Source organism: Oratosquilla oratoria, chromosome 42 (assembly GCF_046742065.1).
Source record: "Oratosquilla oratoria isolate Oo_2021 chromosome 42, ASM4674206v1, whole genome shotgun sequence".
Taxonomy (NCBI): domain Eukaryota; kingdom Metazoa; phylum Arthropoda; class Malacostraca; order Stomatopoda; family Squillidae; genus Oratosquilla; species Oratosquilla oratoria.
In genome coordinates, this window is record NC_134818.1 from 10019370 (window position 1) to 10151869 (window position 132500).

At 40.1% G+C, this 132500-nt stretch overlaps 4 protein-coding genes across 25 annotated transcripts in view; 2 read left to right on the forward strand and 2 right to left on the reverse strand.

Annotated features, from left to right (window-relative positions):
* Reck (Reversion-inducing-cysteine-rich protein with kazal motifs) overlaps positions 1-6752 on the forward strand; it is a 147020-nt gene extending 140268 nt beyond the window's left edge. For all 3 annotated transcript variants that reach the window (XM_076179046.1, XM_076179045.1, XM_076179047.1), the window contains exons 18-21: positions 3180-3328; positions 3788-3915; positions 4779-4963; positions 5166-6752. In XM_076179046.1, the coding sequence (XP_076035161.1) occupies positions 3180-3328; positions 3788-3915; positions 4779-4963; positions 5166-5664 (961 nt within the window). In that variant the 3' untranslated portion in view covers positions 5665-6752. The remainder of the gene's footprint in view (positions 1-3179; positions 3329-3787; positions 3916-4778; positions 4964-5165) is intronic.
* Positions 6753-14820: 8068 nt separating this feature from the next.
* Positions 14821-34946, forward strand: LOC143021458 (uncharacterized). 7 transcript variants are annotated; one of them, XM_076178962.1, is made up of 8 exons: positions 14837-14941; positions 19647-19765; positions 22124-22320; positions 25723-25904; positions 27289-27481; positions 30577-31448; positions 33201-33384; positions 33590-34946. In XM_076178962.1, exons 3-8 carry the CDS (start codon positions 22287-22289, stop codon positions 33763-33765), a joined length of 1641 nt encoding a protein of 546 aa, XP_076035077.1. In that variant the 5' UTR covers positions 14837-14941; positions 19647-19765; positions 22124-22286; the 3' UTR covers positions 33766-34946. The 7 variants fall into 7 exon arrangements, with proteins under 7 accessions (XP_076035076.1, XP_076035078.1, XP_076035079.1 ...); XM_076178966.1 differs by lacking the exon at positions 25723-25904 and adding an exon at positions 21852-22031 and having other exon boundaries at positions 14839-14941; XM_076178961.1 differs by lacking the exon at positions 19647-19765 and having other exon boundaries at positions 14821-14941.
* An 11218-nt stretch (positions 34947-46164) lies between these two features.
* Positions 46165-102737, reverse strand: Tpst (tyrosylprotein sulfotransferase). 13 transcript variants are annotated; one of them, XM_076178972.1, is made up of 9 exons: positions 102405-102737; positions 89645-89733; positions 78095-78298; positions 59848-59982; positions 58451-58462; positions 53900-54142; positions 52527-52721; positions 47965-48218; positions 46165-47839 (listed from the first exon to the last, which is right to left on the reverse strand). In XM_076178972.1, the coding sequence occupies exons 3-9, from the start codon at positions 78245-78247 to the stop codon at positions 47554-47556; spliced, it is 1278 nt and encodes a 425-aa protein (XP_076035087.1). In that variant the 5' UTR covers positions 78248-78298; positions 89645-89733; positions 102405-102737; the 3' UTR covers positions 46165-47553. The 13 variants fall into 13 exon arrangements, with proteins under 13 accessions (XP_076035087.1, XP_076035088.1, XP_076035086.1 ...); XM_076178973.1 differs by lacking the exon at positions 102405-102737 and adding an exon at positions 93530-93671; XM_076178971.1 differs by lacking the exon at positions 89645-89733.
* A 10775-nt stretch (positions 102738-113512) lies between these two features.
* LOC143021443 (protein charybde-like) overlaps positions 113513-132500 on the reverse strand; it is a 29959-nt gene continuing 10971 nt past the window's right edge. For both annotated transcript variants that reach the window (XM_076178909.1, XM_076178910.1), the window contains 4 exons: positions 131310-131410; positions 124794-124909; positions 118708-118860; positions 113513-115515 (listed from right to left, as the gene is read on the reverse strand). In XM_076178909.1, the coding sequence (XP_076035024.1) occupies positions 115443-115515; positions 118708-118860; positions 124794-124909; positions 131310-131410 (443 nt within the window). In that variant the 3' untranslated portion in view covers positions 113513-115442. The remainder of the gene's footprint in view (positions 115516-118707; positions 118861-124793; positions 124910-131309; positions 131411-132500) is intronic.

Sequence of the window (132500 nt, forward strand, 5' to 3'; positions counted from 1 at the left end):
TAAATATTCCACTTTACTGTGCTTGCAGATAGTGTAGAACTAATTCACTCAATCGTTCCCTCGGTATTATCCTTTTTAATTGGAGATTTATTTTGCCTTTCTTAACGGATTAGGGGTGCAGTTTCACATTCTTAGTCATTGTTTTAGTATAGTGTAAAATGAAACAAACATATTAAAAGAAAATTAAGCACAAACTTGATAGAACAGTAAAGAAATACTTGCAACAGGCTTTTCCCCTCAGCTGAATTAAATAACCTGGAGGCAGACAAAAACAAAATAACGGATCGGCTTGATCGAACGGCATTTGCTTCTTCAATAGTTTGATGATGTTGACTGAATTTGAGTACAGCAATTTTTTAGAGTTTGCAACTCTTCATGAATTATGTTTACGGTCCGTATGTTAAAGTCCCACCTCTTGAGAATGGATACATTTTTTGTGGTGATGTGAAGAATGTTGGAATAGCCAAAATATTAGCGAAAAATATTCTTGCGTTCCGTATAATACTTGCTGCATTTCTCGTTATGAAATTAAATTGATGCGCATAACAGTGAATGAAATGTGCATTACTGTAAATTGATTTTATTTTTGCTTCAACTTAATTTTTGCCTTTCATGACACATCATCTAATGTCGTTTTTGTCCATTTCCTTGAATGGTTATGTTTATTTGTTCTACGTGCCTTTTGACTTGGCTACCTCCCGTGTAAGGGGGAAAAACCCCTTGGTATATAGATAGATAGTTTTAGAATACGTTTTGATATGCCATCTGCAGTTTGATTTTCTGGAATAAAAGAAATCACCCAAAATGTTAAAAAAAATCTCCATTCAACACGTACTGTAGAATAATTACCATTTGAGTGTGCTATCATGCCATCAGCGATGACAACTACGAAGGCATCTTCTCTAATTTTTTTCCTTATATCATCTTGGCATGTTTGCATGCAGTGCATTCTACCTATTGATTCATCTCACCACCCAATGTCAGCGAAATATTTCAAAAATATTTTTCTTGTCTGTTTTTTCCTTTTCGCCTTCATTGTGCGTGTGTGTGTGCGTGCGTGCGTGCAAGCGAACTTCGTTCCAGAAGATTATAATTTTGCAATTTTTAGAAACGATATTTAGATTAGATAAGGAAAGGAAAGGGAACGGGTTTTGTGTCAAGACGCTGATACAGAAAATGATAAAAAAAATTCAGATTGTGACGTGATTTTTTTTTTTTCCAAGGTACCAAACTTCCATTTATCCTTGAGTGCACGAATGAGGTGACTCAAAACCAGTCAAAACAACAAACAGTCGTCACCAGATAAGCTAATTCTGATAACTAATCGTCAAGGTGATAAGTAACTTTTTCTTTTGACTTAACGCCTTCCTCCTCGCCTTAATTCGACCAAGTTCTCTTTCCTCAGTTCTTTCTTCTCTTCCCCCCCCCTCTACCTTTCCCTTCCCCTCCTACCTCTTCCCCTCTCCTCCCTTTCCATCCCCTTCCACTTCCTCCCCTCCCCTCCCTTTCCATCCCTTCCCCTACCCTCAATTCCCTCTTCTCCCCCTCCCACCTCTTCCTCTCTACTCACCTTTCCCTCCTGTCCCACTTCCTCCCCTCCCCTCAATACCCTCTCCTCTCCCTCCTATTCCTTTCCCTCACACCTCCTCCCCTCCCCCCTTTCCATCCCTTCCCCTCTCCTCCCCTTCCTTTCTTCCCTTTCCTTTCTTCCCTTACTTTTCCCCCTCCCTCTCCTACACCTCCCTCTCCCCCTCCTCCTTTGCTCCTCCCCTCCCTTTCCCCCACCTTTGCTCCTCCCCTCCCTTTCCCCCACCTTTACTTCTCTCCTCCCTTCGTCTCCTCTTCTCTCCTCTCCTTTCCTCTCTTTTCCCCTCCTCTCAACTCCTCTCTATTCATCCTCTCCTCTCTACTCCCCTCCTCTCACCTCCTAACCTTCCCTTATCAGCCAAGGAGTCCTCCGACCAGGAATGGGAGTAGATTATCGGGGAATAGGTCACGCAAAGGCAAGGAATTGTTAGTTCGGATTAATGAGTATCTCCACGAATAGACAGTGAACCTACAAACAAATAAAAACAAATGAAGATAAATGAATGAATGAATGAATAAGATTAATTAAACAAATAGATAAATAAGATAAACATTAAAACAGGATTGAGGGTGAGAGGGGGATGTGCGAGAAAGTAAATGTACTAAATTCCTATGTTTCGGGTAAAAACACAATTACAGGAATCTAGTACACTAGCTACTAGTAACTAGTACATTCCCTTCCACCCTCATTCATGCGTTTGTCATGATTCTAACAAATAAAAAAGACAGTAAATATGAACCACATTCCCACGTCTACTACCTTTTTGTTTCATATATTAATTTCTCGGTGTCATTCCATCCGTCACTGAAACAGTAGCAACACAGATCAACACAAATGCAAAACAGTAGCAACACAAATGCAAAGCAGTAGTAACACAGATGCAAAACAAATGTAACACGTAGCAACACAGATGCAAGACAGATGTAAAACAATAGCAACACAGATGTAAAACAGTAGCAACACATGCAACACAGATGTAAAACAGTAGCAACACAGTAGCAACACGTGCAACACAGATGTAAAACAGTAGCAACACAGATGCAACACAGTAGCAACACAGATGCAACACAGTAGCAACACAGAACACAGTAGCAACACAGATGCAACACAGTAGCAACACAGATGCAACACAGTAGCAACACAGATGCAACACTGCCCCAGATGCAACCACCACACAGAAGACACAGAACTACAAATCCCTACTCTGGCTCTCCCCAGAAAACAATACAATATCTCTTCTGTAAATGACTTATGATCCCGCCCAGAAGTTGTCGGTTTCCTGGAGGCCGCGGGTCTTCTGTAAGAGAGACCTGCGGGTGATGGATGGACTGATTTCGTCTACTATAACCAGGGGTGCAGTGCCAATCTTGTCGTGTTCGTAGTGTTGGAGGGCATGACAAAAAGACAACGAAAAAGTAATATTGTAATATTATTACCTTGTTAGTAATGTAATACCAACATTTCCTTGCCGCCTACAAGCCGTAATGTCCACGTTCTCTCCCCCGTACCCCACGGACCACCACCGGACGATCCCTGTCAGCACTGCACCCCAGACTGTAGCCCTCATCTTGTGTCTCTCTTTCTCCCCTAGGTGTAGTGGGCTTGGGCCCCAGGACTGGGTCGCTGGTGAGTGCGGCGAGGACGACCATTGTGCCACAGGCCCTTGCCTCGAGACTGAAGGATGCGTGAATGAGCCCCGGACATGTCTCGCCTCGGCCCCGTGTCCACAGTACACATGCGGTACGTCAACGTGATATAATAATAATGATAATGATATAATAATGATAATAGTAATAATGATAATCTGTTTATTGAGTAGTAGTGATACACTGAAAATATACAGTTTGTGCTTATTTTAGGAATAGACTAATTCGAGTTAATAATAACATGCACTTGGTAATGGCGCTGTTCTTGTAGCGGTCAGTCCACAGCGTTCTGATATGATCCAGACTCGTATTGTACACGTATCGACTTTTCGCCGTGCGCCGTCCACGACACGACGTCGTGCTGTCAAATAACCATGGGTGTATATGGACGTTTTCACACGTGGTCGGTCGTTACGTGTGAAAGCGTCCATAGACACTCGTAGTTTTTAAGATCCCGACGTCGTGTCGTGGACGGTGCACGGCAAATAGTCGATACGTGTGCAACGAACCGAAGTATCAGTGTTCTAATGAAGATTATTTACTTGCATTTCAGTTCCCTTGACAGGAACCTGCCCCTTGGAGCTGTCCCGTCCCGCCTGTGACGTCACGGGGCGGGATCACGTGACCATGTGCGCGCTGGTACGGGCTGGAGCCCGGTTTGCCTACGCGGGGTATTGCGTGGTAAGCAGCATAACCGTGTTTAATCAGCATTTTCTCTTTATACATGTCTTCAAAACCCGCCAGCACCACCATCCCCCATCTTGGAGGTGCAGCCGTGATGGGCTAACACTTGGTCTTTTTTTTTTTTTATGGGAGGACCCGAGGACCGTTGCCGGTCACTGCGGGGTTTCCAGGCAGTGAATTTCGAGACAACATTTATTATTACGAGTATATATTCACAAGATTTACCGTGTCTGCGAATGTTGTTTTTGACGTATAAAAGCACGTTTAATTCCATCAATAAATTCGTCTGCATTTTTCGCAAATAGTGAGGTTTATATCAGTAAAGTCTTCTGTATATTTGTTTTCCAACAGAACCGTCAGTTTCCACCAGTAAAATAGTTTGCATTTTTCGCGAATACTTACTTTCCTTAGGAAACATCTTTCCACACAAATACTTATTATCCAGCTGACCTGTTAACTGCCATCAGTAAACCCGTCTGCACTTCCCATGAATACTTATTTTCCAACGGAAATGTAAACTTTCATTCCTAGTGTCTGCATTGCTCACAAATATTTATTTCCCTGCTGAGCAGACAGCTGTCATTAATAAAATCGTTTTTATTTCCCATTAACACTATTTCCCAGTGGGAATGTAAGTTACCATCCGCAAAGTCGTCAATATATATCGTGAATACTTATATTCCAACGAAACTGTCAGCTTCCATCCGTAAATTCGTCTGCATTTTTCTGGAATACTTGTTTTCCAGCTGAATTGTAAGCTGTAAGTACATTCGATTGTATTTCCCACTAAGATTACCAGCAGATATGTAAGTTTCCATCAGCAAAGTCATATACATTTTTCGTAAATACTTGTTTTCCAGCGAAACTGTAAGCGCCGCGGAAAGGTGTGCGGTCAGGACGGGAGGACGTGGGTTTCGGAATGCCAAGCGAAGGCTCAGCACGTGGCAGTCGACTACAGGGGACCTTGTCGAGCCGTGGGCGACATCGAGGCTATGCCCAAGCCTGCCTGCAAGCACGTACAGTGTGCCCCACTTGTTCTGGAAGGGTAAGTGAGGGACGCCACAAGATTTCGTTCTCATGGATCAGATGTGAATTATGTTCACTGACAAAATTAGTAATTTACGATAAACAACATGACTATGTGTGTGTGTGTGTCCATACATAGATATAGACGTTTATATTCATGCATATCAAATGAATACATTTGGATATAATGTTTAATGTGTTATTATGGTTTCATTCTCCAGATGCATTGGTTCGGTTCCTGCCGGTTCGTGCTGCCCCGTGTGTGGCGGCGCCCTTCGGCTGCTTTACAGCCAGGACTTGGTGGACCGCGCCCTCGTCACGCTGAAACACACGTCGCCCTTGACCGTCACCACCCTCGTCAAGGCCCTGAGACGCGAGGTTCGCGTAGCCGAGTGCGACTTGACCGGGCACATCACCGTGGAGGGCGATCTCTTCATTCTGGTCTTCCCCTTGACGGAAGAGCCCTCGAATGTGCAGCTGGAGGCTTGCATCAAAGAGGCCGAGAAGATAGAAACCCTTGTGCAGCAGCAGAACCCGCGTCTCATGTCGCAGCTGCCTCTGTCTGCCTTGACTCTGGCTATAGCTGCTCATACCAGCGGGCAGTCCCCTCGGCACGTCCCTTGGGCAACTCTCTTGCCTCTGTCGATGTTGCCCTTGTTATGGTCCCTCTGGTGGGTTAGTTACTGCCTCGTGGCTCCTCACCTCCGCTGGACGTGGTGAAGTGAGCCTAAGGGCAACGCTGTCTTCGGCTATGTTTAGCCCAGGGTTGAACACTGATCAGGGAGAAGAACAGTCAATATATTATCGTCCTTATGTCTTGACCATCCCAGACTTCTGCATCCTACTCCAAGGGTCATTGTCATCAAAAGTATTAAATATCCCCTCCAAGGAGGGTGGGTGAGGGTATTGTCATCCCCCAGTGTCAAGATATTTACTCGTATCAATCATGATCAATCATCCTCATTTTAATAGCTTCCATACATCATCATTAACTTTATACTTGTCATTTAATTTTATCCCTCTGGTCACAAGTGGATGTGGTCCCTCTAGGGAAAACTGTGATGCATTTAGATGAGACTGTCGTATCGATGGGCCCACGTCACCTGTTTCCATATAGAATCCTTTCACATAATCATTAGTCATTTCCACACACCAGTACTACACTCGTTTGCCATACCTTGTTTCCTAGTATCATGCCAAATATCATATTTATTGTTAATAGTTACGTCAAGAGTATATTGTTATTTTGTTCACAATCGTTTGTATGTTGTACACATGATTTGTGTTGTCCAAGTGCCATCATTTCATAATTTCTACGAAGTTAAATGAATCGCAGGTTATATGAGAAGATCGATTTTTCTTCTTGAAAATGCGTATACGCCAAGGAATTTAGGACGACTTGAATAATGAATGCCAACGCTAAACCATGTTTTTATGATGTGAAAGAAATATACAAATGAATACTCACTATCAACATTTTCTTGGTGCGCGAAAGATGTTTACATTTTTTCCAACCCAAATATGGCTGTCCGAAGATGACTACATTATTAAGATGCCAATGTTTTGGCTACTGTTGGTATTTCGGCTACATTCCTACCATTCTGCGATTCTATGCAAATTTCTACCTCAGAGGACATGAAGTAAAAACGTGAGATGTTTATACGTGTTGTAAGGGTGTATGATACGTTTTCATTTGTTGACACATTGTATCAAGTACACACCAGAAACTAAACAGTTTCGGATGAATCATCTTCTTTTACTTAAAAAATACTTCCTGTCTATATCATTTCTTATATATGAATACCTGAGTTGTTGTTTTATTTCCCTTGTTATTTTCTATTGTTTTAATTGTCTCCATGTATTTATCTCTTCTTGACGTTTTACACATTTGTCACTACTCGATTCGCCGATGTTTTTACATCGACCTACAGGTTTGTATCCTATATTCCTCTACACGTGACATTGTTTTCAAATGAATATAATAATTTGACGTCAACTAGAGCAGATTCTAAAAATGCGTCATCGTGATGAGTTTATAGTTATAAAGATACTAAATAAGCTAATCGTAGAAAGATGGGCAGATAACTTACGAGAGCAACACATCAACCCAACAAGGAAACTGAACTTGAACTTAAAAAAGCGTTTGACTAAGTATCACATAAGAAACTGGAGGCGAGGGCATTTGATGAAAATGTGTACTGTATATTCAGAGTACACGGATATGGCAAGTTGGGTGTTGCAAGTAGTTATACAATCTCCAGTCATGCTCTCAACTCCAGTAATCACTTTGAGGGCATGTAATGGGCGTGAATGAATTTAGACTGACAGCAGCCAGAATAAAGTAAATAGTGCCACTCATTACCAAAGGGGTTAGGGGAATGTTATGAATCCCGTATCGAGGTAACGCAACCTCACCACCTCGTCACCTACCTAAGAAGAGGGAGACAAAATAAAGTAGGGATTCGAGAAAAAACCCAAGAAAAACCAACGTGGAGTTGATGCCGGGAGTGAAATAGCGGCTGAGACTGACAAGACCCTGTCCAACCTCGCTCCCACCGACTAACAAAGACTTCCATTTTTCCAACAACCAAAAGTCCCTCGGCAATGGTGCGTGATGGTGGTAACTGGAAACCTCTGGAAGACCTTGGTCACGACCCACACAGGTCGACAGCGGCCTACGCGACTGAGCAGCCCTGTTTAGGATCCACTCTGGTCGTCCCACATAGGAATGGTGCCCTATACATAGCCTCCCTGAACGTCAGTACTAAATTCTATACCAGGGCTGCTGCATGTTCCTTAAAAGCAAGTGACGTCACCATTAGAGCAACCGACTTGTTTGTTAAAGATGGGTAAATTTACTAAAATCAATGTAGCTACACCAACTCTGTAGATTGCCTAGCAGATGTCGCTACTGTGGAAATATTCTAGGAATTTTATGTTCGCGTTACATTTGAAAAAAAAAACGGTGAATTCAGTGGGAAAAAATGATTCACTTGATTCCCAGAAATAGAACGTATTTCACAATTTCCTGATATAGGGTTATCAGATCATTTGTATCTAAGTTATACCTTTTTTCCAACAATATTAAAACTTTATCAGAGGTAAATTTGGTACATGAGCACAATACTAGAGGAAAGTTGTGGGTCAAATGCTTATATTTTGCTATTTTGTCGTAAATCTACCTTGGTCATCTTAGTCAAAAAATTAAATTAATGAAATTCAGAAACTGAAAGTATAGATGCACAGTCAAGTATTTCGTATAGTCTTAAATTTGAATGGTCAAGTCTTTTATTGTCCTTTTGAAAAGAAAAAGCCTCTAACTGTTCCAAGACTACACCGGTTAGTGCTATAAAGAAAACCAACGTGTTTGACACTGATGGGAGGAATTTGACATTGTACTTTGCAGAATGCCAAAAAAAAATATTAAACTTGTTGCTTTCTCTTACTACTCGGAAAAAAAATAAATTAGAGATGTTCCTTTGGAAGTCTTCATAGTTGAGGAGGAGTTGCCTCGGAAAACAACACTGGAACGAGTGGTAGAGCCTACTTGACACTTGCTTTTTCAGTCTGTTGCATAGACAGTTATTATTTTTTCATAACAGAACATTTGGAAAAACTGTTCAGTGATCCCAAGTCTCAAAGTAAGCTTGAAGATCAACAAAAGTAAGACCAAATGTTCAACTATAAAGGTTGTGGAAATATCACTTCCGACAAATTTCCCATCCCTTGAAATACGTAATGCTTTATATTTTCGTATAAATAAACAAAAATTGTGAGCAACTTTTGTTTTTGCTCACTTGGGATGTGGCTTTTTTCATCCCTGATCCATTGCAACGCTGCTTCTGAATCAGACCAGATTCACCTTTGATACGTTCTCGATATTCTGTTGGTTGTATAATTTATTATGCATGCTTTCATATACTAAGCATTCTAGAATATATATTTCATACATCTTCATAGGCTTAATAGCTATTTCAATCTTAATCCTAATTCTACATCTATCAAATCAATAATTTGACTGAGGTCGTAGCCACAAGTGCCTATATTAATTTGTAACAATAGCTTATTTACAAAAAAAAAAAAAATACTTGCCAGGGTTTATTCCCGGCAAAAGTAAAACTTTTATAGTCGTTACTGAGAATGATGAAATTAAAGAATAGGTATGGAAAATCACGAGTAATAAAGATAAGAATGAAATAAGAAACTTATCACAAGTGGTTGAGATAGGTTTCATAAGTGTAGGAATATTGTGCAAGACTGCCCGTCTGAAAGTTTAGTCAGTGTATTATCCCAGCCATGATCTACCCATGTGAAACATGGAATGACATGACAAAGACAATGGAGACAAAACAACAAAGGTACTGCAAAGAGCGATGGAGAGGTCAGTTATGGGAATATCACTGAGGAGCAGAAAACATTTAAAGAATGGGAATGACAGATAGGTAGTAATTGACTGGACGCTGCGAGATGGAAATCGCGAAAGAGGGAGACCAGACTGTAGAGGGGCAAGAGAGAGAGAAGTTTGCAGCAGAGACCTAGTGGAGGTTGGGACATTCGTCTGGGAAGAGGCCTTCGTTCAATAGTGGACTCTGATAACTGATTGAATGGTTGGATGGCGTGTGTCTGTTTCGTGTGTGATCGTTCTGCCGCTGCGGGGCCAAGTAGGAAGTTGCCGTCAAAATTAGCGGGAGTAGAGTGACCTCTTGCATATCAATCGCACGGCAAATCGCCTTTTTTACCAACTTATCCAGCCATAACAGCAGTAAATTTATTACAATTAAATTAAGATTCCCATGTTAGGAAGGAAGTTGTCACCAGGATAAGGCAGCCCAGTCTGATCGTATTTGTATGCGTTTCGGCAGATAAGTATTTGATTGACTAGCGACCGAGCCTTGCATGTGTCGACTCGCTTCACTTGCATATCAATGAGACACTTGGCACAACACCTCGACTCTATTTTATCAGCTTACCCAGCCTCAACTGTAGTCAACTTATCACAGCTTAATTAAATCTTCCATATTTGGGTAAGAGTTTTAGCTGGGCTGAGGTAGTCCTGTCCTGTGCGTTCCAGCACGATAAGGTTATCAAAATAAAGTTCGTGTCGCGAAGCTTAGGTTCGTCGGACGGGTATCACACCTGGGCAGTGGACAGTGCACAGGGAGAATGCATAAGTAAGGTCTTGTATACAAACAGTGAGTTAAATGGCGTTTGTTTGACTATTGGTTGAATTAGGGCTAACTTGTCTTACAATATTCGTCATTTTCGCTGCGCTGGGGAGACCTTCGGTTAATTAGAATCGCCGGTCGGTTCTATACCAGCATCACGCAAACACGTTTTTTTTTTCAAGTCAAAAACATATTTTGTCTGGAATGGTTACTTCAAGTTAAGGTAGGTTAAAAGCTATTGGAAAACGTAAGTTTTAATCCGTGTTTGCATGGTTCTGAAAGTTTACCAAATCTAGCGACAGACATTATAAAATATACAAAACAGCACTGAAAGAGTTAAATGTTATTTATCAAATAAAATCCACACATTAGGGAAGTTGAGTGATACCCCTATGGATCAGTCACGCAACATTCTTTTATGGTCAGAGAAACCGCAATTCAAAAGAAAAGAAAATACAAAAGGCTTATCACTACTAACTTCTATTATCTTTCTGCTGCTGTTGTTATCTTTTCTTCTATTTCTTTCTGATGCCCTCCATAAATCTCTACCACAAGAATGTCACCATCTTTTCAGATATTGTCTCCAATAATAGAAGCGCTGGTATCATGATGAAATAAAAGTACAATTACTAGTAATTTATCTTATAGTCTCGAAGAGAATAAATTTTCAGGAAAATAGAACAACATATTGGTATAAAAAATCCAATCACAATCAACCAATATAGTTATTTAGTCCTCGCTACATTTAGAATAATCTCAGAACGCCATAAAAAATATATACTGGGAAAGGGCATTTTGATGATCAGGAAAATTTATATAAAAAAAAAAATTGTAATCAAGACAGACTGCAAGAGATAGACGTCACAAAGGACATCTCACAGCACATTACTCTGCCAGACGAGGATGTTCGATTCAGCACCATGCACGCGAACGCGCTCACACATTTTAGTAGTGTGGTACTGTGTCACCAACAAGACCTGACCTTTTCCACGATAATGAGGGAGAGAGACCTCACAACCAGGCAAACACCTAACAGTCAGCTCCGCAGGTCAACTTCCACAAGGGCGACCGTTAAATACTACCATACGAACGACATTTCTTTTGTATATATTTTTTCCTTCTTGTTCCATTTCATTTATGTTGTTTCCTATTGTCCTAAGTTAGGTGTATATATATATATATATATATATATATATATATATATATATATATATATATATATATATATATATATATATATATAGCAAAATATTGAGGGTATCACTCAATTAGTTTCACGCCAGACTTAGCCTCTTGTGTATAAATGCTATCTGTAAATTGATGTATTATCAACCGACACCAAACCCTTCTTCGTCATGATTCAATGTTCGGTGGACAGATTCATCATTGGACTTGAGCGGGCAACACTGTCTCCTCTCTGCTTCCACGCAGAATAAAGTCCTAAAACTCATGGCTATTCACATTCGAAAATCTGCTACTCGTTGGTCGCCTGATCACACTACTCTCTACCTCTAGCCCCCGAGAATTTATCAATAGTGTTGATAGGAACACAAATCCTGCCACAAAAAATAATACACAAATCATACGATATCAGCCATTACCCCCTTTTCCGTCGCCTCTTCAAGATGAAGAGTGAAACTTGCCAATCAACTCCTCTATATCTGTCAGGGGGTGCAGCCCTGAGGGGCGGTCATTCGGTCAACGGACAAAGCCCAATATCTCTCCCTGTCAACTTCAAATGTAATTGTTACACGTTTTCACACATGGAAAACTGACCCCCAGCAATTGCATCCCTCCTATTACTACCTTTTATTAGTGACGGCCGCTCTGGGGCTGGAGTTTCCAGTCGGTACTCTAAGCAAGAATTATTATATCCAAGTAGACAGAAAGTAAAGGTTCATATCTGTAATAATAAAGATAATTTTTCTGTACCTTATTGAGGAGTATTTTGTAATATTAAGAATGAGTGGCTCTTTGCAAAAGGCAGGGATAGTAGATGAGAGATGGGTCAAAGTAGCGTTGAAACACTTGATATATGATGATCACAGCTGCACGAGAAAACCCGTTTTATATTATCTTAATTACTACACTCTACATATAACCAAGGGATTTTTCCCCTTACTAGGGAGGTTGCCAAGTCAAAAGTCATTTACCCACTCCCACCCATTTCATTCTCACACATTCCACTCCCATCCACCACCTTTCCCCCACCCTCATCTTAGCTCCTCATGGATGACGGGTCATCCCTGTATCCCGCCCATTGCCCTGGATCAGAAGCAATGCAGCAGGACACAGCACATCCATAGCAAGGCCATTTCACTTAATCGGCAACCCCCCCCCCTCCTCTCCGTTCCCACATGCATAAAACGAAGTCGGAGAAATCCCTTTGGGCTGCGTCAAAATGTCATTCTTAACCACTTCCTAACCCCAATCCCCCGCCCCTCTCTCCCTTGCATCACAGTATCATCTACACACAGCCATTCTCCACGCACACATATCTCCTGCTTACTCTCTTCCATGCTCACCAGATATCCCCCTCTTGCTCAACTCCCTTTTCACTCCATCCATCCATCTCATCCTTGGTTGTCGGTTGTCCCCCTCAATTTCACTACCTCTACCTTTGCCTTCCACACCTCTTTTACTAATATTTCTTCATTTATTCTTTCCGTGTGTCCAAACCATCCCAGTACTTTTCCAAGGCCTTTTCTGCCATCTCCTTTTCCACCCCAGCTCTCCTCCTCACCTCGTTTCTCACTCTATCCATCCTTGTAACTCCTACCACACTTGTCAGACATTTCATCTCAAACACATTCAAACTTTTTCCTCTCTGCCTCTCCCAATTTCTAAATATCTACCCCATACAGTGCCGTCGACACAATCATCCCTTCATATAATCTCCTTTTTGCATCCATTCATAAATGCCTATTTCTCATTATACTTTTTAGTCCCCAAGGACTTAATTACAATTTAATCTTATTCTACTTATGTACATATACGAGGGTAGTTCCAAAAGTAATGCTTCCTAATTTTTTTACACGTAACTCAAAAAGTTGAAGATCTACGAAGACGAGAGTGACACCATTAAAACGAGCGAACATTTTTGCTCTAGACTGTATTTCTTCATGTTATCACCGGCCTTCTCAATGCATTTTCTTCAGCGATGAACAAGGACTTGTGCATGGCCGTTTGGAGCGCAGTTTGTCGCTCACATCTCTGGTGCCACTCCGAAATCGACACCAATTGCCTCGGCTTTGTAAGCGTTCACCATCCGGTGAATGTCGATTGGTTCCACAGCCATGGCACGAGTTACTTTATTAGAGTATCACACCGTCAATATCTGCACTAGAGAGATGAAAATTTCAGGTTATAAGCGCAAACGTTTAGTCATCATGCAGAATAAAAAAAAAGGTAGAATAATATATATATATATGTTACTTCTCTTTAATAAGAAGGGCCTCGAGGCCTGCAAATTCTCGAGGCCCTTCTTATTAAAGAGAAGTCTCCAAAATTAAATCTACAATCAAGAGACCTTGCCCTAATTCCGTCCATGAAGTCCACCACTGTACGGAATCCCACCTCCCCACGGAGTTCCACCATCCCACGGAGTTCCACCATCCCACGTACTTCCACCACCATTCCTCCCCATTGATAATTTTTACGTGACGTCACCCCGCACCATGAAACCTATATTTTTCCAATATATAAACATGTCTTATTATTGTAATCAATATCACTTGAAAATGTACAAATTGTACGTAACGTCGTCAATATATCAAGAACACTCTGTGCTCAACTCTACGTATAAATCTGCAGTTCGCAAAGTAGAGAGTATCAACAAGATCATAAATACAGAAGTCGCTGTATTTTTTAACCAAATATGCTTACAGGAGAACCTGCTGCCTAAATATTCAAATATACATACATATATATATATATATATATATATATATATATATATATATATATATATATATATATATATATATATAAATATTCACATAGAGTTGATGAAATAATTTTCTGTTAAGCTGAAATATAAAACTCATGATATTTTTAATTCACTATCTTCTTGGGAACCTGAGTTTCGCGTGCCGGAAAAAAGTACGCGTGCCACCACATTTGGCACTCATGCCAATGGTTGCCCACCCCAGAGTATTGTTTAATTCTTCTCTTTTTTCTTCCTTTTACAACTGGATATACAGAAATGTGATCCAGTGATCATATTTGAAAGCTCCCATTACTATGCATAGAGTGCCGAAACAAGATAAATGAAAAATTACCTCATAGTGGAAATACTTGTCGCGCTATTATCAACATCCTATGAAACTAGTCTGATTATATTATCATTATGAATACGTTGTGATTTAGAAGGTCACTATATTCATGTCCCATTAAACCTGAGTTATAACATATCAGATCAGCAAAATTAAATTAACACGAGTAGGTGTGGTTACCTTGAGTCTTTGATAAACTAGAAAAATAAAATATAGTTAGTTTGCATTTAAGTGTTCGTGACATGTAAACCTCTTCTAGTCATCAGAATTTTGTTAGAGTTAGCGAAAGTCTTTAGGCATGCACTATTATTCACACAGTTTGAATATATCATCACCAAATATGTGCACGTAAAAGTAATAATAAAAATGAAAGCTATCAGCTTAGTCCATATAGTAGCTTTTTTGAGTTAAAACGTACAATATATCGGGTTGGGTGTGTTTGCGCTAAGTTGTAGAAAAGGCAACACTGGAACATTGAAGATGGTCTCATTTTCGTCAGTTATCAAAATACTGGCAAGGAGCGAGTAACGGAATTTGTGTAAAGACAAACAATTCAAGGTACAGAGGTGAATTGTACAGTTTTGTAAATATTCATATTGTGCTTGATATGAGAAAAATACGTAGGAATAAGAGAAATAAGTAATATTATCATAAATGTATGGAAGACGTAATTGAGATGAGGATTGATATGCCATGTCCTCTTGAAAACTTGACTGTACGTCTTAATAAGGTCTTAAAATAGTTTTGTAGGACCACCCATGGCTGTTACCATTTGTCGTCGTGTCATATGTACAACCAAGGACCCGTGGAATGCGTTATAGCGATGGGAGAAATATAAATAGGATTGTGGTTGGACGTATTTCATGACTTGTAACTTCACATAGTGACAGTCATAGTGATAGTCATAGAATTTATGCAACATACACGAAAATGTAGAGTAGTGCATGGAAGTTAAGATTGTGCTGTTCATCTGAAATATTTGGGCTTGTTTTCTGACCAAGACAGGCTTTTGTGTATCGTTGTGATCATATATTGAATGCTTCATTATAAGTTTGATTAATCTATCATCTATCTCTTAGACTTAGTCCTTGGCCTTGCAGACAGGCACACAGTCATTCATAGTATTACCAAATACACCTCTTTTAAAGTGCAGGACGCACTTCTTTAGTATCAGGAGTATGATCTTGTGGAAATCTCTCCTTTAATGCTTTCAAGGCAGCTTTGTGGAATGCTATCAGAGCCATAAGCATGTTATTATTTGATTATTTTGCCCACCATTGTATACCATATATTAGCTATCAGTTCATAAGTTCTTGAGATAAGTAGTGTCTTCAGTCTCTTTGTGTTTATTTTCTGCCTAGATAAAGAGAGCTGGGCGCATTCCTCAGTGCATTGCACTGAAGTTTGGCCGTGGTTAGTGCTCCCAAACAATTAAAGCTTAAGAGATGGGTTCATGCTGAAATAAAAGTCCGGTAGGCCTCATACTATACCAAAAAAAATTTTTGTAGACCATATACAAAATGTGGGCCACATATACTGGAACCTATATTGCTCTAATAGTTTGGGAGCGCTAACTGTGGCCAAACTAAAGCGGAATACACTGAGGAACACGCCCAGCTCTGCAGATAAATAACTATTTGATACTTAGAGCTTCACCACAACAAGGAGTGGTGGTTGCTCAGGCCCTTCCACACATCTCTCTGGGAAGAAACTCTGGATTGACATCTGTGCTGTAGTAGTGTGGGAATGGTTTTCTTTCACTGCCAAAAAAGGGCGTAGCCAAGTGTTAGCCCCTTGGGCTGTACTTCCTGATAGCTTGTCGAATGTCGGCCAGCTCGGCCCATTGCCAACTCAACCCATCAGCTGGTTCAGACACCATCTTTGTTTTGATAGATGTGGAGGTTGAAGAAATTAGGTATAATGAATTCATCTACTCTAACTTAACCAAACTCAAACTACCTAATCTAAACTAACCTACCGTACCTAAACTAACCATAGTGGGCCAACTTGGCTGAGTAGATGGGCCAAGTTAGCATTGGGCTGAGTTGACCCTACACCTAATAGAGGTGAAGGAATTTATGCGTTTTGAAAATGGGCAGATCTCCCAATCTTGCAGGACCTTCCTCTCTTTGTTAATGTATTTTTAATCAAATTATACTAGTTAATGTACTGTTGGAAATTAATAACTGCAGCGTTATTGATGCCATGGGTGACATGTTTGTTGTTATTGATGCCATGGGTGACATGTTTGTTGTGGTTGTTTATTTTTTACCAGTACCTTCGTTTTTGTTTGATTTTCATTATGATTTTATCATTTCAGTGTGAAAGCTCTGTTGAACACTATTTCCTTCCAGATTAGAATACTTTTTCCATTCATAGAAACAATTTACCTGCAACCAAGTTTTGGTATTTGACTGCAATTTTTGTCTTCACAAATGTCAACAACTTGTTTCTTTGTGTTGACATGTTATTTTGAAAATAGTTTCCATCTGCAGTGGCTGTACTCCTGTATTTTAAGAAACCACTGAATGTTGTGAGAAAACTAAACTATGTCTTGCTGCATTACTTCTGACCCAAGGCAGTGGGGGGAATGCAGGGATGATCTGTCATCCATGAGGAGCTAAGATGAGAGGGAGGAAAGGGTGGTGGTTGGGAGTAGAATTGATGGGAGTGGGTACATTTTTTTGACTTGGCAACCTTCCTTGTAAGGGGGAAAAAGTCTGTGGTATATAGATAGAAACATTTTACCCACAACCAAGTTTTGTGTTGGACTGCTATTTTTGTCCTCTTTACAAATGTCAATAACTTGTTTCTTAATGTTGATGTGGTATTTTCCAATATAATGATATGGCAAAACTGGTTAAAAAGAATACGTGCACAGTGAAACATAACTATGAAATTAATATTACCAGACAAGTGAGATCAAACCCAAAGGGGTTTTTTCATTTCTACAGAACAAAAAATAAGGAAAGCATAGCCCCAATTAAAAACGACGAAATTGTCATGATAGGATTAGAGGAAAAAATCAGTGAAGTGTCTGCGATCCAATTTTCAGTGGGGATGAAGAAAGTAGACTATCTAATATCGGCATTAGTAAGGTAGAAGTTGTCAAGCAGAATGGAAGACTTAGTTACAAAATCACTGAGTCCAGATGAAATATTGCCAAGAGTGCTTAAGGAGTGTAAATTTGAAATCTGCGAACAGTTAACAGAAATATTTAACAAGTCGGAAGACACTGGTTTTGTGCCTATTGCTTAGGGGCAGGGAAACATTGTTCCAGTTTTCAAAAAGGGAGATAAATTGTGTTTATGCAAGTGCAACTACATGCCAATCAGTTTGACATCAGTTTTAGGTAAAATGCTTGAATCAGTAATAGTGACTCTGGGATCACATTGAGAGACATAATTTGATTTGTGACTCACAGCATGGTTTCTCCAAGGGTAAATCATGTGACTAATCTTCCATCTTTTTACACTAAAGAATATAAGGCATCGGATAACAATAATAGTTGTTATTTACCTTGATTTTAACAAAGCATTTGACAAGGTGCCCTGCCAGAGACTACTAAATAAAATCAAAGCCCATGGCATAGGAGGAATAGGGTTAGAATGGATTAGAGCTTGGATCAGTGACAGAAAACAGCTGGTCACCATAAATGGTGTAAAATCTAAATGGAGGAGTGTTTCTAGTAGAGTTCCCCAGGGCTCGGTTTTGGGTCTCTTATTGTTCATTATGTACATAAACATTTTGGACAATTGATTAATAGTGATGTTAATAAGGTTGCGGGCAACACTAAAATAGGACACCTAATTGAGTCAGGAGATGATGCCGAGATTCTGCAGGATGATCTGAACAAATTGTTCACATGGTTTGTGAAATGGCAAATGAACTTTAATATCTCAAAGTGCTGCATGTTAAACATGGGGCTACACAACCTTGAAAACAGATATAGCTTAAATAACACATTTTTAGAGAACTGAGTGTGAGAGATACTTGGGAGCTCTAGTGAGTCCTGAACTTAATTCAGGAAATGGTGTATTAGCGCCAGGAATAAAGCTAACAGAGCATTAGGTTTCTTTGCTAGGATGGTTATGAATAGAAGTGCAAAGATAATTATCAAACTTATCTAGTGTTAGACCTATCCTTGACTATGCAGTACAGTTTTGGTCTGTCTTATAGAATGGACAACAATTCACTAGAATTAGTACAGAGGAGAATAACCAAAATGATATATGGGCTCAGATATTTACCTTATGAAGAGAGGCTTAGGCACCTTTACTTACACACTGGAAAGATGCAGTGTGGGGTGATCTTATAGAGGTGTTCAAGTGGATCAAAGGTTTTTACAAGGTGACACAAACAAGGTCATCATATTAAGACAACAGGGCAGGACTCGCAGTAATGGATTTGAATTGGACAAATATAGATTTAAGAAGGAAATAGGCAAGAATTGGTTTACTAATAGGGTGGTCAACAAATGGAAAAGACATGGTAACCATGTAGTGAGTGCTGAAACTATCGGTTGTTTTAAGAAATGGTTAGACAACTTTATGGATGGGGATGACAGGTGGTAATGGACATGGAACTGCCTAGTGTAGGCCTTTTGCAATCTCTATCACTCTTATGTTCATCTGTTGTGGCTGTGCTCCTGTATCTTAAGAAACCACAGAATGTTGTTTGAAAAATAAATACAACCCTGAATTTTTTCTCAAACATGAAGATAGGAAATTTAAATTTCTTGGAGCAAGCTACATGTAAAGGGAGAACAGCAAACTCCCTGCTAATATTTTGTGTGAGTTGTACCTACAAAGGTGAAAGCGATGAAGGAAACTCTGACATTTCTTTAATATAAGGTATTTCTTAGGTTAGGTTATTACTGGTCAAAGTAACATTAGTTTGTTCTCCACAGTCATAGCAAATTTATTATTCTCAAAATTTAGTATTGGTATTATTGTTAATTTCTGATGATTTGTTGAAAATATTTCCCCAGAAAAACAAACCTAATTTGAGCAATGTATAGGATTGGTGAGTGTAATTACTATCTGAAACCCTGTTTTCTAGACCACCACAAGCAGACACTCGTTGATTCCTTTATCCTCTTGAAGAATGGAGGTATTCTTTTTTTGTTTACATTAAGAGTAGTGGTCCTAATTTTCTGGGGCCATACAGTACCCCAGTGGATACTATGTTGAACTCGTAAGCAGGTGGTTGTGAGTTTGACTCCCGGGAACTGATGCATGCTTCTTGTGTTGGTTCCTGACAGCCCTGGCCAGGCGGAGAGGTGATCCAGATATCGGCCTAAAAAATCCCAGTCACTTGCTGCAACTGACAGGGCTTGCCCTACCAAGAGTTTGTCACTTACCAATTTATGGGAGTGGGATGGTGAGTTTGAGTTTAGTAGGTCCTTATTCGGTCCTCCAAACCCTCCCATACTAAACATAACAAAATCAATTACCAACAATTCCATGTTTAATGCTGCTAAAGTATTTCAGGTGGCCTTGTTCAGAGGCCCCCATCCCTCCTGGTGCTAAACATGGCAAAATAAAATAACACCAATCAAATTTATCACTGGATGTTCAGATTATCTTAGTTTGAATAGATTATTGGTGATTTATTTTACCAAGTTCTGCCCATTACTGTTTTTAAGTTTAGCACTTTTCTGGTAGTAAATATTGTAAAGTGAAATACTAACAACCCCTTGTATATTTAAACCAAGGTAATATGAACTTTTGGTGATGGTGTAGATTATAAATTATTTTTTGTGTTGCATGTCTCTTTATCTCTTGCTGGCTGTATCTGTACCCTTGAAATTCAGATATCTCAAAGCAGTTAATTGATAGGATGAAAGATTATATTGAGCAAACACAATGATGTAGCAAAACAAGAAATCAAGAAAACCAATGTGGATGTCAGCTGTGTAAGGTCACTTGCAGCACTTGTAATGCTTCCACTGATGGAGTGCCCTTGGAAGTCTAACCATTCTTGCTCGTCTCTTTTCTGATAACTGATGTATCTACTTGTTTATGATTTTCAGGTATTGTGTATTTCTTTGGATTGTTCAATCTGTACTTTAGGAACATTGTGTTACTTGTAGTTATTAGCTGTTCATTTTTTAGTTACTTCATATAAAAATCTTGGATCCTAGTTTTATTAGATTTTCTTGTATCATGCAAAATATCAAGTCTTGATGTGTAAATTCCTTATTCTCCATTTCCTCATCATTCTCTTTGTTCCATTTTCCTCTTGCTCCCCCAACCTCTTCACAGTATCTTGTACTCTATCTTCTATTTTCGTCTTCCCACCTGGTACCTGATACCAGTATGTGATTGTCGTATGAGATGGACATTATAAAAAATCCTCTCCCTGAGAGCCACCTTCAACTGTTTATCTTCCATCTTTCCATAGCAACTACGGACTGAATCTTTCATTCTCTTATTTGATGTAGAAACAGTCTCACACTAGTAAAAGACCTCAATAGTCCAATATTTCTTCCCAAAGATCTTTGGGGCTGCTGGCCTCCAGTCTGAAATTTGAGGTAATAATTATTGAACCTACCAGACTCGTACAGTAAACCCTCGATATAATGGATCTCAATATACCTAATATCGGATATAACAGACAAAAAATCTGACCGGACAACCCCTTGCTATAATGGATTTTCATCCATTATAGTGAGGGATCCTCAGTTATAACAGGTCTTTGGATATAACGACAGACCCGTCCCCATATCATCTGTTATATCGAGGGTTTATTGTAATTTCTAATACTGGACAAACTTCGGGATATAACTGATCTGTCTGGTATTTCCATCTGATATAATGACAGACCCGTCCCCATGTCATCCTTTATATCGAGGGTTTACTTTATATAAAGTAAAGCTTATTTAGGGATGGCAAACTGGCTCCTCTGCCTCGCCCACAGCTTAAACCCTAATGAAAAGCATGTATGGAGAAAGGGGGGAACTCTCCCTATAGATTTCAATCTGGAGTCAGATTGTAATTGACCAGAGTCAGCAGAGTTCCACTTGAAAAAAAGAATGCTGGTCACTTTTAACTTCTGTCCCTCTATTCTTCTACACTTATCTTTATGAACTCTTCAGTGGGGGTACTGTCTCCATAGATAGAAGTACTGGCTATTTCCTCTTCTCTTCCCATTTGTTTATCTTCCCCCTCCCTCTCTCTCTCTCCCACTTTCTGCTTTTGCATACTCACTCTACCCTCCCTTCATGCCCCCTCTCCTTTTTGAAGATGGGAGAAGGGAGATGCCTCTTTCAAATACCCATCTTGTAGAATCACCACCTGTAGGTAGCTTTTATTGGTCCCCAATATATAAATATGTATATTTTGCCATGTATACATATTGCATATATGTACATGCTTGTGTGCATACTTGAATAATGTACAAATACAAATACCTTAATTCACTTTTTAAGGGAGTGACTGAGTCAAAACTTACTTTTTTTGCTTAGTTTCAATAGGAGAAATGTACAAGATGGGAGGCAGTAATTCCAACAATCTACTCCATCTAAATCTCCTTTTATGACATTCATGGGTACACATTGGTGGTGTTCTTTTCCCCTTCCCTATGAAGCTAAGGAAAAATAGTTGTACGGGTGGTAGAAGAGAGATTTAAGGAAAGTGACAGGAAGGTGAGTGAAGATTTAAAAGTCCAATCATATAAGAATGCTCTGTGTCTGGTTCATAGTGGGTGTCACTTATTTACTTGTTTTTTAATTTTCAGATTTCTTGTCTGATTGGCATGGTTGTAGACTTTAATGCTAAGTGATGGTGGGTGGCAGCTTGAATGTGCCGTGTGGCTGGTGTAGCGACGCTTTGCGCTGGACAGCATCAGTAGCTCCACAAGCTCAACAGTGGCTGAACCAAGAAATGTCAGCGTGTGACAAATGTGCTGTGAAGTTTACCTTCTTGAAAAGAAAAGTAAATATAATTCCTATTTGAAAGTACCTTGAGAAATATTGTTTGCATTTCCACACTTATTCCAGTAGATTGATGTATTACTATAAAAATTTGTGTATAACCCAAAAATATAGGTACACATGGAAAACTTGCAGAAAAAGTTGGTTGATATGAGGGACCATTGATACCATGATTATTAGGATGTAGACCAATCTGTTGTAGAAATAAATGTTAGTTGCTCCCTCATTTGCAGAAGTGGTTTTCATGACTTCTTGATAAATCAATAAATAGAATAACATGTAAGTTTTCAGATGGTGTGTCGTTAACAAAGGTTCCCTGTACCTGTTCAGTTGACACACTAAATCATTGTACTGGGATCTTCCCATGGCCTTTGGGTGGATCCATGACCAAATTGGTTCCCAATCGATCTGTAGCTCTGGGACTGTTACAGAAGACCTGCACCTCCCAGGCCATTCAGGGAAGAGAGATTGTATTTTCTAGGGATTGTTAGTGTGAGGTTGTTTCCAGCCTTGAAGATGAAACAGACAGAAATTAAAAGCATTGAATCTGGCATCATTGAAATAAAAAAGAGAGAGGCAACTTGATAGAAGTGGCCAGGTCATAGGAAATATCCCAGAACAACCAATTATCAGAGACCAAAAGATATGGGGAGTCCCCCAAGGTCTTTGAATTTTTGTTCCTCACTTGTCTCTACCTCATCCATGTACACATTGAACAGCCATGTTGATATGACACATCCCTAGCAAAGTCCCACCTTTATTTCAAACCACTAGCTCTATTTCTTATTCTAACACATGCTCTACTACTCTTGTAAAAACTCGACTCCTCTTAACCACTTCAGTACGACGACACCTACGTAGGTGTCAGGAGGCGTGAGTGGGTATACAAGGATGCTGGCATCGGTGTCTTGATTATATATATATTTTTGTAGTTTTACATCAGTTACCCCCGGATTATGTGAACTGGTTTGATCATATTTTCTGTTTATTATTATTCAGAGTAAAAGAGAACGAGTAATACAGCAGTGACTTTATATTCTATAATGCCAGTAGTGTGATGTAAATTACATATGGCAGCTGATTCTGCACACTAGAATTTGAGTCATACTGAAGTGGTTAACAGCTTTCCTCCTATCCCATATATCTGCAAAACCTCCCACAGTGCCCTCCTATCTACCTTTTCATAAGTCTTTTCAGGAGGTAAATGCAAGGTATTAACCTTGTATTTACTTCCAGGGGATTAGAGATGGTTGAAGAAAATTGAGAAAAATGGGAGGTAAGCCATTTGTTGTTTGCTGACAACACAGTGCTTGTAGCATGATCAGAGGAGGTATTAAGGAAGTTAGTGATGGAGGTTGGGAAAGTGTGCAAAAGGAGGAAGTTGGGGGTAAATGTGGGTAAAAGTAAGGTGATAAGATGTACAAAAGGAAAGTATGACAGCAAATTGGAAGTGAGTGTTAAGGGAGAGAGACTGGAGGAAGTGGATAGCTCTAGATAATGGGCATATGTGGTGGGAAAGGGAGGAGTGGAGGTAGAATGTAGATTGAGAGAAACAAGATGCCTTGGGGGTTTAAAATGTGTAATGAGAAATAGACATTTGGGAATGGATGATTGTATGAAGGAGTGATTATACCAACAGCACTGCTGGGGGCAGAAACATGGAACATAGGAAGAGTTTTAAAGTGGTTGGGATGAAATATCTGAGAACTCTGCTATGGGTTATTAGGCTGGATAGAGTGAGAAATGAGGAGTGGGGAGTGGAAAAAAAAATGAAGATTAGTAAAAGAAGTGTGGAAGGTAGAGGTGGATGGAGTGACCAGGAGGGGGTGACTAATGATGACATGGATGGATAGGGTAAAAGGGGCATTGAGAAAGGGGGATGTCTGTTGAAGAAGAAGAAAGGGAGAAGACAGAATATAGGGTTGAGTGGGAATGGTTGTGTATGGCACGTGATACTGTGATGCATGGAATTGTGTGTGAATGATAATTTGATGCAGCCTAAAGGGATTTCTCCCTGTCTTTTTCTGCATGGGGAGACAGAGAGTGAGGGTTGCCAGTTAAGTGAAATAGCCTTGCTGTGTCTTGCTGCATTACTTATGACCCAAGGTAATGGGCGAGATGCAAGGATGACCCATCATCCAGGAGGAGCCAAGACAATAGGAAGGGAGGGAGGGGTAGGAGTATGTGGGGATGAAATGGGTAGGAGTGAATTTATGCCATTTGACTTTGGCTACCTCACTTGTAAAGGTGATAAAGCACTTGGTATATGTATGTATGTATTTGTCTCCATCCCATTAGTGGATATGGTGATAGCATTTTGAAAGCCCATATATTGTAGTTGTAATGATAGAATAGTAATTGCCTTATTTCTTGGACTTCAAACTCACAGCCCAATTCATCAATAGTCTTTGTGCCCTCCCATAGATCTGCTTGGGAAGAAATGTTGGACTCAAATTTTTTATGTATAAGTGTAGTTCTATTTTCATGTTATTGGCTAATAGGAAGGGGAGACCTGTCACCAGTAGTGGGCTGTCCTTGTGGAAAATAATGGAGGAAGAGTAATTGAAGTTGAGACCTAGTGCTATTCCCTCTGGATAGAGGTGAGGGTGATGGGTTTTGAAGGCAAGTAGTGGGAGGAGGATTCTTTTAGACCTGTCTTGTAGGACAATCATGAACATTGGTACATCAAACAGTAGAAGTATGAAAGTTTAAGAGGTTGCAGGATTTTATTTCCTGGGCAGTTGGGTAAAGCTTAAGGTATTTTGAATTATATAGCTTTTGTGATGTTGCCTTTGACCCAGGGCAGTTGGCGGATGCAAGGATGACCCGTCATCCATGAAGAGCTGACTTGGGAGGGTGGAGGGGAGTGAAATTGGTAGAAATAGGTACATGCTTTAGACTTAACTACCTCCCATATAAGGAGGAAAAAAACTCTTGGTATGTAGATAGATGGTTTATGTGAATGGAGAATGGTTGTAAATGGATGGGGGGAAATGACAGCTGAAAGAGAAATTTATTCTTGCCAGCTCTAAAAAAAGTTTTAGTGGAAGATGGTGGGATGGGTTGTCACCATATGATGAAACAGTGGAAGCACACCAGGGGCCGTATACACAAAACTTGTTTGTTAGCCTTAACAATCTCTGCTAGCTAACAGAAAACCACTATAAGTTATACACCAATGCTTAACTAACAAATGTTAGCTAGTAAACAGTTGTTTGTCAAGTCCCGCTAAACATTGCTGAAGTTAGCAGCTTATGAACATGTAAATGGACGTATTATTAAAAATTGCACACATAAAACAGTGTTATTAATGCAGTTGTTCAGAATTTATTAATAGAGTATCATGATAGCACATAGATATCGTATGTATGTTTTTTTATGAGTACTTATTAACCAACGACAGATATTTTTGGACGAAGGCGCATTGTACAGGCGGCCGCGCCACATTCAAATCTTCCGACAGAAGACTCAACAATTATTTTAGAGGATATAGACATGGCAGAAGAATCACAGAAAAAGAAAAGGAAGCCAAACTGGTCACAAGAAGAAACACTCCTCTTGGTCAACGTGATAATGGAAAAAAAAGTAATTATAAATGGGGGGTTCAAGCCAAGTTTAAACCACAAGGACAAGAGGGAGGCATGACAAAGCACGTTGATGCTGTGGTATCGTTTTCTGTTTACATATAAATGTTCATCGACACTTGGAGCCACAATTCTAATGTTTGTGCCATCTATGGTACCCACAACACCGGGAAACCTACAGTCTTCCATTAACTCTGCTTGTTTTACTTGCACTTCTTGATCTTGGCGAGTCAATGGGAATTTTACAAATTGATTTACAATATCTGGTTCTGATAGTGCATCAATTGTTTGAGTAATGACACGGCTGATTGTTGCTTGCGAGGTCCCAAAGTCGTCACTGCTGCATTTTACCTGTGGCTAAATATCATAGGGTAATTGCCACCTTCGTCTCAGGACTCAGTGGTCGATTCCGTTCTGTTCGGGATTGAAGTTTGTCCCTCACTAAATCAGCCATTGTTATTATACCAGCACGGTTCATTCTGAAGCGTTTGATGAGTTCGTCGTCATTGTACTCGTTAAATATGTCCCGTCACTGTCGATAAAGTCGCTGTCGTCTTTGTAGTTGTTGTTGCTCCGCCATCTTCTCTACTAACAGGAATTTGTTAAGAGCTTAATAGTCCTCCACAGCACTTTTACCTTAATAGTACTTTTAAGGCCCTAACAAGTTTTCTGTATCCACTGTTAGTGCTTAACAGCCAAATGTTAGCCTTAACAGGAATTTGTTACCCTTAACAACTATTTGTTAGTGCTAGCAAGTTTTGTGTATACGGCCCCAGGTCTTGCTGTCGACCTGTTGTGGAGAGGGAGGTAGCCTACTTAGCAAGGGTGATGAATGTGTTTTGAATGGGTGTGAATTGGGTGTATACTTTGACTTAGCAAAGAAAAAAAAAAAAAAATCCAGTAAGGGAGAGAAGGTCTTTTTGTGTGTATTTATACTTGCATAGCCTCTGTAGAAGAGTGGGTAGCATTTGGAGATTTTATGTTTTGGTCAATTGTATGATGCATATACCAGGTGCTTTTACCCCCTACAAGGGAAGTAGCCAAAGTCAAAGGCATGAATCCACTCCCATCCATTCTCCCACCCACTCCCTTCCATGCATCACAGCATCATCTATACGCAACCATTCTCCACCCCCTGTCTTCTGTCTTCTCCTTTCCTTCCACAACAGACATACCACCCCACTTTCCCAATGCCCTTTTACCCCATCCATCCATCTCATCCTTGGTTGCCCCCTCATGTTCACTCCTTCCACCTCTGCCTGCCACAACTCTTTTACTAATCTTCACGCATTCTTTCCATGATAGTTTGAATTGTTAATTTATTTTCTTAATGTTTAGGCAATGGGAAGTATCAGACATCTTATGTTTTCACTTTTCCCAAACAGCATCCTTGCTCTTCATGTGGGCTTCACTACTGCAGTGGTTGCCTGAAAAGAAACCAAAATGGCACAAGGCAGTGCCAGAAGTGTGTAATATTGGCCCAGTGGCCTTTAGATATCAGTAGGATAACGAGCCTAAGAGTGAAAGATTTACGACACTTTTTACACACTAAACGTGTAAATACACAGACATGTACAGGTACCATATTTTTATTTTATATTTGTATTATTGTGAATACAGTATTTTAGGCTATAATGAATTCTGAATTATATGATTTTTTGTGGCTACTTAATATGTTCAAATTTCTGTATGTAATACATGTATATATTTATAGATGTATCTTTGTACATATTTGGAAAATATAATTTGCCAATGTGTAATTATCTAATCGTATTATATAGGAAAAGAGCTGCACCTTTATGATACTGCCTCAGTCTCCATTTGTCATACCTAGTTTTAAATTCATTTATGGTTTTAGCTAGGGGTATATTATCTTGGCTCTTCTGGGAGTTGTTGTTGTTGTTGTCGTCGTTCCCTAGACTGTCTGTCCGAGCAGTCCCGTCTCCCCAAGGAATGCCATAGCCGAAACTGGGTTTTCCCACAAATCCTTTATAGAGCGTATGTTGTGTTGTTTGCGTGCATGATTGTGTATAATGCAGTCTTCCATAATGTGTTGTATGGTATGGGGTGAAGTGTTACATCCTGGGCAGCTGTTCACAACGCGGTCATCCAGCCTCTTCTGGTAGCTTAGAAGTGCTGGGTGGTGACCGCACCGCAGTCTGGCCAAGTGGACTCTGTCCTTTCGTGGGAGAGAGGATTCAGAAGGGTGGATATCAGGGGGTCTGGCATGCAGCAGTGAGTTGTCTTTCAGTGTGTTAATGGAGCGGTGAGTGATATGATTATGAATATGTTTCCGGAGGCTGGTATTTGGTGGTTGTGGAGGAAGAGAAGAGAGTATCTGTGCGTGATAAAGGTCTTTGGGTGTTGTTTTAATGTTTCTTGGTGTGTGTGGGTGTTCTGCTATGTAGTGTAGCGGGTGTAATGTGTTTTTGGTGGCTGCGGCAAGTGTTTGTGTGCCTCTCATGTCGAGGTGGTCCTTGACTTTGAGGACTTTTGTTTCATGGTGTAAATGGTCTGTAGGTGTTGTATTTGTGCAGCCTGCAATTGTTTTTAGGGCTTTGTTTTGTATGATTTGAAGGGTGTTGTGGTGTGTCTCACTGAGATTAGGAGCCCATGCAGGACTCGCATAATTCAACACTGAGCGTATGCATTGTTTGTATATTGTTATATTAGTTTCTTTGTTTTGTCCAAATGTTGTTCCAGTGATTGACTTAAGTGCGTTAAGTCTGGGTGTGCATTTGTTTTTTATGTTTGTGATGTGTTGTTTGAAAGACATGGATGTATCGTATGTTACACCAAGAATTTTCGGTGTGTTTGTGTGTGGTATTAGAGTGTTGTTGATGTAGAGATGAGGTATGTATTTGTGTTCTTTTGTCCAGTTGGTGAGAAGTGTTGCTGTAGATTTGGTTGGAGCTATTTTGAGTCTGTTTGTGATGAACCATGTGTTGAGTGTGTCAAGGTGTGGCTGGATTATTTCTGCAGCTTTGTCTGTGTTACGATGTGTGCATGTGATTGTTATGTCGTCTGCGTAGGAAGAGATTTGTATTTCTGAGGTGTCTGGCGTGGGTAAGTCATGCATGTATAGATTAAATAGTGTGGGGGATAGAACCGAGCCCTGTGGTACTCCGTTCTTAATGTTTCTGATGTGCGATGATTGGCCATTATATGACACGTAAGCATTCCTACCTGCCAGATAATTGGCCAGCCATCTTTTGGTGTTATTGTGCATGTCTGTGTCATATATTTTATTTGTTAGGTTGTGGCGGGGGATAGCATCAAAAGCTTTACTAATGTCTAATGTTATAAGAAGTGTTCTTTGGTGGGGCCTATCTGAATTGATGCCATCTAAAATTCTTTGTGTGAGGTTTGTCAGAAGAGTGTTTGTGGAGTGTAGTGGCCTAAAACCGTGTTGTGAGTCAGCAAGGGGAATATGTGGTGTGACAAGTTTAAGTATTAGGCGTTCAATGACTTTAGAGGGGGTGCAGAGAAGTGTGATTGGACGGTGCGATGTTGGGATTGTTGGGTCTTTGTTCGGTTTTGGAATGGTGATTATTTTACCATGCTTCCAGATGTCGGGTATAGTGCTGTGTGAATAGCTGTAGTTTGCAATGTTTGTGAGTGCGTGTATACCTTGTGGTCCAATGTGTTTTAGGTGGATGTTGCTTATGTTATCAGGGCCACAGGCAGATGAGTGCTTGAGACTATGTATTATGAGTTTTGTCTGACTGTCTATGAAGGGTATATAGTCTGAGTCTGTGGGAAAGTCTTTCTTACGTCGAATGGTGCGTCGGTCGTCAGGGTGAGAAGTGAGATGGCTTGTCTGTGCAAAATGACGTACGAGTGCGTTTGCTTGTTGTCTGTTTGAGGGTAGATTATCTGTTGTTGTGATTATTGCTGCGTGAGAGCGTGTAGTGTTACTGTTGGATAGTGTAATGCTGTTGAGTGTTTTGTACAATTTGCTGGTGTTTGTTTTGTGATCAAGTGTATTGATAAAGTTTTGCCAATTTTGTGTTTTTTGTTCATGTATTTTATTGGCAATCACAGTGTTTAGTGTTTGTATTTGGTCTGCTATGTTTTGAGGGATAGGTGTGGGGGTACCGTGTTTAAGTGTGTCACGTTGTCTGATGAGGCTTTGGATTTCTGGTGTGAAGTTGGGGTTGTGTGATTTTCTGTTGCCTCTAGGGATGTATCTCTTGTCTGCATTTTGTATGATTGTATTAAAAGTGTGCACAGCATTGTTTATGTTTGTGATTGGTGTACTGTTAAGTGTTTCAAAATGTTGTTCTGTCTCTTCAGTAAAAGCTTCCCAGTTAGCTCTCTTGTAATTGGTGCAAGTGTGTCTGTGGCCGACTGGGGTGCATCTTGTTTTGGTGGTGATCTGGGAGTTGATTCATCATGTCAGAAAACTTTCTTGGCATCCCTTAGAGACTGTTAATTTGTTCCCATGCCCTTGTACTTATCTAATTGTAATATGAAGAGGAAAAGTAAAAAAAAAAAAAAATTATGCCCGACATAAAGAAATGGGTGGAAAAGTGTAAAGGAATAATTTTTTTTTTTTTTTTTTTTTTCGCCATGGAGACAGAAAAATGGTGAATGATAAAATAAGTATATATATAATTTAGGTACATGGTGTAGTTTTTGTCTTATTTCTTTTATTTTTTCCCCTTTTGCAGAGAAAAAAGATTTAATTGATCTAGTTGTAAATTATATTACTAGTCAGCATAAAGCAGACGGCAGTAGGAGAGGTGCCAATACATCTCATTCAAGTCCTCATGCTCAGCCATCACGCTTTCAGTCAGATGTATCACGTCAAGATGACATCAGAATTCGGTCATACTCTGCATCTGCTGCCAGTAATTCTAATTCGTGTAACAGTGGCAGTAGTATACGGGTGAGGCCAGGCCCTTTAGACAGTATACGTGTAAGACCCGCCGCTCCTGTATTTGAAGGTAGAGTTGAACAGAATGATTTGGGCATTCGTGTATTTGGTTCTAATAGAACAGAAGAGGATGGCATTAGAGTCAGGGCTGGCAGTACATCTCCACTTAGTGAAGAAGCCACTGGCTTGGCGAACAAAGATTTATACTCGCAGTGTCAGAGTGAAGATTGTACAAGTTCAAGTTGTAGTTTAGAATATTGTAATGTTCAAGCAGATGCAAGTATATCAAAAGAGAATAGCAATTTGGAGGAGGAGGAGGAAGACCCTACTCTGTTTTTCAGAACAGATACGCCTGATCAATCTATAGGTAGAGATTCTGCAGATAATCTGTCCTCACCAAACCAAGAAGATGGTAGTGTCGACACACAAGAGGACAAAATTGAAAGGGATTCATCACAGGTGGTACAGGGTGAAGATACCTCTCTTGAACAAGAAAGTAGTAGTGCACAGTCTGATGTAATGGGAAATGAGGTGGCTGGAGCTGTTGTGGATGATGTGCAGAATGAACAATCTAGTAGTCATGTGGCAGATGAAGGTATCACAAGAGAGGATGAGGAGGATAGTTCTGAATCCAGTTCAGCTTCAGCAGCTGAAGCGAAGCAAATGGTATGTATTTTATTTCATTATGTATTTTACCTGTTTGATAAGGTCTTTGTGGATGAAATAGCATGTGTTGATGCAAAGTTTGTAGCAATTTCTATGAATGAAGAGTGGGAACATGCCTTGGCTGACTATGACCCTTATAAGGGGTTAAAAGACGTTTGTGAATAGTAAAATGAGAAGAAATCCTTCAATTGGGAGTAAGTACTTTGGGGGCATGTTGCTTCACATACATGTTGTTACCAATCCCTGTTGTTTATTTGAGTAAGCTAGCTACTCTACCCATTCCAAATGGTTCTTGGCAGGCTTGGTCATCACTTGCCCAGGCCATTGGCTCCGTGGGCATCCCCTTCATCTCTTGCAGAGATAACCCTGTAAGTGGGATCATCAGAAGGGAAATGTACTACATATCCATATAGCTTGAGTTGCCACTTACAAATTATACTGGTAACAGACTGAAACTGAATTTCACAGAACGATCTGGTTTTATACATCATTCTGGCAATAGCCATTGATTTTCTGAAGACACTGGTGCCAAAGATAGTGAGATGCCTCTTGAAGTCAGCATTTACTGTACATTTCTCACAGCAATACAAAAAGACAGAGTATGCATGCAACTTGAAAATTCATATCTTAATCCTCCTGCATGAATATTGATAATGCCATATACTTTGGTTGAGTGAGTACATAACACCATGGACAATGCCAGTCCTTCAGAGGACTTCCATAAATATGACCCACCATCATGATGCTTACAGCCAAGGTACGTGAAGCTTTGCATGATGTCAATGTCTTCACCATATGCATGGACAGAGTGAACTGTTATCTAGTAAGCTTCTAAGCCTGGACCAAATTGGTCTTGGCCCAGGAGACCTCAAGTGTAACTGGTATCGCCTCCATGTGCAGTGACTTGAGGGCTACAACCAAGACATTCAGTGACTGCAAGAAGTGCAGCATTATTGGGAGAGAAGGTCAGCAACCTTAGTGATGTCAGTGGATGCAGCCGTTGAAAAGTGTTGGGGCAAGGAGACAAGTTTGACTTTCTCAACACTGTACCAAAGTAGAGTATAAACTAGACATCAAGTCCACAATCTTCACAGGATTCTCATGGATCTGTGGAAGATGTCAGAGCTACCCATGACGTCTTGAAACAAAACCCTTCTTGCTGTCAACATAGGCTGCAAGTAGCCTCTATTGAAAGTCGCATTGGCACTCCACAAGAACACTAAGTGCTAAGATCCAATCATTTGTTGACTTACCAAGCATGAACTCAGGTTGCTCAGGCCTTTGAAACTTAAGCAGATGTGAATGAACCAGTACCAGGAACAGATGGATGAGCTTTGCCCAGCACACCAAGTAGTGTAATATCACAGTAGTTGTAATCTTGTCTGTCCTCTTTCACTTTTCAAATAGGGATGACCAGACTTCTCTTTTTCTTGTTCCCTTTTTATTTCCCACCTCTTTTTCCCTGCTTCTTTTGTACCGCCTTCTCCTCTCTCTCTTTTTTTCCCCCCTTTTTTTCTTTCTTTCTCTCCCCATCACTTTTCCCCATCATTTCTCCTTCACTTGCTTACCTCACATTTGGTTTCAATAATTTTTATTGTCTTGTACATTTTATCTCTTCATATGTCTTTTTAAGTTTTGATTCAAAGTAATGCAGGCTGTACTTGGTTAATGTGATACTAGTTTCATGTACAGAAAATATTGTAGTTTGAGTATTTTGAAGATTTTTTATTGAAACAAGTTTTTGTTCCTCAGGCCAGACCAGGTCACATTACATTAGGAGACATCAAAACTGAAGAAGATCTCCTGGGGCTTACAGTTAGACAGTGTAAAGAATTACTTGCACTGCATCGTGTCAATTACTCTGGAGTTCGAGAAAAGCAAGAACTTGTTGGCAGAGTACGGATGCTGTGGCAAGATGATCATAAAAGTAAGAAAGGTAGGTTACTTGCAAAGGTTCTAAGATTTCATGTCAATAGATCTCATGCAGTGTAATACAAATTAGTATATTTTTAGGTGTTGCTTTATCAAAATACTTATAAAGGACGAAATATTTAAGAATGAACCTATTTCCTATTAAAAACTAAAATCCATTTGTGATTTATTTTGTAGAAGGATATTAATCTTTCATAACTTCCATTCAGATGTTGAGACGTTACCAGAGGAGTTAGTATGCAAGATCTGTATGGACAGTGCCATAGATTGTGTTTTCCTGGAGTGTGGCCATATGGTTGCATGCACACCATGTGGCAAACAAATGGCAGAGTGTCCTGTATGTCGTCAGTATGTAGTACGTATAGTGCGCACATTCAGGGCTTGAAAGTGGACATGTCATGTGTTGTATTTCACAGTCTGGGTGTGTTTGAGAGTTGGGAAAAGTATAACTTGGCTGTGATTACAGAGGCTCTCCATAGCTGCCTAGGTGCACCTTCTCACCATTGCTTTTGAAATTTCCATCATAATTACTTTGCATTCATTATTAGGCAAAATATATTTTTGTAACTTGTACCAAGCAAGTCTTGAATTTGGATTTGCATAAAGTTTGATCATAGTTGCAGTGGTTTGTTGAAGGATGTGTATTTTAGCACATAGGTGCTTTCATTAAGGAAATCTCATTTTATTACAATGAAGTTGTGTTGACTGGTCTTCATTTTCATAAAGACATTGTTACTATTAAAGTCTTTCATTATATTATTTTTTCACATTTTATTTATTTCTTAGGATTAATATCACATTTCTTTTTCATGCTAATCATTAAAGCATTGATAATCATAAACAAAATTATGGAAAAACAAGTTATGTGATATTTTCCACAGTGCTGTTCTTTGGATCCTTTGTGATCAAGTTGTATAGATGGAGATACACTATGAAAGGAAAGATATTGCAACAAGGCTTGATTTAATAATACATTATTTCAATTCATGTCATATTCTTTATCAGTAGTTTATTTAGTCACAAACCATCGTTTTTCATGCCAGTTTCTTGTAGATTGAAAACTTGTAATTAATAATTGATGTCATGAAAATAGCAGTAATACTGCCTTTTGCCATTGTTTTCTTTATTCTTTAATGGACAGGCAATCAATCATCTATGTTAAGTATTTTATTCTATTCCAAAAAAGACATAAGCAAGGCATTGGATCAGTTACATTGAACTTTGCTATGCATATACAGTATCTCATGTTTGGCCTCAGAGTAACAGTTAATTGAGTATGTATTTGGACAAGGAGAGATTATTGGGGAAATATGACACTACTTGTATTCAAATTTATAAAAAAAAATTATCCTCATAGATTGAAGAAATGTAGGTATTGATGATAATGGTTAATGCTGGGAAAGAATCCAGAATGACATTGGATGTGTTCAGTTATATACTGAAGTACCTGGTATTTTGAGGTCTCAATTTCTATTTGCTGTTGATTTTGAAATTTGTAAGTGGATATGATGATGCCACTGTGCTTTGTAAATGTACTTAAAGCCCAAGAAATAAAGAATATTAATACTTTATAGTATCGTTGATGTTAGTCCTGGCTTTGATGTATGATAATTGTTTTGGTAATTTGATCATCTATGGTATTATGATAATTGTTTTAAGGGGTGGCTATATTAGTAAAGGGAAGGGGTGGCTATATTAGTAAGTGAAGAGATAGGTTAACGTGTAGTGGAGTGGAAGGAGGTTTCCTCAAGGATAATGTGGATGAAGGTGAAACTGGGAAAGGAGATGTGGGTTTTTGTAAGTGCATATGGGCCTTGCAGTGAGAAGAGTGTAGAAGAAAGGGAGGCTTTTTGGATAGATTTAAATGAGTGCATTGAGGATTTAGGAGAAATGTCAATGTAATAGTACTGGGAGACCTTAATGCTAGGATAGGAAATGATCCAATCGATGGAGTGGTTGGGAAATGTGTAGTTCCAGGAAAGAATTGTAGTGGAGAGTTGATGGTGGAAATGTCTAGAAAGAGTTGATGATAGCAAATCAGTGTCACAGAAGAAAGTCAAGCATAAGTACACATGGGAGAGGATGGTAGATAGAGCGTTAATGGATCTAGTGGTAAATAGGTTTATGATAGGAAGAGTTAAGGATGTACATGTGCTAAGGGGAGAGGGTGGGAGAATATCAGATCAATTTTTGGTGGAAGGTAAGTTGAGAGCGGAGGATAGATGGAGAAAGGGGAAAGGGACAAAAGGTAGGGAGGTGCTTAGAGTGAACTCTTTAAATGAGGAGGAGTACAAGAAGCTGCTGAGGGAGTGAAGGATAGAGTAGAGCTAGGTGTGGAGGAGGAATGGGGAGGGTTCAAGGAGGGAGTCACAAAGTGTGCAAAGATGGTGTGTGGAACAAGAAGGACAGGAGGAAATGGAAGGGTAGTGAATGGTGGGATGAGGAAACAAAGAAGGCTGTAGAAAAGAAGCGAGCTTTCTCAGATTGGTTACAAAATAGGACGAGGGAATCATGTGAGAGGTACAAAGAAAAGAAGTAAAGTAAAATATAAAGGAGGCAAAGATGAGAGCATATGTGAAATGGGGTAAGAGTATGACAGAAAATTTTGAAAGTAATGAAAAGATGTTTTGGAAAGAAATTAAGAGAGGAAGAGGAGACGAATCAAGTAGAGAAGAAAAGGTAAAAGGTGCAGATGGAGAGATGATAATGAAAGAGAAGGCAGTAAGGGGAAGATGGGCAGAATATTTTAGGGAGTTGCTAAATGTGAAGGAGGATAGGGAGGGAAAGATAGCTGCAGTGGGAAATGCTAAGAAAATGACTGTGATGAGTGAGGAAAATGGAGGAGAAATAAGGAAGGATGAAGTGAAGGCAGTTGTTAAGATGATGAAAGCAGGTAAGGCACCTGGTCTGGATGGATGCCATGCAGAATGTCTAAAAAATGGAGGTACAGTGATGGTGGACTGGCCGGTGAGGTTATTTAATGTTTGCTGGAGAGAGGGTAGAGTGCCAGAGGACTGGAGGAGTGCCTGTATAGCTCCTTTTTACAAGGGAAAAGGGGACAAGTGTGAATGTAGTAGTTTCAGAGGGATTAGCTTGTTAAGTGTAGTTGGGAAGGCTTATGGGAGGATCTTGATTGAGAGGAACAGAGGGAGTAATTGGTGAGGAACAGTGTGGATTTAGGACGGGTAGAGGTTGTGTAGATCAGATTTTTGTGGTAAGACAGATATGTGAGAAAGCTATAGAAAAAGGTAAGGATGTTTTTTGGGCTTTTATGGATCTGGAAAAGGCTTACGACAGGGTAGATAGGAAGGCACTGTGGGAGATTTTGCGGATATACAGGATAGGAGGAAAGCTTCTAGGAGCTGTCAAGAGTTTTTATGAGAGTAGTAGAGCTTGTGTCAGGATTAGAAATGGAGAGTGTGAGTGGTTCGAGGTAAAGGTGGGACTTCGTCAAGGATGCGTTATGTCACCCTGGCTGTTCAACTTATACATGGATGGGGTAGTGCGAGAGGTAAATGCAAGGGTAGTGGATCAGGGATTGGAGATGGTTAAAGAAAATGGAGAAAAATGGGAGGTGAGCCAGCTGTTGTTTGCGGACGACACTGCGCTTGTGGCAGGATTGGAGGAGGGATTGAGGAAGTTGGTGACAGAGTTTGGGAGAGTGTGTGATAGAAGAAAGCTGAAGATAAATGTGGGTAAAAGTAAGGTGATGAGATATACAAGGGGTGAAAGTGGCAGTAGACTGGAAGTGAGCATTAAGGGAGAGAGACTGGAGGAAGTGGATAGTTTTAGATACTTAGGTGCAAAGGTGGAGGTAGAATGTAGATTGAGAGAAGCGAGTAAATGCCTTGGTGGATTAAAAAGTGTAATGAGGAATAGACATTTGGGAATGGATGCTAAGAGGAGACTGTATGAAGGAGTGATTGTGCCAACAGCACTGTATGGGGCAGAAACATGGAACATAAGAGAGAAAGAGAGAAGGAGTTTGAATGTGTTTGAGATGAGGTGTCTGAGAAGCATGATGGGGGTTACTAGGCTAGATAGAGTGAGAAATGAGGAGAACGGGTGGAAAGGAAGTTGGGAGATAGGGTTGATGAAAGAGTATTAGGATGGTTTGGACACATGGAAAGAATGAGTGAAGAAAGACTAGTAAAAGAAGTATGGAAGGCAGATGTGGAGGGAGTGAACATGAAGGGACGTCCTAGGATGAGGTGAAGGGGGCTTTGGGGAAGAGGGGAATGTCTGTTGAGGAAGGACGGGAGAGGACAGAAGACAGAGGTGAATGGAGAATGGTTGTATATGGGTGATGTTGTGATGCATGAGGTGGAATGGGGGGTGAGGTAGTATGTGTGAGCAAAATTTGACGCAGCCCGAAGGGATTTCTCCCCGTCTTCTCCTTTTATGCATGGGGGGACGGAGAGGGCGGGGGGGGGTCGCCGATTTAATGAAGCGGCCTTGCTGTGGATGTGCTGTGTCTTGCAACACTGCTTCTGACCCAGGGCGGTGGACAAGATACAGGGATGACCCGTCATCCAGGAGGTGCTAAGATAAGAGGGAGGGTGGAGGGGTGTGGAGTGTATTCAGGGATGGAATGGGTGGGAATGATTTTATGCCTTTTCCTTTTTGGCTACCTCCCTTGTAAGGGGGAAAAAGCCTTGGTATATGATCAATTTATAAACTTAATTTATTTGATTTGTATTTATTTATTAATTTTCTTTAAGGAATGTTCCCTTTGGGGCTACAGAGAGTAGGATGCCTAGTCCTATCCCCGTCCAGTTTTTGTTGCCTTTTATAACTCGAGTGGGAACACTGGCTACCTCCCTTGTAATTCACTGGTGTCGGTGAATCTCCCTTAATTTATTTGTTAATAGTTAAATAGATGTTAGTTTTTGAGGATGCTTTGAACCTTCTGTTGAAGTGTCTGAATTGGTGGTGTAACAAAGTCACCCCTTATCAGGCAGTTAGTCCCCAGAGCTCAACTAGATAAGTTGACTGGTTATTTTTGAGACACCCCTGTAGCTATGCTTCAACACTTGTTCAAACAATGAATGCTTGACTTTCTATTTCCTTTTATCGAGAAACCTTGTGGAATCCTCCCAACTAACCTCTTAACAAGATTCTGAACCTGTTAGCACCTTACCAATACTCATGATTCCTCGCTTTTCTGTTTTACTTGGTTTTCTATTTTGGCATTTCTTATCCTCTTCCATATGATAATGCCTATGTATGTGTCATGTGGCACAAGTGGGTATATGAGGATTCTGGTGTTGCCATCATGATTATATTTATTTTGTAGTTGTAGCTGATTTACCCCCCAAATTCTGTGAACTGGCTTGATTGCATTTTCTGTTTTTATTATTACTCAGAGTGATGGAGAACAAGTAAATCAGCAGTGACTTTATATTCTATAATGCAAATGTTGTGATGTATTACTGAATTGTACATTAGGCATCCAATGCTGTGCGCAAAAATTTGACTCGCCCGGGTATTGAAAAGGTTAATGTGAAATTCCCATTAGGAACTTGTGAGTATCTTCGGTCAAGTTATAAATTTATCGTTCATTTGCCTTGAAATATTCAATTTGATTATTTAGATGATTTTATATCTGATAATACTATCTTCCAGAGTGATGAGGAAAATGGAGGAGAAATAAGAGAAGATGAGGTGGAAGTTGTTGTTAAAATAATGAGAGCAGGTAAGGAACCTGGATTACATGGGTGTCATGCAGAGTATCTAAAAAAGGGAGGTGCAGTGATGGTGGACTGGCAGGGGAGGTTGCTGGAGGAGTGCCTCTATAGTTCTGTTTTACAAGGGAAAGGGGGACAAATGTGAGTAGTAGTTTCAGAGGGATCAGTTTGAGTGTAGTTGGGAAGGCTTATGGGAGGGTTTTGATTGAGAGGATTAGGAGAGGAACAGAAGGAGTAATTGGTGAGGAACAGTGTGGGTTTAGGACAAGTAGGGTTTGGATGGATCAGGTTTTTGTGGTAAGAGATGTGTGAGAAAGCTTTAAGAACAGGTAAGGACTTTTTTTTTGGCCTTTGATTTGGAAAAGGCTTATGACAGGGTAGACAGGAAGGCACTGTGGGAATTATTGCAGATATATGGGATAGGAGGAACAGCTGTTAAGAGCAGTCAAGATTTTTTACAATAGTAGTAGAGCCTAAGTTAGAATCAGAAATGGAGAGTGAGTGGTTTGAGGTAAAGGTGGGACTTTGCCAGACATGTGTCATGTTGCCTTTGCTGTTCAATTTATACATGGATGGTGCGAGAGGTAAATGCAAGGGTAATGGGCTGGAAATTGGAAATGGTTAAATAAAATGGAGACAAATGGGAGATAAGCCAGTTATTTGCTGATAACATTGCACTTGTAGCAGGATCAGAGGAGGGATTAAGGAAGTTATTGATGGAGTTTGGGAAGGTATGCAAAAGAAGGAAGTTAAAGATAAATGTGGAAAAGAGTAAGGTGATCAGATGTATAAGGGGAGAGGATGACAGCAAATTGGAAGTGAGTATTAAGGGAGGCTGGAGGAAGTGGATAACTTTACATTCTTGGGTGTGAATGTGGCAGGAAAGGGAGGAGTGGGGTGGAGGTACAATGTAAATTGAGAGAACTGAGTAAATGCCTTGGGGGATAGTGTACTGAGAAATAGACATTTGGGAATGGATGCTAAGAAGAGATTGTATGAAAGAGTGATTGTGCTGATGGCAGTGTATGGGGCAGAAGCATGGAACATTGGAGACAGTTTAAATGTGTTTGAGATAAAATGTCTGAGAAGTATGATGGGGGTTACTAGGCTAGATAGTGAGAAATGAGGAAGTGAGGAGGAGAACAGGAGTGGAAAGGGAGTTGGGAGATAGGATTGATGAAAGAGTATTAGGATGGTTTGGACACATGGAAAGAATGAGTGAAGAAAGATTAGTAAAAGAGGTGTGGAAGGAGTGGATGTGAGGGGGCATCCTAGGATGAGATGGATGGATAGGGTAAAAGGGGCATTACAAAAGAGAGGAATGTCTGTTGTGGAAGGACAGGAGAGGACAGAAGATAGGGGTGAGGAGAATGGTTAGGTATGGATGATGCTGTGATGCATGGGAGTGGGTGGGGGATGGGGGGTGAGGGGAGTATGTGGGAATGATATTTTGATGCAGCCCAAAGGGATTTCACCCCATCTCTCTTTCTGCATGAGGGGATGGAGAGAGGGGGTCACTGATCAAATGAAGTGGCCTTGCTGTGGATGTGCTTTGTCTTGCTACATTACTTCTTACCCAGGGCAGTGGGTGAGATGCAGGAATGACCCATTATCTAGGAGGAACAAAGAAAAGAGGGAGGGGTGGTGAATGGGAGTGGAATATGTGTGGATGAAATGGGTGGGATTGGATTTATGCCTTAGACTTTGGCTACCTCCCTTGTACGGAGGAAAAAGCAGTTGGTATGTGTATTTACCACCCTGTCTGGATTATTGGCTGCATATTATTGTGCAATAGTATAGAGTTGATACTTTAGTGACAATATGGGGTGCCCCCATGGACCAGAGCCACACATCATTTTGTTTGTTAGAGGAAATCTCTGCTCATAGAGAAATGATACTACTTCATTGTACTGCAACTGTCTCTCCATTATGCTGTCCCCACCTCTTAATACTGTCCTGTACCACTTGAATATATGTGTTTTGTTTCTGTCTCTTGTAGTAAGGTGAAAAAAGAATACTGCCATGGAGTCTTCCCATTTGGGTCATAAAGGTGGCTAAAATGGGAGTGATGGGACTAGGCATTCTGCTCTCTGTAACCGTAATAGGTAGAATCCTACAAGAAATCAAGGCAAAAGAGGGTCTGGGAGGAATTTTCCAAACAGAATCCTAAGGTTTGGGTCTTTTACTGTGTGTGGGTGTGGTACAGATGAGAGTAAAAGGGAAGAGATAGTATGTTTGTGAGAAGTAAGATGGATGTGTTGGTATTAAATGAATTTAAGTTGAAAGGGAGGGGTGATTCTGAATTTGGGAATAGTGGGTAGGGTGTCGGGAGTGCAGAAAGGAGGGAGAGAAGGGGTGGCTTAACTAGTGAGGAGATTGGTAAGAGTGTTTTGGAGTGAAAGGTTTCAAAGTTATTGTGTATGAAGGTGAAACTGGTAAGGGAGATGTGGGTCTTAAGTGCATATGGGCCTAGTAGGGGAAAGAGTATAGAGTTTTGGGAAGAATGTCAGTGTAGTGGTTTTAGGAGATCTCAATGCTAAGGTAGATGATGAACCAATAGACGTAGTTGTTGGGAAGTTTGGAGTGCCAGGAAAAAATCAGTGGAGAATTAATGATGGAGATGTATTCATAGAGTTGATGATAGGTAATACAGTGTTTTGGAAAAAAAGACAATTATAAGTACACATGAGAGAGGGTGGTTGATGAGGCATTAATGGACAATGTAGTGGTATCCAGGAATAGAGTAGGAAGAGTTTTGGATGTTCTTTTTCCTAGAGGAGAGAATGGGGAAAATATTGGATCATTTTTTGTGGAAGGTAAGTAGAGTGGAGGATAGGTGGAGAGGAAAAGGGGTAGAAGGTAGAGAGGTGTAGAGTAAACTGTATGAGAAGGAAAAGGAACAGGAGTACAAGAAGTGTGGGAGGTGGTGAAGGATAGAGTAGAGGTAGGAGTGGAGGAAGAATGGGGGTGTTTCAAGGAGGGAGTGACAAAGTGTGCCAAGAGGGTATGTGGAACAAGGGGGATGGGAGGGAATAGAAGGAAGGGTAGTGAGTTGTCAGGTAACGAAGTGAAGAAGGTAGTAGAAGAGATGAAGTGAGCATCCAGAGACTGGTTGCAAAGTAGGATGAGGGACACATAGGTACAAAGAAAAGAGAAGCAAAGCAAATGATACAGGAGGCAAAAAGGAGAGTAGATGTAAAATGGGGGGGGAGTGGAGGAGTATGAGAGAAAATTTTAAAAATTATTAAAAGTTTTGGAAGGAAGTTAAGAAAGGGAGGCGAGTCAAGTAGAGAAGACAAGGTAAAATGTGCAAATGGACATATACAGAAGAGGAGGTGGTAAGATAGGCAGAGCATTTTAGAGTTATTGAATGTGGAGGAGGATAGGGAGTGATTGGTGGTAGCAGTGGGAGATGCTAAGAAAATGTCTGTGGTGGGAGAGGAAAATGGAGAAATAAAAGATGAGGTGCAAGTAGTTTTGAAAATGATGAGAGTACATAAAGCGCCTGGGTTAGATGGGTGTCATGCAAAGTGTCTGAAGAAGGGAGGTATAATAATAGTGGATTGGCTAGTGAGGTTGTTTAATGTGTCTCTAAGGGAAGGTAGAATACTGGAGAAGTACCTGTATAGTTCAGCTTTATAGAGGGAAAGGAGAAAAATAGGAGTACAGTAGTTTTAGAGGGATGTTTGTTGAGTGTAGTTGGGAAGGCATAGGGGAGGGTTTTAATTGAGAGGAATAGAGGGAATTGGTTAGGAACAGTGGATCTAGGAAAGGTAGGGGTTATGTGAATCATACTTGTGGTAAGGCAGATGTGTGAGAAAGCTTTTATGGATTTGGAAAAGGCTTTTGACAGGGTAGACAGAAAGGCAGTGGGAATGTTTGCAGATATAATGGGACTGGGGAAAGAGTGACCAATTGAGTTTTTATGAGAATAGTAGAGCCTGTAGGACTGGCACAAAGATATGTCATGTTGCCTTGGCTGTTTAATATGTACATGGATGGTGGTGTGGGAGGTAAAGGTGAGGATAATGGGCAGGGGACTGGAGATGGTTAAAGAAAATTGAGAAAAGTGGAAGGTGAGCCAATATTTGTTTGCTGATGACACTGAACTTATGGCAGGGTCAGAGGAATTAAGGGAGTTAGTGACAGAGTTTGGGAAGGTATGTGATGGAGGAAAGTTGAAAGTAAATGTGGGTAAAAGTTGATGAGATGTACAAGAGGAGAGGGTGGCAGCAAGTTGGAAGTCTTAAAGGAGACAGACTGGAGGAAGTGGATAGCTTTAGATACGTATTTGGGGTCGCATGTGGCAAGAAAGGGAGGAGTGGAGGTGAAAGTAAATTGTAGACTGAGAGAAGCAAGTAAATGCCTTGGGAGATTAAAAGTGTCATGAGAAATAGGCAATTGGGAATGGATGCAAAGGGTAGATTATATGAAGGGGTGATTGTGCCACTGGCATTGTATGGGGCAAAGAGAATGAGAGGAAAAGTTTAAACATGTTTTGAGATAAATTGTATGAGAAGTATGGTAGGGTTACAAGGTTGAACAGATTGAGAAATGAGGAGAGCTGGGGTGGAAAAAGATATGGCAATAGAACTGATAAAAGAGTATTGAGTTGGTTTGGACACATGGAGAGAATGAGTGAAGAAATATTAGTAAAAGAGTTGTGGAAAGCAGAGGTGAAGGGAGTGAACTTGAGGGGATGACCAAAGATGAGATGGATGGGGTGATGGGCATTGAGCAAGGGAGAATACAGGAAATAGGGGTGAGTGGAGAATGTGTATAGATGGTGTGAGTACAAGTATGGTAATGAGATGTGCAAGGAGAGAGGACAGTGAACTGGAAGCAAGTCTTAAAGGAGAGGCTGAAGGAAGTGGATAGTTTTAAGTACTTGGGGTATCATCTGGCAGGAAATGGAGGACTGGGGGTGGAGGTGAACTGTAGATTGAGTGAAGCAGATAAATGTCTTGGGGGATTGAAAAGAGTCATGAGAAATGGTCATTTGGGAGTGGATGCAAATAGAAAATTATATGAAGGAGTGATTGTGCCTATGACGCTGAATAGGGTAGTGATTTGGATTTTAAGAGACAGAAAGGAGAATTTTAAATGTGTTGTAGAAGTGTCTGGGAAGTATGGTAGGGGTACACTTGGATAATGAGAAATGAGGTTGGGTGGAGGGCAGGGTTTGGATAGGAAGCTGGCAAATAGGGCCAATGAAAGATTGTTGGGATTGTTTGTACACATGTAAAGAATGAATGAAGAAAGATTAGCAAAAATAGGTGTGGAAAAACAGAGTTGGCTGGAGCAAATGTGAGGGGACAGCTTTGAGCAAGAGGGAAGTGTCTGTTGAACAGGGGAAGGACAAGGTAGAGAATGGTTGTGTATGGATGATATTTTGAAGCAGCCTGAAGGGGTTTCTCCGTCTTCTCCATCTTCTACATGAGGGGACAAGGAGTGAGAATCACTCTGTAAGTGAAGTGGACCTGCTGTGGATGGTGTCTTGCTGCGTTTTCTTCTGACCTGGGCAGTGGGCAGGAGACAAGGATGACCCTTCATCCATGAGAAGCTAAGATGAGAGGGAAACAGTGGTGGTGGATAGGAGTGAAATGGGTGGGAATTGAGACATGTCTTTAGTCTCTTCTCTCCATCCCATTTGGTTTCCTTCCAAGACACACATGGGATCATAGTGGTAGCATTCTTTTCCCCCCCACCCACCAGTGGGGGATTCAGGAAAAGGTAGATTCTTTATGTGGTACAGGTCAGCTTCAAGGGGACAGCAGTAGTACAAAAATATAAAATCTTTCATACATGAATGATGTGTGGATGTCTTGGTTCACAATATCTTGAACCCAAATGAGAATGAAGGTAAAGTTGTCAGGTTTTAGTGGCATTCCTTGTGAGTGTTGCCATACTGATCCATCATATACAGGCTTGTACTCCATTCCAGAAAGAAATTACACTCGATTTCTGCTGTGCAAGTTGGCACAGTTGTTAGTCCTGCAGACTCCTACTACACATAGGCATGACTGACAGGTAAATTCCTCACTTCCTTCAGAAAATATTATATTTCTCCATTTTGTTCATAAGACAGGAAAATTTGGTTTCATTCTAAAATTATAACACAATTTTCAAAACTTGATAGGGTAAGAAATTAAGTAATTATGTGGAGTTATTTTTGTAATTTGTAAAGTCAAGGAAAAGAAATCAGTGTTTACAGTAATTATGACAAGTGTAGAATAAAACATGTGTTCTACATAAACAACTCCTGGATGTGATGCATTCAGATTTCACATAGAAAGCCATAAAAAATGAAGATGAAAGATTTTTATAAATTTTGTTTTATGATGCTCGTGGCATGAAGGAGGGATGGTAGTTGCTGACTCCTACCCTCTTCCTCCTTTCAACTTATCATTTAATTTATCATGAGAAAGTATTCATTTTCCATCCTTCTTACCCGAGACTATTTTTATGTAATATGAATTTATCAATAATCTGTGGAGATGGTAGGTAGATTATTTGGGTGTACTCAAAAAGGTCAGAAAAATAGATATACGTAAAAAAAATCTTTCTCATATTAATTAAGTTGGAAGGAGTCAGCAACTACCATCCCTCATGCCACAAATGTCATGACACAAAATATATATAAAAATAGTTTTTTATGGTTTTCTATGTGAAATCTGAATGTACCATTATGTTCAGTTGTTTACAGTATGTAGAACACATTTTATTCTACATGTTATAATTGCTGTAAACATCAATTATAATTTCTTTTCCTTGATTTCAACTTCACATAATTACTTATTTTTCAAAACTTGATAAGGTAAGAAACTTATAGTTTTAGAATGACTTCTCTAATGATTGAAACAAAATTTTACTATCTTTTGAACAAAGTGGAGAAATATATTTTCTGAAAGAGGTGAGGAATTTGCCTCACTTTGTGCAGTAGGGGTCTGTAGAGCTGGACAGCAGAAATCTATTAGAATAGACTGTCTAAAGTAAAATATTGTGCTCTTTTAGTCAGGAGGTCCAAATCCACTCCTGCCAACTCAGACTGCCTATAATGTGCATTACAATGAAACTGGAAGAAGGAAAAACATGAATACATCTGTATATATATTATATATATTCATATATATGTGTATTGCTGACACAAACACACACACATGTATGTTTGCACATGTATACATACATACAATAATGTACAAGCACACATACACAAGTACAAAAATGGTCTGACTTATACAAATGTTTCTATATCAATATTCTACTCCCTTTGTATTATCTGATGCATTTATGTTGTCATCCCTTGTAATAAAAATCAGTTGGGTGGTATGATAAATGTTGACAAATGAAACTTTCATCCCAATTATTCTTAGAAACGATATGACACAAACACTTAAGTACCACATTTGATTGCATATAAAACCCACAGACACTTAAAACAACCTTTCAGCAGGGGAAAATGAAGAAAAATATTGTATTTGTTATGACAATATGTGTTGTACCAAGATGTTCACATTGTGGAAAAATACCAATACATAAAAACGGCAACAGTTTGTGAGTATGACTAGGAGTTTTCTGTGTACAACGATAGATGATGATGCTCATTTAATGAGCCAAATTGTGATAATTGCTGTCAACATTAGTCATCATTACCACCCTAATTTCAAGCTTCTTTCAAAAGCAGTTTCACATAAAACTAATATGACAGATATGACAAATAGACAGTAACATGCATCCAGATTCAAACAATTACTGATGAACATTTCAAGAGTTGTGTGCAAAACAAAGATATGTATCTGAACATCGAGCTACATTTTTTGTGGCAATTCCTTTTCCAATAAAAGTACCACCAATAATTATAATAATAAATAATAATAATCCCTATCTATATACATACCAAAGGCTTCTTACCCCTCATAAGGGAGGTACCCAGCCAAGGCATGAACCCCCAGTCACACAAACACATCCATCTGCCACCCATTTCACTTTTGTTTTAGCTTCCTATGGTTGATAAATCTAATAATAACTATAATATTGGTAAGAATGACAATGTTTGAGCAGATACAATATTATGACATTAATCCCAGTCCAAGTACTGGTAGTCTACCATATCTTGGGAAAACCTACCATATACCTGAACTTCACGTACAAGCCTTTTTATATATATATATATTTATATATATATATAAGTGGGTCATATATGCCATCAAATAGAGTAATAAAAGTTCTTTCCATGCTCCTTTTTTTGTGCATACCTTAGTACCATAATCTGGAAGTGATGGCCATCTATGCTTAGCACCATTGCACACATTAAATTAATTCCACCACTGGTAACAGACAATTGTCAATGAAACAAAAACAAGAGCCCTTGGAACCTTTCATGCCAACACCATTAGTTTAGCTCAATGCACACTCACTTAATTCTAAATGCATACACTTTATCTTCTTAGTGGAAAATCTACTCTCAAACAAACATCGACAGCTCATCAGGTTCCCACGGGGTTTGAATCTTTCTTGGACTGTTTTAAAAGGTCATTGGCTTTACGCTGCCAGAGACCTGACTCCTTTTGTATCCGCTTAGTGTTGTTTGCCACAAGAGCATCTGCTTGTCCATAATTTGGCCGTTTTGCATAAGGATCATATCCAAGGACTGCCAGCATAGGAGCAATGTTAGCCATATCATCAATCACGTCTTGGGGAATACTACCTACCCACTTGGTCAATGCATCCAAATTCACTGGTTTTATGACTTGGTCAGATGATCGTTCAACTCTGCAAATAAATATACATTAATAATAAAATTAGAAAAAATTGTATAGGATGAAATAGAAATTCACAATATATGCAATAGATGTGCAAAGCTGTTATAAATGTTTATATGAATACTGAGGACTTACTTGGATAAAGATACTCCGCCTGGCTTATTAATGTGCTCTTCATGATGAAGGACAGAGTCATCCCACTGTATTTCCAAGAAGCTTAGAATCTTTTCCATCCACAATTTAGGATGCAATACTAGCTGTTCATAATATACTGGTAGACATTTCTCTGGACCTAACTCAGAGCACTGCACATTCATGGTTTGTACAGCTGTATTCCAGCGCTGAAGACACTGCTTGTAGGATGTCAGGTCAAAACCAGTAATTGTAACCTGAAAGTAGTCAATGTCATACTTAGTAATATTTGACGTACAAAACAGATCTCCTTACAAATACCATGACAACTCGGTATTCTCATTCCTCACTGCAGGTCCTAATAAACTTGCTATATTTTGAGACCAAACCCAAGATCTCTACCAATTTTGACTATACTCCATTTTCACGCATGAGAATTAATAACTGGCAACTGCTTCCCTCCACTTCCTCCTACTAGCCATCTTGTAACTTCTCTGTCATGCAAAAAAGATAGAGGTAATACAGTTGAAGTTCTCAAAAGTGTCAGCTCCTCAAAATTAAACCACCATGTAGAGGTGAGGCTGTTGACAGGTTTTAAAGATGGCTTATAAGAAATATAAGTGCTCGGGTGCATCTAATGACTATGAAAGTTATGTATCAATACAGAGAGATTTAAAAAAGACAATAAGAAAAAGAAAACGACAATACGAAATGAACATCGCTGATAAATCCAAAGAGAATCCCAAAGAATTCTATAGTTACATTAGAGATAAAAAGGTTGTTAGGAATCACATTGGTCCACTATTATCTGCTGACGGTCAACTTGAATATTCAAATGAAGGAATGTGTAATATCTTAAACAATTATTTTAGCTCGGTATTCGTAAACGAAACACCTCAAAGTGAATTCCAAACTGAAACCTGTGAAAAGTCTGGGGTAAACTTACTCACTATGGTAAATATAACAAAAGAAAAAATTAAAAGGTGTATAGACAAACTCAAAGTTAATAAAACACCAGGGCCTGACGGTTGGCATCCAAGAATCTTAAAGGAAATGAAAAATGAGATTGTTGTTCCATTAGAAATTATTTTCAAGAAATCCATCATATCCGGAGATGTCCCAAGAGAATGGAAGCTAGCTAACGTTACTCCCATATTCAAAAAAGGTGACAAAAAGAAACCAAATAACTATAGGCCTATAAGTTTGACTTCGATCGTAGGAAAAATAATGGAAACTATCATCAGAGATGATATCGAATATAATTTAGAAAGTAACTGTTTGATAAATGATAGCCAGCATGGATTTAGATGGAAACATTCTTGCGTGACTAACTTATTCGAATTCTACAACACAGTTATCTCGAATTATGACAAAAGAAACAATATAGATTTAGTATATCTAGACTTTGCAAAAGCTTTTGATACCGTCCCACACGAAAGACTACTTACTAAATTAGCTTTGCATGGAATAAGTGGTAGCCTATTAGGTTGGACTAGTAATTGGTTGAAAGGTCGAAAACAGAGAGTTGTTTTAAATGGAAAAACTTCTGGATGGAAAAATGTTGCAAGTGGAGTTCCTCAGGGTTCCGTTCTTGGGCCACTTCTATTCATAGTATATATAAATGATATAGACAATGGACTAAAATCTACTGTTTCCAAATTTGCTGATGATACAAAACTGTGCGGAGTGGCAAATGATCACTCAAACCAATTAGATATTCAAGAAGATTTAGATCAATTACAGCAATGGTCTGAAAAGTGGCTAATGAAATTTAACACAAGTAAATGCAAGGTAATGCACATAGGTAAAAATAACAGTAAGTACGATTACAAGTTATTTGGAAATTCGTTAACAAAAGTGGATAGTGAAAAAGATCTCGGCGTAATTATCAGTAACGACCTCAAATCATCCAAGCAGTGTATTTCAGCCTCTGAGAAAGCAAATAAGATTCTGGGATTGATTGTGCGATCTTTTGATTTCAAAAGTCCATCACTCATTAACAAGCTATATAAATCGTTAGTTCGTCCACAGACTGGAAAAAGTACAACGGCGAGCCACAAAACTGATTCCAAATATCAAAAATAAATCATACGAAAATCGACTTAAGCACATGAATCTGTTTTCCCTAAAAAAGCGTAGACTCAGAGGTGACTTGATACAGGTCTTTAAGATTTTAAAGGGAATTGACGACATCAAAAGTGACCAAATTTTCACATTGAATGAGAATCAGACAAGAAACAATGGTCTCAAACTGTCCGGAAATAGATTCAATTTGGAAGTAGGTAGAAACAACTTTGCCAACCGTGTAGTTAATGAATGGAATAAACTTCCTGCACAGGTAGTGCAATGTAGTTCAGTTCGAAGCTTTAAGACTCATTTAGATAAATACCTAAGTAAGATGCTGTAATGATTATAATTTATGTTATATTATTTGTTTTTGTTGTTATAATTTGTCTGTCTGATTTTCATTTATTATTAGTTATATGTCAATTTATAATCATTTACTATTTACCTGTTTGTTTGTTATTCAACTATACCTATGCATTTATTTATGTATTTTATTTGTTATTTTTACATTATTATATTTTAATTTATTATTATGATTTTTTTTTGCATCTGACCTAGATTTGGATCAAAAGGTCTCCTGTCGGCATGCTCCGCCTTTGTAATCCTTTGTAATCTTGCAGGACCACCACTTGCTGATATCTATCTTTGGTTCCTATACCAATACTGCGGCTTGAGGTTTTCTTATTCTAAAGTAACCATAAGAAATGGAGCTACAAGAAGAAGCTAAGAGAAGAGTGAAGGATAGAGTAGAACTACGAGTGGACGAGGAATGGGGATGTTTCAAGGTGTGCAAAGATGGTGTGGAACAAGGACAGGAGGAAATAGATGGAAGGGTAGTAAAGGGTGGGATGATGAAGCAAAAGTGGTTGTAGAAGAGAAGATAAATCATTTTAAGAAATGGTCAGACCTTATGGATGATGATAACAGATGGTAATATACATGGAACTGCCTCTCTTGCATTCTCCTTCATTCTTATGTAAAGCTCAAGAAAAAGGAGGCAAAAAGGAGAGCAGATATTTTGGAAGGAAATTAAGAGAGGAAGGGGAGGTTAATCAAGTAGAAAAGAAGAGGTAAAAGGTGTGGAGAGATGATAACTGAAGAGGAAAATGAGTAGAGTATTTTAGGGAGTTGCTAAATGTGAGGAGAACGGGGGTGGTAAGGGAGTTGGGAGATAGGGTGGATGAGTGTCAGGATGGTTTGGACACATGGAAAGAATGAGTGAAGAAAGGATGATGTGATGCATGAGGTGGAATGGGTGGGGGAGGTAGTATGTGTGAAAAAAAATTGACGAAGCCCAAAGGGATTTCTCCCCATCTTCTCCTTTTCTGCAATGGGGGAACAGAGAGGGGAGGTCACTGATTTAATGAAGCGGCCTTGCTGTGGATGTGCTGTCTTGCGACACTGCTTCTGACCCAGGGCAGTGGACAAGATAAGGAGGGTAGAGGGTGGAGGAGAGTGTTGTGTATTAGGGATGGAATGGGTGGGAATGGTTTTTATGCCTTTGTTTTTTGGCTACCTCCCTTGTAAGGGGAAAAAAGCCTTGGTATATGTAATGCTAAATGTGAAGGAGGATAGGGATAGATAGTTGCAGTAGGAAGTGCTAAGAAAATAATGGTGATGAATGATGAAAATAAAGGAGAAATAGGGTAAGACGAGGTGAAAGCAGTTATTAAAATGATGAAAGAAGGTAAGGCACCTGGGTTGGAGTTGTCTCTATGCCTTTGTCTTTTGGTTACCTCCCATGTAAGGGTGAAAAAAGCCTTTGGTATATGTATGTATAGGTAACAATATTTTCTTTAAGGTTTTATTCTTCTATACCTACCTTCCTTATAAAGGTATAAAGGAGCCAAGAAAAGAGGAAGGGGAGAGATGGGTGGGGATGAAATGAGTGGGAGTGAAATAATGCTTTTTGACTTTGGCTACCTCCCTTGTAAGAGGGAAAAAGGCCTTGGTCTATGTATATATTTTGAACAATCTCTTCTTACCTAAGGAACCAATGAGGTATTTCTGTATGTAGTGGTCCTGCAGGACACACAATGGAGAGAATCACCTCCATGCTATTCTCATTTCAAGACATGTTAACATTTTTGCTTCCATTTGGAGGCACAGCCTCATGGGGCTGATATTTGGTCTGTGGACCAGGCTTTCCCTCTACCAAAATCAACCATAATTCCTTCATCACCTTTTCACATATGAAGAGCTGACAACTGTTGACAGCTCACCTCTTCCTACTACTACAGTGAAAAACTGTCCCATACTACAATAGAGACCACAGTCCAAAATTACTTCCCAAAGAAATCCATGGGAAGGACCAACAACCAATGCCAGCTGCTGTGAGGATGCAGGTTTCCAATAAGTAAAATTTGAGACAACAATCATTATCTTGCCTTATTTGAAGCTGCAGGGGTGTTCCAACTAACACAACACTAGACTAAAGGTATAAGAACATCTTGAGAATCTCAGACTTTGAAACATAAAGGTAAAGTCAACCAACTAACCTTCCTTGAAATAATGGAGTGCACAGTAGCCCTGCCATCACGGATCATGAACAGGAACTTTGCATTGGGGAACAGTTTGGAAAGATACGAGGCTGATTTCAGTGTAAAGGGATCCTTGTTACACAAATGCGGTGCTGGTTGTCCATGTTTTAACACAATCTCAAGAATAAAGGCAGACACAGCTTCATCCAGTACCTGAAATATACGGATAATAAATATATACACAGAGCACTTCAAAAATCTGTATTACAGGAAGGTGGTGAGGTCATAACTAGTTTTAGTCAATGGTTGTCCATGTTATTCATTAAGATATCTATGTAGTTTTTGTGACTATTATACAATAAACAGGACTTTATTTGAATAAAACTGGAAAACCCAGACCTTGCAGTCATAAACTAAAGATACTATAAAAATGGTATGGAATATAATGAACCATGTCCTTGGTTAAATTCACCTGTGGCATGGTTTGAGCTGCCGTCACCTCAACCTCTGTCACAAGTAGTGTGTGTGCACATTTCTCACAATATGTACTTGACTAATTTAATTTGTCAAGCTTCTTTTACTAGACTAAGTTGTTTTTATACACACACACACACACAAAAAAAAGTAAAAAATACTTCACATTTGAAATCAGTACATTTAAAATAGTTAATACCAATGGTTGACTTCAACAAAAATTTTGTTGGGCTGTGTAATTATCCACCAAACATGTGAAAAATAACACAACTTCTGATTCTGTGATTATAACTGCTTTAGTAATTTCCTCTCTGACTCAGTTCGACCCTGTAATGTTTCCTTCTAATACAGTTGAAATCAGTGTTCTTATGTACCCAATTTGTGACATTGAGCTTGTGAGGGGAAGTTTCAGTACTGTGCATCTCCACCTATAACTTTAGTGTATCTTCATTCTCACAATACATACATGCCTTTCAGTGGAATTTCCCCTTCAAAATTTGGTTCCTATTGAGTTTGATAAAGAGGACAGGGCTGTCCAATACTACTTTACACTAGACACACCATTTCCATTGTTCAGAGAATCCAGCACTTTTATTTTCTGTTCTTTTGTAATAGACTGCCTGACTTCTGTTAGCAGTAGTACACACTGATGCAGAAGATGGCCTCTTTGACAGTGTGATGATGGATAGTTCTCATGAACTGAAGATATTTGCACAACTCACCAGACCCTCAATTCAGATGTCACAAGTACATAATGAAGAAAAACAATTAAGTGGGTAATGGATAGTATACATGCTTGTGTTTACGTTTAGCAGGAAGCTGTGTATTTGTAAGAGAAATGCATATCAAATTCAAAGTTTTTACTACTCATGGAACTTATAAATGGGTTTCCCTTCAACAGAGTACTAGAAGCTTACCTCATCTGTTATGCCAGCTTCAATTAACCTCATGGATTCCTTTGCTGATTTTTTCCATTGCTGCCTCATCTGCAAGATGCGAGGGACAACCCTCGACTCTTCACCACATCTGATTTCTGGATGAGCATCCAACATTGCACGAACTAATGTGGTTCCTGACCGTGGCATTCCACCGATAAAAATGATGGGCTCACTCCGGTCATACCCATTTTGATTCTTATTGTTTGTGCCAGGAGCAAAGTGCTGCAACATAAACAGTGAAATTTTAATATCAATATTCATACATAAGTGTGCATGTTTTATTTGTATACAAATACAAAACATACATTTCTTACAATATGTACTAATTTAATCTGTCAAGCTAAATCCCAAGCTTCTCTTATCCTATATTTTGGTCTCAGTTCATGAAATGTGAAAACCTGTCTATTAACTTAACATGGAAGTAAGGATACAGGAAGCCAGCAGCACAACCAGACATGATTACTACTATGTTACGTGTGTTGAGCCAAACATGTTGATGGTTCATCTTAAGCAAGAATTATTGTTTCTCTTACACTGGGACAGTTGGATAATGTTTTTAATTTTTGTTTATTATTATTATTATTATTATTATTATTCCCCCCCCAGTTTTAGAGCCCTTCTCCACTTGGAAGGGGTGGGGATGGGAGGGATAAGGAGTGGTTGTGTGTGAATATTTTGATGTAGCCCGGAGGGTTAAGCAGTCCCATCTCCTTGTGGAACACCATGGCTGGAATGGCGTTTTCCCCAAATCCTTTATATATTGTGTTGTTGGTGTGCATGATTGTGTACAATGCAGCCTTCCATAATGTGTTGTATAGTATGGGGTGAAGTGCATCTTGGGCAGTTATCTGCACTCATAAATAATTTTGCAAAGACATGCCATTTCACCCCTCACCCTGACAACTGATGCATCATTTGATGTAAGAAAGACATCTCCACAGACCCAGACTACACACCTCCCTCCATCCATAAGGACCTATGATGAGAGGGAGGAAAGGGTGGTGGATGGGAGTGGAACAGGTCAGAGTGAAATGGGTGGGAGTGTATACAAGCCTTTTGACATGGCTACCCCGCCCTCCCTATAAGGTGGAAAAACAAACTTGGTATATAGACAGCTTTGGAGCCACAGTGTAACACTTCTTAGAGGGTGGGACTATCAAAATAATGATATGGAACAGTCAGCACAACCAGACATACTTAATATTAGGTGTCATATGTTTGAATGGTACATAAAGGAATTGGTCAAATGCTGATAATTCATCTACAACAAGGATTATTCTACCCTGAAAATTGGACTGATTAGTGTTTCTACTTTTAGCTTATTTTTATTCAAATTTCTACTACTTTACTTACACTTTTTTAAGCTTACCTTTGGAGTTCCTGTGTCCTGCCTGTACCACTCTGCCATCAGGGAAATGATGGAGACCCAATGGAGAACCCAGTTTCCCAGTTTGACACCACCCCATTGCAAAAGGACAATGCTACCTCACGTCCACAGGGAGGTGCTACCCTGAGGGCACTACCTGGTTTCTGGATTGGGCCCAAAAACTTCATTATATTCTCTCTCTCACTTCCTACCAACCTATCTTCCCCTCTTCTAATTCTGCTTTTTCATAAAAGGTCAATAACCCAGCACCTGCCCTCCCATATCTCCTACTAGCTGAAGACATCCAAACAAACCTAGTCCCATACATATTGTATGCCCAGACTGTACAAAACCTATAAATTTCTCATACATATTCATAAAATGCAACATGCTATATATGGATCCACTTGAACACAAGCCAGCACAGTGCTGTCATTGTTGCTGTTCCCTAGGCTGTCTGGACAAGTAGTCCCAGCTCCTTGAGGAATGCCACAGCTGGAACATGGTCTTCCGTCTTCCCACAAATCCCTTATAGAGTGTATATTGTGTTGTTGGCATGCATGATTGTGTACAATGCAGTAATCCATAATGTGTTGTATAGTACAGGATGAAGTATATCATCCTGGACATATCTATGATGCTGTCATCCACCCTCATCTGGTAACTTAGAAAGGCTGGATGATGGCTGCATCGCAGTCTGGTCTGAATCACAAACACGGAACTGCTTCAACCCCTAAACACAACATGCACATAACACTTATACAAGAAACAAAACAAATTTACCTATATACCAAGGACTTTTTCACCCTTATAAGGGAGGTACTTAATTCAAGGCAAATACCCACTCACATCCATTTCACCCACACCCATTCTACTCCCATCAACCACCTTTTCCTCCCTGTCATCTTAGCTTATCATGGATGACCAGTCATCCCCACTGATCTCAAAGAAAGACTGGATTGAGCATCCTATGGTTGTTCATCCTAAAAAAGTGAATCCTATGTATTTTGATCGGCACCATATTACTGGGACTATTCACACATGTGATAGTACTGTAGGTTATGGCTAAGAACAGGATACAGTGTTGTGCATTTGGTTGCAATAAACATAAGAAATGCAAATTAGAGGAGATGAATCGAAATGATAGTGAAGGCAGCAAAAATGAAGAATCAATGTTAAAAAGAACACAAAAGTTGACTAAACAATGAAACCAAGTATAATTGTGTTGTGTATAATTGTATGTGGGATATGGGGGGGATGTTAGGGAATGGCTATGTGCAAATGATATTTTGATGCACTCCAAAGGGATTAATCCCCATCTTCTCTTTCTCTGCATGAGGGGACAGAGAAAGGGGTTGCCAATTAAATGAAGCGGCCTTGCTGTGGTTGTGTTGTGTCTTGCTGAATTGCTTCTGACCCAGGGCAATGGGCGACATGCAGAGATGACCCATCATCAGGAGGAGCCAAGAAAAGAGGGGGGGAGGGAGAAGTGGTGATTGGGAGTGGAGTGGGTAGGGATGAAATGGGCGGGGAGTGGAATTATGCCTTTTGACTTTGGCTACTTCCCTAATTCATATAGTCCATGTTTTGGACATTTCAGAGCACCTTTCATCATTCTGATAAAAGCAGGCAAAGATCTACATGATGGCACAAAAATAGACATTATTGAAAGCCTACTGACTTGACCTACTTCCTGTTTGCATGCTAGTAGTAGAATAATGTCAGAGACAGTTTCAGCTGGTGAGAGCAGAAATCTATCTGCCCCCTAGATTTTTTTTAACTCGCATTTTCTGGTAACTACCCCTCCCACAAACTACAGGTTCCTTCACTGGGTACTGCTAGATCAATGTATTTAGAGGAAAATAATGTACCTCAAGAGGGATTATAAATGTATGAGACATATTACAAAATAATGTATAATAGGAAAAATAGTGTTCTCATGTGAAAACCATAGCCCCTCTTTTTTTTAATGTTTCATAATTAAATCATGTTTTTCTGGACCTTAAACCCACTCCTGCCTCCTTCTGAAGGGCTGGAACACAGTCAGAATGCACATGAAACCACAATGCTAAATGCACATTCCAGTCTTTCTTTGATATTAGGTGTCATCCCTGTATTCTGACCATTGCCCTGGGTCAGAAGCAATGCAGCAAGACATGGCACACCCACATGAAGGCTGATTTACTTATTCAGCAACAATCCCTCATCCCCTCATGCAGAAAAAAAGATTGGGAGAAATTCCTTTGGATGGTGTCAAAATATACATACATAACCACTCCCTAATACACAACAACAAAGCAAAAGAAACTAAACACAAACACACACCACAACAGAAACAATCACAATAAAAACACTTATGAAGAAAACAAATATTCATATATCATCAACCACACAAAAACACATTTACAGTCAGATTATAAAGCAAGATCTTTAAGATCCACCAAATTTCCTACTGCACAACCCCCCACGACACACACCAAACATCAGTGTTACAGAAAAATTCCTCCCAAGAGCAGCAAAAAACACACTTAAATGTTTATGTTCAGTACTAGCACAGAATATACCTGGCTACAGAACCAAACTGCCCCAGACACAACCATTATTTTACATCATCCCACCCTAGCAATATGCAGACAACACAATATTTCTTCCTTGAGTGACTTATTGGCCAGTCCAATAGTTGTTGCTGGTTACCCAGGAGCTCTGGGTCTCAAATCCAGGTCTTTGAAATTTTAGTGTACTTCCTCTGTTCCCCTCCTAATCTTCTCAACAGACTGAGCCCTCTAAAACTACTTCATGACTTTTTAATTCAGTTTAACATCATCAACTCCCTAATGCATACAGGGCTAGGATGGTGTCTTCTTTTGGAGGACTTTTGTGGGGAATTCAATGTACTGGTATGCTCTATGAACTCACTGCCTGCCGTCTCAATTTCTGACCTTGTGGCCCACATAATGACGCTCGAAACTACCGGGCCAGTGTGCATCCCCCAACGCTATTACAAATACGTATATATTTAACTATCTTACTTTTGCCTTTACTAATCACTGCTAGAACTATATTTGGAATTGGTCAAATTTAACTTTCTCCCATATTGACTTTTCCTCTTCATAATGTGTACGGGTCACCAAACTTTCAGGAAACATCACGTGATCTCTACAAACCTGGACTACAATCTGTTGGAAAGAAAACATGCAAAGTGTCATTTTTCTACCCTAAATATGCACAAATAACTGACACCCCCACCATCATGCATAAAAAAGGGAAATATTAAAAGAAAAAAAAAATAACCACACCCTGAATCATAAAAGCAGAAGGGAATTATAAATACACAACTGTTAAAAAACAATGAGGGAAAAAAATATAAATAAATAATGTGGGGGGAATATCAAACCATATCCCTCTATATATAGAGGAGAAAGCCAAGGTAAATGAAAGCTAATGCAATCATGGAGAGTAAGGACAATGCAATGGATAGCAAAGAGCAAGAGATAGCAAAAGAGAATGCGAGTGTAGTGACCATTCACCAACAAAAGGTGGGTTTCAACACAATCAATCACCAAGAGTAGACATGCACAAATTGATAATCATTAATGTAAGCTATGGCCTTGATGATCATGTGTGTGAATGTATAACATATTAGTTAATCAAGATATTGCCCTAGGTCTCTTGCAGGAGACCCATTCTCCCAGGTAACCAGAACCAACTGCCAGATTGTCCCACAAAGCAATGAAGATATTGTGTTGTCTGGGCAAGGCTGAAGGAAAACAGTACAGGATATGTTCTGTCTTCTGTGTGTGACTACACCTACAGCAACTTGATTTTGTGTTGGTCCTGTCTTAAAGCTGGGTTGTGCCCTGAACACAATCTTGCTTGTGTTGTTTTCAATTGTTGTGAAAGAGGTATCTTAGTTGGAATGCTTGTTGTGGAAGAGGTATCTTAGTTGGAATGATGCCTGGAAGAGTTAGGTGGAGTACAGAGTTGGGGGGGGGGCAGTTTTAGAGTGCTTGTTTTGTGATCCAAGTGCATGTGTTTTTGTATTGCAAGGTATAGGTGATAAATTGTTGTAATGTCTGAATCGAATGTTGCTACCGAAATTTTATTTTTGTGTTCAATTGGAATTGACAGCTCTTACATAGATGTATGTTTATCATTTTCATGTGCAACTCTAGGGAGAGAATTTTGGTTCCTGAGTTTAGACGTTCTACTGGTGTGGTCTTAGTGCCACTGGTTTCATTTATCAGGCCCACCTGCAGAGGAACTGTCTTGCTGTACTTCTACCCAACCTCTTACTACTGGGGGATAAATCATTAATATCAAACTCATCAAGTTACAACAACTGTGCTCGTCTGAATACAATACAATGTTCATGCATCTGCAACCTACAAGTGACATTTTCCACCGTTCTTCTACGGATTTTATTTTTCTACAAGTCACTCTTTGTCTTTTAATGCTATCTGGTTTTTATAGCCCATATGACCAAGCCATGGGTTGTCTTTATTCAACATTCCAACATCTTAGATTATACTGGACAAATCATGAACCAACTGCAAAGACTTACCTGTCTTGATGTGACGGGTATGGCATCAGGGCTGGAGCATAGCAATTGAGACTTATACACCAAGAAGATGAGGGCAGCCCCAATAATAATGTGGGGCAGGTACCTGCGCACCATTCTTATCATCACATTACAGATCTGCAATATAAACGAATCTTTTGAAATACTTGTAAATATCATGACAATCATAAGGAGCCACAATATTTTAATCATTACAATATACAAAAGAAGATAATTCAGAAAGGGTTTAGCCCCTTCACTAACTCACATATGATGTTTACCAACAATTGGTATCATCCATACCTAAAATTGTAAATCTGGCGTCTTGAAATCCTAATCCTTATCATCATAACAACAACAATAATAACAATAATAACGAAAACAATAATGATGATGATACAGTTTCACTAAATGAAAACCTGCAGCTTCACATTGGCCAGAAATCGTCCCTGGTCCTCCCACAGACTTCTCTGTGAAAATGTTTAGATATGGCCTGGTCCAGAGATCAAGTGCCAGCCCTTTGGGGCTGCACATTCAAATAGAGGTAGGGTGTAAGTTATGAAAATGTGCTGCAGGGATTTGGTTCTCAATGTTGTTAATTTCAGAGGTATAAACAGGTACTGATGGTTTCAAGGAAAAAAAAATCTTACAATTACTAAGTCAAATACGGTACAATAACAGTCCTTTCATATTCAATAGCATGGACGTCAGAAATGAAGAAATAAATCGGACTAAATATTGTCGAAACCTGGGAGGAGGTAGAGGAAATTGGAGAACTAGAAGGATGCACCAGAAGAATGGTAATAAAAAAAATCAAATTATACGACGCATGGATAAGATGAAGTAATGTAGGCCAATGCATGAGTTAATGGTGTAGGAATGTACAAACACAAGTTTGTATGAAAGACAACAAGAGTGAGAAGAGTATACTGAGGAAACGCATATGCAATACCACTGATTAACCGAAAAAAGTGTCTTTTTACTTCTTGCGATGGGCTCATGATGATAATTAACCCAAGCTAAGCCAAACTAAGTTAATCTAATCGCGGAGGACGTTCGTCTTTTGTTATTCCCCACTTTCCCTAATTTCGTGAGGGATTGGTATCGACGACAAAACCGACGCGTTCGTTTCGAAATTATCTTTGTACTGTACACACTCATAAATATTGGTTAGAAATTTCGATACCAATATTCTATAAAAGCAAAACATATTAACACTATATTTGAAACTTACTAATTACCTTTGAAAACTGCAGAATATTTGACTAGCCGAGGGGAAATATCCTACCACGTTTTCAGTTTACACAACTTGTAGAGCTGTTCAACGACTGAGAAGCCAAGATCAAAGATGTTATTTCTGAGACCGTGTGAACGATAATTACATATATACATGAATAGGCATCGACAGTCGACCGAAACACACAGAGATCTCACTCATCCATTTAGTCCACAGGAGGTCGTGTATGATTGGTCAACACTGTATTGTATGCGTGTCTGTGGGCCAGAGTTGACAGTTAGTCAATTATCCATCTCAAAAAGTTTCGAAAGATAAATATGTCGAAAGAAGGTAATAGTTACATTACTAACGCATACAATAATTTGTTTCATAGCAAACGTTATTCATCAGTAGTAGACTCGAGAGTGGCTATTTGGTTGAAATGTTATTTAAAGATAATTTAAAATGAAACCCACAAAATTGCACAGAACACCTGACATCATGTTTGAGGGCAATTATGAGCATGATTACACGGGCTGATATGGGGCACCACTCGAAGAGCAAATGTATAGTTAACTAGCGTGACTAAACTAGATTTTTGTAGAAATTTTACATCAGCCTATGGCAAAAGAACGCATGGGGATTGAAAATACACTCACGGGCAATTTTTTCTGGTCCATGTTGAAGAAAATAGGAAACTGCCGTACAATTGTAAAATGCTTTGAGATCAAATATCCGAGTGTAGGCCAAAATTCCCCTAACCTACGAGTAACCTAATATGGGGGGGGGGGGGGGGTTCCTAGTGGGTTTAGTCTGGACATCGACACCACTTGTCCAGAGGCGCCTCGAGATAAAATAAATATATGCCACTTGTCAAGAGGCCATGTTGGAAACCAAATATCCAATTGCCAATTGTCTGGGGATCAAATATCTAGATACCACTTGTCCAGTGGCCAAACGCTGGTGACCAAATGTCCAGTTGCCACTTGGCCAGAGGCCAAATGCTAAAGACCAGATGTCCAATTGCCTGAGGCCCAAATATCTAGATACCATTTGCCCAGATGCCAAATGGTGGAGACTAAATGTCCACATAATCGTCTGGGTATTAAATATCTAAATATCGCTCGTCCAAAGGCCAAATGTCCATATTACTCATAAGTGGATTTACTGTGGTGTTACTCAAACTGGGTGTGACAGACAGCGTCAGGGGTGCCGAATTTTGTCTTGGTGAACGTACATTAGTAATAATTGCGTTTGCAGAAGTGCATAAAACTATCGCTATAAAGGCACTGCTATAGTAGGTTTCGTCAGTAGTTTTATGATGGGGGTAGAGGAGATACATGCTTCACTTTTTCCTCGTTAAAAAATACGATTCTCTGGTGCGGATGGTGAAAAATGAGGGGTGTGTGGGGCACATAAATATCACACACAAGTTCAGGGTACCATTTACACACCCACACCTACACGTGTGTGTGTGGGTCTAGTTCCGAAATTCCTATCCGCTTTAGCTTCGAGCTTCTTCAGAATCCAGTCAAGAATAAACTCGGAACTACACCCGTGTCTTCTTTTTCCAACTTCCTCAACTGGTCACAATGTCTCAACACACACACACACACAGACAAACGGGTCACCACGAGCATAGTTCCCCTCCAGTATAATACAACTAGGTAAAACTAGGTAAATATACACATTACCTGGTTGCTCTTCACCGGATCGACTTCCATCCTGAAGCACATCCAATCACGAACTCGTCCCCCGTCCCCACCATACACCAACGCACCTGGACCATTACGACTGATAATTTACAACATACCACCTGCACACGTGGAAAATGGTGTTTGCCTCCTAGCCTTAGTGACATCGTTGAGTCTCCACGCTCGATGAGCCCCTGTCTTGCCATACCGGATACAAAACACACACTAGCAGCCGCTATCACGTATAGGATGTAAAGCTAAACAATACCAGCATGAAAGGGTTGTGGGAGAGGGGGGGGGGGGGTCGCGGGTTATATACTAATGAGCCTACGCCAGGAGGCGCTGAGTAGTTATGGCAGAACCTTTGCGTTGTAGCGTGCTTTAAAGGTCAGAATGTAATACGATAATTTTTTCAAAACGCCAAGCAGAATAAATAAATATTCCCAAGAAATATTTGCTATTAAATTTGAATTTAGGCAACAAAAATGCTATTTTCAAGTCTGAATAAACTGACCACTTCGAAAACAGCGCCTTCACAACCTCGGCCATCTTCGGGAATCTTTGGAAGTATGACGTATTAGTAGCAAAACATCGCTACTCACACAGTGTTCGCCACTATTAAACATTGAATCTATTGAAAAACTGAGAAAAGTTAATAAATTATGGTCTATTGTGTAGCTCCCGAGTGTAAAAAAGGGCAAGGTAGCTGTCGGAGCTACTTTCAATTCCCCCGGTGATGTAGATCGACGGGCTAAATGGGTGCAGATGAATAGATCCGGAAGTAAGAGGGGATCGTTGTGGGTGTCCTGTGCACATTTTAAACTTTGCTTGGATCACTATGAGCTCGACTGTCTTGTGAAGGATCTGGCTCATCCTATTGGATATTCGGGGGTCGTACGGCCTCGTCTAAAGGCAGATGTGAACCCAACGATCATTGGATTCAAACCAGTCTTTGGGCTTTCAACAAATGCCGCGAGCTATAGCGTTTGGCACTAGGCCAACAATCCACGCCAACCTAGGTCTAGGTAGCCTAAGTAACGCACATTTTGTGAATCTGCACATATTATTCATAAAATGTGCAGCACCACCAATTCATAATTGGACACATAACGAATTCATTTGACATACACATATTATGAAGATTCGTAAAAAAGGTTAAGTTTGGTTCATAATATGTCTAATGAATTTATTATTTGTGCGCCCAATCATGAATTCATTATTGGAGATGCACGTTTTGACAAATATCCATATTCTGTGATTCACAAAATGTGCGTGACAGTCTACACAAATGACATGCCACATGCACATATAGGCCTAGGCCCTATGATAGACCATGAAGCTAAATATGATTGCCCCAACACTTCCATGTTATACTTGTGTTGTTGGCATATGCCTGTGTGACATGAGACAGAGGCTGTCATGGCTGACACTGGCTAGCCGGCCAGACACACATTCCTGTCCAGTTTGGTCAATATAAGTGTGAGAGTGAGAATGAGAACCTGTATACATGCCTCATTTTGCCATAATATTAATTGGCCTGTTTATTTTTCAGATTGTAGCGAAACTGGTCGAACAGTGTGACTAAGGGCATTAATTGATTAGGTTATCACTAAGAATAAGATGATCTAGTTTTGCCTAATGCCTACACATACCAGTCCGTATTTCCTATTCTTTCTGCCCTGTATCCCTGGTTTTCATGTGGTCACCAATGCGGATTACATGATGGTGACTTGACTCTTCTGGTGATGGTGCCAGATGTGATGCTCGGGGCACCTCGCCTCTCCACTCCCAGGCTACAAGTTATCAATCTCCACGGAGGTAACGAAAGCTTTGTCTCCCAACTAGTCTTTGACTCAATGATGAGAGAATCAACTCAGCGCTCCTAGAGGTCGGACGCCTCTCCACTCCAGCTCACTCACCAAGCGCCCAGCAATCTTCGCCGGCCGGAGGTGGCGAGGAGATATATCTCCTTTGCTGCTGTCGGTCTGGCACAGGCCGACCTCTTCGTTGACGTCGGCAGGCGGGTTTACACCAAGACAAATACACACATTTCCCAAGTCACGTAATTATCTGTTTTCAGAGTAGTGCTTGGAAGAAAAGAGGCACACGCACACTTGCTCGCTGGCTTAGCACAGGCCCAACCCAACTCTTAATCAGTTAATCGACAGAGAGGAATTGGGAAGCCTCTCTGTCCAACCGGCCCGCAACCTAACGCTGGCGAGCGGGTTTACTCTTCTGACATTTACACACAATTCCAAATCACGTAATTCTCTGCTTTCAGAGTTGTGATTGGAGGGAAAAAGATAATACAACACCCGCCCGCCTGCCCCCCTTCGCACCGCCACTGGATCAACTCTACAGACTCTCAAACCCAACCTGGGGAAAAGCAGGAACAGCTCAGGCCTTACCTGGGGCTAAACAGGAACGCGCTCTACACGCGGGAAGTGAACTCTACTCACTTCCCGTAAGATACACACACCTCTCACGAACATAGCCACGACCCACGCACAAACATATACATTTACTTTTTCTTTGACTAAAATTCGCTTCCTTTCTAACTTTCTCTTATACTACACCCCATTTCAGTTTACCTCCCACTAAAGATTTTTCCGTTTTTTCCACTTTTCTCTACTACTACGCCTCCTACTATTTTCTGAACTTTTGGCGATTGTAATCCCGGCGTCGGCGCCGCCGTCCGAGTTCCCAGTCCATTTTTCCTGAGCCACGACCACCAACAGCCCCTGATCGCTCGCTTAATCGCCCGGTGGCAATAACCCTCTTTTATACACTACTATCTTTTCATTTTCTTACATTCTTCCCCTCCCACAAAAACCGATCCCACGCAAGCGGGTGGTCTTACCTTGCAAGTCGCAAGTCGCTCAATGATGACAGCTGTATAAAAGGTGTCTGGACATAATCCCTCCTGGACACAATCCCCCCGGATAAAATCCCTCCTGGACAGAATCCCTCCTACAGTACATGTTTATGTATTTTAATATATTAATGTATTTATATATTAATGTATTTTGATATATTTTTTCATATAATATTTGACTGTATGCGAGTATATGTTTATTTTTTTTATTTTAATATATCGCTCATTCATTTCAACAATGACATAACTCAAAAATTGAAGATTCTGAGTTATTTATACCACTGAATTTGCCATTTTCTATATTTGTGGTAAGAACGCCATAACTCTAGTAGCAAAACTGGCCGTTAGATGTCGATCAAGGCAATAACGTCATAATTCCAAATTTATTTTTCAAATAGGCACAAAGCATGTTTATAATAAATGTATTTTTAATATGAAATGTCATTTACTACATTTAATCATGAAATAAAAATTCATTACTAAATGCCTCGTTTAAAAGTTCCATGGGAGACTGTATTACATAAATAAAAGTTTATTTTGCTTCTGAAAAGTAGCATTTTTTTAGTTATGTCATTGTTGAAATGAATGAGCGATATATAATATTTTCATATATGTTTGTAAGGTGTAGTAGTGAAGCAAAAAACTTTTTTCGTGATTTATTCAAACAAATATATAAATGTCTGTACTGTATTCATTAGCATCTCGGTAAGGTAAGGTAAGATGTTAATTGCTTTGTATGTGATGATGTATAATGGGAGAGCTGCTCATCTGAATAATGTGGGGGATTATGTCCAGCCCGCTCACTTTTGTGGAGGGATTCTGTCCGGGGGGGTTGTGTCCGGGAGGGATTATGTCCCGGATCCGTATAAAAACCTTCGTTATTGAAATGGTTCCGTGGCAAGGTGGGGGGGGGGTACCCCTACAGGCACACCTGTCATAATCACCATTTGTGATACATTAGGTACCGAAACAGCCATGTAAGGACCAACAGGTCTATTCATTGCTGTCCGTTTGCCCATGTAACTCCATGTAACCGGCATTAGGAACAGCGGGATAAACAAATTTAATTCTTTGCAGAATATAGTCATTGGTGTAAGGAAAGGAGCGCCATATAGCTCCAGGGAGACAATGTAATGCGTTGGGCGCGAATTCGTAGGATGGAGACGGATAGGTGGCTGGCTGGAAGCGTGTCGTGTGGGAAGAGGACAACACCCTGATCATTACATTGGTGCCAACGCGAGAGTTGAAGAAAGGAGGCAGAAATGCATTTAGATCGCTGCATCACTTACATCATTGACTGCACCAACCAACCCACCTCTACGAGACATCCATCGGACTGTAACTGTTACTTGAAGCAATTTGGCCTGCGCCCGCCCAGTGACAGACAGACGCTGACGAATAGGCTCCAGACTACACGAATTGCGGTTGCCTGCCTATAATGAATGCCAATGTATTTTATTAATTATTGACAGTTTTTTATGAATTCATCATTTTTTTTTGGCATCCGACCTAGATATGGACCAAAAGGTCTCCTGTCGGCATGCATGCTCTGCCTTTGTAATCTGCCTCTGCCTTACAATACAGAAATGGAGAAATTATCAAATGCAACTTGGATATTGCTCGACCGGAATTTCTTCTTGACGTCGGCTGGAATATTCGTCTTAATAATCATGCGTAATTAAAATATTTTCAGTTTTATCATGTCATTTATGGTACTTAAATAGTGATTGAGTTGAATATTTATTTACCTGACTTTCTTTTCTCGGCAAAAATGTTACTTTTCTGTGACTTTATTGCCGGCCACTATAAGCCAACGGTTAAATTTGTTCCTAGATAAGACTGCAAATTTACATACCTTGTGGTTGATTTTCACGTCCATTAGAAACGAGAGTTCAGTGTGTCTGCTGCCTACCATTATTTATTGATTACTGATTTATCCGTTTAACTTTTCAATTTAATCTCCTACAAGACACAAGATCCCACCCTTAATGGGAAAAATACAAAGACTCACAAATCAAGCTCACGGTCTTGTCTCAGATGGAGACTCCACTTTTTTCTGTGGTAACAGACGCTTCTCATCTGGACGTCATGTTATCAACATGGGTTTATTATCATCACTACTTTATATCTTTACTAGTATGAGATGAATGAATAAGACTTAAAATGTTTCGTTCTTATATTTATACACCATGAATAGATACTGGGGCGCCCGCAGAAATTCTTGTGTATGTGTGCGTAAGAGGGGTGCAAAATTGAAGATACTATACATAAGTGGTGTCATGAATTTGTAGCTGGGCATAGGTTCATGGATATAAAAAATGTGAGATTTTTATTCTTTATAAGGTGTGAGCTTGCCTTATGAGCTCCTGTCCGAGCACCGTGGAAAACACACCATGCACGTGGGAAAGAAAACGAAGAGCGAATTTCAGTTATTAAATATACTACTTGTGAACAAGCGTCGTTAATTGCTATTGTAAAGACATGTTCTCACTACTTTCTTTTATGTTGTATGCTGTGCCATAGGTGTAGCAATGGCTAGTAACAATTAGCTTTACTGTGATTGTCAAGAACAGTGGTGGTACCCTAACAAATAAGTGACAAATAAGATCAGATCACGATTACCAGGGAACTTAACGAATGGGTAGTATGCAACCTCGTAGACGGAAAACGCATTTAGTTTTGATTATTCTTTTTTCTGTAAAAGAATGCATAACTTCAAGTCGACATGGGAAGGTGCATGACATCAGCGGTGGTGTAAGGTTATTAAAGGAAGGGTTAGAATAAGTTATGGGAATATTACCGTGCTTGGACATTTTGACCCCATTCAACTTGTCACATTTTAGTTAGAACATCTCTACTCAATCAAATATGTACTATATTACAAATATATTTCTATTTCATTCATTTATTATAAGTTCATTTTAATTCATAGCCTTGTAGATTTTTTTTTTACTTTGCTTTACAAGGGAATTTCATAAGTATTTTACCTATATATTCTATCCTAAATGCATAACCCTTTTTGGGTGTCCGGACATAATCCCTCCTGGACACAATCCCCCCGGACAAAATCCCTCCTGAACAGAATCCCTCCTTGAGTATATGTTTATGTATTTCAATATATATATATATTTTCATATATGTTTGTAAGGTGTAGTAGAAGCAATAAACTGTTTTCATAAATCATTTATTCTAACAAGTATATAAATGTCTGTACTGCACGCATTAGCACCTCGGTAAAGTACGATGTTAATTACTTTGCATGTGATGGTATATAATGGGAGAGCTGCTAATCTGAATAATGTGGGGGAATTTTGTCCAGCCCGCTCACTTTTGTGGAGGGATTCTGTCGAGGAGGGATATTGTCCGGGGGGGATTATGTCCCGGATCCCCATTTTTGATATGAAGGTACATTTACATCTTCAAGGGACAAGTATACCAAAATTTCAATCTTAATCATTCATTATAATTATGGTAGTTTGTATTGATTTTTTTTTCGCAATGGAATTTCAGTCTATGTAATATGTTACGAAAAAGTACAACGGCGAGCCACAAAACTGATTCCAAATATAAAAAACAACGAAAATGGTCTAAAACATATAAACGTAGACTCAGAGGTGACTTCATACAGGTTTTTAAAATTCTAAAGGGAATTGACAACATCAAAAGTGACAAAATTTTCACACTGAATGAGAATCCGACAAGGAACAATGGTCTCAAACTGTCCGGAAAGATTCAATTTGGAAGTGGGTACAAACAACTTCGCCAACCGTGTAGTTAACGAATGGAATAAACTTCCTGCAGAGGCAGTGCAATGTAGTTCAGTTCGAAGCTTTAAGAATCATTTAGATAAACACCTAAGCAAGATGCTGTAATGAATATAATTTATTTTATATTATTTGTTTTTGTTTTGTTATCATTTGTCTGTTTCTCATTTATTATTAGTTATATGTCAATTTATTATTACCTGTTTATTTATTATTTAACTATACCTATGCATTTATTAATGTATTTTATTTATTTACATTATCATAGTTTTTACTTATTCATTTATTATTATTTTTTCGCATCCGACCTAGATATGGACCAAAAGGTCTCCTGTCGGCATGCTCTGCCCCAGGCGGGCTATTCTGGGGTGAGAATTCTTCAGGTGGGCTATCCTAAGATGACGATTCATAAATTAACCTAGCCTAACTTGACCTAACCTAAACGGGATGACGATTCTTCAGGTGTTTTCTGCCTGAGGTGACAATTCTTTACGTGGACGTTCTGGGGTGACAAGTCTTAAGGTGATCCGGAAACTGTTTCTACATTTGATTCACTGGTAAGGACTAATAAAAATATCTTACTCAATAGCATACGAAGTGATCGAACTAAGGTGTGAAATTAGAACATAATAATGAAGGAGTTTGCTAGAGACCATAAGGCTTGCACTAGGCAGTTCCATGTCCATTACCACCTATAATTAATTCCTCTTTCCTTCCCTTGCAAAAACTGCTTAATAGCTCATTAATATATGTACATGTGTTCATTACATATGCACATCTAATGAAGTACTCAAGAATAAAACTGAGTATACTTTGTTAATTTCGAACAAGTTTATGGTTTTTTTTTAGTTAATAACGAAAACAACACATTAAAATCTATTTGGTAATATGAAACAAAACAACTGATATAACGAGTGCATAAACAACGAGGCCGAAACGTCCGGGATCGACGAGTCATTGAGAACAAAAGAAACAAACAAGGAGATCCTACATTACATACGATACAATCATCTTTGCGTGGCGAAAATAGCGTATTGGTCTATAAAAATCACAATGCCTATCGGCTGAGAGTGGGTGGATTGTGAAAAAATCCATAATAAGTTTCTGTGCTGTACAACAAACCGTACTATATTAACAACAAACAAACAAATAAATAGATGAACTTTTTTCTCTCTATTCACACCCCACCCTGCACGGGTCAATCCGCGGGGCAGCCCGACCTCAGTCCCTCACTCCAAATGACGTCACTTGATCTGTACATGGCATCCCGCCGCGGTGTGCGGTTGACCGACTTTGGTGCTAATGGTGACGTGGAGGAGGGTTCCAGTGAAACTGACGTGATGATTTCGATTCCACGTCAAAAAGCTCATAACTTATTGTAATTCATTTATGGTAATAGTGCAAACTGTGGTGAAAGTAGCAGTGGGGGATGATGATACTGGAGGTCGCAGCAGTAAATGGTGAAATTACCGATGTGAGAATTGGTGCTAACAGTGCCACCGTGGGCGCACAGGATACGCGGTGCTAATACTCGCGTGGTGATAAGGACATCGAACAGTCGTGGTGTGGTGGGAAGTACGGCGCGAACACTAGCGGTGCAAACTGGTGATAATGTGTCACACGGGAACAGAACTGGTGTTCACGGGTGGTACGAAATGGTGCCCACTGCTTTGTATGGGATGGAGATAATGTGTGTGATGATGGTGATACTATGGGAAGAGTAATGCATGAGTGAGGTTGGTGGTAGCGGCAGCTGTGCTGTTGGTGGTAGTGGTGGTGTTGTTGACGCTACTAGAGCCTTGCACTTTAAGCGATGCAACAGATTCGAGCGAAGTAACAAACAACAGTTGTAAAGCTCGGCTGAGGCGGAGACAGGGAAATAAAATGTAGGAATAAAGAAATTATAAATAAAATGTGGCATATATAGAGTGAGAGAGAGAGAACACACACACACGGGTACAGCTGAGGAGAGGGAAGGGAGGGAATGCGGGAGTGAGTGAGAGTTGGGAAGAAAAGAGAGAGAGGAGGAGGCAGAAGAAGAATTGGGATCATAGAGCACTTTCCTTCCCGGTGTTGCCACGTACAGACAGAATATTCACCCCAAATTTGTTCAAATAACATTTCCTCGGACCGCACCGAGTGTGTGTGTGTGGGGGGGGGGGTGGATCTGCACGTGGTAAATATATTTCACGTTACGTGTAAAAATGTAAAAAAGAAATTTCTTCAGGCAGCTGTATACATAGTATCACGTACAGAATACCAACCCAAAATTCGTTCACATAAAGAATTATCCCCTCACCCTTCCCCGTTCTAGGGGGAAAAATTGTTCGAGACCAAGAGGGCGGGAGGGAAGAAGATGTGAAGGATAGGTGTGGAGGGGAAGGAGACAGAAAGAGTTCTCTGCTCACCTTCTTGCGGTTTACATAACACAGAAAGGCCACCTCGGTGTGCCCAGTCTTGTCTATTAGTGTCAAATGCTTTCCACTGGCCCTAGCAACCTTCGGTCTATTCTACTCCTCGATTTTCTTCCCATCTTTGCAGTCCCCCACCCTCCCTCTTTCTATCTCCTGATTCCTTAACCTTACGTGCACTCAACTTCTTTGATGCATTGCGATAGTTTCTTTTTCTCTTGCTTTCTCCAGTCGCCCAAGTCTGAACCTTAACAGGTTTTATTTTTTTTTTTCGTAAATGTTCATTGCTGCAGCAGCATACACAAGATTTAGCCTGTCAGCATATGCTTCTCTCAGCACTATTACTTCGCTACCGAGGTGGGGGTGGGGGGTATGCATACATCAGCCTCATGGCAGCCTGAGAAGAGAGAGAAGTATCGCCGCCCTATATAGGGATGGGTTCATGTGGTCCGTCAACCTTAACGTTCTAACGTTCCTTAACCTTAACGTTCCTCAACGTTCCTTAAACGTTTCCCTTCGTCTAGCCAAAACGTTTTGGCAACAGCCGGATCCACGCTGTTTCTTCTCAAAACGTTTTGGGTCTTTTGGTTCTATTTAGTTTCTCAATTCTCTTGTGATGTTTGGTTTGACGACGACAACATCACTACTTGATACTAGTTTTTATCATCGAGAAGAGCAACCATAACAAAATTTAAATTTGTGCTAAGGTAAGGCCTTTGGTAAAAGCCCGGCTGAAAAACATCATATGACACCAGTGACCCCTTACTGCAATATGATTGGTCAAATGTGTTTTAGAGTTTTGTACATAGCCAGTCATGTAAATCCTAAGATGGAAAGTACAGCCCTAGAGGGAGGAGGCTCACCCCTTCAGAGGTTTCGTCTTTGCTATCACACAGAGTCAAGTCAGTCAAAGTTTAAACTCTAGTATTGTATAGTCGTGTCGTGAGTCTTGAGGTACCCTCGCCAATTAGCAGTCTAAGTTGAAACTACGACCAGGATACCCATATAGAGGGTCTGTACCTAGTATCTAATCTAAGTCCAGCCTCCCACACCCGGTACACTCAATTACACTTGTTCGTTAATTGTAAATAATAAAACAACAAATAAAAGTCATAGATAGGGAAATTTAGTCTCATTCAACACCACCATTTTGAGAGATGATAATGCGAGATACTGAAAATATTCATACACTTGTTCGTACTTCCCCGATCCAACTATTTTGGCCACAACAACCAGTTAACTTTATATACGTAATCTGGGGGAGAACGACACTTTGGCAATGCCTTCGTTAGTATCGAATTCCATCCCCCCCCCCTTTGGCTTCACTTGTGAAAAAGAGACGAGTGTCGAGTTTTGACGGCAGTAAAAAAAAAAAAAAAAAAGTGTATTGGGTTTGTATGCACATTAAGAGAATACCAGCAGAAGGATAGAAGTAGTGGTCAACTACAGTCCATAACAAGAAGACTACCACACAAAGTAAAATACGCATCTACAATCAAAGGATGCAAACATAAAACACAAGCATCATTACGAACACAAGGCATATTTTCAAATAAAAAATAAAGACAAAAATGTTACAGTTAAAAAATGAGCAGGGTCACAATGGGATGCAGATAGAATTGGGGTCACTGGGGTGGAACTAATGGGGCAGAGACGAGGAGAGAGAGAAAGAGAAGTGGAATTGACGTGACTGTGGGACGAAAGTCTGGAGATTTGCGATATTCCACTGCACCTCACTCCATGCTTCTCTAACAAGCTAAACAATCCCACTTTACCTCTTGCAAGGTGTGTAAAAAAAAAAAGAAAAAAAAGGGGGGGGTGGAGGCGATAAGACACGATGTGTATGCATATGGGGAGCAATGGGTATCTGAGGGGTCTTGGGTTGTAGAATGGGGCACAGTAATTGGGTTATGAGAGGGAGATGAGGTTACAAGGGTGGGGAGGGGGTGAGTGGCTCCGTTGGGCAAGATTGTTTTGGTAGGGAGGGCCCAGGGTCGTATGTTGGGGGTTGAGTTGGACAGTAGAAGTCTAGTGAGAGGAAGAAGTTGGATGGAAGTGTGGTAGAATGATGTTCAGGGGGAAAAGATGGTAGAGGGAGCAATGGAGAAAAGAAGAGACAAAAGATCCTGTAATGCCTGCCATTTATTTTACATTATTTGTTTGTTATCATTTGTCCGTTTATTATTATTGCCTTGGATTTCATTTATTATTTATCTGTGAATTTATTATTATTGACTATTTTCCTGTTTGTTTATTATTTAACTATAGCTATGCATTTATTTTGTTTATTGTTATTTATGCTGTTATAATTGTTTATCATTATTATAATTTTTTTTGCATCCAACCTAGTTATGGACCAAAAGGTCTCCTGTCGGCATGCTTCTCCTTAGAAATCCTTTGTAATGCAGCGGACGCTAATAGTGGAGGAAAGTGTGTGAGGGTGTGGGGCAATATGGATTCAGGAAGGGGGTCCCTGGTGAGTTAAAAGTCGGGGGGGGGGCTGGTTAGACGTGGTGGAGGAAAATGTTGGCTGGTTGTGGCAAGAGTGGGTGGGGGGGGGGGTGGAGACAGAAAGAATGGGATTGGAGGTAAGGCGATGGGAAGTGGAACGGGTGTAGAAACCTGAGAAGGAGAGGCTTATGAGGAGGTATGGAGTTTGGTACCGGGCAGGGTTGTGGAAAGATGCAGGTGGTGCTATGGAGAGTGTGTGAAGGAAGAATGCAGGTGGGGTGAGAGGATCGTATGGTGGTGGGGAGGGGGGGGGGCGGCAGTGAAAGCAGGGTGACTGGTGGGTGGAGATAGCTTGGCGGATGAAGTAGGATGATGGCAGCAGGTCAGTGGGGGTGGGTGGGGTGGCGGGGGGAGGTTGGGCCGCACGAGAGGGAGGTGGTGGAGGATCAAGTGGGTAGGAGAGGGCGCACGAGTGGGAGAAGAAGCACAATGGGAGAGGGAGGTGGAGTATCAAGAGGGTAGGAGTGGGTGCTTGGGTGGGAGGAGTGGGGGGGTTGTGGGAGATGGAATGGGAGGCAGAGAGGTGGACCAGCGTGAGGGTAGGATAGGGCGATAGGAAAAGGGGTAGTATGTGTTGATGGCGGTGGAAGGAGCCAAGGAGGTATGGTGCTAAGAGACTTCACCCACGGTAGGACCAAGTCTCGAGGCCACCGAACAGATTGGTCGGATCCGACCAAATCTGTCTGGCGGCCTCAAGGCCAGATCGTACCGTGGATGGGGCGAGGGTCAAGGAAAAGGGGAAGTTGCTTGGTTACCCATGGGGTGTTTTCAAGTAGAGGGATAGTGGCTGGGAGGTGTGGGGGTGGTGGTGATGGAAAAGGGTTATGGAAGCAGGGCACGCCAGTTTTGTGGAAATGACTGAGATGATAGAATGACAACCCGTTGAAGGAACGGGAGTGAAGATGTTAGAGGGCAATGGGAGGGGTGGAATAGTGGGATCGAGTTGCTGAGGGAAGAGGTTGTATTGGTTTGAGGTGAGTGATGGGCGAAGGATAGTAGGGGTGACTGGAAGTGGAGTGGGGGTGTTTGGGTTGTGGGAAGACTTTGTAGTGGGTCGGGGGTGGAGGGTGGTAGTGACGGAGGAGGCTGAGAGTGGATGGAGCGGGCAAGATACAAGAATGGGCTAAGCCAGGGGTATCCATACCCCTTGTGGGTATGGGAACCAAACACTTATGGGTATAGGATTCGAACTATGGGTATTGGTATTTGTTTTATTTAATATCAATTTATACTTGGGTAGAATGTTAGATTATTAACTAGCACTGTCATTCCATATTTCAAAACCAAATTTAAGTACTACCCTAAACCTTCACAAACTTTATCACAAATTAGCACTTACCTGCGTTCGATATAATCAAGATTAAGAAAGCAATTAAATGTGATTGTAAAATACAGAGGATAAATTATATCAAACCACAAAATAAAAAAATCTGGCAACCCTACACGAACGTCAGTAACTGAACCCCGATTCTGTGCTTTGATTGCAAAAATAAATAAATAAATAAAAATAAATAAAATAAATCTCACTAGATTGGCAAGAGTCTGTGTTATGTAGTGTTGTACCTGTTAGCTGTCTGTATACATGTCATTTTTTGTAAATATGAGTTATCAACGCTTATGATCTTATTTCATGTTCTATTCCTAGCTATCCATATTCATAGTGCAGTCAATTCACGCTATATTTGGAAGTCATACTGGCAACTAATAGGAATAGTGACGATTATTTCGACAGTCAAGTGAAGGGGGGTATGGGACCAAACTGGGCCATTCACTGGGGGGTCTGGAGTCATCATAAGGTTAAGAGCTACTGGGCTAATGGATCTGGGGAGGTACCGTGGGATGGATGTAGGGCAGTGGGTGAGGGGAACGCAGACGGGGTAAAGTTGTGGAAGAGGGGTGTGGGTGGATGGAGGTACAGTAGTGGAACAGAGTCGGTTAGTGGAAGGGATGTCGTGGTTTACGAGAAGAGAACTGGTGGTACGGGTGGCGAGGGGCATAATATGCCAAGGAGCATGTAGGAACTGCATATGTGACACCTTTGCCCTAAGTGCTTTGGGGACAGATAGGAGTGGGCGAGGGGGGCGGACGGGGAGGGGGGTGGTCCAAAGGTAGCGGCTTTTAGAGATTTTGTTCTGACTTACGCCAGATAAACTTATTTGGTTTTGAGGTGGTCCCACTCTCTTCTACGAGCTCATGAAGACCAGCCCCCCTCCCCCCACCCCGCCAAGGCCTCCTTCCACTTAAAGATTTGGCTCTGATGTCAAATGACTTAAAGGTGCCTCCTTTGGCCCTGGAAGGCCAATTGGTGTAATTAAGTTAATTAATAGGAGGGAAGGAAAGAAGGAAGGAGGTAGGGAGAGAGAGAGAGAGAGAGAGAGAGAGAGAGAGAGAGAGAGAGAGAGAGAGAGTGAGTGTGTGTGTGTGTGTGAGAGAGAGAGAGAGAGGGGGGGGGAGAAGAGGGAGGGAGGGGACATGAGAGAAAAAGAAGAGAAGATGGAGAGAGAGAGAGAGATAATGGGAGGAGAAGAGGGAGGGAGGGGATATGAGGAAAGAAAAAGAGAAGAAGGAGAGAGGAAGACAAGACGAATAAGGAAGAGAGCGAACACGGGGAAGCAGTTGAGCGTGTGCCTGTGTGTATTATCTACTATGGACTTGGACCACATACTGGGCTCGTAATCGATTTTCATTATCCTCCAGGTTCACCGGCGCTTCTGTCCTCGTGGGCCATCTCGCACAGACACTCCTGGAGGTGAACCCTCGAGAACACGTCGATCGATCCAGTGACCCCCACCCACACACTTGCTTAAGGGGGACAGTAACAACTTCCCGTGCTTGTGAGTGACCATGACGTAAAGCACCATGTCATCAAACCATGTATGTGTGTGTGTGTGTGTGATTCACCATGTTCTTTAGATCACGTGTTGGACTCATGATTGACAGTTATTTCCTTCCCGGAAGAGAGCTCAAAGCTCATATATAACTGATCTATGGGTGATGCTGTGACCTTACACGCACACCCACCCACCCAACTCTCCGTCCACTAGAGTTGGAATAATGACTCGCAGCGCAGCGATACTGAAATTATTTCAACTCTGAGCGGGATTTGAGCCCCGGACCGCCGTAGTGGCGGCCGCAAATGCTGCCACGGCGCCATCGAATTGTGTGTGTGTGTGCGCGCGCGCGCTTAACTGTAACACGCAAGAGAGAGTACGCTTCTGGAGACCATCTCGTGACTATTTATATTTACATGCTCCAAAGTGAGGCAAAAAAAAAAAAAAAAAAAAAAAATCGAAGCAAAATTCTTGTGTATCTTGAATTTCCCTCTTTAAAAGCCACAATATATGGGCGGAAGGAACAGCATCAGGTGGAGAAGAGAATTCCAGAGCCTCCCAGTGAAGAGAAAGACTTTTTATACAAGGTTAATTGCACAGGAAAAGATACGTAAAAAAAAAACCAGTATTATGCGATATTCTGAAACGGGGAGGTACACAGCTAAATTTTGAAGAATAGTCATCAAGAAAACTGCCAGATCTTTAACTCTGTATGGGGGGGGGGATTTCCTAGAATGTCCCTCGGGTGATAATGGAATCGTCTGACATCATCAGATCGAAATGATAGAGAAGCCGAGTGTGTGCGTGCGTAGGCAATGTTCAGTGTTGGTGTCTGGCCGCTCGCTGTGTCTGCGGGGGAAGGGGTGGTGGTGGTGCTGACAACATATTGTACATTTTAACGAGCGTTCCCTCGCTCATCCACTCACCCACAGCGACTCCTGTACTTACTGGAGACATGAAACGTTGGTAGGATGCTGGCGTACAGTCTGACAGGGCTCGCCAGCGGCGCTGATACAGTTGGACGAAGCCAGTTGGGCCCAGAGAGAAGGGGTTGGCTGGGTGGTAATGGTCGAGACGATGGTGGACGCGGCTAGAAGTCATGCTATCATGCTTCTGAGGGCAGGGGTTGGGTGCCGGGGTGGGATTGAGTGCCTGCAACACAGTAGGCACCCGTCAAGCTGTGGCGGCGCACGTGCAAATACACACAGAAAGAGACAATGCCTGCTTGCCTGTCAATGTCATCTCGTGCACCTGTCAGTGGGTGCAGAAGCTGGCACGACTTCGCGCCACGACAAGCAAGCAGGCGTTCGCGCAGGCGAGCTCATGCAAATCATGCTACACACCGACAAATAATACAACAATATACTGACATCTACCATGCATGTCGTGCCGGTAAATAGGGGGAGGTAGGTTTTAAAATACGAGTGGAGGGAGGGGGGGCGTTTTGCAACTTCACTCATGCGTATTGCTTAACAATGTTGTGGTGCTGGGGATGTCTTGCCTTTGTTTTGAATATCGTGTTGTCACGTGGTTATCAGCGGAGCATGTCAGTGGGAAGAAGACGCGAATCATTGGCAGCGCCAGTACGTGGCCTGGATATTTTCTACCGAGACCACGAGTAGTGGCAGATTCGACCGAATCTAACCACTAGTCAGCCAGTTTCAATGGTGTACGTGTAAAAGCAAACTTTTCGCCACCAAATATGGCCCGTGGGAAGGGCGGCTATACGCTACCTGTGACAAAGATCCACTTTTTTCCCACTGACGCTCATGTGAAAACACGCTATTGAAAAAAAGGCATGATCGCCGCTGAATGGCAGCCTAAGAATACAAAATCTATCCACATTTACTGGAAATACGGTCAGGGTCAGCATGAAAGTACTGAGCCCCAAGATTGTGATTTTGTCTTAGGGCAGGGGAATGTGACCTACTCGTATCATACTCTAAAGTCCAAAATCCCTGTATGTAGACGAATTTTGTATATTGTCATAGTTACTACCACTCCGAAAATGGTGCGCAATCCGCATAATCTACACGTTCGTTCTTTCGTTGGTATACCAAAAACCAATGATACGGCAAGTCAGCATGCCCAGACAAGCATTTCTGTCCTGACACTACGTATGCAGCACTGTAGTTTCATATCTAGTTTATATGCAAGACCATTGGGCGATAACATGATTCACCGGAGGCCTTCGCTACGGTGGGATACCTTTTAGATTTAATTCTGGTTATCAAACTTTTTTTTTTTTTTAGCTGGGAGGGGGATTCGAGCCCCCCCCAAAAAAAATAATAATATTGAGTTCAAGTCCACATTTCAGTTGAATAAAATATCTGGTACTAGCAAGGCCAAACATCTAAAATGTACATCACTGCAATGAGGGGGTTAATTACGTCATTCGACCCTGACTACGTAGTTACCGCGCAGCATGCACAACTTCTAACATAAATCAAACTGACACTGAGTATTTCCAAGCAAGGCTGACTTCAAATTGCAGGATACACACCCATTGCAACACTACTCCACACTCTATAGCATGGTATCTTCAAATATTCAAAGCAGAAAGACATTCACTCTTGTTGTATAAAAGGACTGGACTACATATATGTAATGGTACATAAGCATATAATCTATCCAATTATTAGGATTATCTTCCATGTGTCTCGTATCATCATTTTCCAAGGTCGTGCCACTCTTCATAAGAAAATACACATGTTCCTACAAAATGCACTATGCGTTACAGACATACGAGTTCATCACACACACAAAGTACATCACAATAAGTCATTCTTATACAACTACCTATAGTCATGTCCCGTTGTTTAAGTTCGCTATACATAACTTTCAATGATCGGGCCTACAGCCTCGTTTACAAGGGGCAAGTTAAGTGTGCAAGTTGCTTGAACTGGAGAAGAAAGCGAACAAGTACATGTTCACACAGACCAAGTCAGAGACAAGTGGCCTGTGTAAACATGTTCTTGCTCGTTTTCCTTTCCAGTTCAAGTAACTTGCACACTTGACTTGCCTCTCAATTTGCCCCGTATAAATGAGGTTTTAGGCCTGACCATTGAAAGTTATGAATAGCGAACACAACGGCACAATGATCAGGCCTACAGCCTTGTTTACAAGGGGCAAGTTGAGAGGCAAGTTAAGTGTGCAAGTTGCTTGAACTGGAGAAGAAAGTGAGCAAATACATGTTCACACAGGCCACTTGTCTCTGACTTGCCCTGTGTGAACATGTTCTTGCTCGTTTTCCTCTCCATTTCAAGAAACTTGCACACTTGACTTGCCTCTCAACTTGCCCCGTGTAAATGAGGCTTTAGGCCTGACCATTGAAAGTTATGAAAAACTAACTTAACGGCACAATGATCAGGCCTACAGCCTTGTTTACACGGGGCAAGTTGAGACAAGTTAAGTGTGCAAGTTGCTTGAACTGGAGAAGAAAGTGAGCAAGTACATGTTCACACAGGCCACTTATCTCTAACTTGCCCTGTGTGAACACCTACTTTTTCACTTTCCTCTCCAGTTCAAGTAACTTGCACACTTGGCTTGCTTCTCAACTTGCCCCGTGTAAATGAGGCTTTAGGCTTGATCATTGAAAGTTATGAATAGCGAATTACAACGGCACAATGATCAGGCCTATAGCCTTGTTTACACGGGGCAAGTTGAGAGGCAAGTTAGGTGTGCAAGTTACTTGAACTGGAGAGGAAAGCGAGCAAGTACATGTTCACACAGGCCAAATCAGAGCCAAGTACATGTTCACACAGGCCAAATCAGAGCCAAGTGGCCTGTGTAAACATGTACTTGCTCGTTTTCCTCTCTAGTTCAAGTAACTTGCACACTTGACTTGCCTCTCAACTTCCCCCGTGTAAATGGGGCTTTAGGCCTGTTCATTGAAAGTTATGTATAGCGAACTTAAACAACGGCACAATGATCAGGCCTACAGCCTTGTTTACATGGGGCAAGTTAAGTGTGCAAGTTACTTGAACTGGAGAGGAAAACGAGCAAGTACATGTTCACACTGGCCAAATCAGAGACAAGTGGCCTGTGTAAACATGTACTTACTCGCTTTCCTCTCCAGTTCAAGTAACTTGCACACTTGACTTGCCTCTCAACTTGCCCCGTGCAAACAAGACTTAAAACGGTTACTCTGAATGAACAAACAAGTCATATCAAACATGAACATGGTATCATAAATATCAACATCTAAGAATATGTAGCCATATTTAACCCATATTTGCCCATGATTCACTTGAGAGACTTCTATATATTTGAGGCAAAAGCTCTGGATATGAATTAGATAATAAAAGAGAGACCTGGTCAAGTTGAAATGCATTCTCATGCTAAAACATAGCAGCAGTCTGTTCTTGAAATGGATTACAATGGTATGCATGCTTACAGGTGACTATGTAGTTCATGACAAGGTTAAATGCAGAAAAAAAATATAAAGAAATGTACAGATAATCAGGCAAGTACACAAATAAGCAACTGACAGATACTACGACATATTTACCTCAAAACTGTGAATGCTATTACGTTCAACCACCTCAGTGGAAAAGTGTATTCTATTCACTGACCATGCACTAGGGAATATTGTTAATACCTACTTCTAGATTATCCAATGTAGTGCATTGACTACACAAACTCTATGCGGCCAATACTTTAGAGCAGCATTGCCCAAACTTGGGGGGGGGGGGAGAGAGAGAGAGAGAGAGAGAGAGAGAGAGAGAGAGAGAGAGAGAGAGAGAGAGAGAGAGAGAGAGAGAGGAGAGAGAGAGAGAGAGAGAGAGAGAGAGAGGAGAGAGAGAGAGAGAGAGAGAGAGAGAGAATCGCAGATGGATTTTCTCATGCTTGAGACCGAGAGTATGCCAGTTGTAGATGGGCGGTGTAGTTTATAATGTAACTATATGTTTATCAGTATATTTGTAATTTTTTAAAATAAATTAGTAAATAGATACAGTGTGTGTTTTGCCATAAAGGGGAATATCTGGATGATTGAACTGATTGTAGTGGGGAGATTACAGAAAAAAACTGGGAACCACCCTATGGACTACAGGATTCTTTTATGACTATAAACTAACTTCCTCTTGAAAGAGAATGCTCACCACATTATCTTCCATTCCTTCCTGTTGCCTTCCTTAAATATTACTGACTCCCTTTACAGTTCCACCTCTTCAGTACAACAGTGTCTCCAAGGGCATGGGTGCCAATTATCTCCTACTACAATACATACAAGTCCCATATTCCTTACCAGAAATATATGAGATGGCCTGAGGACCACTGTCAGCAATCATCCGTGAAGCTCGAGGGAAACAACTGCGTTGTACTTTTGCCATGGCATAAAGAATGGACCTGCTGACCACTTGGTTCAATGTAACACCTGTGTATTAGTCACCAATACAGTATGGCGACTCCCAGCACGTCTTCCTACCTCAACTGATCTACTGAGGGGCCATCTCCAATAAATTTCCTTTACACACACACACACACACACATATATATATATATATATATTTATATATATATATATATATATATATATATATATATGACGCACAAGAAACCCACAGTCGGAGAAAATAAACTTCGAATAAAGAAGAATCCTATATTTTGTCTATCAACTGTAGCCCTCTTCAGGAAAGTACATAAGACAGAGGACATAGGGGACTTATAAGCTACAGAAAAGAGAAGGAATGCGAACAAATGAACTCACTCAGGCGCGGGGCAAACTGGGGTGGCGGAGGAGGGAGGGGGGGGTTGTAAGATCCGTACCAGCTTGCTGACAGCTGCGCGTGAGATGATTTCAGGAGTCCACTGTCCTTTAGAGATATTAATATTAGGGCATTCCTCAATTAATGCTGATTCGACTATTTTTCTCCTGAAACCGCAGTGGGACTTGAACACTAATCATTATTTTTGACATGAAGAAATACAGCCGAATTTTCTTGCCCATACCTAATTGACCTTTTATGTTCTGCCAATCTAGTGTTCAAGTCTCTCCCGGTTTGACCCAAGTAAACCAAATCACAATCTTGGCAGGGCAAACAATAAACACCAGGTGACTCAACTTCCTTCAGTTTTTGTTGAACGTTCACAATTTGCTTACGCACGGTGTTAGGATAGTGATAGGCAATAGTGAGACGCTCATGAGGAAACAACTTAGTAGAAGAACTGATGGTATTATTGAATGGAATTTTTAGAATGTCCTTAAAAGGAGCGGTGAAAACTTGAGGGGACGGAAGTTTTAATATGGTTGGCCCTAGCCTTACTGAGGGCTTGGCCAGAAACCAAGGTGGATAAGCCAACTTCTCAAGTTGACATTTGATCCCCTCGATCTCATGGTCCAGAAATTGAGGACTGCAAATCCTGAAAGCCCTCAAGAAAAGGCCAGAGGTAACACTTTTCTTTACATTGTCAGGGTGATTGCTAAAAAAGTGAAGGTAACTCCCTGAGTGGGTGGGCTTTCGGTACACTGTAAAGAATAAATTATCATCAATTCTTCTTATCAAAATGTCCAAGAAAGGGATTTGGAGTCCTTCTTCCCATTCAACTTTGAATTTAAGATTCGGGGTCAATTGGTTCAATTTATCATGGAACACTTCAAATGGGCCCCAACTGTCATCCCACGCCGAAAAGATATCGTCTACGTACCTGAGCCAAATAATTTCGGGCGGTTTGATGCTGGGCAAAAGGGTACACTCAAAATACTCCATGTATAAATTGGCCAAAACAGGAGACAAATTGGAACCCATACTGCAACCGAATTTTTGACGGAAGAATTGGCCTTGAAAGGAAAAGACATTTGAAGAAACACAAAGGCGAACTAAAGCAAGAATTTTGTTGACAAGGAGGGGGAAAATGTCTTGAGACTGTTGCAGTTTGGTTTCCAAAAAAGTAAGCACATCTTCGACATCAATGTTTGTAAATAACGAGGAGACATCAAGACTGAGGAACCTTAAACCCTGTACTTTCATATTTTTGATCTTTGAAATATAGGATTCTTCTTTATTCGAAGTTTATTTTCTCCGACTGTGGGTTTCTTGTGCGTCATTTACAAATGTGCTACTACATTTCTGTTTAGCACACACACACACACACACACATATATATATATATATATATATATATATACACACATATATATATATATACATACATACAACACACAATAATAATTACTTCCAGTGACTAGAAACGCGCAATCCTACAGTGGCTGGAAAGAAACATTGGACAATATTCTGTTGCATTACTACTGTATATACTGTATATATTACAACTCGCACGCCACTGTAAATCCCTAGTTTCTCAGAACAATCTCACGTGCAGCCACCCTTCCCATTCCAAACAACTCTGTAGACGACCCCTTGGCCTTATCCATCTTCGAAACTACAACAAATGCGGTCTTCACAGGCCACGCCCCAAGTGACGTGGACGTGACGTCACATGGAGCATGCGCGATCACCTCTGACCGCACTGTGGAGTTGGTCACCATGACCCAACTACCCATTTCACTAATTTTGTCATTTTAAAACTGTTACACATGGTGAGATCCCCACACAAGTGTATCATTACAAAACTTATTTTTCTTCTCCTTTGGAAATTGTCTTTAAATTCCATACGTTAATCCACAATCTACACATGGTCCACATTATACCTTGCTTCTACTGGTCATCCGTTTTTGTGGTATATGTAACGTAAATACGTACGCACATCATCATCTGTGTTGATTATCACCATTTTACAAAATTGCAAGATAGCATATGCAAAGTCTACATCGAAATGCTGCACTGTAGGTTACGTATTCCCAAATGACCTTAGAAAATAAAAACTTGGATGAAATAAAATTTCGGGAAAGGTTTCGCATGAAATTATCATTAGTTGTACTGTACTCGTAAATTTTGAATTAATTGTAACTATGCGGCTATATGGAAGTTAAAATTAATTGCAGTTGAGTGTGTTGACTGCGACTTTTAAATACAGTATGTGGCCGCACAAATACTGGTCGAAATCTAGCCACAAATTAAAATGCGATATGTTTATTGATTCGAGTGCATTAATAATAAAAAGTTTTAACGTCACACATTAGAGGTTCCCATGCCCTTCATCTATTGTTTACATGTGTTATTCCTTTCGTTGTACAGATTCACGTGTGAATATACATTACTGCAATATTTTGGCGTGTTTGGAAACTTAAAGACATTTGTTCTAACTGCAGCTACACGAACTTATTCAGGAGTGAAACTTTCTTAACTGTGTTTTAAGACAACCGTTATTTGTGAATTCAAACATGTAGAAAATCATACCGTAACGAAATTATTTAATTTCTGCATATTAATTTTTCCATTATATTGTACCTATGAGGAAAATTATGCGGCTTGGCGAGATAAAATTACTTGTGTAATGTATATTATAATATTTTCTTGCATAAATATTACTATTTATTGATTTTCCTGAATGCACCTGTTGAAGCTATTTTGCTCACGGATACAAAACTTTGCCTGATTTTTTCCTATTGTGTATTCCATTCATCTGTACCAATGTCAAATACAATATATAATAATTCATATTTCATAAATCAATGTGACGGGAAATAAGATTTGTCGTGGTCGTAAGCTGACGATTTTTTTCTCTACCAGGTTGCTTTAGTTATGAGGAAATAAACCAAAAACTACTTTACGGTAGTAAGACGTGTAAGTGAAATATTTCTGTATTGGAAATAGTCAACTCCCTTCAAAATAGAGAATTGCTCGCAAAAGGAAAACACGTGCCTGACAAATGTGACTTGTGAACAAGTGGTTGAAGAGGGCCAGGCGTGTTGTAATTTGTGATATGGGGCATCATATTAACTGTGAAAACGTGTGTAGTGATAGTTATAGGTTCCTGACTGGAAGAAAAGAACAAGCTTACATTGGTACTGCGATAAATGCGCAGTAGTTGCTAGCAAATTGTTTTCTACTGCAGGTTACTGGAAATTCGACGACCTACAAATACCTAAGACTCAACGCTTCAAGGTCTGTGACTGAGAGGAGTTTGTTCGATTAATCCTAATCTATACTATTTAATGACCTATATATTACTAGATATCATCAAAAATTAAAATATATAATGCACGGATTTAGACATATGAAATAAAAATTTCAGGTGGGTGTCAACATGATTGCATTTCGAATGGCAATGTACAAATGTACCACAGAAAACGACCGTTAGGAAGTGACGTCATATTATCCAACTCGAAGCAACTGCAGAGCACAACGTTGACCTATGTGATAGTGTGTAATAAAAATAGCACATGTATAGTTTAGCGTAGAAATTATACAAAATATACCATTTTGTGTCAGGTGAGGACAGCACAACTCATATATCACATGTAAAGTTTCCAAGTCACCTCATTTCCAGTACTTATATTGTACAACATTTCATGCTACTACAGTGTCATAATGTAGCGTTGATACAAGTTGCTATCTTAATCTCCTTAAGCTGACACACCGAAGCAAGTGTCCTCATCACATATGCAAACAGATGTGCATGGACCAAATTTACGTTAATAGGCATGATTCATCACGCATAAGTAGTAACATTTCACATCTGACAAATGCTGATCCATCAATTTCCTTTGATGAAGGTTATCTGTAAGTAGAACGAGTATGGCTTACTGTATACAAGAAAAATAAGTTATACTATATGGCTGAATATTGGAATCGAGGGAGATGTCAAAATGTAACGAATTGTTTAAAGAGGATGTTATGAAAAGATAACCAGACTTCGAATAAATATAAACCAGTCCTGGCAAATCTACCAATTAATCAGTGTCATTTTCTACTTGCCAATTTACCTCTCTCAACGGAATATAGCAGCGTTTTTAATTAAAACTAAACATGGGCGACTTGATAGACGCGCCAGCCGCCAAGTCATCTGCTGACCAAGGTCCTATATAGACCTTGCTGCTGACACTGGTAAATATGGCGTGAGTTGCTTACGAACTCCGAATGTATCAATCAATCCTTTACAAACGATCAAATATTCATGGCATGCGTGACGACGTGTGCCTACTGAAAGATAGGTGGAATGCATCAAGGAAGGAGAGAACGGAAAAAGAATGTGAGAAACAATAAAGACAGCGAGAAATTGATGGGGTAAGGTTTGGAAGGAGTGAGAGAAGGTAGAAAGGAATAACTAATAGGAAGGACCCAGATACGAGGGAAGCGTGACATGTATGGATAAAAGACAGAAAGAGAAAGGCAAATGGGAAGAACGCTGGAAAGAAGAAGCGGGAAGGGTGAACAGGAGGGAAGGAGTGAGAGAGTATGGGAGTCTGTTTTCCATTGATCACAACCACCACCACTGCCCTACCTACAGTCACTGCTTCCCTCGGCATCTTGACTTCGCTTTGATGCACACAACGTGTCCGTATATTGTTCTATTCCCATTTCCTTCATGAGGATTCTTGAAGACCCTATCTTTTTTTCCCTGTCCGAAATACTCTTAACATTGAGTTGCATCCGGTAAATAGATTTTGTATTATCATGCTTCGCCGAGTGTTCATGGATTTCAGTGTCGTAGACATTTGATTCTGCCTCGTCAGAGCGGGGAGTAGTCGCTTTGTTTACAATATTATATTTGTGTCTTCTGTAGGGTGGTATATTCGAAATCAAGACACGGTGGCGTCTGCCTTAGCGACGATAACATCTGCACCTCTTCTTTGAATCACGTCGGGAGCATTCATTTCCGAGCTGAATATCTACTCGCCTGCTCCCAGTCGATAACAACTCTTCCCGTTTTCAAACAAATGTTCCCATTCCTACAATACTCATCCCGTTTATAGTCATAGTTTACAATGGCACTTGGGAGTACATTTTTATGTTTGACAAAGTCCGATAATAATAAAAAAAATCCTTTGTTCTGGCAGTGTTAGATAATGAAGCGTAGGCATCTGCAACTGAACTGTATGTTCCATCAACTGGGGTTCAGAAGTGACCCTCCCCCCAACGTTCCCCGCGTGATATCACTGAAACCATCTATGCACTAGCCTTGCCAGGTGGCACGGTTGATTATATCGCCTCTGCCATCCGTGACTTAGCCTGCTGACGCAAAACGTTTACCCGGAGGTAGCTTGTATGACAATCAGGAATCTTCGAAACGGCAACGCCGGCTCCGATATTATTCCCATCAACTTCGACTGCCTTGCTGTGCATCTCGACATACGAAAATATTTTTGAGCGAATACGAGAACAAAATTTCTATCTTTTTTATTTAATTTCCTGTTTACGGATTGCGTTGTTTTATTACACAAAACTGCCCAGCTTTGTTACTTCTAATTTCAAGGTCATTATATGTGACATCTGATTCAAGGATTGACTTAGATACAAATGGGACTGGGAGAAAAGAGAAGAACAGACCAACTCATGTTGGTTTGATCATTTCATGAGAACGGATGAGAGGAAATATGCTCGACGGATGTACAAACCGACGATGCTACGAGTTAGAGCAAGGTAGGTGGACTGGAGAGAGAGAGAGAGAGAGAAAAAAAAAACGCCGGTAGAGAGTAAGGCGAAATGTTTCATAAGAGTCCACCGGTGGGAGGTGGAGTTTCCACGTGGTTTAAAGCAGAACGAAGGAAGCGACGTGTGTGACCGGGGGGGGGGGGGTCTCCCATGCCTCGCTGCAACATTCATTGGGGAACGGGTAAAATTTTAAACAAATTAACAAACAAAATAGATACATGAAAGTAATCGAAAACATCTATTATTTCAACATGAGACACAACAGTTCTTCACCTATTCTTCTGTTACTATTCACGGTACAAACCGATCCATACGCCTCAGTGCTCAGACATTCTGCTTCCATTCTCATTCTAACAAGTTATACTGTAGCACTATCCACTGTAAAAAAAAGTGAAATATAGCAACATACGACAAGACAGTCACTAGCACTTTCTTATTTCAAGCAGTTTGTATCTCTAGTAGTTTAGCATTTTCAATATACATAATTTATTTTCTGGGGGTTGGGAATATTTTAGCGCTTAAGAACTCAGCTTAATAAAATCGTCTGGTGACAGTCGGAATTCCATGATCTGAATAAAATCGCCTGACGGTAGCTAGAACGCGAGTCAACTATAGACGATGATATTAATAATAATAATAATAATAATAATAAATAATAAATAATAATAACTATGATAGCAATAATAATAATAAAATTTAATATTAATAATAAATATAATAGAAAAAATCTAAATCTTTCGGCGTGGCGACGTCTTGTGCATATTTTACGCCTCAAAACGACTACGTTACTGCGCCGCTGGATCGCTTCCGCACGAAAGAACTAACACCTTCAGTTACGTGTGTCCCTCCTCCTCATCTGGCTGCCGCCGCATGATTCTATTCACTTATAATAAACACATTTGACAAGAAAGGGAGCGTTGCCTGCTTTCTCCCACAGTACGGGGTAATAGCCTTATGTCGCCAAGCGATTTTATTCATGTTCGTGACTACCTTCCCATACCTACACACTCCTCCCGAAGACGATTGGCGCGATTTAAGACAGTGGCGCTTTTGTGAGGGTCCCCTTCAGACCTCCTACACCATATCGTGCTGAAAAGAACGATGCCTTGATTAGGGGTCTGGTCAAGGTAGGGCTACATACATTAGCTGAATCGGGTCGATTGATGTTTGTCACGATAAAATCTGGAACAGTATACAGCGTACTATAGTCGTCAAGATAAACACCCTGAGGCCATGATGGGTGGGCGGGGGCGGGGGGTCATCAACCGAATAAGATAGTCTGGCGTGAGTAATATGGAATTTACAAGAAGGCCTGAACAAACTGTGTGTTATGATTTGACAGACCAATGAATTCAAGGAGATTTGGCCCTTACTGCGATTATCTTTAATATTTTTTTTGTGCCGGTTAACTAACCAAACAACAGGGATGATCTTTAAACTTCACCACTCTCGTTAACTCTAGCATCTTCAACAGTTTTCTTCGACTGATTTAAATCAGTTTACAGAGAAACGTGACCCTTGCAGGGTTAAGACTAACTGCCAATTAGCAGTTAACGCTTCATCAGTATTTCTATCCCGCCCTGCGATCAAAGACAATAATGATACAAAAGGAAAAAGAAAGAAGAAAAATCTAATGTCTCTTCCAGTCTGCATGACGAGGTTAATTGACATTATTGTAACCCCCAACCCAACTCTAAAGGCCACCCGTCGACTGAATAAAACAGCCTACCCATACACAAATTTAAACTATATAACTCATGCCACATTATGTATTAAAAACGAGGATGTAACGTCAGCATATGGACACTTGTTGTTGTTGTTGAGCATTAACAATGGATGGACTTGTAGTGACGTCATCACAGTGGTCATTGTATTATGGAAACGCGCGCGCGCGCACACACACACACGCACGCACACACACACACAGACTGCTGGTGCTGTGGTTGGGTCCGAGGTCACGACCCGCTTACGGCATGAAAGTCTTCCACTAATACTAAAGGCCGTTACTGTCCCCCCTTGAGCAATATGGCGTGTGGTGTGTGTTTGGGTCATAAAATCATCTATTGATCGGGCAATATAAGTTTCGTGTTCACATCCTTGTGGATGATGACTCGAGTACACAAACATAAAAAGAAAATAAATAAATTAATAATAATGATAACAGGAGACGGAACCCAATGAGCGTTGCTCCTTTCCTGCACACTACAATTAGGTATACACACACGCATACACACACGCTCGCATAAGACGGGACCTCACGCGCATTCTTTTTCTGTATGTGGTAACTGGGTGAAATACATACATACTGGCACATAGAAAGACGGTCTCCAACAAGCGTAGTCATTTCCTGTGTTACAATTACATAAAATGCACAGACTCACAGGTGGAGACAGGGTCAGCACCTGTATATCTGAACTGTAAAATTTGGAAAACACGACTAAAAGTCTAAAGGGCAAGGAAAAAATATCTTTAATGCAGATGCATAATCTTAGGACAATAAATTAATTTAAACCTAAGTATGATAATTGTAGTATAAGGAAACATTGTCTATGTTGGAACCAGGTATGATAATTAATTATTGGATTTAAGAGACTGGACTTTATGAACATTGTTCCTTTTCTGTATACTACAATTAAGCAAACACACACATCTGCTGTCGAACTTGCACGCCCATATGGTCCAGTACCGGCAATCGTGGGAAAAGCCTGTTATTTCGGTTTTGTGCATTGCAGCCCCTTTACTCCTGTGGGCCCCATCACAGAAATGATCAGTTTGTCGGGACGCTATAAATTAGCTTATGCGGCACTGGTAATCCCCATCTCAAAAAAAAAAAAAAAAAAAAAATATATATATATATATATATATATATGTATATACACATAATGGGGAGAATTGGGGAGGGAATATCTCTCATGTTCCTTTTACATGGGGATATTGGGTGGGGGTTCATGTGACATCACAGGTGCGAGGTCGGCCATATTGGACGTGTAGCACGAGTTTATCAGAAAAATGGAGATGAGTTGTGTAGCTCTTGGTTGCAATGACATGGGGTTTCTACACCTCTCATTTTATCGTTTTCCTACTGAGACTAAGAGGAGATAGATTGCAGCTGTGAAGAGAGAAGGCTGGAAGCCAACTTACTCCAGATTTTGCAGTGCCCATTACATATCAGGTTGGTATTTTATTTCTAAGGTGACATGGTTTGTAAAAAAAATAAACATTATTTAACAGTTATTAAAAAAATTAATCCTACGCAAATGGACTTACAATGTAGGTTATATTTGAGGGAACTTGGTGTTCACATCCTATATTTTGCTGATAACTCGTAATGAAATATTAAAGTGGTATGAGTTTTTGTGTACTTTATTTATTATTGTGTTATGCTTAGCATGTGCCCAGATATGATTGGGTTGTACTAATACATGTATTTATAAAGCCTAAATAATCCAATTTCCCACTTAACACTCAATTCAATAGAAGTTTTTGGTTAGCTTACATTATGTTACATTTGGCCAAGTTGCATTAGATCAGGTTATATTACGGTATTCGAGTACATTAATCTCATTTGCTAATATTTCAAGTTTTTGTGCTGCATAAATTTTACTATTTTAACCAGAATATCCAATTGCTAATACACTGTAATGATTGATGTGTGTGTGTGGAAGGGGGAAGGGGGCTTAGTTCCCAGCTAAGATTCTTGGCGTCTGGCAAGTTTGTGCTGGTCCAGAAGGTATCAATCGTAGAATCCCCCCAACACGCATGCGCGCGCCCCAGGAGTAGCGATTGTACAATTGAGTGTTGCTGGGGGTGGACAGTCTACAGTTCATTATGGCTCGTGACACATATCCTACCATTCTACGGTTGATTGTGGTTCGTGATACACGGCAAACTGACCTAACTTATGTTAGTTAGGGTGGAGAGTTACAGTTGATCAGTGTGTGTGGGGGTTTCTACAACCCCCAAGTTCTTTGAGATAAATCGTGTTCAAGGCTGGGCAAGGCTACGATACATTATTTCCTGTAGCAAAATATCACGCTAGACTATCACTGTAACACCCCTTTACTAATGACAAGATTAATGAAAGCATGATATGGTAAAGTGCCCTACGTAATTTATTGGTGAGAGCATTCTTGACAGTCCTCCCATTTTTTTCTTTCAATAAATTGGTCACTATTTCCTTATGCGGTATCCATGTAGCTCTAAAATTACCCATGTGCCTCTCTCTCTTATTTTTTTCTTGAACTAAGCAAATATTTCAGCCGGGATGGCTTGTGTATAGAACAAAATACCTACTTGAATCACCCAGTGGATGCCTGGGTATGGTACTTTCTTTTAATACACCTAACAACCTGACTTTACCATTATCCTCTCACTAGTCTCAGTCGCGATGAAACACGTGGTATTGTTATAATTAAGCTATGGCCAATAAGTTAACCTAAACATAAACAATTAAAACACTAACGATGCAGGGAAAGCTACACGTCCAACATGTCGGACATGGATTTTCGGTGACGTCAGTACAAAACCTCAATACTAAATGGAAACTGATACATATTCCCCGCCTTCTCTAAACCTATTACGACATAAATGTATATTTTGAATCGCTTGTTGTTTATTTTTCTACTAGTTTTTATTTTAACTGCTGCTGGGCGATTTTGTTATGTAAAGGGGTATCCCAGGCCTAGTTTCGAAATTACAAACTGTCCAATGTATGCGTGACGTCATGTCGACTCGGCGGGCATTTTCGGTGAATGCCAACCATACTTGGACTCTGCAAAACCCCGCGCGTTGCCCATCGAAACCATGTGGGTTCCGTGCGGACACACTGACGTAAATTCCGGTTACGTCACCCGTCGACCCGGGAAATAAGCACACTTCGCCTCACCTTCATTTCAATGACGGTTCATCCGTCCTCTAAAGTTGTGGCACAACAATGTGGCTGCGACTGTCACCCCGGATCTTTTCAACAGGAAGTTAGATTAACCTACTGTCGACGCGTTGCTGACGGGCTCCGACTGCTGTGATCTGCTGTCCGTCCGTGACACGACACCTGTGTCGGACGCCAGCAGCAGCCGCAGCAGCAGCCGCAGCAGTAGCGACGGCAGCTGTGGCACGCAAGCACGAACAGTGTTATCATGGCTTCCATCATCACCAACAACACGCCAGTGACGACATAGGCACCACAGAAGGGGGGGAGGGGGTGCCATGAAGTCTGCGCGTTCAATTCTGCTTCCCAGATATTAATTTGATAATTACGATACGTACTTATATCCATGGGCCGGGAGATAGTTAAACTCGATAGGACAATGCTATGCTAACCAGGGTTTGTTTGTACTTATATATGCCAATAGAGGGAATCGAATGAACAAATAACTAAATCCAAGCAATTTTATGAAGTAATATTAGAACGGTTTGATTTAATAACATATATATATCAATATTGAGCAAATTTCATGGGAAATTGAACAAGTTTACTTCAAAACTTAGTAGCCCATTCCTGAAAGCCCAATAATAATAAAAAAAAATCACTATTGGATATCATAAAACCGATCATGGAAAAAAGAGAGGAATGAGGTACAAAAGAACAATGATTACTGGGAAGAGATGCAGAAACAACCAAGCAAGAAATACAAACAGCAATGGAAATCAGACAAGTAATTATGGTTAATGAAGATAAAGTAAAAGAAGTTCAAGAAGAATTTGAGTAAACATGTCCTAATTGGTCAATAAAAGTAAAGTTTAATCATAAATCTACAGAGAATGAAACTATCAACAGGACATGGAAACTGACAAAGTTTAACAATGTCTGTGTATGGAGTTAAGCAAGTAAAAAAAAAAAGGCAGACAAGAGAACTAATCAGTGAAGATGAAAAAAATCAAGAGGACAAAACAAAGACGACAGTTTCACTTAAGTGGTTGATCAATAATTCATATAGTGGTATTGAGGGAGAGGATGGGATAAGAAAAAAGTGGAATAAAGAATTTAAAATTAACAAACTAATGCAAATGGAATTATACAGTATTGTTCATGTGAATAATAAAAAATTAAAGAGAAAAGACACAGATATAAAGTATTTTGTTGTGACCAAGTTTAATAGAAATACTGATGCTCGAGTACATAAAGGAACTACAATTTGTGGTGAAGGATAGAGAAACTAGGAGGAATGGTGATTGTGGAAGAAAAACATCTGGGAACCTGTTATTTTATCAAATTTCTGAAATATCAGTCCTAGTGTGTCAGTGGTGTAATCACAAGCATACAGGTCTTGTATCCTCCTACTCATAAAATTGAGTCCCATATTCATCTCTGATTCCTAGCACTGACAGTGACTGACCTGTTCGAAGCAATTGGGACAAGGGTGATGACTTCGGATACAGCTATGCACTTTCTGGCATATTTTCTTCCCTTCCTTATAAATAAAAACAATTATGTATTCCCTGAATTCTACATGGCAGTTTAAAATACAGAATTAAGAGAGAAGTCGTATAGATAAGGTAAATGGAACTTCACCCAAGTTAAATATACAAGTAGGGTAGTGGTTCAGAGGGATAGTAGATCTATATAAACAAACAAATAAACAAACACTTCTTCAAGGGGAAATCGGCCTCCAGTTATAAAATAATGATGGGTAAATGGTTTGCAGGAGTGTTATTAGTCCTTAAAATACTGACTGTGAACAATTTAGACAGCAAATAACCCATTACAGTACAAATTGTTGCCTTGATTTTCAGTGCCTGGACACCCACAGCCCCCTGATGGTTGGCAATGACCCTTGGACCCTCTACTAGATCTCACTGGGACAAATACTGGACAGCTGTCTGTATTTGATAAATATGGGCCCGTTTCTTTATCAGTGACTTATAGCTGTATCAAAATAGTCTTTGGCTGTCAGTTCTCCTTGTGAAAAGGTTGAGGAAATAGAGTTAAAGATGATAATCTCTCTCTCACTCTCCCTCTTTCTTGGGCCTGATCTGGAGACTGAGTATCATCTTAAGGATGTACCTCGATGTTGATGAGGGTGTCGACAGGTTTTGAAGACAGGTGGCAAGACCACTAAATACTTGCTGGTACCCAAGTTATTCTTTCAATGCACTATACAGGGTGTAAATTGATAAAAAAAATTCTACTACCTCCATAAAGGAAAACAATGTAGTGAGCTGCCAAATGGTGTTTTAGAGCAAATGGGAGAAATATGTAGCATACTTAATTAAATAAAAAGGCTTTCTCATCATATGATGTACATGTTGCAGTTATTTGAGTAAGGATTTCTAGTACTTTTTCATTTATATAACTTACCCCCTTCCTTATCTTACAGAAGCCATTAAGATGAACAGGATGGCAGCCAGAATGAAATGGTCCAGCATATATATATATATATATGTAAAAATAATCATGAAGAACCCACAGTTGGAATAAAAGGAAACTTAGAAGAAAGTGTAACTTCTATATTTTGGATAATAGCTATAGCCCTCTTCAGGAAAGTACTTCATGATTATATAATAATAATAATTAATAAATAAAGGAAAGCTGCACAGCTGCCTAAAACTTATAAAGTCAAAACTTTATACAGTACTTTACTAGAGACCTATGGGATGGCAAGGTAGAGGTAAGTTCCACGATTGTGGCCCCTCTCAACTACAGACCTGCAGCAAGGCAGGAAGGTCCTTGCAGCCTCTGAATACATGTCACAGATTAGTAAGGTTATGTTTGATCAGCTAAGATTAGGATTAGGATATGGAGGTTTGGTTGGATTGGATACTAGTAAGAATTTATAATTTCGTGTTGAGAAGGAGGTTTTGCTTGGCAACAACAACCCAGATGGGTTTCTTTTGGTGCACAGCCAATTTCCCTCAACTGAATGAGAGTGCCTGCTGGCAACCTGAATTAAGTTGCATCTCCATTAGCAAAACTGGGTTCATAAGAGTGAGATTCAATCTTTTTGTGGGGCAGGGGGTTTCCCTCATCTGAATAAAATTATCTGGCAGTTGTTTATGTCATCATTAGTTGTGAAAGGGTTGTTGGGATGAACTACAGGTACATGCATGTAGTGGTCCTGCTTCCACTTTCAAGCTTGTCAGCACCCTCACCTTCATCTCTCCTTCCTTCCTTCTCCTTCTCTCAGTTTTGACTGTATTTCCTCCACAAGGGGAGCTGACAAATGATGAATGCTCTACCTCTACTACTATAACCCAGTGAAACAGAAACAACCCCACACTAATACAACACAACCAATAGTCTTTCTTTCCACTGAGACTTATAGGAGGGCTTGAAAAGTGTTGCCAGCAGCTGTGGGGTTGCATACTTTCAGTTTGTGAAATTCAAGGCAATAAAAGGTTGACCAACAAGGTTTTACGGTACCTCTTTTGTCATGCAGGGTGTTTCCCTAAGCTGCATAAAGTCATCTGGCAATGACCAAAATAAATTTTGGTCATAATATTGAAAAGGTTAAATATGAGTTTGATACATTTCCATACCATTTTCCTCCAGGTGAACAAAATTGCACACCTGGTGCTGCAGCATCATTAGCAGTGACCATTTCAACTAAACATGGGTTCAATCCTTTCACTATACAAGATGATTCCTCCTACATGAACTACAGTGGAGCTGCCTATTTTCAAAACCAATATGTGCAGCCCTGAGGGGCAAACATTCAGTATGTAGACTGGGCCTAAAATTTCTCTCTATAAAATTTACTACACAGTAATTTCTTATGCCTTTTCATATGCAGCGAGTTGACATGACAATTGGCAAATGCTCCCCTCCTCCAACCACTTTGGGGGGACATAGAAACAGTCCCACACTAATTCATCTATATACCAAGAGCTTTTCCCCCCTTATAAGGGAGGTAGCCAAGTCAAAGGCACATACTTATTCCCATCCTTTCCACTCCCATCCACCACCCTTTTGCCCTCTCATCTTAGCTCCTCATGGATAACAGGTTATCCCTGTATCCCATCCACTGCTTAGGGTCAGAAGCACTGTAGCAAGATTCAGTACATCCATAGCAATGCTGCTTCACTTAAATGGCAATCCTCCCTCTCCATACCCTCATGCAGAAAAAGAGAAGATTGGGAGAAATCCCTTCGGACTGTGTCAAAACATCATTCACACATAAGCACCCCCTAACCTCTATCCCCCACCCCTCCCTTCCTTGCATAAGTATCACCTCTACACAGTCACTCTCCACTCATCCCTATCTCCTGCCTTTTCCTTTCCTTGCTCAAAGCCCCCTTCACATCATCCATCCATCTCATCCTCAGTTGTCACCTCAAGTTCACTCCCTCCATCTCTGCCTTCCACACCTCATTTACTTATCTTTAATCACTCATTCTTTCCATGTGTCCAAACCATCCAATACTCATCAGCCCTATCTGCCATCTCTTTTTCCATTCCCACTCTCCTCCTCATTTCTCACTCTGTCCAACTTTGTAACCCCTACCATACTTCTCAAGCATTTCATCTCATACACATTTACAATTTCCTTCTCTGCCTCTTTTAAATTCGGATTTCTGCCCCATATAATGCCATGGGCAAAGTTACCCCTTCATACAATCTCCTCTTTGCATATATTCCCAGATACCCAGTTCTTATAATTTTTTTTTAATTCCATAAGTCATTTACTTGCTTTTCTCAATCTACAACTTATCTCCACCTGCACTCCTCCCTTTCCTGCCACATGTGACCCCAAATACCTAAAGCTGTCCACTTCCTCCAGCCTCTCTCCTTTTAGACTTACTTCCAACTCACTGCCATCCTCTACCCTTGTAAGTCTCATCACCTTACTATGGGTACATTCCTGTGAGAAACCCACACTAATACAACAGACAATTTTTTTTCCCCCTAGTGAAAAATGTGGGAGGGCCCAAGGTATACTGCCACTTGGTGTGGGGTTATGGGTTTCAAGTCAGATACAATCGACAAACAAAAGACAGTACACCTTCTATACTACCCCATACTAGCCATACTCAGACAACAAATATATTTTTTCCTTGAGTGATATATGGGACAATCTGATGGTTGTTGCTGAGTACCCAGAAGCTGTGGGTCTCCAGAAAAAGAGATCTGGAGCAATGGATTGATTGATCTCACAACCAGAATTATGTTACACTGTCATTAGCAGTAACAGGGTTAATAAAAATCCTTCACCACACAGATTATTGTCAACCAATCAAAAGCATCTGATAGTTACCAGAATATCCTTATTTATATAAATTCCCTATTTTTATCCCTAATCATAAAATTACTGCAATCTTGTTTGTACCCTGTGATTTGTTTTATTAACAGAAATATTTTATGTATCCTGACTATAATTAAAATGGAGTAACTGAAGAGGAGTATCACTGCTTCAGATTATGATATTACTGATCTTATGTAATCAATACAAGTACCACCAGTCGCTCTGTCTGTAAATCACAGATTAACCTAACTAGAAGCCTTAAATATAAATGAATGAATAATAATAATTTAAACAAAATATGATTAGATGAAAAAAAAAGTCATAGGTAATGTTGAATTAATCTACTGCAAATATTTGCAATAAAAAAGGGCGGGAAAAAGTCAACCATAAGTAAACTGAGATGAGATTATTCCAATCAATACAATACTAACACCACTGAATCTAAAGCCAAGTATGACAAATTGGAGTGTAGGAGACAATACCTCATGAGTATTGTTCCAGTGTTGCTCCTTTCCAGGGGTGCAGTGTTGCCAGATCTTGTCTGATCACTATTCTGGCAACTCATCAAGTAGCTCTTTTTTTGTTAATTGCTTGATAATTTTTTTTCATTTTATGATAATTACAGAGTGCAAACATGAAAAACATAATCACCATGTGATATACAATGGTCTATATACAAACATGATAGGGATAGCAGGCTTTTGTCAGGCCTTCCAGAGTTCTGGTACCTTTGAAACTGGCACTGCGCCCCCTGCTTGTTTCCTGTATGCTACAATTAATTAAATACAAATGGGAAAATACTATGCAATTTTCCAATGCCTTTGTCTAAGTTGGGTTAGGATTGACCATACATTGCTAAATACTAGTTGAAGTTTATGGAATATTGCCCCGCCAAAGCCAATATTAATCAAACACACTGCTTACATAATGATAGTATCAGTGGTGAAAATCTCATAATTTACCAAGCCACACACCTGGCAGTGCTGGCAATAGTATCTCAACTGTCAAGTTGTGCCCCAGCAAGTGCAGTTGCAACAGTCAAGCAATACACAGATTAAGGAAAGCCGAAATGGCTGTATGCCAATTAAATCATGTCTAACAGATTTATTGAAATTTCAGTAAATTTTTTAGAAGTGCACATCTATGCAATATAACAATAGAAAATTAAATATAAATTTTGTAAATTATTACATCAACATATGCTTTTCTTGGCAGAAATCAATAACAGAAAAAGGTGTTAAAAGTGATACTCGAATGTAGCTGCTGTGACTGCTTGATACCCCATATTTGTTTTGGCAGATGCAGAGGTCAAAGAAATTAAAGTATGATAAATTTGTCTATTCAAACCTAGCCTAACCTACATTTAGTAATGTGGTACCTGTAATTCTAGAGGTCATTGGGTCGTTGTCGTCTTTGACCTCCAAAGCTATCAAAACGAAGATGTCTCAGGGAGTCACTGCAACTCTGTTAGTGTTTCACTTTTAGCAACATTTTCTGTTATTGATTTCCACCAAGAAAAACGCATATTACGCTGCTGTATTATAATTTACAAAATTAATATTTAATTTTCTGCTGCTTTATTGCGTAGGTGTGCACTAAAAAAAAATCTAGACATGGTACCCAAATATACTAATGAGGGTAGCCCAACAGATATACCTAGATTTCTTGAAGGCATTTGACAAAGATCCACACCAATGTTTAGCCAGAAAGATAACTGCCTATGGAGTCTGGGAGGATGTCTCAGTGTCAATGAAAGTATGGGGGAAAAAAAAAACAAAAAAAAACACAGAGTGGTAGACAAGGGTAAAACATCAGAGATGGAAGATGTCAAGAGTGGTGTGCCACAAGGATCAGTCCTTGGACCTATACTCTTCACACTACTGCAACCTAGTGACTCATATACTAAATTTTGCTGATGACGCAAAAGTTTTTGGAGAAGCAGCTACTCCAATAAAGGCGCGGATAGTTTTCAAGATATGTCTTCTGACTTTTCGAGCCTTGAAATATGGAAAACCAGAATATCTAAGGAGTCTTCTCAACGATTTTCAAGTGGATACTACTATGGGGCTTCGGCATAGTGATGGACAATATTGGTTGAATGAGCCAAGAAGTAATTTGGTAATGGGTTTTCGAGCGTTTGAAAGATGTGCGCCAAGACTTTTTAATGAGCTACCACTGAATGTCAAATTGAGTAGAAACTGTGCCATTTTCAAGAAAAATTTGAAGACACATTTGTTCACCGAGTGTTATGACATGGATGATTTGTGTATTAGAAGTGACTATAGTGTTTGATAACATCAATGGAGGCCCTGCAAAGCACCGATGCTGGTGGAGCGGGGCCTAGAACTCCCAAATAACAGGTAACAAGTAAAGTAACAACAGGATCTGAACAAGCTATACAAGTGGTCATCAGACTGGTGCATGTTAAATAATGTCAAAAATGTAAATGCTACACACTTGACATGACAATGAACACCATACATATGAATTAGGTGGAGAATCAATTCTCAATATGGACAGGGAAAAAGACCTGAGCATAACAATTCATAAATCTCTATCTCCAAGTATCCACATTGCCAATACAGTCAAGAAGGCTAACTAGGCTGTCAGTAACATCAGAACATTCATTGATTACGGCAAGAAGAATATGACAAAACTGTACAAATCACTGGTGTGTCCACATTTAAAATACTGTGTACAAGCTTAGAGACCATACAATCAATGCAATAATGACTAATTAGATAGAGTCAAGATGAGAATGACAAAAATGACTGGGGGCTTATCTAATATGTCATACAGTAAGAGATTGTGAAGGACCAATCTTGCTACATTGGAAGTTATAAGACTAAAGGGTGACCTTATTGAGGTATATAAGATAATATCGGGTTCTGAAGGTCTCAACCCCTGAGGCTTCTTTGAGTTCAGACCTAGACCCACCAGAGGACATAACAAAATTTTCACACACCATCCCCATACTGACACGGAAATATTTCTTTGCACAAAGAGCAATCGAGGAGTTTCAATAAAAATCATAAACATGTTCAAGGCAAAACTGGAACCACTATTGAGCCAAAAAAGGCTTCCTGTCCCAGCAATCCTATATCAGCTGCTTCACTAACCAGTGAGGTGGCACCGGTAAGACTTAGTCCGGTAAGACTTAGTCAAAGACTAGTAGGGACAAGGTCACAATAATGGTGGGAAAAAAATTGTGAATTCTCCTAAAATAACTGATGGAAATGCCACTATAGAAAATCAATAATATATATAATACATTCTGGTAAATTAGAAAAGTATTTAGAGACCATAAGTTTTAACAATAATTATAATAATATTCAACCAATATTTTCTAGGGCTGTTACGTTTTTCATGCTAATATTATGATCACTTCATTATGTTGACTGAACAAGTTTAAGCCTTACCATACTGTACACCTGTACAAAAGGAAAATTGTCACTATGTAACCCAAAACAGCCAACATTGAAAAAGCGTAGTTTATCCCCAGCATGATAATTTTCGACGATGAACGTATTCCTAGTTACACCTTAATCACAATACTTACATAAAACCTTCGTTATCACTTACCGTTACAATGTAAAAGTCTCTCTTGCGTTATAATGAGTGCAGAATATTTGCACAAAGAATTTTCTTTTCGCCTCAATACAGATAGTGTGCAGCTCTGTTCCCTTCTGACACCGGACCTGTCACTTTTCAAGCCAAAGGATTCATGTCGATATCATTACCACTATAAAACGGGCAGAGCCACCGTGTTTCTAAACCACAGCTACATAACAAAACTCGTAATAAGAACCATTCCATAGAATGTTTCTAAGTCACAACAGTGTCAGTTTCAATGAAAACATATTTTTCACTCCAATTGATCTAGTGTCAAGTTCATCGTTCCAAATTGCAACTGCATGTAAGAGAAAACTTGCTTAATTAAAAGACATCTTCATAATTTTAATTATATGGTAGAATTATTTCATAAAATGAAATATAATCATTACATTAAACCAAATAAACAACATGAACATTAAAGGATATAGCTATTTTTTTATTCCATGTGGTTACAATTTAGCTAGTTTTCCATGAAGCGTGCTTACGCCATAACAAGTCAAGCAATCGCGGGGCAAAGCCCTTGAATGTTCCCAGAATAATTTACATTGTTGAATAAAAACAGTAATAGTTATTTAATTGTTACTAGACTAGTGTTTTAACGATTGCCAAACGTGATTTATTTGCACTGATATCTAACCAATAGATGATATTAGTATATATTACCGTTAGTATATCTCGATTAGACCATAGATGTCATTGTGTCTACTATTCTGGCTGCCACTTGGCAATTTTATTCATCTTAGGGAAGCCTCCTTAATTATAATATAAGCCAATACACGAGTTAGTGTTACATCGTAATGTATATCGCATTTTAACAGTAAATAACATGGCATTAAAAGACAAACAAAAAATACGTGGCAGTGTGCCTTACTAGCTAGGTCAACATGAAAATGGAATTCCTGATATTTGAGCTGAAGTAGTTCTCATGGGATGCAAAAAGTCGCTATGAGTACAATGCAATTTGAATTATCCATCTAGCTGTCCTAGTTCTCGAGATATTGTATTTTGAATGGAATTAAATCGGGCCTATTTTGTCCCAGGAAATCGGGCCGAAACGTGCGGTCCGACTAATCGCCGATCAAACGTAAACAATTACGGTTTTTACTGACAGGCACAATTTTATATAAAAAAATTTAGCTTATGGTTGCATTACTTGACCTATTTTCTTTAAGATGTGTGATTTCCATGTAATTTGATCAAAGAATTACGTTTTTATCCTCTGCAAAATTACCCACCACAGCTACGAATACCGTCAAATTACATGAAAATCACACATTTTAAAGGAAATAGTTTGAATAATTCAACTATATGCAATCTATTACACTAATAACTCAACAGTAACAAACTTAATAGTGTAGTTTGATCCATACCACCAGTGATCATAGATAGCGGGCAGGACGAATCGTAGCTGTGGTCCGTAATATTACGGAGGATAAAAACGTAACTTCTCTTTGATCAAATTACATGAAAATCACACATTTTAAAGAAAATAGTTCAAATAATTCAACTATAAGTCTATTACACTAATAACATAATAGTAAGAAACTTAATAGAGTGAAGTTTGATCCATACCACCAGGGATAGATAAGATGGCGGGATGGATGTTGATGTTGTTATCCGATAATCCGACCCGATAGAAAAAAACTAATTAGTACCACCGATTTCTCAGCTCTACCGTAACACACTGCCTTTATTTTGGTATTAGAATAATTCGCGAGACTAATAGTTTTCGTTTATTTTGGTCAGTTGCCAAAACACTGAATTTATTTAGCTCATTTTTTACGCTGAAACATAAACCAATTTTCGATTTACTGCTGAATGCAAGCCGCCATGTTTATCTTATGTTTTTATGTACCGACATGTAACTGATGATGTAATTGTTTGAAATCTATTACGATCGTAGTAAATACACTCGCATAACATTTGAATGAATGAAATTTCCCGCGGTATGTAAATTTGGCCGTTTGCATGGCGTGCGCATAAAATGACGCGCTATTGTGCTCGTCATCGACGGTGGCGCCTCTGGTGGTGTTTGACCTGCCTAGCCTTACCTATGATTTTTTAAAGTTGTAAGAAATAACGAGGATAACATCGAAGTCTTGAATTGCAATTTCAAGAATATCATAAGGGAAGCAGTGGCGACGGTAGAAAACATAAAACGATAAATAGAATAATGTACTCGTAAGAAGTAATTAGACAAAAACAAGAAATGCACATATCAAGATATAGAAATTTGAATTAGGCAAGATTATCATTACAGGCAGAGGTAGTGCTTTAAGAAAAATGTGACTCACACAAGGAAAGTACAGTATTCGGAAAAGTAAATGTATTAAACAGACCCAGCGTAGACTAGCCTTGAGGAGGCATCAGAATCAGAAACATATGTAATACAGAGAAATGTTGAAAAGAATAACATAATTCAACCAAAATATTTACTATTTAAATGTCATATGTCGATCAGTAAATTCATACGTAGATATTAGTATTGCAGTTACGATTGAAGAAGTAACATTCATCATCCAGTATACCCCGAGAGGCGCATCTATTTTTTTCTCACGCCGTCACCAAACCCACGATTTCTCCGAGCAAGTTCTCACGCAGCTACCCTTCTCGTACCAGGTTTAGGCCGGTTCGTCGACCTGCCCTAGCCTTGATTTGTGTGGGCATTCCTGACGTCTCGCTCAACGAAAATTGTCTTTTGTAGAGACAACCCTGTGGGTGGGATCAGCATTAAAGGAAACATGCCATATATTCATATAGAGTTGACGTTCACAAATTATAATGGTAAGGTGATTAGACAGAATTTTATGGCATATTTGTTTGTGATACATATTCATTCCAGTGATACCATACGATTTTCCAAAAGCATTTGGTATCAAAGACATCGAGACGTCTCTTCAAGTCAGCATCCAGTGTCAATTTCTCACAGCCGTACAAAATATCAAGGAGCACGAGTGACTTGATAATATTTTTGTCCTTTAATATGAATATTGACAACACCGAGACCATACCATCATGGGCAATGCTAATGCCCCAAAGGACTTCCTGACATAAGCCACCACTATTAGGCACTACACTACCAAAGTATGTAGCACTTTCCAAGACCTCAATACTCTCGCCATATGGATACATGGACAGACTGAACCATGTAATCCAGTGGGTCCCCAAACACCTGGACTCTGGTCTTGGTCCAGGAGACCTGGAGACCAAGCGGTCTCGCATCTCTTCGCAGTGAGTGAAGGGTTATTAGAACCGCTAATGACTGCAAAATACAGCGTCAACGGTAGACTAGGTCAGTGACCTTGATGTTACCAATGAATGCTCAGCAATGACATTGGTTGACAACTATCCAATTCCAGGCCAAGCAGGCGTTGAAAAGTGTTGAGGCAAGGATACCCACTTGCCACCCTTCTTGATTAACAGGAAATTAATCGTACAAGACTCCTCTGTATTTTACAACACTGTCCCAGAGTATAATTCAGACGTCAAATCAATAATCCCCGCAGGAATCCGCAGATCCCAGAGCACCCAACGATGTACCGAGTCAAACGCCTTTTTGAGATCAACATTGGCTACATGAACCTCCTGTTGATACTCGCGTCGACGTTCCACAGGAAGACGAAGCACTAGTATCTGATCAGTTGTTGACTTACCTGGCGTGAATACAGACTACTCAGACTTCTGGAACTTTAGCATACGTGGACGAAATCGTGCCAGTGATAAGTGAACGAACACCTTGTCTAGCCCACTGAGCAGTGTAATACCACGGTAGTTGTTGCAGCCCCACCAATCCCTCTATTCCTTTTGGATTGAGACGACCAGACCCTTTTCTGGCTTTCTGCAACTCCACGCTGATGTTGCAGATGCTGATCCCTCTTCCATCCTTCAACTTACAACCTCTTTGACCTCTGTACGAGTGGTCACTAGAGGTGACCGTGGTGTAATCAGTAAGCACGCCTGCCCAGAGTGTGGGAGGTCCCGGTTTCGATTCTCGGGCAGTGTCAACTTTGCAGTGACACTATCACACATGGCGCAGTGAGTAGGATCCCTGCAGCGATGAATATTCCCGGACTGGCGTAGGCCCAGGGGAGATGTACAAGTGGAGATAACTGTGATGTTATCGGTAAACACGCCTGCCCGGACAGCGGGAGGTTCCGGGTGGTGCCAGCTCTACAGTGATGCTCCCTATCACACAACCTCCCCTCCCACAAAGAGGTGGGGTTTTATCTCTTGGTGGATCAGTAGCCACCATCCTAACACCAGCTGTTTGGATTGTATTCATCTGAGTTACAGAATTAGAGCAGAGTTTCTTTGGGGCTTGGTAAGAAGGCCTGAAATAATTTGCATTGAAATGGTCCTCAGCCCAAAACAGCAAGTCTTTACTGTGAAGGACACTGGCCAAGCTAGGCATAGAACATCTTTTCAAGTTCAAGTGCTTAGGTAGAAATATATATTACTATAAGAGAGATGAAGCCCAAGGTATGCTTCAGCCTCATCAGCATTATTCGTTCATCAAATGAAGTAACCTTTACAATGGCATACTGTAGTTGGCTAGATATGCCTACTGTCAAAACGATGTGAAGAAATAGTTTTCCATATAGATGTATGTATGGAATATCTTAGAAAGTGATACAGCCCAAGCTCAAACAATACATGATATTTGGAAATCAAAGATATAAATTAAGTTGGAACCATACATGAATTTGAGTCTAGGTATGTTAGTAAATTAGAGAATAGGGGATGGGACCCAATGAGCATTGCTCCTTTGCTGTATACTTCATTTAAGTAAATACAGCTACTTCCTCAAGGTGGACCCCATCTGGCCAAACCAGTGTAACCCTCAATACTGATCTCACCATTGCCTGGTCTCATCACCTCAGAGCCAATATATCCATTCTAAGCCTCCTGAGCTCCACCGATATATACATATACCAAAAGACTTTTCCCTCCTTATAAGTGAGGTGGCCAAGTCTAAGCATACACCTACCTTACATCAATCACATACATACATATACATATACCAAGGCTTTTTCCCCCTTACAAGGGAGGTAGCCAAAAAGGGAAAAGCATAAAAACACTCCCACCCATTTCATCCCTAAATACACTCCACACCCCTCCCACCCTCCCTCTCATCTGAGCACCTCCTGGATGACGGGTCATCCCTGCACCTTGCCCACCGCCCTGGGTCAGAAGCAGTGTCGCAAGACACAGCACATCCACAGCAAGGCCGCTTCATTTAATCGGCGACCCCCCCCTCTCCGTCCCCCCTTGCATATAAGGAGGGGACGGGGAGAAATCCCTTCGGGCTGCGTCAAAATTTGCTCACACATACTACCTCACCCCCCACCCATTCCTCCTCATGCAATCACAACATCATCCATATACAACCATTCTCCACTCACCTCTGTCTTCCGTCCTCTCCCTTCCTTCCTCAACAGACATTCCCCTCTTCCCCAAAGCCCCCTTCACCCCATCCATCCACCTCATCCTAGGATGTCCCCTCATATTCACTCCCTCCACATCTGCCTTCCATACCTCTTTTACTAGTCTTTCTTCACTCATTCTTTCCATGTGTCCAAACCATCCTAATATTCTTTCATCAACCCTATCTCCCAGCTCCTTTTTCACCCCTGTTCTCCTCCTCACCTCCTCATTTCTCACTCTATCCAGCCTAGTAACCCCCACCATACTTCTCAGACACCTCATCTCAAACACATTCAAACTCCTTCTCTCTTCTTCTCTTATGTTCCACGTTTCTGCCCCATACAGTGCTGTTGGCACAATCACTCCTTCATACATCAATCACAATAAAATAATAAAGATAACTTACTACAAAAAAGAGGATATTATGAACTTAATTCTTACAATACATATACACAGATTCAGTAATATTATTAGGACTATTTTCAAAGATAAATGTAAACCTTTTATGAGTACAATACTTTTACCTCAACAAAGGTCTAGCAGGTATATGCTTTCTCACCTAGTAGGGGCACCATTCAGGCACATGTAGCTCTGATGAGCAGGCCAGTATTGAAGATGGCATACCAGCCAGATGTATAGAAATGTGGTACATACATACATATACCAAGGCTTTTTCCCCCTTCCAAGGGAGGTAGCCAAAAAGGGAAAGGCATAAAAACACTCCCACCCATTTCATCCCTAAATACACTCCACACCCCTCCCACCCTTCCTCTCATCTGAGCACCTCCTGGATGACGGGTCATCCCTGCACCCTGTCCACCGCCCTGGGTCAGAAGCAGTGTCGCAAGACACAGTACATCCACAGCAAGGCCGCTTCATTTAATCGGCGACCCCCCCTCTCCGTCCCCCTTTGCATATAAGGAGAGGACGGGGAGAAATCCCTTCGGGCTGCGTCAAAAATTACTCACACATACTACCCCACCCCCCACCCCCCCGCCCATTCCTCCTCATGCAGTCACAACATCATCCATATACAACCATTCTCCACTCACCTCTGTCTTCCGTCCTCTCCCTTCCTTCCTCAACAGACATTCCCCTCTTCCCCAAAGCCCCCTTCACCCCATCCATCCACCTCATCCTAGGACGTCCCCTCATGTTCACTCCCTCCACATCTGCCTTCCATACCTCTTTTACTAGTCTTTCTTCACTCATTCTTTCCATGTGTCCAAACCATCCTAATATTCTTTCATCAACCCTATCTCCCAAATCCTTTTTCACCCCTGTTCTCCTCCTCACCTCCTCATTTCTCACTCTATCTAGCCTAGTAACCCCCACCATACTTCTCAGACACCTCATCTCAAACACATTCAAACTCCTTCTCTCTTCTTCTCTTATGTTCCACGTTTCTGCCCCATACAGTGCTGTTGGCACAATCACTCCTTCATACAGTCTCCTCTTCGCATCCATTCCCAAATGTCTATTCCTCATTACACTCTTCAAACCACCAAGGCATTTACTCGCTTCTCTCAATCTACATTCTACCTCCACCTTCACTCCACCTTTTCCTGCTACACTTGCACCCAAGTATCTAAAACTATCCACTTCCTCCAGTCGCTCTCCCTTAATGTTCACTTCCAGTCTACTGCCACTTTCACCCCTTGTACATCTCATCACCTTACTTTTACCCACATTTATCTTTAGCTTTCTTCTATCACATACTCTCCCAAACTCTGCCACCAGCTTCCTCAATCCCTCCTCTGACCCTGCCACAAGCGCAGTGTCGTCTGCAAACAACAGCTGGCTCACCTCCCACTTTTCTCCATTTTCTTTAACCATCTCCAATCCCTGACTCACTACCCTAGCATTCACCTCTCGCACCACCCCATCCATGTATAAGTTGAACAGCCAGGGCGACATAACGCATCCTTGACGAAGTCCCACCTTTACTTCAAAACCACTCACTCTCTCCATTTCCAATCCTAACACATGCTCTACTACTCACATAAAAACTCTTGACAGCTCCCAAAAGCTTTCCTCCTATCCCATAAATCTGCATAACCTCCCACAGTGCCTTTCTGTCTACCCTATCATAAGCCTTTTCCAGATCCATAAAAGCCCAAAAAACATCCTTCCCCTTTCCTATAGCTTTCTCACATATCTGTCTTACCACAAAGATCTGATCTACACAACCTCTACCCGTCCTAAATCCACACTGTTCCTCACCAATTACTCCTTCTGTTCCTCTCCTAATCCTCTCAATTAAGATTCTCCCATAAGCCTTCCCTACTACACTCAACAGGCTAATCCCTCTGAAACTACTACATTCACACTTGTCCCCTTTTCCCTTGTACAGAGGAACTATACAGGCACTACTCCAGTCCTCCGGTACTCTACCCTCTCTCCAGCAAACATTAAATAATCTCACCAACCAGTCCACCATCACTGAACCTCCCTTTTTCAGACATTCTGCATGACATCCATCCAGACCAGGTGCCTTACCTGCTTTCATCATCTTTACAACTGCCTTCACCTCATCCTTCCTTATTTCTCCTCCATTCTCCTCACTCATCACTCTCATTTTCTTCGTATTTCCCACTGCAGCTATCTTTCCCTCCCTATCCTCCTTCACATTCAGCAACTCCCTAAAATATTCTGCCCATCTTCCCCTCACTGCCGTCTCTTCCATTATCAACTCTCCATCTGTACCTTTTACCTTTTCTTCCCTACTTGATTCGCCTCCTCTTCCTCTCTTAATTTCTTTCCAAAACATCTTTTTATTACTTTCAAAGTTTTCTGTCATACTCCTACCCCATTTCACATCTGCTCTCCTCTTTGCCTCCTTTACCTTTTGCTTTACTTCTCTTTTCTTTTCTTTGTACGTCTCATATGACTCCCCTGTCCTCTTTTGTAACCAATCTGTGAATGCTCGCTTCTTCTCTTCTACAACCTTCTTTGTTTCCTCATCCCACCATTCACTACCCTTTCTTCTATTTCCCCCTGTCCTTCTTGTTCCACACACCATCCTTGCACACTTTAAGACTCCCTCCTTGAACCATCCCCATTCCTCCTCCACACCCATCTCTGCTCTATCCTTAACTCCCTCCCACTCCTCCTTCAGCTTCTTTTCGTACTCCTTCTCCTTTTCCTTTTCATTCAAGGAGTTCACTCTAAGAACCTCCCTACCTTTTGTCCCTTTCCTCCTTCTCCATCTACCCTCCACTCTCAACTTACCTTCCACCAAAAAATGATCTGATATTCCCCCACCCTCTCCCCTTAGCACATGTACATCCTTAACTCTTCCTATCATAATCCTATTTACCACTACATAATCCATTAGCGCTCTATCTACCACCCTTCCCTCCACCACCCTCTCCCATGTGTACTTATGCTTGACTTTCTTCCGAAACACTGTATTTGCTATCATCAACTCTCTTTCTAGACACATTTCCACCATCAACTCTCCACTACGATTCTTTCCTGGAACTCCACACTTCCCAACCACTCCATCGATTGGACCGTTTCCCACTCTAGCATTAAGGTCTCCCAGTACTATTACATTGACATTTCTTCCTAAACCCTCTATGCACTCATTTAAATCTATCCAAAAGGCCTCCCTTTCTTCCATGCTCTTCTCACTGCCCGGCCCATATGCACTTACAAAGACCCACATCTCCTTTCCCAGTTTCACCTTCATCCACATTATCCTTGAGGAAACCTCCTTCCACTCCACTACCCCTTTACCTATCTCCTCACTTACTAGAATAGCCACCCCTTCCCTCCCTCGCCCTCTCTTCACTCCTGATAACCTCCCACTTACACTCCCAAACATACACTCACCCTTCCCTTTCAACTTAGTTTCACTCAAAGCCAACACATCCAACTTTCTTCTCACAAACATACTACCTATCTCTTCCCTTTTACTCTCATCTGTACCACATCCACGCACATTAAAAGACCCAAACCTTAGGGTGCTGGCCCGAGGCCCGCCAGCACCCCTTATGCCTTTTCTTTTCATTTTAGGTAATTGCCCCTTGGGGCTACAGGGAGAAGGATGCCTAGTCCCTCTCCCCGTAAATATGAAATAACAATCAGGCTGGCTCATGTGCAAGGTGTGCAGTTGGTCATAGGTTACTGGTGATTTAAGGCCCAATAAATATGATCTCCATGAGACTTCTATCTTTGAATTGGTGCAATGAGGGTGATTCAACAACATAAACTTTAAGTTAAAAGAAAATCTACTAAAACGTTTTTACATTTTTATAGTTCAGACTATATTTTTTGTGATTAGAGCTTAATGCATTTTAAGAAGTCACAATTACATACATTCATGGCAAAGGCTTTTTCCCCCTTACAAGGAAGGTAGCAAAAAAACAAAGGCATAAAATCCACTCCTACCCATTCCATCCCCATATACATTCCCATTCACCCCCTTCATATCTTGGCTCCTCCTGGATGACAGGTCATCCCCACATCTCACCCACTGTCCTGGGTTGGAAGCAGTGCAGCAACACACAGCACATCCACAGCAAGGCCACTTCATTAAATTGGCAATCCCCCCTCAGTCCCCTCATGGAGATAAATGGAAGGTGGGGAGAAATCCCTTCGGGCTGTGTTAAAATATTTTTTCACACATATTCCCTCAGCCCCCATCCCCCACCCACTCCCTTTCATGCATCTTAGCATCATCCATATAGATGATAAAAAAGCATTGTACAATCCTGGGTGATAAATACTGTAATAAGAAAACAGAGGAATGTTCTTGAAACAAATTGTTGTAAATGTGCTGTTGGCAGCTTATGCAAGATATTCTTCAAAGTACGAGTAAACTGAAAAATCATAACATAAAGAAATCAAAGCCCTTTTGAATAAATTTTAGGTTCAGTGAAGTGACATAACCTGAGTATGAAAAACAATAAAAATAAAACTGAGAAAATTAATGAAATGGCAAATATAACAAACCAAGGGTATTTGTAAAGGAACTGGGATACAGATGGGTATAAATTAGTAGAACAGATTAGACTGAGGTGGTTTGGTCATGTTATGAGAATGGATGGAAGTAGATATATTTGGGAAATACACAAATTGGCAGTGCCAGGAGTCAAGTCAATTGGGAAAGTGATAAGGTCCAACCTCTGTGGTTAATAGTTTTGGGTTGGAGAAGCTCACAAGATGATGGTCTGAAACCTCCATCTGGGCCGTCTGCATGTGATTTCTATCGACTCTAGATAGATTTTTCTAACATCTTCCTAAGACCCATGTTATGAATTGGATCCAACTGGAATGCACTCCAATACAGACTATGAACTTCACCAATGTGTCACTCCCACATACCAATCACCTACCTCATCTCCACCCAGAAGCATGGTTCAAAGATGAAAATAAGTGGTCTTTGGACACTGCCTACATTCTTTTTGACACTAATTCAACTCCTTTCTTCCTTTATTTCATTTTTTTAATTAAACTGGTGTAATATTATTTCAAGTTTGAAAATTATAATACATACATACATGTATATACCAAGGCTTTTCCCCCTTACAAGGGAGGTAGCCAAAAATTATATATAAATAAAAAATAAAAATTCCTTCTTGTAGTCTTTATTTTTATTATATCAGAAATGCAAAGTCGTCTTCAATTCAAAAGACAAGTAAAAATTTTCTGGTCTTCCCTTAGTAATCTTTATTAAAGTTACACAGATGTTATTTTCAGTTTAAAAGATGTAATTTGTCACCACACTTTAAACACTTATTGGGGTATTGGAAAAGACATCGTTAACCTGAAACCATATATATGCTGATTGATCTAGTCTTGGAGCTCTCTTGCATTCAACCCACAGCCCTGAGGAACCCATAGATCACCCAGAGAAGAAATTTTGCACGGCCATATAAGATAATGTATTCTGTATCTTGTTCATGGTGACTACACCCAGGACATTTGGTATTGGTACAGTTTATTGTAGGGTGAAGATCTGACTGTGGGTGGGCTAATGTTATTATTATGTATCCTGGGAGTATTTTTCTTTGAGGTTGACATCCACGAGTATCTGGTTTAGTAGTGAGTGTTTTGGTCTTTAGAGTAATGTTTTTGTGATCTGTGTGTTCACGTTTCTCCAAGGTGTTGTGGGATGCTGGGGACAGGTTTTGGAAGATGTGAGTGTACTGCTTGGTGGTTTCTTGTTGCAGCCTCTATGTTGATGTTGTGATATAAACAATTAAATGGCAATATACAGGGAAAGAGCTATGCTTATGGGGTCTCATTTTTAACTCCATGAATGAAACTTGGTTTAGAATTTTATTAGATGAGTTTGTGGTTTTGAGGAGTCTTGCACAAAACTGATCTAACCATTTTCATGTACTGATCTTGGGGAGGGTTTTGTTTTAGTTTGTATACCTTAATGGTGTTGTTTTAATGTTATCTTTTATCATTCTCAAGACTTTGTTCTGTAGGTTTTCTTTTTATTTTGTACAGTAAAGAATCAAAGTGTGGATACATATTGATAATTACTGTATTGACTGTTATAGAAATATCTCATGGCAAAACCAATCTTTGATTAAAATGTAGGTCATGACTTCCATACCTAATAAATTATGTCAGACACTTGATAAGGAACATGAAATACCCTTCAGCAAGTGGCATATTAACTTATACTACACTGTCTTATACTCACTCTCTACAAAACACAACAAAACAATTCAACTAGTTAGGTGACTTATGAGCTAAACTGTTGGTCATAGCTGGTATCCTGAAGCTTGTGGGTTTCTTGCAAGACAGAACCAGGGCAATCAATTGACTGATTTCATATGGATGTTTAAGACTTACTACAAGTAAGCCTATTGGGAATTTGTCTCTATTTCAATTCAAGATACACTGACATGTATACATTTGTGTTCAGTACCTTCTTGGGGTATGGTCTCTACTGACATGCATTTTGGGCATGTGCACATAAAATAGATGTGGGTAACTGACATTAAAAGATTATTTGTGCTATGCTTGTCTTTCACTGAAAAAATACATTGACCAGCATGCTGTAGATCTTATACCACATTTATACCTTTGTAGGCTTATGTGGATGTTTCAACATACATAGAAATTTACAAGTATATGAATATTCATACATACACATAATTCTTAACATGCATGTAAGTACATAAATCTCTTTAATATATCTGCCTACTCCATAAAACATGCAGATATTCTTGAGTATCTTTACATTTTCCAACAATTGTCAACTATGCATAGTAGACTAAAAAAGTTGCAGGAGATAGTATGTCATTACCATTTAGTAAAAATACAGTACATGTTAAATTGAAGTTAACCTTTCCTCCAACCTCAATGGTGATGTACAGAAACTTCTCAAACAGTGTACATGTGTAGTGTTACTGTCATTTACTGGCAATAACATACAAATCTGTTCAATGTTTTAGATTTTTTTCTAATTTCAGTGGAGGTAGTGATTCAGATGAGGTAAACTTCTGAAAATAGCTAAATATGGTCTTTCTACATATCATTAAACAAAAAAATATTCACACTTGCTATATCTTGTGTTTTCTATGCATCTCATTTTTATTTTTGTTTTGGTCTGGTCTACATTTTTCGTTTCTCTAGCAAATATCCTGGGCTAATGTAGATGTTGGTGCTGCTTCCTTGTCCCAGGATTCTATAAAAAATGGAACAAGAAAAAATTGAAAATGTAAAAATTACATCCTTTGTACAATGGACATATAAAAAATGCAACATTCATGCCTGACAACAATAAAGGTTCCACTGTGGTTTGCCAAATACAATATTCAATGAAACTGTAAAACATCATTGCGTCATAAACTCTATTTAGTTTCTTCACTTTACAGTTATTATTCTGACTGTCACATGAATTTATTTATCTGAAGGAACTTAAGTCACCCTGAAGAGGTCAAAATGAGAATTCCTATACAAAAATTTTGACAATACTTGTGCATTTACACTGGGCAACAAGTAAGATAAATCAATCTATTGCTCCTCATCTTCTTGCAGAAGATCCATTGCCCCTCTGTGACCTGCAAGAGCAACCAGATTGGCTCCCTAAGTCCTTCAAGGAAGAAATATTATGTTGTTGTCTGGGTATGCCTAGGGTGAAGTACTGTAAGATGAGGTGTTTAGTGTAGTCTGTGTCCTAGTTGCACTCGGGAAGTTTGTTTTTGTGGACAGGCCTATGATGGTAACCAGAACATAATCATATTAGTGTGGTTCTTGTTTCTCATGAATGGTATTTTTTTTGAGGGGTTAATGTCTGGAAGGTTTTGATGGAGTAGGGTGTTTAGTGATCAGCCCTTTTGTGTTTATTGATCTGAATGTGAACATGTTTTTGCATGTGTTTGTTGGAAGAAAATATAATACATGTCACAGGATGTCACACTACAAGAAGAGAGATTTCAGCCATATGACATCACATACATTGCAGCAGCAGCACCAAATGGCTGTTGAGCATCAGGTCTAATGAGAACCTGACCAGTCCCACTTAACAATGGAATTAGGCCAACCTGACCTTGACCTCTTAGGACACCTGGTCCACACAATGATATGACCATTGAGAAGATTATGTCCACAGAAGGAATCATCCTTATATTTCATTTTTTAACCATGTATTACTAAAATATGCTATGTCCTTCTCTGTATCATAATTGTATATATTTTTGTTTAATATTGAGTGTATCACTCAACCATGTAAATACATACTTCTGTCACATTGTATATATATACTGTACTACAAAAACTTATGTAGTGGCAACCATCACATCCTTCATGGTCAATTTCCTTGCTTCAGCACAGATCATGACTGGCACTGCACAAGACAACTGGCTGTGATTTACTAGAGTAAATTCGTAGAACCAAACAGCCTTTACTTGCTCTGATATGCTCATCACCTCCAATGTGTAGAAGACAACCCTTCCACATGTTTTGGTGCAAGCGGTAAGTTGTTGTAGATGTCTGAGTAATATATTGCAGATGTAGATTTTTGTGTTCAGTTGGTCGTGTTTATGTGATATAATGACAAGAGAATAGAGGCTATAACTGAGAATGTGGGAGATGCTACAAGAATGAATATAATAAGAGATGAACAATAATGCTGCAATAGAGGAGATTCAAGTAACACTGATGGAGATGAAAGCTGAAAGGTACTTGGGGTGGATTGTTGTCACATGGAATGTCTGAGCACTCTCTACTCAAATCTGTGTCTTGCCCTCTCCCTGCCTTGTTCTACAAACCCATGTGTTTCACCATGGTCTTGGATCACAGGTTGGACTCTTCATTAGCAGTTATTACCCTCCCATATGAGAGCTCTGAGCCCACATATGTCTAATCTATGGGTAATGCTGTGACTTTACACACATACACACACACCCAACTCTTTGTCCACGAGAGCTGGAGTCCCAGTTTGCAGTGCACTGATGCTGAAATTATTTCAGCCCTGGGAAGGAATCAAATGGCACTGCACTATCAAGCAAAGCCCCCTTCATTCACCCCATCCTACCAATTTATATATTAAATGTAATCCTGTAAAAAGGTTACCACTGGAATGAAATACCTCACTGATACATGTGTTTGAAGACATGCAAATTTATGCAAGGACAAAACAATAGTAAAATTTTCATCTATATCATGTAGATGTTAAATAGAATACATAGTGGATTTGGTTTCTGCTCCTCATATGGCAAAACATATTTGTAAATAAAATATGATCAAGACTTGTTGCTAACTTGATTTCATGCAATTACCATGTAGACCTGTCTTCAAGTGTGACTTCATGATTAGAGAGAGAAAAAAAAAAAAAATCATTGCAAAGTTATGGAAATCACAAGCAACAAGTGCAGAGGGAAAGAAATAGGAAATTTATGGAATTACATGGCAATAGTAATCTGCAGAACTCGAACTATTTGGAACTTGTAAGCCCACTGTACCTCAAAATACACTGCAAATTTTCTCACTGAATCACTTATGAGCCAATCTGGTGGTGATAACCAGCTTCCTGCATGGGGAAAGCAGGTCTTCTGCAAGGAAGAACTGGAGCAATGGAATTTTTGCCCAAAATGGCCTTATGTATATGTAATGTACATGCTAAGGTGAGCTTATGCCAGGGGTTGCATAGCTGTAGCCTAAGCTGTCACTTTTGCTTTATGCATTTGGACTGTTGGGCCTGGTAACAGTCACTAGTGGCAATCAGAGAGGAATGTGAGTTTTGAACCCACCACTAAGTGAATGCGAGACCAGCATGCTTCAGATTATGACACCTGCGCACAATGTACATGCTGAATAACTTTTAAATCAAGGGACTTCATCTGTTTACCAAAAGGCAGTACTTTTTTACAACTTGTGATAAACTCGTTAAGTTTCATAATGCTTGGATTTTTTATTTAACATCATTAACTAATCCTCTCAGAGCAGACTATGATGTTGCCACATAAAGGAGGACTTTGTGAAGCTAGAAATTTAATGTAGTATGCCTTTATTACATTTTCACTTTGCCACAAGGCAGCCTTGAACTGCCTCCCCTCTTGACCTTTCAACTTGGGATGTTGTAAATCATTTGGCGAGTGAGCATCCCACTTACAAAGTAAATAAAGCGAATACACTTACAATACTACCTTGTTTCTACAGTACTTACCAACAGCCAATTTTCTTCTTTAATGTTAAAAAAAGTTGACTTACAATTCCTAAATTATGTATTTATTTGTATTCCTCAGTTTTTCTTTAGATTAATTTTTACATTTCATAAAGAATGTTAATGGATCAAGCATGATTAAAGATCTCTAGATTATTCAGAATAAAAATTATATATATATATATGTTATGGTTTCATAAATTTAGTACATACTTGAAAATGGGGTGGACTGATTTGGGTTGTGTTGAAGCTCTGGTGAGCTGGAGATGAAGATGAGTTGTTGAAGTGATATGAGGGTCGCACTTGATCTTACCAACACTCACTCGCTCTTCTCCATCAGCATATTCAATGTGCAGGGTGCAGCCTCTGCAAATTCAATGCAGGATTGTTTAACAACTAACACATTGTTCTCTTAAAATATACAAAATATAAACAGTTTCAGCAGAAGCTACAGACACTGACATCCATTTTAAATAAAACATTCAAAGAAACTGTATCACTTTATCAATCAATCAATCTATCTATTGCCCCTGGTCTCTCATCATGAAGGCCTTCATCCTTTAATTCAGATGAAAAAGTAAATTATCTGTAACTCTCACTTCCACAAAAAATAAATAAATAAATAAAATAAATTAAAGGAATAAGTAAATAAAAAAAATAAAAAAATGAAGTTTCTTAGATGTACTGAGCAATCTTCTTGTGCCCTTTTTGTAAGTCATTAACAGATATCCTTTAATACATATATATTTTAATCTATGCCAACAGAACATTCCTGTTAAGAAGAGAGAGAAAGAGAGAGAGAGTATTATTTACTGTTTTCTGATCATGTATGGTTCACATATTCTGATATATGAATTGTTGAAGTCCATATTAAGTATATACATTACCAGATGAAAAAAGTAGTAACATAGAAAATATAAAATTCTCCAAATAACAAAAATGTCAGTAACTACTCAATTTCAGACTTAGTTTCCTGCAGGACTGGTCTATCCTCTGGGAGGGCAATACAAACTTGTACCTCATCACAGTGCCCTAATTAAAACTTAATATTTCATGTATGGTAAGTGTGTGGAGCTTTGGGCATATTGAAACTGAATTGCAGTGGTTAAGTAAATTGACTGAAATCATATAATCAACCTGGCCATAATGAATAGGTGCTAGTACTGAAATGAGACACTGGTGCCTCTGATATCTGTCATTACAGTGAGGGGTTAGGAAACCAGGGGAACATATGCTTAACAACTGCCTAACACTTTAACAGGGATCAAATGCAAGTTTTTGCACCCGATGCAGGAAAGTTACCCCATGTTTCACCTAAACTCTATAATGGTTCAATGAATCGAATCCATTACCCTTGGTGTCTCTTGCAAATTGACCCACAATCTTCAGATAATCGGCATCAGCCTCTGGGTGGGTCTACGAGTATAAGTCACTCAGTGAAGATGTATTGTGTTTTCCACAATAGTTATTTGTAAGTTATTACTGCCAACATATAATTCTGGCAACTTTGTGAACCTGTGATTGGAGATGGTTAAAGAAAATGGAGAAAAGTGGGAGGTGAGCCAGCTGTTGTTTGCAGACGACACTGCGCTTGTGGCAGGATCGGAGGAGGGATTGAGGAAGTTGGTGACAGAGTTTGGGAGAGTGTGTGATAGAAGAAAGCTGAAGATAAATGTGGGTAAAAGTAAGGTGATGAGATGTACAAGAGGTGAAAGTGGCAGTAGATTGAGAGAAGCAAGTAAATGCCTTGATGTATTAAAAAGTGTAATGAGAAATAGAAATTTGGGAATAGATGCTATGAGGAGATTGTATGAAGGAGTGACTGTGCCGACAGCACTGTATGGGGCAGAAACATGGAACATAAGAGAGAAGAGGTTTGAATGTGTTTGAGATGAGGCGTCTCAGATGTATGATAGTGGTTACTAGGCTGGATAGTGAGAAATGAGGTGAGGAGGAGAACAGGGATGGAAAGGGAGTTGGGAGATAGGGTGGATGAAAAAGTATTGGGACGGTTTGGACATATGGAAAGAATGAGTGAAGAAAGATTAGTAAAAGAGGTGTGGAAGGTAGATGTGGAAGGAGTGAACATGCGGGGGCGACCTAGGATGAGATGGATGGATGGGGTAAAAATATTATTAAAAGCTGCAGCTAAGGAATTAAAAGATAATGACGATATTGTAATCCGTCGGGCTGACAAATCTTCCATCTTTGTGATTTTGGACAAAGAGGACTACATGAACAAAATGATGAACATACTGGGAGACACTACAAAATTCAAGCAGATCACGAAAAATCCTACAAATGACCTCAAGACCCGTCTTAACCGTATAATAAGATGCAACAATAGTACTATCGGTTCGCCTAAACTCTCTCTCATTGATGGGGATTACAAACTTGGTTATGCTTATGGGAACGTCAAGACCCATAAACAAGGATTCCCTCTTCGCCCTATTATCAGTCAAATACCATCTGTCACTTACAAACTCGCAAAACGCCTGAACGAACTCATCACCCCTTACACCCCTGTTTCTTACAGTTTAAAGTCTTCATATGAGTTCCTCGACATTTTAAGGTCTACGCCACCTTCTGGTGTCATCGGTTCTATGGACGTGGTCAGTCTCTTCACCCACGTCCCCGTGGATGAAACTATTGACATGATTTGTAGTAGGATCTACCACGACAGAGAAGCAGGAGACACCCCCTTGGCGATACCTGAAAACACACTTCGCTGTCTCCTTCGCGCGTGTACCAAAGAAGCCCCGTTTTATGGACCTGATGGTAATATGTATGTCCAAATTGATGGTGTTGCCATGGGGTCCCCCTTAGGCGTCCTCTTCGCTAATTTTTATATGGGCACCATAGAAAGGAGAATATTTCTGCATCACCCCGAACTTCTACCTTCTGTATATGTAAGGTACGTAGACGATGTTTTCATTAGTGCAGAAAATGAAAACAGTATTTTACAAATCGTGAGCACTTTTAAACGTCATTCCTCCCTTGACTTCACCCATGAACTCGAAGCCAATTATAGACTCCCCTTTTTGGACGTTTTAGTTCACCGAGGCCCTCACTCTTTCTCCACCGAAGTATATGTGAAGGCTACAAACCTGGGTTTTTGTCTCAACGGTGCTAGCGAGTGCCCAGAGAAATACCGCAGGAGTGTGATAAATTCCTTTGTTAAAAGAGCCCTCACACATTCTTCTACTTGGACTTCCACCCATGCTGAATTGCAGAGAGTCTCACAACTCCTTGCCAATAATGGTTACTCAAAACAATTGGTTGATGAGACAATAAAGCGACATCTAGACAGTTTCGTGACACAAGCCCCCTCCACAACAGAAAAACCTTGTCATATTTCCCTCTTCTATAAAAACTTCATGTCTTCCGCACATAAAGAAGACGAAAAGGCTTTAAGAAAGATCATCAGCACACATGTCATCCCTACAGACCCCCATGCCATCCTGAAGCTCATCATTTTTTACAAAACAAAAAGAACATCAAGCCTCATCATGAAAAATAGTTGCCTCCCACAGACAAGGCCTTTACAAGAGGTGAATCTTATATACCAATTCCATTGCAACTTTGGTGACTGCAGTCGTCTCAGTTCAGGGCATATAGGGTCAACTACTACCACCTTGTCAAAAAGGATGACGGCACATTTACAGGATGGGGCAATACTCCGTCACACTAGTAACACACATGGACACTCCCTCACCAGGCAACAACTAGAAACACAAACAACAATACTGTATCGTGAACAAGACAGAAGGAGATTAAGGATGGCTGAATCAATTTTTATTCGTCTAGATCAACCCTCCATCAATATCCAGCTACAGCCTGAAGTTTCTCTCCCATCAATGAGGAAGCCCAACCAGCAACCTACAGGGAACCCGTCGGCACTCCGTGGGTAACTAGGCGGACACGACATCCTCCCCCGCCACACCTCATATGACTTCCTGTCCCAGTGTTTCTTCGCGGGTACAAAATCTCCCCCGCCACACCTCGTATGTCATTCCTGTTTTCACAGTGTATATTGTAACTCCTGAAGATGACCTCTGATTGGGTCGAAAGACGTCTAGAGTAAACACCATGTACCTTGGAGATTCTATCAATACCCTGACCTCCAACCTCCGCTCTCTCATTCGAAATATCGAGAGTACTTCTTACAAGTTGAACAATGCTACTACTGCTGTAGACTTCAACAAAGCCTGTATTCAAAATGGCCTCCTTCCAATATATATATATATATATATATGTATATATATATATATATATATATATATATATATACACATATATATATATATATACATATATATATATATATATATATATATGTGTGTGTGTGTGTGTATGTATATAAAAGAGCGAGTGACGTTAAAGTACCCCTATCATGGAGTGATGTTGCAACAGTGCGGAGATCTGGGGCCGTGCATAATAGTTGTTTGGATCTTGTAATAGCATTACAAACATGTGGACTTCTGCTCGCAAATACATACTCTTCTACCACTCCAGATAGGACACGCCAAGTTATCAAAAGATCGTGACTTTCTGGAGAACTTGTAAGATCCTCAGGCGGCGCATGCCTGATTCAATAATCCAACTATCGCCAAAAGAGGTCGGTGACACGGTGTCTAGACCAGCGTCGCCAGTTTACTTCCGTAGTTCATAAGAGAAACTGGAGAATCTTAGGGGATGACTAAAATGTTTAATATTTCCAATAATAATATCAAAGTTTGAACTGAAAACATTATTTAGGTTACTATTTATACTGTTGAACAGATGAGAAAAAAAATGCAATACTTGTTCACTCGATTCGCATTCATGACAATCTCAATGCGAATAAGCCCCTTATTTTATTTTTGTATCGCTAGTATATTGAAATATTGTTACTTGTGACTCGGTCTATATTCTTTACATTTGTTGATTAATTAATTCGTATTGGTATTTGGCTTTAACTGCTTTTAAATTTATCTAATATTGAAATAAATCAAATCATACACTGACGAGATGTAGCTCCCAACATCGAATTCACCTTCCAGAACTATTCATATTTACCGATATTGTGACTGATATTAATGTCTGCTAGGTTATATTTCAATGTTTCGCTTTTGCCAGACTGCCTGATTTTTTCTACATTAACGACGGGAATTTAAAATGCGCATTGTTTTAGTTGCTTCCCATGCGCCCTCGAAATGTTAGCACAAACAAATAAACAAAATACCTCAAGAAAGAATAGAAACAAGAAAATGGGAAAACCAGATGAAATGTACATTTCGATAGACAAAAGTTAACAATCAAACCAAGATACTATAGTGTTGGTAATGTATAAAATACAAACATGAATGATAATGGAATAAAATAATCACTTATGCTTACGACAAATGTAGTGCAATTACGAAGCGCAAGATACATCAAAACATCACTCTCAATACGTGATATGGTCCGCATATGTTTATTTATAACAAGTGTTTATGTGCCAAAGATGGGTACGGGCTATGGTGGCCATGACAAAAATAAAACTGTATACTTTAAACCCTTCTGCCCTGATGTGGAATTCCACACTTTAGTTGTTGTATCTTACTTGATTATTTATTTAACTATTCATCTACTGGCTTATCATTATTTATTTTGTTTTCTAGTATGGTGAGATGTCGCTGTAGCGGATTGGTTTCGATCTGCCACTTGTGTTACTTGCCTTGGTAGTGTGTAGGGGAAGAGTTTCGGAAAAGGTCCCTAAGGGTTCCGCAAGAACAAGTGAGATAAGCTAATGTACTTTTGATTTTTTATTTAATTTCATATACGTAATATAATTAGACACGCACGACATATTCTTGGTTATTGTAATAATGTAATATAGACATCATCCTATCTAACCTATTATTACGATGAAAATAAAATTAGAAAGATATGGTATATGTGGTTTTTTTTTTTTGCGCAGGGGTTCATTGAGACATTCAATTTATTCTAAAAGGTTACGCAAGGGTAAAAGGTTGAGAAACGCTGGTTTAGACGCTTCTCGGTACAAATTTCTAAACATGGATTTGACCTCAGGATAATACATTATCTCCGTTGGTTGATTTTTCCCCCCTAAATCAGATTGTAGGTATGTGAAATACGTGCTGACGTTAAAAAAATCCGGCCTTAAAACCTGAAAAAACCCTGACCAAATACTATCATTTAGGTTTTAGTGTTATGAAATAAGGATACAAGAAGGTTCCTAGAACTATGACGGTATTTTACTTGAGAGAGAGAGAGAGAGAGAGAGAGATTGTTTATTTTTGTTTTCTTTTTCTTACCTGACGCCATGTTTCTCTCCCTCTGCCATGCGCACGACATCCCTTCCCAGTCGGTTGAGAAAATCGGCGGGAAGAAGCAAGGACACAGACCTCGCTCCACCCTGACATCCCGGCATCTGTGGGATTTTACATCGTTGGATCATAATCTATGACGTGAGATTCCATAAGTAAGACTTACTCATAACTATTCTACATATAGGGATGAACATGACAATCAGAAGGGAAATCATTCAGACTTTAACATAAATTAATATAAATTTAGACAAACTGAAGATTACAGACAGAATCACATGTAATTTGGTAAACACCGCCCACCTACAAACGAATTTACAAAGGACTACAAAGGCGGAGCATGCCGACAGGAGACCTTTTGGTCCATATCTAGGTCGGATGCGAAAAAAATCATAATAATAAAATAATGAATAAAAACTATAATAATGTAAATAACAAATAAAATACATAAATAAATGCATAGGTATAGTTAAGTAATAAACAAACAGGTAAATAGTAAATAATAATAAATTAACATATAACTAATAATAAATGAAAGTCAGACAGACAAATGATAACAAAACAAAAACAAATATAAAATAAATTATAATCATTACAGCAGAATTTGTCGAAGTTCTTTAATTTGACATAAAAAAAAAAACACCTGAACATCTTAAACAAATTGCATAAAAAATTAAGACTATTAAGGAAAAGAAATAAAACGTGAACGGCAAATAACGATTATAGTAAAAACTGTACACACAATGGAGAACATAATTCACAATAAGAAATGCAAGTTGATGTATTTTTTTGTTTAGGCAAGCAAAGCATTTCGAAGAACCGCTGAACTACTGTATATCAACAAATCATATAACCCAAGTTAAAACCATCAATGATCTAAAAACAATTGGAGAAAATACGCGCAACCCCACGAGCGTACCTTTCCTGTACTAAAATTAGGTTTATACGAACTTTCACGTCACACACTGCATGACCCACGCGCATTCCCTGTCACCTATGCATCCCCCTACACTCCCACCTTCGCTCAAACTCGTCATGTATCTATGGGTTTTCTTTTGCTACCTTTATGCATCATGACAAATTATCATTTCATATATCACTGACATAATGCACTATCACAATGTATTATTTGTCTAGGAACAATGTCGTTTCAGTTTGACTCGTCTACTTTTCAGCTGGATTATTTCTGCTTCTTGGCGCAAACATTTTCATTTGTCTTCACTGGCCCAAGTCCCCCAACTCCTCTCGAGTTTCCACTTCCTCTACGAAAATAAATTCTTTACTTCGGCTCAGCCAAGGCCTCTCTCTCTCTCTCTCTCTCTCTCTCTCTCTCTCACTCACACACACACACACACACACGGTGTGGTGGTTCCGCAGTCGACTGCTAATGCGGCGATTCGAGTTCCGAGTCTCACCCTTGTCTGAAATATTTAGCATCGCTTCAATGCGATCCGTCACCCCAACTTTGGTGGTCAAGGATCGCCGCATAGCTATATAGCTCTCATCCGGCAGGGTACTAGCATCCGAAAAATCTATCTATTAAAAATACTCCAATAGAACACAATAACATACACCAATACTTCTACATGACACATAACATTACATTGTGATCGACGCCAATTACCCTACCAGATGAGAGTTCAAATATTGCCTGAACCATACTGTGACCTTACACACACACAAAACCGTCCCTTCGCTCAGGAGAGTAACGAATTGTGGCAGTATCAGTGAAAACGTTTTCAATTCGGGAGCAAGCGCAGGTGCACTGTTTATGTAAACAGTATACGTACATATCTAATTATAGTACAACAGGAAAAGAGCATTGCTCATTGGATCCTGTAATTTATTATTTTATTCCATCGCTTGACATGATGACCTCAGTCCATGCAAGATGAGACGTAATGATTGATGATCAACATCAGGGCGAGTACGTGGCCCCAAAATGCAATGACATCACAATTGTGTAGTGTCTGAGTTTGCGCGGGTCGGCGCGTCTGTCTTGGCGCGTTGTGGCTGTCGTTATGACGTTTCTTGCCAAGATGCAACGCTCCTCTCCCCCCCCCCCGGCGCACTGCGGCACGCCATTGCAACCTGTTGGATCTATCATTCACCTAGAGTGGGAGTTTGTGCACTGGCTTAAGTGTCATACTGGGATATTTTTCTTCCAAACTCCAATTAATTGGTGGTACCGTCCACCTCCAGAACTTTATCCGTCATAAAGAACTATTGCAAACTATTCTGTTCCCCCATAACAAAAAAGAAAACAAAATCTCCTTCAGCACATCACTGTGGGCTGCAAATATGCTTCGATAGTCGGAGGACAAATAGCTCAGTGTGAGCCGCAACAGACGACAAAATCAGTCCAGAGTAATTTTTAATGCAGCAGTATTTCTCTGATGGCTTGCTCATACGTTGTCTGATCGCCAAAGCAAGACCTAAGCCCAACCAATGCATAATAGGCTCACGACTCATCCGTATGGAAAGACGCAAACCTTGGTGATGAAGGCCAGATTGTGGTTCTGGCGGACCCGCCAAGTCTTCCAAAAAAACAGCCGAAGCTACTGGAAAGAGTCGAATAACTTCGTCGGTAACTGAACTGTCAGAAATAAGCAAACACCGAGTTGCCTCCTTCACCATTGGTCAAATGCTGAGCTTTGCACACGTCATCATGACCGGTTCGCCAACTGAAGTCTTCTATTTTAGCAGTGCTCATAACCAGTCCTATACGTGAATAGGCTCACATATAATGCCGAGTGTGTTTGAGCCTCCTTCCTGTGGCTTACAAATGCTGCCATGTCAGCATACTCCAATTGAAAGGTATCAGGGACATGTGTTTTAGCACGTGTTCCCCTGGTTTAATACGTTCCCATTTCACTTAGTGTTGATGGGGGCTCCAGTTTAATTCACAAAGTTGTTGTTGTTGTAATACAATTGGGTCATAGTATATTGAAACTGATGACAGCCTATCCCGTACCATGATCACAGAACGGACAGCTCAAGTTTGGGCTTCGCGGTTCCTCTGATCAAGTGGCCTGATTTTGAATCTTTGATCTCACCATGTGATCACTGATCAGTAGAGGCTTCTGTTCGTCTTATCACCTTTATGATGAGCATATTTTCTCTTCAGTGTTTGCTGTCGTTGTCCATTGTCTAGTAGGTACTAGAGTCGGGTGAGGATGTTTCCACGTAGCCATGTAGTATTGTATTTGTCCCGGAGGAAGAACATGTTAGTGATAGCGAGTGCTTAAAGCAAAAACTGTGAAGTCTTATTGTGTTACTATAGCACTGTCCCACACCATGCTTTCCAAACACTCCTTCCCCAAATGCCCCCCCCACCCCCCACCCCCAGCATGCATGCCGTCCAGTATGGTGACCTTGTCATCCGGTGGTATGTGTTGGACCCTAAAGTGTAAACTTTCTGTTGTCAGCTCATCAGTTTGTTTAGTAGGTGCGTAGATGATTAGCAGAACGGTAAAGTGGGATGTTGCGAGGTGTATAAGCCATGTCATAAATCTCTCACTGAACTCCATTGGTACGTTAGATATACTGAAAAACTGGGAAGTGGGAACAAGCCTAACACAGTGGATTATTTTTTTTTTTATCACGTGAGTGCCCTGTATAAGAAATGGCCAGCTGTCGGGTAGTCGTCATACTTAAGGTAATTCTGTCTTCACAACAGGACTAAAGTTATTGCAATTTGCGTGTTGGGCCCTGAGTAGAGATAAGTTGGTCGAGCCAAGCAATTTTCTCGAATTCAACCATGCTACATTTAAGGTCTTTCATTCCTCTGTTATTTTGGCCAATAATAGGGGTAACCTGGTGACCGTGGTGCCCCTCCACAGGAAAGCGGTTAGACAATCAATCAAGTTCTAGGTCTCCTTTTATCAATCTCTCCTCGAGATGCGAGGTGGATAGTGCTATCCCTAAACAGGGCTACCCAGTCACCCGAAGAAATACCAAAGCAAGGTCACTGCTCCGGTTTTGGCCTACCTCCGATCATGCGCACCAGGATGCCAAAATATACAGACTGACGGACGATCCGTGACCTGCTCCTGTAACTAGCAAATCTATTGACACACGATTTAGGTGGATGACGCGATGTACCGAGGAAGGGTGGCGGCGAAAGGCGCTAAACAATGGATGAGGGCATGGAGGTGAAACACACGTGCTGCTCATGACTAAGGTGGGAGGAAGGGGGGTGCACAGTCTTTGGCCAGTCTGTTCAGTCGCGCGCGCACACACACACAAATACATTATATATATATATATATATATATATATATATATATATATATATATATATATATATATATATATATATATATATATATATGAGAGAGAATGTGGGCGGGGAAGGGCAAAACGAAGATGTGTTAGGAATAGAGTTTATTGCCCTAACGTTGCGACCAACTTGGTCTTCTTCAGAGGACTACAGCATTACGTTAGGGCAATAAACTCTATTCCTAACACATCTTCGTTTGCCCTTCCCCACCCACATTCTCTCTCATTTGTCTGAAATAATCTTATATATATATATATATATATTGTATGTGTATATATGTATGTATGTATCTATATATATGTATATATATATATGTATATATATATGTATATATATGGACCATGGACGGGTACTGCAAGATGTGCGTAAGAAAGAATCGTCTCCCCTCCTCGCCCGACAACATTATTAATCTCCATGTAGGGGTGCAACCAAGATAGGCTGACACTCGATCACCACACGGGGCCTAGGATATCTATCAACTTCGACTGCATTTCCTCCACCTTTTCAAACGCGAAATGACAACCGGCGACTGCTCCCCTATTACAAAACTGATCAGAGAAACTGATATGGCACGGAAGTCTAATGTTTCTTCCTAGAGATCTCTAGGGATGGCGTTGCCATTCATTGTCGTGCTTTGGGTTTCCAGTGAAATGAAATTCGAGGCAATGCATATACAGTATATATATACATATATATATATATATATATATATACACAAACAAACACACACTTCTCACCTTGGCATTATCAACAGTTTTATTTTACCAAATCAGATAAGGTGCCGACACGCAATTGCACAATCAAGTCCTTATTGATTTTTTTTTTCCATATTGAATACTTCACTGAAAAGCCCTTGAAGCTTTGGTCAATTGCAATTTCCTTAAAGGGTTTTGCGTTTTTGGCACTGTTTGGTGGGGAGGGGGAGGGGGGGGGGGAGCAACGGTCGCCTCTCGAGCTATTTCCATTTCGGCATCCTCCTGAAGATCTATTTAAGACATGAATGACTCAAGGCCACCTTGGCACCATCTGCCAGGAAGAATGCGAATTACTTGCTCTGTGTATCTTTTAGGTTTCGCTTGTCGCGTCCAGTTACACGTCTTCTGAATACAAAGAATTTTCCATGGAGGCAAAAGTCATTTCAATAGAATCCTATTGTCTATTGCAAGGGTTCTCAGCCTTACTTGGCTCATTCACCCCTTTCACCATTTGTCTGAATGTCATTCCCCCCTCCTTTCCAAGATTGCCGGTTTCAAAAAGTGCATTCTAAATAATATGCAAATATTACTAAAAACCCTTTTATTTTTTCCAAATTAGTATATATTTTCCCCATATTAGTATAATTCCAGCCCAGGTGACAGGCCAGATAGGCCAAAACCTATAATTGCTTTCCTCACCCCATAAGCTGACTGTGGTCACAATACACCCCCAGAAAACCCAAAATTCCCCCCTGGGTGTGAATTTCACCCCTAATGAGAACCCCTGGTCTATTGGGTAATCCATATCGTGACTCGTTCGGTTTGAAATATTTCTTTCACCTAATCATATTCTTTATAGATTTTTATTTGCTTCTTTTATCTTTTTATATGCTGAGTAGAAATAGGATTAAATTAATTTCTTAATATCCTCTTGGCCTTCCAACCCTCTGGTGAACTCTTGTCTGAATAAAATCGTCTAATATTAATTAAAATATTTTAAACATGTCCCAGTATTCAACATGTGTCCCTATGAGGGCATTGGGGTTCGATTTAGCTGGGGCGCGCTGAGATGGGTTCGATCTACTGTACAACGGCCATTGACGGCTGCTTGCCCTTGCCCTTGTCTCAACATACGGGTCAAAGAAAATGGGTTTCGAATGCGACTAAATGCCAGGCTCATATTTTTTTCTATTTACCATTCTTTATCTCGATGATCAAATACTTCATTTGTCATAAGTAAACGCCATCAGACTTATTTTTCGTAAATCATTATACCGATATATTTAATTTGCAAAAATTAACCTTAAATTCATGGGAACTTTTGTTAAGTGGACATCACCGTAGAAAATAAAGTTTCAAATCAATATCGGCAAAACCGTGGAGTATGAAACGTTTTTTTTTGTAAATTGATTTAGATATAATTTGTCACAAATCAAGTGAAATAACAATAATATACAAGTGAAACAAAATAAAAAATTAAAATACAATTAAATAAATCAATAGACGTCCGTCATTCCATCGACTTACCTGCTGCAGTCGATGTCTTGCTTTCTTGACGAGGCGCCAAATATGGCGCGTCAAGAGGTTGGCTGCAGCCTCATCTTCCATGCCCCGGAAATCATAGAAATCTTTGAAAAGAGAGAAAGAGAGGTCGATCAATCCATTGCCCCTCTCCTGTAAGAGACCCGCGGCCCTCAATAAGCCGGCCACGGTTAACAGCTACCATATGAGATATTGTGTAAATATTTCAGGAGCGTGTAGGGTAGAATAATATGATGTGTTCTGTGTAGTGGTTGCATCTAGTTATCTAGCGTGTTGCCCAGACAAATTTATGTTCAGATTTATTACCGGGTGGAGCCCTGAACGTATATGTGCCAGCGTAATTATATATATTTTTAAATTATATTTCTTTTGGGTCATTTTATAGAATAGTTTGATTATGTTTAGTATTTAGCAGTTTGCTGTTTGTTTCGTGTTATGTATAAGTTATTTTGTATAGAAATGTGGACTATTGGGGGATTATCTTTTGTAAATATCTATTATTTCCCGAAGGCTTAACGGTCATGTCGGGAAGTCTTTCGAAGGATTAACGTTGTCCATTCTGAGCAAATGGCGTTGTTGGTATCTAGGCAGTTGTAAGATCCGAATTCTCACATAATTTGTGCTCCTTCTCTGGTTGTGAGACTGGAGCATAGGATACAGACTTGAATAAGCGCCTCGACGTGTTTGGTACAAAGTGCCTTCCAGGAATGATTGAGTATCGCTGGAACGAATATGTACCAAAACCCAGACCACATAATTCGTGAATGGGAAGGCGAGTGCGTGGGAGCTTGCTTGTGGTAGCAGTGGGGACTGACGACAACGCGTGAGTGAAGTGAAGCTCCTCTAGGCGTATGCCCTCGATTCATCATGAAAGATGATAATTCTGGGCCCCCGAGTTCACTGGATCACAGTCATGTCCGCGGACTCTGCATGTCGCGCTAGGACAGGTGGCGGCATACGAGGCATTCTAGCTAGCAAAATGAATACAAATCTAATACCGTGGTAGTAAATATATATATATATATAAATATATATATACAGTATATATATATATATATGCAACAGTAATCACATAAAACACGTGAATAGATATTTTGCTGAAACCACGAGGAAATCAAATATCGTTGTTTCAGCAATATATATATGCACACTCGTGTACATATATAATTTTAATAC

Excerpts from the sequence above, each read along its gene's own strand:
- LOC143021458 (XM_076178961.1), top strand. The coding sequence starts at position 22,287 with ATGTGCTGTGAAGTTTACCTTCTTGAAAAGAAAA. Across the intron at positions 27,482-30,576 it reads AAATACACAGACATGTACAG|AGAAAAAAGATTTAATTGAT; the intron begins GTACCATATTTT and ends CCCCTTTTGCAG. Across the intron at positions 31,449-33,200 it reads CAGCTGAAGCGAAGCAAATG|GCCAGACCAGGTCACATTAC; the intron begins GTATGTATTTTA and ends TTTGTTCCTCAG.
- Tpst (XM_076178969.1), bottom strand. Across the intron at positions 59,983-78,094 it reads ACCAACGTTTCATGTCTCCA|ATCTGTAATGTGATGATAAG; the intron begins GTAAGTACAGGA and ends TTTATATTGCAG. Across the intron at positions 48,219-52,526 it reads ACTCCATTATTTCAAGGAAG|GTTACAATTACTGGTTTTGA; the intron begins GTTAGTTGGTTG and ends GACTACTTTCAG.